This window comes from Lathyrus oleraceus, chromosome 3 (genome assembly GCF_024323335.1).
Source record: "Lathyrus oleraceus cultivar Zhongwan6 chromosome 3, CAAS_Psat_ZW6_1.0, whole genome shotgun sequence".
In the NCBI taxonomy this organism is placed as follows: Eukaryota; Viridiplantae; Streptophyta; class Magnoliopsida; order Fabales; family Fabaceae; genus Lathyrus; species Lathyrus oleraceus.
In genome coordinates, this window is record NC_066581.1 from 167,120,447 (window position 1) to 167,264,625 (window position 144,179).

Sequence of the window (144,179 nt, forward strand, 5' to 3'; positions counted from 1 at the left end):
AAAGCTCATGCTCGTGGTTCTGATGTTAATCTTAACCAGTGCGTCCAATCATAAACAACAGTATCTACAGTCAGGGGACTGAAAGAGAGGACGCCCAAGTATTTGGTGTAAGTGATCAAGATAACCAATAGCCAGACATAATCACATATCTAACGAAATAAACAGGAAACTAGAGGTAAACAAAATCAAATTCATTAGATTAAGCCAACCCATAATAGGTGATTACATCCAAGCAAAAGAAAATAAAAACTGAATAAACCAAAAAGAAAAATACACAAAGAAATTTCAAACCTCCCTTGGGTTGCCTCCCAAGCAGCGCTTCGTTTAACGTCGCATGGCTCGACGGGACACCTCATACTCAGATGAGTTTAACAGTTTCAATTGGTCCCCCTTCACCGGGATCATATGGTTTCAACCTCTGACCATTAACCTTGAAGGTGTCGCCATTCTTCTCATTTAAAACACCAATACCACTTTTATGTTTCTTCAGTACCTTTTCATCTTCTAATTCTGGTGAAGCCCTCAGATCCTCCCACCTGCGTGGGTTGTATTTCCTCCAAGGGGTTTGTGTATCCAGCATAGCAAGCACTTCTTTTTCTTTTCCTCATCCTTCTCCTCCATCTCTCTGACCGACAGACTAAGAACTCTTTCTAACGGTAATTCAGGAAACTTTCTTTGAATTGTGCTAGTTACAATTTGATCAATCACTTCCACAGAGTGGTTTGTACACATATTCTCTTTATGTTTCATAGTATCTCGGACATCAATTCTGAGCTCTTCATCATACACCTTTAGGGTCATGGTACCTTCCTCCATATCTATATTGCATCTCCCTGTTTCTAAGAAAGGTCTGCCCAGAATCAGAGGTATCTCTTCATCTTCTGGCATTTCCAAAATTACAAAATCAACAGGAAAAACAAATTTATCAACTTTGACCAGAACATCCTCAACTACCCCAAAAGGTCTCTTCACTGAGTGGTCAGCAAATTGAAGTGTCATTCTGGTATCTTGAACATTTCCAATTCCTAGCTTCCTGTAAATAGACAAAGGCATAAGGCTAACACTAGCCCCCAAATCAATCAGCGCCCTTTTAAAAGACCTATCTCCAATGGTACACGGGATGGTCACAAAACCTCTATCTGGCTTCTTTACTGGAATCTTCATACCCTGCAAAATAGCACTACAAGTTTCAGTTAATATAACAGGGTCAGTGTCAGTGGTGCGCTTCTTGGAGATGATGTCTTTCATGAACTTCGCATAGATAGGCATCTGCTCGAGTGCCTCAGAGAATGGAATATTGATTTCTAATTTCCTGAACAACTCCATGAATTTCTGAAATTTTTTCTCATCTTGCTTCTTCTTTTTGTTTCTTTGTGGGAAAGGAAGCTTAATGATGGGTTTTGGTTCAGGGAGCTTTTCTTGTACCACCGGCGGTATTAAAACTTCTTCCTCAGGTGGTGTCTTGTTTTCTAAGATTTCCAGGTCCACTTCAAGCAACTGATCTTCTTCTTCATCCTTCTTCTTACGATCTTCAACATATCTTCCGCTTCTTGTTGTTACCGCACTCACATTATGGTGCTCCCTCGGATTTGTCACTGTTGCACTAGGTAATGCGCCAGGTGTTTGAAAATTTGTTATCTGTTGTGCTATCTGACCCAATTGAATCTCCAGATTTTTAATGGATGCATTGGTGCTCTTCTGATTATTCCTGGTCTCCTCCTGAAATTGCATATTCTGAGTTTCCATCTTCTCTATAGCAATCTCCCAATCCGCTTTCTTCGGTATTTGTTGCTGATAAGGTTGCTGTTGCGATTGATATTGTGGTTGGTAAGGTGGTTGTTGTTGTGGAGGTCCTTGGTTCTGAATATTACCTTGCTGATCTTTCCAAGAGAAATTAGGATGATTTTTCCACCCCGGATTATATGTATTTGAGTAGGGATTATTTTGCCTCAGGTAATTTATAGCTTGCACTTGTTCTGCGGTTGCAACACAATGCATGGTAAAGTGTGGTCCACTACAAATCTCACAAATCATGGTCGGAACCGGTTGAACTTGAGCAACAATCTGGGTACCTAAATTCATTGCTTTCAATCTTCTTTCAACCTCAGCAGCAATCTGGTCTTCCATTTTCACTACCTGATTTGCTAATTTCAAGTCAATTTTTCCCTCCGGCTGATTCACAGTACGGTCATATAATTCCAAATGCTCATTCGCTGCAATAGCTTCGATGATCTTTTTGATACCGGTTGCTGTTGAAAAATTAGATGAGCCACCAGCAGCTGTATCAATGAGTTGCTTAGTTCTCATCTTCAGCCCGTTTACAAAATTCTGCATTTGTTCAGTTTCATCCAGATTATGTGTAGGACATGCAACTAGACATCTCTTGAATCTTTTGTATGCATCTCCAAGTGTCTCTCCGTCTTTCTGTTTAAAATTCACAATGTCATACCTCTTACGGATATACACAGAAGCAGGAAAATACTCGTTCAAGAATGCTGTTTCCATTTGTTTCCAGGTAGTAATGCTTCCTGCGGGTAGGGAATAGAACCATTCCTCAGCGTCCTCAGATAACGTGAATGGGAACATGACCAATCTCTTTGCCTCTTCAGAATGCCCATCAATTTTTAATGATGTAGTCATAGTTAGAAACCTCTGTAGATGCTTGTTTGCATCCTCATTAATCTTTCCTGCAAAAGGTTTGCTTTCTAACTGGCGGATAGTTGAGGGGTGTAACTGGAAGTGAGCAACATTAACAGGTTGGTTAACAATGGTCAACCGCACTGCTGGGTTATTCTGTCTGCCATAGTCACCTAAAAGTCTTTCCGCTGGGGGTGGGTCTGCAGCCATGTTTACAGTGTCTGGATATGAATCTGTGTCTGACTCAGATTTTTCGGAGTGAACAGAGACTGGTGTGCCAGGTGTGACCGGTTCTTCGGTGTCAGAGTTTGCCAGTTTCTTTCTTCTAGCTTCTCTGAGCTTTGTGCGCAATATTCTCTCTGGTTCTGCGTCAAAATGAAAATTAGCTGAGGCCTTACCTCGCATACACAGATTAGACAGAAATTAGTTATAATAACAATAAAAATTAAAATTAAACTGTAAATAAAATTTTGGATGCAGAGCAACAAAATTCTAATTGAAAATAAATTAATAAACTCTATTATCTTTGGCAGTCCCCGGCAACGGCGCCAAAAACTTGATGGGAAAATAGCAAGTGTACTATTTTTCTCACTGTAGTAATAAAAGGGAAATTCTCCGTTTGTCGATCTCAAGGACTGCTTGACGATACAGAGTTTATAGATTGTTTCAATTAGACAAAAGCCTTTGGTTTTTCTGTTGTGAGTAATTATACTACCAATTGCAAATAAATAAAACAAGTAAAAGGTTGAACAAGAGACAAATGAGAGAAGATTGCTAGGGTTCGGTGAATGAAACTTCCTGTAACAGATATAATTTATGAAAGTTTAGACAATATTCCTGTCCAATTAATTCCGGTCCTCAAGGGTATCTATTCCTAATTCCTTAGTGAAAAGACCTTTGATTATGTAACCTAATTACTAAGTCCATAAATAATTAAGTTCATACTCAAGCATTCAAATATCAAGAATTACCGGTCAGATAGAAAATCCCTAGTCCTAGGTTATTTTTACTATCCAAAGTTCCTATCCATATCAATGAATAATCGCTGTCCAGCTTAAACTATTCATATTAATCATCATTCATTGGTCTGACGAATAAAGCATAAAGAACGGTAATAAGAACAAATCAATGGAAAAGAAGAAATAGCCAATGCACTCATAAACATAAAATCTGTCACATTCAGAATCAGGGTCACCCCCTAGCAATGGGGGGTTTAGCTACTCATAATCGAAAAAAAAACAAAGATTAACATTGTTGTCATTACAGAATTTCGTGAGGAATCAATCTTCAATCGTCGGAAAACTCTTGAACATATGAATCCTCTGATAATCGTAGAGTCTCCAGCTCTCAAAACGCGTCTTTTTTCTCTCCAAAATCATCCAACCCTTGAAAAATCGTTTTCTCCCCTCTAAATAGCTATTCAGTTGGGCTTTTCCTGATTCTGGGCTTGATACGCGTATTGCCCAGTCTCATACGCGTATTGCCCAGTCTGGTACGTGTATTGCACGTAAGACAACCTCTAATACGCGTATTGCCCAGTCTGGTACGCGTATCACCAGTTTGATACGCGTATCACCAGAAGCTTGTCTTTTTGCTTGATTTTCAACCCCTCTGTTCATTTGCGTATGCTACGCGTACTGGGAAGGTCCATACGCGTATCATGTAAGGCCATACGCGTATGGACAACAAGTTCTCCAAGAATTGATTTTTTCTTCCGTTTTCTTGCTCGGGCTCAATTTCGCATCTGACGTTTGATTCCCTGAGCTTCCAAACTAGTTTTTTTTACCTGCTAACATACCCAAAAGTGTAAAATATCCTCAAGAAATTCATAAGTAACAACACACTTCATATTATAGAATTGAGCTTATATCTAACTAAAAATGCTTCAGTTTACGCAGTTTACCTGACTTATTTACGGTTAAATAGTGAAATACCTAGCATAAATGGTGACTGATCAAGAAGCCTGAAGAACAATGGTCCAAGGAGGAGGATGATCTTGCTCTTGGAAACTCTAAAGCCTTGAATGCAATATTCAATGGGGTAGACAAGAATATTTTCAGGCTGGTTAACAACTGTGAAGTGGCCAAAGAAGCTTGGGACATTTTCAAGACCACTCATGAAGGCACCTCTAGGGTAAAGATGTCTAGACTTCAGCTGCTCACCTCCAAGTTTGAAAACTTAAGAATGAAGGAAGATGAAAATATTCATGAATTCTACATGAGTATCCTTGAAATTGCCAATGCCTCTGGAGCCTTGGGTGAGAAGATGTCAGATGAAAAGTTAGTAAGAAAAATACTCAGATCACTCCCCAAGAGATTTGCTATGAAAGTAACAGCCATAGAAGAATCTCAAGACATCTCAAATATGAGAGTTGATGAGCTAATTGGATCCCTCCAAACATTTGAGATGGGAATATGTGATGGAGCTGAAAAGAAAGCCAATAGCATAGCATTTATGTCAAACACTGAAGAGGAAGATGAGGAAGGTGGTCAAGATATTGACGAAGACCTGGAAAATGAGATAGCAATGCTGGGAAGACAGTTCAACAGACTGATAAAAAGGGTAGATGTGAGAGCAAAGGGAAATGTCAAGAACATCACATCTGACATCAGTAAATCCAACAGCTTTGGTAAGAAACCAAAGTCTGAAGAAAAGCCCAAAGAAGTTCAGTGCTATGAGTGTAATGGGTATGGTCATATTAAAACTGAATGTGGGACCTACCTCAAGAAACAAATGAGGAGTCTTATGGCCTCGTGGTCTGATGGAAGTGAAACAGAAGAAGCCACAAACCATGTGAATGCATTGACAGGAAGATGGGGGTCTGAGGAAGAGTCAATTGATGATGAAAGAACCCTTAAAGAGCTGTGCCACAGAAGGGCAGGAGTGTGCAGACAAGTTGAAAACCAGAAGAAATTGATAGCTCAGCTGGAAAATGAAAAGGAAGAGCTTGTGGAAACCATCTCAAAATTAAAGGTGGAAGCTGTATTCTTGACTTCCAAACTAGATGAGATGACTAAGTATGTAAGAATGCTTAACAATGGACCGGCCATCTTAGACAAGATTCTCCAGACTGGCCAAACAACAGGAAACAAATCTGGTATTGGATTCAAGGTTGAGTACAGTTACACTGGTTGCAAACCAAAATCTAAACCTAAGTGCAGCCATGCTAAAAGCAAACCTGAGATGTCACATCAGATGTCACAACAGCAAAAAGGGAAGCATCAAAGATGGAAATGCCAATACTGTGGAAAATTTGGCCACCTGAAGCCCTTTTGCTATAGCTATATGGCTATCCTGACCCTGTTCAGTCTCAATACCAATCAAGGTCCAAACATCACAAGACTGTCAAGCAATGGGCTCCTAAGACAAAGGTCACAAGTCTCATAGCTCACACTTCCCTCAGAGTTTCTGCCAAAGAAGATTGATATTTTGACAGTGGTTGCTCCAGACATATGACTGGGAACAAAAATCTGCTAACTGAACTTCATCCTCATGCCATGAGTTATGTTACCTTTGGTGATGGTGCAAAGGGGGAAATCAAGGGAATGGGTAGGCTGGATTGCCCTGGAGTTCCTGACCTTGATGATGTCCTACTTGTTAAGGGATTAACTGCTAATCTTATAAGCATTAGTAAACTTCACCAAAACTGAATGTCTGATTACTAACAACGAAAATAAAGTAATCATGGAGGGAGTTAGGTCCAAAGACAACTGCTACATGTGGAGCTTTCAAGAAACTGGATACTCCTCTATGTGTACCTTAGCCAAAGAAGAAGAGGTGAAGATATGGCATCAAAGATTGGGTCATCTGCACCTTAAAGGTATGAAAAGGATTATATCTGTTGAAGCTGTTAGAGGAATTCCCAACTTAAAGATTGATGAGGGAAAAATCTGTGGAGAATGTCAGATTGGAAAACAAACAAGGATGTCACACCAGAGGCTTAGACATGACACCACTACCAAAGTCCTGGAGCTACTTCATATGGACTTGATGGGACCCATGCAAGTAGAAAGCCTTGGTGGGAAGAAATATGCATATGTGGTGGTAGATGATTTCTCCAGATACATCTGGATCAATTTCATAAGAGAAAAATCTGATGTATTTGAAGTCTTTAAGGAGCTTTGTTTGAAACTTCAAAGGGAAAAAGAAAGTCCTGTTGTCAAAATTAGAAGTGATCATGGGAAGGAGTTTGAGAACAGAAAATTTGCTGAACTCTACTCTTCAGAAGGAATTCATCACGAGTTCTCATCCCCCATCACTCCCCAGCAAAATGGTGTGGTGGAAAGGAAAAATAGGACTCTTCAAGAATCAGCCAGAGCTATGATTCATGCTAAGAAATTGCCCTATCATTTTTGGGCTGAAGCCATGAACACAACCTGCTATGTTCACAACAGAGTGACATTGAAGAAAGGAACTCCCACAACCCTTTATGAAGTCTGGAAAGGAAGAAAACCCACAGTCAAATACTTCCATGTATTTGGTAGCAAATGCTATATCCTGGCTGATCGTGAGCAAAAAAGGAAGATGGATCCCAAAAGTGATGAAGGAATATTTCTGGGCTATTCAACAAACAACAGAGCCTACAGGGTCTTTAATTCCAGAACTAATGTGTTGATGGAATCCATTAATGTTGTGGTTGGTGACCAACAGACGGATGTCACAGACGATGTTGAGACATCTCTGAATGATTCTCCAGTTGATAACTCAGACAAATATAAGGAAGAAGAACCTCCTCAAGTTGAACCTGAAGATGACAAAATAAACAAGGGACCCTCTATCAGAATTCAGAAGGATCATCCCAAAGATCTTATCATAGGAGATCCAGATAAAGGAGTCACTACTAGATCAAGGGAAGTAATCTCACATGGCTGCTTTGTGTCAAAGATTGAACCCAGAAATATCAAGGAAGCCTTGACTGATGAGTTCTGGATCAATGCAATGCAAGAGGAGTTAGGCCAATTCAAGAGGAATGAAGTATGGGAATTGGTTCCTAGACCTGAAGGAGTAAATGTCATAGGAACAGAGTGGGTTTATAAGAATAAATCTGATGAACAAGGGGTTGTTACTAAAAACAAAGCTAGATTAGTAGCTCAAGGATATACTCAAGTTGAAGGAGTGGACTTTGATGAAACATTTGCTCCTGTAGCTCGCCTTGAGTCCATTAGACTATTGCTTGGAGTGGCATGCATTCTGAAATTCAAGCTGTTTCAAATGGATGTAAAAAATGCCTTCCTGAATGGCTACTTAAATGAAGAAGTATATGTTGAACAACCTAAAGGATTCACAGATCCAAATCTTCCACAACATGTGTACAGATTAAAGAAAGCCCTCTATGGGTTGAAGAAAGCTCCCAGGGCTTGGTATGACAGACTCACCGTGTTCCTCACTGACAATGGATACAAAAAGGGAGGCATTGACAAAACTCTGTTTGTGAAGAATGAAGGAGGAAAGCTCATGGTGGCACAAATATATGTAGATGACATTGTTTTTGGTGGGATGTCAGAACAGATGGTTGAACATTTTGTTAGACAAATGCAATCTGAGTTTGGGATGAGCCTTGTTGGAGAACTGACCTACTTTCTTGGGCTACAAGTCAAACAGATGGAAGACTCTATCTTTCTATCTCAAAGCAAATATGCCAAGAACATTGTGAAGAAGTTTGGAATGGAAAATGCAAGCCATAAAAGGACCCATGCTCCTACTCATGTGAAAATCTCCAAAGAAGAAAATGGTGTTAGTGTAGATCATAGTCTATACAGAAGCATGATAGGAAGTCTCCTATATCTCACAGGAAGCAGACCTTACATTGCATTTGCTTTAGGTGTTTGTGCTAGGTATCAAGCTGAACCAAAAGTCAGTCACATAAACCAAGTGAAGAGAATACTGAAATATGTCAATGACACCAATGACTATGGGATGTTGTAGACTCATGGATCTGGATCCATGTTGACTGGGTACTGTGATGCTGAATGGGCTGGAAGTGCTGATTATAGGAAAAGCACATCTGAGGGATGCTTCTTTTTGGGGAACAATCTGATTTCATGGTTTAGCAAGAAACAAAACTGTGTATCTCTATCCACTGCTGAAGCTGAATACATAGCAGCTGGGAGTAGTTGTTCTCAACTGGTCGGGATGAAGCAGATGTTGTCTGAATACAATGTCACACAAGAAGTCATGACATTATACTGTGATAACCTGAGTGCCATAAATATTTCCAAAAATCCTATTCAACATAGCAGGACAAAGCATATTGACATTCATCATCACTTCATTAGAGAACTAGTAAAAGAGAAGATCATAACTCTAGAGCATGTTACTACTGAAAAGCAATTAGCAGACATTTTCACTAAAGCTTTGGATGCCAATCAATTTGAATGTTTAAGGGGGAAGTTGGGGATCTGTGTTCATGAGAACCTATAGCAAGCAAAGGAGTGTGTGGTTATCCTAGAGGATATTTTTGCTTGGGAAAACTGTGTTGTGGCAAGGGATAGTCTGTGTGGCTGGAAGCTATTCTGATGCGGATGTCTGAAAGATTGAAGTTTTATGAGGTCACCTTTGGTCAATTTTGACTAAAAAGGGGGAGAAGTGCTTGATATGGAAAACAGAAGGTTGTCAAAGAGGATGTCTGATATGGTGCACAGGTGTTGATGTTGAAGCAGATGTCAGTATGACATTCTGGCTGGTACATGTACTAGAGATCAGTAGCTGCTATGTTTTTTGTATGCACAGATTTAGGGGGAGAAGGAGTACCCTTGTGCATTGTACATTTGTGTGTCTTATTAGTTGCATCCATAACTAGTAATTCTGTTGATTGTTGCACAGATTTAGGGGGAGGAGAAGTACCCTTGTGCATGTGTGTATTACTAGTAGCCATAGCTAGTAATTGTTTTGCTTCTGCTGCTGATTAAACTTCTGTTATGTTGTTTAACTGCTGATAGTTTACCTTGTGAACAAAAAGGACAGATATATGTTTTAGCCAAAATTTGACAAAGGGGGAGTTTGTTGATTCTAAGTGTTGGCAGCAATTTTGGTAAAACAAAGAGTGTTCACAAGATGTCATGTATGATGTCTTAACATAAGATATCCTATGTACCTGTTGGAGTTCAAGAACATGTGCATGCAGGATTGTTTCAGAATGCCACATACAATGCCATGGCTTATGATATTAGATGTACCTGCTGGAGCTTAAATGAAAGACATGTTCATGCAGGATTGTTTCAGATGACATACACAATGTCATGACATCTGATATGGCTGTACCTACTGGAAGTTACAAAAGGAATTATTGGATTATGCAGGATTTTTCCAGGATGTCAGACCCGATGTCATGACATCCTGTACACAGAACATTCAGTATGAATGTCTGGTGTTTTGTGATTGCACAATTAATGGCAATCTTTGTATGATTGAAGATATGGCTAGCTAGCGCATTCAATCATGGATTACAACCAGATTTACTTATTTTTCAAAGAGATCTAAACAACTGTTATAAAAAGATTTGATTGGAAAATAGATTTAGGGTTTTCAAGATGTCCAAGCCCAACTGGGTGCTTCTATAAAAAGGGACTTAGAAAACCTGTTTGGACACACAACCAAGACTGAGCGAAATAGAGAGAGAGAGCTAGGGTTTGTGTCTGTTTAGTCGTAAGACTTGTAGGTCATTCAAGTCATCCATTGATGATTGAATTGGACTGATTTGTGGTTGTAACTTATCACTCTAAAGATGTTAAGCAAGAGTGTGTGTCTTCTTGATCAAAGCTGTGAAGCAAGATCAATAGTGTGTCTTCTTGATTGAAACTGTGAAGTAAAATCAAGAGTGTATAATTGAAAAGTATTTTCTTTTCACAAGGGATTGTTGTTTAAAATCACTGGTGTGTGATTGTAAAGGAAGTGAGTGGGTTCTCATATCTAAGAGTGCTTAGGTAGAAATTGCACGGGTAGAGATTAGGTGATAAAGACTGTAACTTGTTGAAGTGTACGGAGAGTCTTTGAACTAATTCTATTTTAGTGAATTTCCTTCCTGGCTTGGTAGCCCCCAGACGTAGGTGAGTTGCACCGAACTGGGTTAACAATTGCTTGTGTTATTCGCTTTACCATTCTGTTTTTTTTATCCATTGTGTGTTAACAGATATTAGTGTCGTAACATTACCTTCGACATATTATATCTGATACCAGAATTTCATTGCATATAACACAAGGACAATAAAATATTGCATTGTTGTCAAGAATTTTTCTTTCCACAAATTCAAGAAATTCAAGAACTCCTTTCTCATACATTGGACTTAATCTATTACCTTTCATCCAACTATGGTCCATATTCTAAAATGTATATCAAATTCTTGTAAAATCATGCATCTTGTATTTAAACTTTGCTAAGTATAAAAACTTTACTATGTCACATTTTTTAAAGAAAATCATTGCTAACTCACAAAAATAATGCAACAACTACAACAACAACATATAATATTCTAAACACAAAAACAATCCCAATCTCACTTTAATCACAACAACATATAACATTAAAAACTTTTCTAAGTTACAACGACTAAACAACAATAACAAAAACATTAAGACTCTAGAGTATAGGGTCTCAAGACAACAACAACATTAATGTAACATGATTATTGGTGAAATATTTCATGTACTATAAATGTGGAGAAGAAGGGTTAAAGAAATGAGTTTCGTGTACCGTTCTTGTGAACTTTGTCTTTCATTTCCTTGACTCGTAATGGGTATGCTGGAGGTTATTGAAGAAATGAGTTTACTGAAGATGGGTTTTTGCTAGGGAGTTGTTCTGTTCTGAAGGATTTTCTCTAGGGCGATGTTCTGTTATGAAGAAAATAAATTATATCTTATTATGTTTTAATTTTAAAGGAACTCTTTTCACCATGGTTACTATTAACAACCGCGATGATATCTTAAAACATTTCACCATAATTACTTTTAAAAACCATGGGGAAATACTCTACAGATTTGTCTATATAAAAGCTCAACACACTCATTCACCTTTTTGTTAAGCCAAACTCACCCCGCCTCTAAACTTCACCTTCCATTATTATTTTGTTTTTGTATCATTAACCTTGAAGGTTTAGGGTTTGAAGTTGCTAAAACAATATATTAAAAAACTTAGTTGAAGATTAATTTCAAGTTTCACTTTATCAAATAAACCGTATGCTTGACCATTAACATTGATCTTCAACATCAAAATTTTAAAGATAGTAAAAATGAATAAAGATATTGCAAAGCAAAAGTGCCTTAAAAGTACATCAAAAACAAAATTGTATGCGCTGGGATTCAAAACATATCCCTGAGAGGGACATTTCCCCATGGTTGGAAAGGCTAATCGTGGTGAAATGTTATTTGATTTTAATTTAAAATAATAATAATAATAAATGAACATCCCACATTTCACCATGGTTGTTCAAACTAACTAAAGTGAAATGTTTCTTGAAATTTAAGAAAAAAAGAAAAGTGCTTTAACGAATATATTTTACCACAGTGGACACTATAGCCGAGGTGAAAGTTTGTTACAAAATCTATAGTTTGTAATAGTGACATTCACTCATGACCTTTAATGAAGATGTGAAAAACACAAGAAATAGGGGTTTAAATTGGGTTTTACAAGCAAAAGGTTTTTCCAAAATAAGAACACCACTAACAAGTTAATAAGAAAGAGATAAAAATACAAGTATTTTTATCCTGGTTCGCTTGAAATTCAAAGCTAATCCAGTCTACCCGCCAAGGTGATTTTTCCTTATACACAAGGAATTAATCCATTATAATCAACATATTACAACAAACATAAAGAATAACCTTCTTTGTCTTCTCAAGAATCCAACTATTCCCTAGTCTCCTTACGGACTCACAAAGAACAACTTTATTTGTCTTCTCAAGGATAACCTCCTTAAGGAATCAAACAAATAGTTTGAATAATATTTTTTGTGTTACAAGATGCTTCTACATAAGTAGATTTTACACAAATGAATAACAAACACTTAAAAAAATTGTGTTCAAAAGAATGATAGCTTTTCACAAAGAAATAGGCTTGTCAAAATATTGTGTCACCGACGTTTTTCTTCAAGTATCCAATTCTTGCTTATATAGCATAAACATAATATCGTTGGAAGGAAAAATGGGGAAATCTCATTTGAGCGACTGTCCATTGTTAGATGGGAAAGGAATGATACAATGTATTGTCCTTCGCCCACAAAATTAGTGACATGTGTGATGTATAGTAATGTCCTTGCCCACGAAATTAGGTAGTGGAAAGGATGTTCGATTTGTACTATGTACTCTTTGATCACGTTCCCATTTTGATCTTATCTTAAAGTTCATGGATTCTTATGAAAGTTGATGAAGCATGAAATGAAGAAACATAATGCTGGATTTAGAAACTTCAGAATCTTTGGTCAGAACCCTGACAACGTCAATAGTCTGGCTTGAGATCTTCAGAATCTTCAGTCAGAACCTTGATAACTTCAATCGTCTGGCTTAAGATCTTCAGAATCTTCAGATACATAACACAACTTCAAAAGCTTGTCATTCTTCAGAAGTTTGGTGATCAGAGTCACGTCTAGAAGCATGAATTGAGAGAACATTGCAGCAACAACATAATGCCTCCTCAGAAGCTTCTCATGAGTGAATCAACTCATAAGCAGAAAGATCATTGCAATAACAATATTGAACATATTTTAGAACTTCTAATAGCTGGCGCAGAACCGCATTCGGAATACATAGTTTATAAACTGATGACGTTGCACATCATATATTCAGAATCAGAACTGGTTACTAAAGTTACACAATAACAAACCATTAGGATACCAAAATTGTTCTCACACAAATACAATATTGTTATCACAAAACTCAAGGTATAGATGTAGAACCAAATCTTGTTCTAATAATCTCCCCCTTTTTGATGATGACAAAACTTGTATTTTGATGAAGAGTTTTGTACAGGGTAATCACAGAAGAATACATCTACAGAAGCACAAAGCTCCCCTTGAGATGTATAATTCTATAAAGATAAAATTATAATGAAAGAACACTTTCCTGATTAACCTTTTTGAAATACCAGAGTGAATATTGTGTCAGAATCTTGTTTATCTTCAGAAGCTGATTGATGTTGTCCAAAGCACTGGTTTGATAACATCATCATTCTGATAGGCTTCACTTTAGAAGCTTTGTTGAGTTCTTTTGGACAAACTTTAGATATGTTTACCTTCTTAAAAGAGCTGGTTTTCTTATCGGAACCTTGACTTTTCAAGTCTGATTACTATAGACGAAAGTCTCCCTTATAGCTAGATTCCAAATCCATGATTTTCATAAAGAAATTTTCATAAACACTTAGAAATTACTCAACATTCTAGGTCCTGAACATGAATATTAGTTAATTGAATCCGATTTTCAATTGTCATCATGAAGGTGTTCAGACTCAGATAGAAGACCATTTCATCAGAAATTGGTAAGTTATATTCTGATATTTGATACTTCATGACATCTTCAAATGTTTGATTTAACCAGTCTGACTCTTGAGAAGTAACCTTGCAAAACACTTAACGAACTCTTTTTTGAAGTAGTTGTTAGCAAAAAACATTAATCAATGTTTGGGTTTTTAATTAAGGAATTTAGATATCAAAATAAACACTAATTCTTCCTCTTAGACACGTTATGTTTTCTTCCTCTTTGTCATCAATCAAAAAGACATAAGACAAAAATAATAAAGTAAATGAAGAGAAACAAATATATTTCATTGAAAATTCCAAAAGACAGTGAAATATACAACTGATAAAACAAAAAAATTTAAGAAACTAAAAAGGCTAGGGGTTCTGAGGAGGAGGAAGAGGAGGAGGCGGAGGATGTCTTGAGAGAATCAACTGAAACATGAGATCCTATTTATCCAGACGCTCATTGACCCTTGCATTGCCAGCCTTGATTTCCTCAATAGTCTTCAAAAGTGCAACAAGAATAGGTTGAGATGCAGAAGCTTCAGAAATGACAACCTAATTAGCAGCTTCTTCCATAACACAATCTTGAGGTGCAGAAACAACATTAACTTCTGAAGCAGTCGCATCATGCTGAAAAACTTCAGTTTTTGGAGCAACTTCCTCTTCAACAACATCAGGAGTAGCTTCCTTGACCTCTGGAGCAGGAAGGAAAAGTTGGTAGTTTTTTAAATTCCAGAGTTCCATTAAGGGAATGAACCCATAGCAGAATTTCTTTCAGCAAGTGTATACCCAAAATCCTTCAGCTTAGAGATATTGGAATTAACCCAGGTTCTGTAAGCTTCCCATGCCGAATCACTCGCATCTGGATTTGCTAAAGAATGATTGATAGTCATTGCTTAATGCAAGCGACTTTTAGATTCTGACTCAAATTTCCTCAGAATCTTACCAATGTTAGGAGAGGATTTTGGTGGTTTGGGGTAGTTTACAATGAGGTTGGTTCTAGACTCATCAAAGTCAGGACCATAGACTAAAGTAAATGATGTTAAAATGATAGGAGGTGATTCATTATTAGGTGAAATTGGTTCTGGTTCAAAGTTGAACATACCATCAGGAGTTCCATCAGAAACATGTCCATCATAAACTCTTGAAGGAGGTGTTCTGGGGGTTGTGATATTTGGATTTGTTGGTTGGGAAGCATAAAGACATGGTGGTGAGATGTGTGATTTTTGTAACTGTGAAGGAGATGGTGGTAATGGTAGTTGTTGTTGTTCTGACAAAGGTTCAGAAACTAAAGGAGTTTCTATGATAGGATTTATAGTGGTTGATTGAGGTGGCGAAAGTGAGATAGGTTCAGAAATAATGGGTTGAGATGAAGGAGGAGGTTGGATTGGTAAGATCCTTTTAGAAATAATGGAGTCAGAAGTAAATTGAGTGCTATCAGTAGGGAGCTTACCAGATGCGATATTAGAAGCTCTTAAAGATGATTGGACAACTCTAGAAGTATCCTTCAAAATCATTACTTTCTGACGCTCACTGAGAGGCACCTCGTCTTCATCCAGAAAGATAGCAATATTCTTTTTCTTCTGAGGCCTAGACGATCCTTATCCTTTGGATTCTTTCTTCCTCTTTCCATAAATATCAGGATAAGTCTCAGGTAGGTTGAAGGGATCCACCATTGGGTCAACTCCATCCCTCAGACAACTTTCCAGATATGTCATAAGAACCTCTAGAGGGTCAATCTTAGTGAAGATTGGGTAGTTGTCAATTGGATTCCTTGTTCCATAGATATCATCCTTAGAAAGAATGAAATCTGGCCTTTGAATTCTGGAAATGAGACCCATACTCTTCAGATTTTCCCCCAAAATACCTTTCCAGCATCCTTCACAAATTCTACCATTAATCCACTCACTATAAGGTCATCTACTAAACCATTTTCAATGAGAATTTCAGAAATTAGTCTACCGTTGGGAATGAACTTGCTCTTAGTCTTCTTAGAAGATTCACCAGTTCTGTATTCTCGGATAGAATCCCTCATGAACTTGAACATAATGGAAGGAAGTCCTAGCTTGACACCCTTCTCCAGACATAAAAGCATGAACTTCTGACGAGTGCTGATGTAGTCAGAACTGTTGGTGCTAGGTTTGTGGTGAATGGAACCCAAGATAATTTTGAAGCAAGCTCTTAGGTGCATAGTCAAGTTCTTAGCACTGGGACCTTTGTCATCCTCAAAATTTGTTTCCTCTTTGAAGATAACTGGAGCGATAATAACTTCTCTCCTAGCATTAATTTTTTCTCTGTGGATCCTTTTCCCTTTACCATTGTGAGAGATTAAATCAACGATGGATTTTTCAGTTATAACTATTTTCCTGTTCATGACGTAGGAGGTAATAGTTTCTTTTTTAGCAGTGGCATGCACCTAGAACTGCTTCACCAACACTGGATACACTGAGCCTGTAAGTCTCTCGAAGAAGGTTTTCCAACCTTGAAGATTTACTGTTTTAGAGAAATCAAAACCATTTTCCTTCAAATTCTTGAAATCAACAATGGTTTCGCATAACACCATTAACTCGTTGACAATAGTGTGAAAATTTAATTTTGGTATCCCTTCCAGGATGGGGTTACTTTCATTTGCCTTTGATGAACTTGGAGATTGTTGTTGTTGTTCAACCATTGAAGATGATGAAGATGAAGAATAGTTACAGAGAGAGAGGGTTGTTTTAGGATTGAAAACTGAAAGTGTGGGAGTAATGTGCGCGTAGTGTGAAAATGCGAGTGAAATGGGTTTATATAGAAAAAAATTGCGATGATGACAAAAAGGAACTATGAAGTTATAGAGGGAAATGTAAGAGTTTAAACCAAATTTCAAGAATTTCTAAACCCAATGTGTCACGCTTTTATCACGCATGCTCAGAAAGTGGGATAACTGTCGCCACTAAGAACCACATGAAATCAAACGACAAAACACCCATTTAATGCGACAACTGTTCAGAATTAGGAAGACAAATCGATAAGATTGCTTCTGATCAGAACCTTTCTGATTAAAGAAAACTTCCTTACTTCAGAAAGCTCATGTTTTAGAGTCAAACAGAAAAACATTCTCAGAATCTAATATAGAGTTCTAAAGACTTAAACATTCTGAAATACATCTTTTCGTTATGGACATAACTTCATAAGTAAGTTTTTTAGAATGAACACAAATCTATCTTCAACAGGTTTTTTTAAAGATATCATCCCTTTGATGGTTTGTATCAACACATTTTAAATGAAAAATACCCTTCTGAACATAGCCACGTAAAAAGTGATGTTTTATTTCAATATGCTTAGTCCTAGAATGCAAGATATGATTCTTATATAAAAAAATAGAAGAAGTATTATCACAGATAATAGGAATGTTACTCTCAGATATCTGATAATCTTCCAGATGACTCTTTGTAGCACCTCAAATTTGCACCTCCCATTTGTATATACATTTCATTTTTAGGTCATTAGCATTGCATTCACATTGCATAGTCCATTACATCTCATCAGTCAAGACTGGTCAGGAGATTCAATTGTGCAAGAGAGCAAGAGCATTTTCCATGAGATGAAAGCCCTATGGTGGTTCCAATGAGCTTATGTAACACCCTTCTAAATACCCCAAATTATTTAATTAAAATAATAACATGTTAATCAGAGTAATTATGCCCCGAAGGGTGTCACACAATCATTTCACAAACATTTATCAAAACATCCTGTCATGCTCATTGATTTATCAAATAAAACAGTTGCATAATACGCAGCGGATACAAAACATCAACATTCAAAGCATGTACTACATTACATGTAAAGTTGATCAACAACTAAATTAAAACATAGTCAAACATCCCCTCCCGATGTTACATCTACCAGAGCATGACCCACTAAGGACGACACTAGACTCCATAGCACTAGCTTCTACTCAACTCACTGCTCGTTACCTGAAAAATAGTTGTAAGGGTGAGTTCTTCAATCAATATAATAAGCATTATAGAACAACATGTAATGCTAAGTAAATAACACATTAATTCACCCTAATCAAACTACGCACTCAGCAACGGCAATATCCATCCAACCATCATATTCAACAGTAAAAATCTCAATCATATTCAACATTAACAACACAACACACAACACACATATGATACTGGAATGCATCCATTCATATCATATGCCATACATTCATTGTGCAATGAGACTCTTATGCATGCGGTACCGACTATGTTGTGAACATATAGTTCAACCTCACCGTCCAAATCCAGGCACGGCTACCAAGCTCACTAGTCCCACTCATTTGAGACATAGTGACTCACTCACTAATTCCTCACCATGGGAATCAGCTACCACCCCAAATGGGCCATGATATGCACGCTAATCACCTAGCATGCAAACAACAACAACAACAATCAACATGATTTACTCACTAATTCCTCACCATGGGAATTAGCTACCACCCGAAGGCCACAATACGCATGCTAATCACCTAGCAATGCACCGTCAACGATAATCAAGAATAGACACATGCTCACACTCTAATCCATAGAATAGTCTATTCACAAATGCATACATTCACAACATCATGTATACCATTCCACATTATCAACACAATTTATCACAAAAGAATATTATATCATGCCAAACAACAACCACAATCTTAGCACACTCCACTAATATCTATACTGCTCAAAACAGCGGAAATTAATCTCTATTACATCATAGGCCAACATAGGCCAACCCTCAAATAGGCACACAACATTAAAATTAACATTTTTCCACTCTGCAACAGCGTTAACCGGTTAACGCCCTGGGTTAACCGGTTAACGCAGCACAACACGCCTTCTGTCTCAAAATTTAACAGTGTTAACCGGTTAACGCCCTGGGTTAACCGGTTAACGCAGCACAAACAGCCAAATATCAGAAATTACAACAGTGTTAACCGGTTAACACCCTGGGTTAACCGGTTAACGCAGACAAAACAGCACATATTCATAATCCAACACAGTGTTAACCGGTTAACACCCTGGGTTAACCGGTTAACGCAAGACAGAAGCTGTTCCTGCGCTAACTCAAGGCAGAATGCAGAATTCTCCGCATTTTCCGCCATTGGAGGACTTCCGGACCTCCGAATCCGATTCCGTAAAAAGCCATACGATCGGGAAATTACAACAGACTCAATTACCGACTAAATTTCAACTTCTAACACGGTTCATCCAACAAAATTTCAGCATTCACGATTCCCAATTAGGGTCAATCAACAGCTTATCACTACCCATGACATATTATCCCATAATACCCGTTAATTGACGATAAACCCCCCTTACCTGAGTTAATCCGGCGAATCTTTGAGCTTCAAGCCTTTCCGTTCTTCAACCTTTGTTCTTCAGCTCCTTTCTCCTCTTCTCTGCCCTTTTCCTTTTTCACGATTTCTCTGTTTCACGTAAAACCTTTTCTTACCAAATGGGATATTTCCTTAAGTCCAACTTATATATTTTCCAAAATAATAATCCAATAATAATAATAATAAAATTTCCAATTATTTAATTAAATTAATAAATAAATTATTAACTCAATTCAAATAATTATTTTATTATTATCGGGGTGTTACAACTCTCCCCCACTAAAAGAGTTTTCGTCCTCGAAAACATACCTCAAGCGAATAACTCCGGATAAGACTCTTTCATCTGACTCTCAAGTTCCCAAGTCACATTGCCACCTGCTGGTCCTCCCCAAGCTACCTTCACCAAGGCAATCTCTTTACCCCGCAACTGCTTCAACTCTCGATCCTCAATCCTCATAGGTGATGTTTCAACAGTCAGGTTATCTCTCACCTGTACATCATCTACTTGGACTACATGCGACGGATCATGAATGTACCTCCTCAACTGAGACACATGAAAAACGTCATGCAAGTTCGCAAGCGACGGCGGTAAAGCGATACGATAGGCTACTTCCCCTATCCTCTCCAAAATCTGATAAGGACCAATAAATCGAGGTGTCAACTTCTTCGACTTCAAGGCTCGACCAACACCAGTTATCGGAGTAACACGAAGAAACACATGATCTCCCTCTTGGAACTCAAGTGATTTCCTCCTCTTATCATGATAACTCTTCTGACGACTCTGAGCAATTCTCATCTTATCCTGAATCATCTTAATCTTTTCCGTAGTTTGTTGAACAATCTCCGGTCCAACCACCGCACTCTCACCGGACTCATACCAACATAGAGGTGTCCGACATCTCCTACCATACAAAGCTTCAAACGGTGCCATACCAATACTCGAATGAAAACTATTGTTGTAGGTAAACTCAATCAAAGGCAAATAACAATCCCAAGCACCTCTTTTTTCCAAAACACAAGCTCTCAAAAGATCCTCTAATGACTGAATCGTCCTCTCAGTCTGACCATCAGTCTGCGGATGATATGCAGAACTCAATCTCAGCTTAGTTCCCAAAGCCTTCTGCAAACCTTCCCAGAACTTCGATGTAAATCTAGGATCTCTGTCCGAAACAATACTCGACGGAATACCATGCAAACTTACAATCTTCTCAATATACAACTCGGCTAATCTCTCTAACGGATAATCCATTCTGATCGGAATGAAATGAGCCGATTTTGTCAATCTGTCAACAATCACCCAAATAGCTTCAAAATTCTTACTTGTCCTCGGTAAACCCGAAACAAAATCCATACTGATACTATCCCACTTCCACTCTGGAATAGCCAACGGTTGCATTAGTCCAGACGGCTTCTGATGCTCAATCTTTGACTTCTGACAAGTCAAACAAGAATAAACAAAACTCGCAATTTCTCTTTTCATTCCCGGCCACCAAAATAACTTCTTCAAATCATGATACATCTTCGTAGCTCCAGGATGAATACTTAAGCCACTACGATGTCCCTCCTCAAGAATACTCTTCTTAAGCTCAATAACATTCGGAATACACACCCGACTACCAAATTTCAAAACACCATTCTCATCAACTCTGAATTCACCACCTTGACCTTGATTCACTAAAGTCAACTTATCAACCAAAAGCACATCGGATTTCTGACCCTCTCTGATCTCATCCAGAATACTACTTGTTAACTTCAACATTCCCAATTTAACACTGTTGTGAGTACTCTCACACACCAAACTCAAGTCTCTAAACTGCTCAATTAAATCCAATTCCTTAACCATTAACATAGACATATGCAATGATTTCCGACTCAATGCGTCAGCCACAACGTTTGCTTTACCCGGATGGTAATTCAAACCAAAATCATAATCCTTCAGAAATTCTAACCATCTCCTCTGTCTCATATTCAACTCTTTCTGATCAAACAAATACTTTAAACTCTTATGGTCACTGAAAACCTCAAATCTTGATCCATACAAGTAATGTCTCCATAACTTCAGAACAAATACCACAGCTGCCAACTCTAAATCGTGCGTCGGATAGTTCCTCTCATGAACCCTCAGCTGTCTCGAAGCATAAGCTATAACCTGCTTATTCTGCATCAACACACCACCTAAACCCAACAATGAAGCATCACAGTAAACCTCAAATGGTTCCGACGAACTCGGTAATATCAGAATAGGAGCAGTAGTCAACCTTCTCTTTAACTCTTGGAAACCTTCTTCACATTTTGAGTTCCAAACAAACGCTTGCCCCTTTCTGGTCAACATTGTCAACGGTAACGCCAACTTAGAGAATCCCTCAATAAACTTCCTATAGTAACCTGCAAGTCCAAGAAAACTTCTTATCTCAGAAACTGACTTCGGAGCTTCCCACTTAGATACCGCTTCTATCTTAGAAGGATCAACAGCAACACCACCTCTTGAAATCACATGACCAAGAAAACTAACCTCTCCTAACCAAAATTCACACTTGGATAGTTTAGCGAATAACTTCTTTTCTCGTAGAACTCCCAAAACCACTCTCAAATGCTCAGCATGCTCTTCTTCAGATTTCGAATACACCAAAATATCATCAATAAACACCACAACAAATTGATCTAGGTACGGATGGAAAATCCTATTCATATACTCCATAAACACTCCAGGCGCATTAGTCACACCAAAAGGCATTACAGAATACTCATAATGTCCATATCTTGTTCTGAAAGCAGTCTTCTGAATATCCTCATTTTTCACACGTATCTGATGATACCCAGATCTCAAATCTATCTTGCTGAACACACTTGCACCAACCAACTGATCCATCAAATCATCAATTCTCGGCAAAGGATACCGATTCTTGATCGTCACTTTATTCAGTTGCCTGTAGTCCACACACAACCTCATAGTACCTTCTTTCTTCTTAACCAATAAAACTGGTGCACCCCACGGTGACACACTCGGACGAATAAATTTCTTATCCAACAAATCTTCCAACTGACTCTTCAATTCAGCTAACTCAACAGCAGACATACGATACGGAGCCATCGATATCGGTCTAGTACCAGGTACCAAATCAATCGAGAACTCAACTTCACGCTCTGGCGGTAATTCATTCACTTCTTCCGGAAACACATCAGGAAAATCACACACCACAGCTAGATTGCCAATCACCAGTTTATCTTTAGCCTCCAAAGTTGCTAACAGCATAAACAACTCTGCCCCATCTGCCACTTCCTCATTCACCTGCCTTGCAGATAGAAACAAACTCTTTCCTTCCTCAATCTCAGGAAATATCACAGTCTTATCAAAACAGTTGATACAAACTCGGTTAAACACCAACCAGTTCATACCCAAGATAACGTCAATCTGCACTAATGGAAGACACACAAGGTCTATCCCAAAGTTCCTACCAAAAATACTCAAAGGGCAACTTAAACAAATTGAAGTAGTAGTCACTGAACCCTTCGCAGGAGTGTCAATCACCATACTACCAAACATCTCAGATATTTCTAACTTAAGTTTCACAGCACAATCCAAAGATATAAAGGAATGAGTAGCACCGGTGTCAATAATAGCTACAAGAGGAAAGCCATTAATATAACACGTACCTCGGATCAAACGCTCATCTGCAAAAGTCTCAGAACCTGATAAAGCAAAAACCTTGCCTCCCGACTGATTCTCTTTCTTTGGCTTAGGACACTGTGGACTGATATGACCCACCTCTCCACAGTTGAAGCAAGTCACAGTCTTCAACCGGCAATCTGCAGCCAAATGACCACCTTTTCCACATTTGAAACACTTCTTCTCATTACTGGTACACTCATGGATACGATGTCCAGCCTGACCACATCTGTAACACTTAGCAGGAGCACTAGAATCTCCTCCACTAGGCCTCCTCATTCCACTCGGCCTCTGAAAACCTTTGCCAGCTGCATACGGTTTCCCACGATCAACCTGATTCTTACCCTTCCTATCAACCCTCTGCTGATAGCTCTCTGCTCTGGCTTTGGAATCCTGTTCAAAAATCCTGCAACAGTCAACCAAATCAGAAAACACCCTGATTCGCTGATATCCAATTGCCTGCTTGATCTCGGGACGCAACCCGTTCTCAAACTTCACACACTTCGAAAATTCTCCAGCAGCCTCACTATAAGGAGTATAGTACTTTGACAGCTCTGTGAACTTCGCAGCATACTCAGTAACAGACCTGTTACCCTGCTTCAATTCCAAGAATTCTATCTCTTTCTTCCCTCTGACATCCTCTGGAAAGTACTTCCTCAGGAATCTTTCCCTGAACACAGCCCAAGTAATCTCAGCATTTCCAGCAGTTTCCAACTCAGTGCGGGTAGCAACCCACCAATCATCAGCTTCTTCTGACAGCATATGTGTACCGAACCTGACCTTCTGGTTATCAGCACACTCAGTTACTCTGAAGATCCTCTCTATCTCTTTCAACCACTTCTGAGCACCATCTGGATCGTATGCTCCTTTGAACATCGGAGGATTGTTCTTCTGGAACTCACTCAACTGACGAGCAGCTCCCATCCCCACAACATTCGGATTTCCTCCAAGTACTCCAGCTAGCATACCCAGAGCCTCAGCAATCGCAGCATCATCTCTACCTCTTCCAGCCATCTCTATTCTGAAAACCCAACAACTAAAACAAATAAGTACTGATAGGGTTACACAACACCTATCCCGTACAGGGGAACAGAATAACTACGACTCAACACGACCGACTATGCTCTGATACCACTAATGTAACACCCTTCTAAATACCCCAAATTATTTAATTAAAATAATAACATGTTAATCAGAGTAATTATGCCCCGAAGGGTGTCACACAATCATTTCACAAACATTTATCAAAACATCCTGTCATGCTCATTGATTTATCAAATAAAACAGTTGCATAATACGCAGCGGATACAAAACATCAACATTCAAAGCATGTACTACATTACATGTAAAGTTGATCAACAACTAAATTAAAACATAGTCAAACATCCCCTCCCGATGTTACATCTACCAGAGCATGACCCACTAAGGACGACACTAGACTCCATAGCACTAGCTTCTACTCAACTCACTGCTCGTTACCTGAAAAATAGTTGTAAGGGTGAGTTCTTCAATCAATATAATAAGCATTATAGAACAACATGTAATGCTAAGTAAATAACACATTAATTCACCCTAATCAAACTACGCACTCAGCAACGGCAATATCCATCCAACCATCATATTCAACAGTAAAAATCTCAATCATATTCAACATTAACAACACAACACACAACACACATATGATACTGGAATGCATCCATTCATATCATATGCCATACATTCATTGTGCAATGAGACTCTTATGCATGCGGTACCGACTATGTTGTGAACATATAGTTCAACCTCACCGTCCAAATCCAGGCACGGCTACCAAGCTCACTAGTCCCACTCATTTGAGACATAGTGACTCACTCACTAATTCCTCACCATGGGAATCAGCTACCACCCCAAATGGGCCATGATATGCACGCTAATCACCTAGCATGCAAACAACAACAACAACAATCAACATGATTTACTCACTAATTCCTCACCATGGGAATTAGCTACCACCCGAAGGCCACAATACGCATGCTAATCACCTAGCAATGCACCGTCAACGATAATCAAGAATAGACACATGCTCACACTCTAATCCATAGAATAGTCTATTCACAAATGCATACATTCACAACATCATGTATACCATTCCACATTATCAACACAATTTATCACAAAAGAATATTATATCATGCCAAACAACAACCACAATCTTAGCACACTCCACTAATATCTATACTGCTCAAAACAGCGGAAATTAATCTCTATTACATCATAGGCCAACATAGGCCAACCCTCAAATAGGCACACAACATTAAAATTAACATTTTTCCACTCTGCAACAGCGTTAACCGGTTAACGCCCTGGGTTAACCGGTTAACGCAGCACAACACGCCTTCTGTCTCAAAATTTAACAGTGTTAACCGGTTAACGCCCTGGGTTAACCGGTTAACGCAGCACAAACAGCCAAATATCAGAAATTACAACAGTGTTAACCGGTTAACACCCTGGGTTAACCGGTTAACGCAGACAAAACAGCACATATTCATAATCCAACACAGTGTTAACCGGTTAACACCCTGGGTTAACCGGTTAACGCAAGACAGAAGCTGTTCCTGCGCTAACTCAAGGCAGAATGCAGAATTCTCCGCATTTTCCGCCATTGGAGGACTTCCGGACCTCCGAATCCGATTCCGTAAAAAGCCATACGATCGGGAAATTACAACAGACTCAATTACCGACTAAATTTCAACTTCTAACACGGTTCATCCAACAAAATTTCAGCATTCACGATTCCCAATTAGGGTCAATCAACAGCTTATCACTACCCATGACATATTATCCCATAATACCCGTTAATTGACGATAAACCCCCTTACCTGAGTTAATCCGGCGAATCTTTGAGCTTCAAGCCTTTCCGTTCTTCAACCTTTGTTCTTCAGCTCCTTTCTCCTCTTCTCTGCCCTTTTCCTTTTTCACGATTTCTCTGTTTCACGTAAAACCTTTTCTTACCAAATGGGATATTTCCTTAAGTCCAACTTATATATTTTCCAAAATAATAATCCAATAATAATAATAATAAAATTTCCAATTATTTAATTAAATTAATAAATAAATTATTAACTCAATTCAAATAATTATTTTATTATTATCGGGGTGTTACAGCTTACATGACCCAAGGATCATTTTGAAGCAGCTTGGCCAAGTGTTGAAGGCTTAGATTCATCAGAGCATGCCCAAGTTATCTGAGGCCCATAAAAGTCAACTGCAAAGTCAACTGTGGATTTGGAGGTGGGAAGTGATTAGAGATACTTCATTCATGTTCAAACAAGTCTCATTTGACATTTCAAACACTCACATTGAAGAATTTGAAGTCAAGTCAAATATTTCCCAAAATAGAAAGTGACCCATAATTTGAAATTTCCAAAAATGGAAAGGTTTTAGACCAACTTCAACTCAATTTTACATCATCAAGAAAGCTTCAAATTAAATTTTGTTGAACATGAAAGTTGAATATATTTCTCTCCCATTTCCAAAAAGTCCAAGATCATAGATTTATGATGTGTGGTTGAGGAGATATGATCCAATCATGGCAAAGTGTGCTTAAAAATTCAAATGACCATAACTTTTGAACCAAGACTCCAAATTTGGTGGTTCTTTTTGCATTTTGTTCCTCATAACATGTAGTTTCCAAAGCATCCATTACATGGCATGAATTTCACTTGCATGATCATATGCTCATTCATGAAGTTTTTTGAAGGAAAATTTCTAAAATCAATTTGGTTGATCATATGCATGAAATACCAATTCTAAAGTGTGCATGGGCCTTGTTTAAGTGGATTTGGGTCAGCATAATGTACTGTTCACGCATGCACCTCATGCATGAGGTGAAAACACCAATTTGTGCACACACCTTGCAACTTGCTAATCTCACTTAGCTTTGGCTTAAACATGTTTTCAGAATGATTAGCAAGGCATATATAATGATAATCACAACTGCATTTGGCATTAACAACACTTTCAGATCTAGATTTTGAAAATTGATCAAAAATTTCTCTCAACAAGAACTTCCAATTTCTCCACACAAAGACCATTTCTCTTGTTGGAATCATGATCATGAAGTATTTCTGAGGAAGATTGGACGTGGATCTGGAGGAATTCGTGCCATACTTGACCATAGATGAAGCTTGAAGCATTAATGGAGATTTCAAATTCTACTGGATTCGTGCTTGTTTGAGCTTCAATCTCTCCATCAATCACCTCAACAATCATTGTAGAAGAGTTTTGGACCATTGCTGAGCCTTGTAGCACGAGTTTCCACTTGCTGTTCTTCAAGAGGTACCTAAGTTGCTCTAAGTTCCTTTGAACTTTGCTTTGCTAGCTTGTGGTTTGCATACCACTGAGGTATAATTCCTTGATCTTCATGTAGTCTGGAAGACCTACTGTTATTGGTAGGCACCTGTCTGAAGCCCTCCTTAAGAGGCAATGCTTGTGGATGTTTAATTTTGTGCCAAGCAGGTTAAGTCCTCTTAAGAGGCAATTGGCAGATAAAAGGGATGTGTAATCCATCCCCTGCTATTCAGTTGTGTCATTCACTTTGCTCACACACCATGTGTCGATGCATTGTGAATAAGAACCCAAGATCTTGTTGTGTCAGTCATCTATGGAGAAGAGTTCCTACATTCTGAACTCCGACGCTTTTTATTTTGAGTCAAGCTCTCCCAGGCCAGGGATAAGAGTTGTGAGGTCTTACCCTCACTTCCCATTTCATTTGCTTCACCCTAACTCTCAATGTTAGGGTTAAGAGCTAAAAACACCCCATTCCAGTTGGCTTGTTTCTACAGCCTAGCCTTGTGTGAGCCAATTGTTTGCATATAGTGTGTGTGCTTGCTTTATTGTGCTTGTACTTGTTTTATTGTGCTGTTTAGGCTAGCTTGCCTCCTGTGCAAGTTAGGATAGAGACCTCAACATAGGGATCGTATGCATGACAACTTCTAGGCTCGAGTCGTAGTCTCCCTAGTAGATTGTTATCTCCCTTGTCTCTGGTTAGGTTAGAAGTTCTTTCCCTGTTAAGGGGAACTACGTCACCCTGATCCTCATACCAGATGAGGTACGTAGGCAGGAGATTGAGCTGATCTCTCTGGGCACTTTCTTTTCCTTTTGTGTGTGTTTGTTATCCCTTTCTGGTTGGAGTCTGATGTAAGTCCAGCGATTGGCATTCGGTTTCCTGTTTCTTTGTTTGGAGTCTGACATAAGTCCAGCGATTGGCAGTTGGTTTCCTGTGTGGTTTGTTGGTTTGGAGTCTGACATAAGTCCAGCGATTGGCAGTTGGTTTCCTGTGTGTGTTTGTTGGTTCGGAGTCTGATGTAAGTCCAGCGATTGGCATTCGGTTTCCATGTTTGCCTGTTTGTGTGGAGTTTGATGTAAGTCCAGCAATTGGCAGACGGTTTCCTGTGTGGTTTTGTTTGGCGTGTGTTAGCCGAGCTACGAGTGCTCTGATTCTTCTCTGGTTAAAGAAGATATGTATGCATAGGATGCGACATCCTAGCGAGCATGTTTCCCCTGTCCCTGAACTACGTCGACTCTGATGTCTGTGCCTGACAGACTACGTAGGCCCAGGATGCGATATCCTGCCGAGTCCTCGTCTTCTGTCCTTCCTGTGTTTCCTTCCAGTGTGTGTGTGCAGTTTGTGAGCAGTTTCTAGCAACCTTTCTTCTACTCTTTCTGAGCGTGGATCCCGTCGAGTACGACGGATGCGTAGGGGTGCTAATACCTTCCCTTCGCATAACCGACTCCCGATCCCATCAATCTCTGGTCGCGAGACCATTCCTTTCCAGGTTTACTTCGAGCGTTTCCTTTCCTTCTTTGGGATAAATAATGCACGGTGGCGGCTCTGTTGTTTCGTTTTTCCCGCCGGTTTTTCGCGTAATGCGACAGCTGGCGACTCTGCTGGGGAAGAATGGAGAAGTTGACATCTTGCTGGTCCATCTTCCCTAAGCGAGTCACTCCTATCGCACTTTAGAATAGGGTTTGGTTGCTTTTGCTGTTTCATTTATTGCATTTATGATTATGATGTGATTGTTTATGTTTACATTTATGTTTGCATTTATGTTTGCATGCATCATATTTTCATCTGTGCTGGCTGTGTGTTTGTCTCTCTGTGGGGTGGGAGTTACAAGAGGTAAAAGGCTCAATACCCAGGCTATGAGTGAACTTTAGGACACCTAGGAATAAAGTGATTCATGGGAAGCGGGTGGTATTGCGCCACTTAGCGGAACATGGTATCACGAGCAGTTCAGATCCTGATGGGGTATTATCGGTGCATACATCGGGTGTGTACATGATGATATTCTATGAAAGGATTGTTTATCCTGCGTTTCTCTTGACCTTACCCTGGCCTAGATGACATCCGTGAGTGGGGAGGGAATGATCATTACAGGTACCGTTGGTGACTTGTTTGGTGACTTGTTGGTGACTTGTTGGTGACTTGTTGGTGACTCTTGGCTCCTGTTGGTGACTTGGTTCAGAGATATATGGGTTCCAGATGACTTTGGGTCTCAGATGACTTTGTGGTTCCGAATTCAAGCCGAAGCTTTGAACCTGTGCTCCGTAACACATAGCCAACCAGTTGTGTTTGCATCATTTGCATCATAGCATATTTATTTTCAAAAAAAATAATGCAATGAAAAAAGAAAATAGAAAAGAAAAAAGCTAATCTCCTCATGCATATCATTTCTCAGGTTCATTCAGGAGTCTGTTCACTGGGAGAGATGGCAGCCATTCCAGAGTTGAAGAGGAAGACTTGCACCTACAGTTTTCACCGTGAGCCATTGACATCTTTGATAGAGCGGAGCAATCTTGTGACCGGCAGTAATCAAAAGGTGTTTGTTGATCAGTATGGAGATTTGTTGACACTGTTGAAGATGGTGGTAGATCCAGTACCGTTGCAGACTCTCCTACAGTTTTATGACCCGGAGCTCCGTTGTTTCACCTTCCAGGATTATCAGTTAGCGCCCACTCTTGAAGAGTATTCCATTCTGATGAATGTCCCTATCAAGTACCAGGTGCCTTTCTTGGATGTGCCAAAGGAGGTCGATTTCAGAGTCATTGCCAGAGCTCTTTATTTGAGTATCAAGGAAGTGAGTGACAATTGGAAGTCAAGTGGTGATGTTGTGGGTTTGCCTTTGAAGTACCTGGTGAGGATGGCTAAGGAGGAAGCAAAGAAAGGAAATTGGGAAGCTTTCAATGCTCAGTTGGCTATCATGATTTATGGAGTGGTGCTATTTCCGAGTATGCCTAATTTTGTGGATCTTGCTGCTATCACTGTTTTCATTGAAGGAAACCCAGTTCCTACCTTGTTAGCTGACACCTATTATGCTATACACAGCAGGCATGGTAAGGGTGGAGCTATCAAATGCTGTCTCCCTTTATTGCTCAGATGGTTCTTGTCTTTGTTGCCAACCAGTGGACCTTTTATGGATACTCAGAGCACTCGTAAGTGGACTCAGAGGATTATGTCTCTTACCTCCTATGATATCAGGTGGCAATCTTACCGGATGGATGTGCGTAATGTCATCATGAGTTGTGGAGAATTTCGTAATGTGCCACTTGTAGGGACTAAGGGTTGCATCAATTACAATCCGGTTATTTCTCTTCTGTAGTTGGGGTTTGTTATGAATGGAAGACCACTAGATGCTGAGATAGCTGAGAGTGTGCATTTTGAGAAGCGGAGTGACCCTGCTAGATTGGAGCCAGTAGGAAGAGCTTGGAAGAACATTGGTGTCAAGGATGGAGCTGTGCTAGGGAAGAAGTTTGCCATTGCTATGCCTGATTACATTGATTGGGTCAAGAAGAGAGTTGAGATTTTGTTGTTGCCCTATGATAAGATGGAGCCATTGCAAGAACAACCACCTCTGATCCTTGCTGAGAGTGTGCCTGCTGAGCACTACATGCAAGCCTTGATGGAGAATCGTCGGTTGAAAGAGAAGGAACAGGATACCCAGATGGAGCTTTACAAAGGCAAAGCTAATAAGTTGAACTTGGCTCATCAACTCAAAGGCATGCAAGGTGAGGATGCTAGTAGATTGAAGAGCAAGAAGAGGTCTTATGAGGAGTTAGAGACATTGTTGAATGAAGAACACCGTGAGTACTTGAGGTTGCAGAAAGCTGAAGCTAATTACCAGAAGAAGATATGAGACTTGGAAAAGCAGCTGAGGGACAAAGATGTTCAGTTGAAGAAGGAGGTAGACCTAAGACGTGCATCAGAGAGCCAGCTTGGAGGAGAAGTTGTGGAGCTCAGAAGACAATTGAAGGAGAAGCTCACTCCCCTGCCTGAGTGTTCAGAATGTGACCTGTTGATAGACCAGTGCCAGTACCTGAAGACTCTCATTCCGGGAGGGCACTCTTCTTAGCTTGTATCTGTTGTTTATGTTGAGAATCACACCTCCAGGCTTGTTGGATGGGATTCATTGTTGTACTCTGATCATGTGGATCTTTGTCTGATTTGTTGTATTGACTCTTGTTGCTCATGTCTATAGAGGAGATTGTTGATGTTTTACCTTGTGCTCATTATCCTGTGTAGGTTGCTTCTTTGTTGTTTGTTGCAGGTTGCCATTTCTTGAAAGATGAATTAGGCTCTTGAATGCCTGAGAAATGAACATATCATGTGCATCATACGCATCATAAACATCATACACATATCATTTTGCATTACAGGTGTTCTTGAACGAGACTTCTCACTCTGGTTCCTATTTTAGGCAGGATTGCAAATCAACGTCCGCACCGCTACGCAACCAGGCTGAATCAACAGAGGAATATGGACCAAGTGCAAGCTGAGTTAGCAGAGATGAGGGCTAACATGGCCCAGTTCATGACCATGATGCAAGGGGTCGTTCAAGGGCAAGAGGAGTTGCGTGCCTTATCCCAGAGACAGGAAGCTGTGATCCCGCCTGCCAGTCGTGCTTCACCAGTGGGTGATGAATTGAGGGGTATTCGGATCAATGGACAACCTCTTGCTGCAGAGACTGTTAATGCCAGAGTGACTCGTGCTCCCGTGCGCCATCCTGCTCCGCTGGTTGACAGGCAAGAAGATATGTTCACCCTGCTCAGTGATGAAGACGAGGTTGGAAGAGTTGAAGAGAGGGACAGAAAAGTTGATGCCCTTGCTGAGAAAATCAGAGCCATGGAGTGTCAGAACTCTCTGGGGTTTGATGTGACGAATATGGGTTTGGTTGAAGGGTTGAGAATTCCTTACAAGTTCAAAGCGCCTTCCTTTGACAAATATAATGGCACTTCTTGTCCTCGCACTCATGCGCAGGCCTATTACAGAAAAATCTCCGCCTACACAGACGATGAGAAAATGTGGATGTACTTTTTCCAGGATAGCTTGTTTGGAGCTTCCTTGGACTGGTACATGGAGTTGAAAAGAGAATCCATCAGAAGTTGGAGGGATCTGGGTGAAGCCTTTTTGAGGCAATACAAGCACAATATGGACATGGCTCCGAGCCGAACTCAGTTACAGAGCCTATGTCAGAAATCAGGAGAAAGTTTCAAAGAGTACGCCCAGAGATGGCGGGAATTAGTTGCACGGGTGCAACCTCCTATGCTGGAAAGGGAGTTGACCGATATGTTTATTGGAACTTTGCAAGGGGTATTTATGGACCGGATGGGAAGTTGCCCGTTTGGTAGCTTTTCTGATGTTGTGATCTGTGGAGAGAGGACCGAGAGTCTCATTAAAGCTGGAAAGATTCAGGACGCTGGTTCTTCATCTTCGAAGAAGCCATTTGCTGGGGCACCCAGAAGAAGAGAGGGTGAAACTAATGTCGTGCACAGTAGGAGAAATATGAACAGAGGACAGTATCGCCAGATTGCTGCAGTAACTATCCCAGCACCTCAACCACGACAACAGCAACAACAAAGAGGACCACCACCACAACAACAACAACAACGTCCGTTTCAGCCGAGACAGAGAATGTCGGATCGTCGTTTCGACCCGTTACCTATGACATACGCTGAGTTGCTGCCCGAATTGCTCAGATTGGGGTTTGTTGAATTGCGTACGATGGCTCCGTTGACGAAGATACCTACTGGGTATGATGCCAACGTTCGTTGTGACTTCCATTCCGGTGCACCATATTGAAAACTGCTGGGCTTTCCATCATAAAGTCCAGGACTTGATTGACGCCAAAACAATCAATTTTGCTCCTGTGCCTAATATTGTGAACAACCCTATGCCTCAGCATGGTGCACATAGGGTGAGCAATGTGGAAAATGAAGAAGTTGTGGACTTGGTGGTTGAGGTTGATGAGATTCAGACACCATTGCTGGTTGTGAAAGAGCGTCTGCTGAATGGAGGAATATTCTCGGGCTGTGATGAGGATTGCTCAGGCTGTGCAGAATCAGAGAATGGTTGTATGCAGTTGAAGACTGGTATCCAGGGTTTGATTGATGAGGGCTGTTTGCAATTTGCTAGGGAGTGGTGTCAACTGTCACCATTTATTTCAAACCGTCAGAGGGACGTGGCCAGAGAACTGTTAGTGCACCAGTGACCGTTGGTACTCCTGTTACCATATCTGCTCCAGTAATTGTCAGTGCTCCCACTACTATTGTTGCTTCGGATAGAAGGACTGTTGAGAACAGTAGGGCCGTGCCGTGGAAGTATGATAATGCCTACCGCAACAACAGAAGGGCAGAGAGTCAGATCAGGCCAGTGAATCAGTCTCCAGTGACTATTGGTTGGCCGAGTAGAGCTCCTGTGACTGTTGGTCCAGCTGTGGACAATGTAGGGGGACCAGGAGGTTTTACAAGGAGTGGTCGTCTGTTCGCACCGCCGCCTTTGAGAGACAACAGTGCTGAGGCTCTCGCCAAAGCAAAGGGTAAACGAGCTGTGGTTGAAGAGGAACCTGTACAGAAGGAGTCGCTTGAGGGATCATTTGAGAAAGATGTGGAGGAGTTTATGAAGATTATTAAGAAGAGTGACTACAAAATTGTAGATCAACTGAATCAAACTCCGTCCAAGATTTCTATACTCTCTTTGCTATTATGCTCTGAGGCACACCGTAATGCCTTGCTGAAAATGTTGAATTTGGCTTACGTGCCTCAGGAAATCTCTGTCAACCAGTTGGAGGGTGTGATTGCCAATGTCAGTACAAGGCACGGTTTGGGGTTCACAGACTTGGATCTGACGCCTGAAGGTCGTAACCATAACAAAGCCCTGCATATCACCATGGAGTGCAAAGGCGCAATGTTGTCACATGTGCTGGTGGATACGGGATCTTCGTTGAATGTGCTGCCCAAGAAGATTCTGAGTAAGATAGATGTTGAAGGGGTTGTCCTTGAAGGTGAGAAAAACAAGAAAGGGGGGGTTTGAATTGTTTGAAAAATAAGCGCTTTTGCAAAAAAAGAAATCACACAATGATTTTATACTGGTTCACTTATAACACAAAGCTACTCCAGTCCACCCGGCCAAGGTGATTTCGCCTTCAACAAGGACTTAATCCACTAATCTTGAAAGATTACAAACAACCCCTAAGAGAGAAGAAAATCTCTTAGTCCTCTCAAGTCTACAGACTACAAAGAGTCACTTGAGGAAATCAAACAAATAAAAGATACAAGATATGTAATCTAGAGTGCTTCTAGTTAAGCAAGTATTACAAACTTAAGAACAAATTTTTCACTTGATAAGCAAAAGCTTAGTGAAAATCTTTGAAGAACAAAGATGTTTTTCTTGAGCGTGATATAATTTCAGTATAGTTTTGGCTAGTGATTTCTTGCTTCTGAAAGTTGATTTCTTCTCTATTTATATAGGAGTTGAAGTAGTGTTGAAATAGAGTTGAAGTAGAGTTAAATCTGCTGGATAATGAGATGTAATTACGCCATTCCATAAATAGCTTCTGCAGGAGACTTTTTCTTTTAGAAGTGACTACTTACCACAAGTAGTATCTTCTCTCTTGGAAGTGGAGATTAACGTCTCTTTCTAATTGAGGAAATCCATTTGCAGAACTTTAACTTGGCTTAAACGTTACTTCATCATGATTAACAATTCTGATTAGAGTCTTCGTGTATCTGGGAATCTGGCTTCTGATGTTATCTCTTGAAAGTTCAGATGGCGCTGATAACTTCAGAGTTTACAGAAGGCATTTGTTCAGAATCAGAGCTTCTAGACTTTACTTCATGTTCAGATGCTCCTGATACTTTGCAGTTTTGTCCAGAGTCAGAGCTTCTTGAAACGAGATTCCACTTTAGATGCTTCTGATACTTGATAATTTGTATCTGATCTTGTTGTGCATCTGATGACATCATCAGATTTATTTCTTCTTTCTTTAGAACCCTGCACACTTAGAAACTTTTCGTTAGGGTGCCATTTTTGGTTTCATCCTTTGTTATCATCAAAATCAAGGAATCTGTTGTAGAACAATTTTGTTCTTACAATCTCCCCCTTTTTGATGATGACAAAACAACTTAAAATAGCAGATGAAACATGAATAAAATATTAGATCAGATAGACAAAAGCTCCCCCTGAGTTAGCGCTAGGGAGTTCAGAAGTTCTTACCAGAGCTTTCCAAGTAATTAGGTTTCTGAAAACTTTCTGTAAATGCTTAAATTTTATGTTAGAGTTATTTAATCAGAGCTATTTTTATCAGAGCTATTTCTTTTATCAGAGCTATTTCTACAAATGTTGCAGAGTGCTTAAGGTTTTAGACAGATTTTCATCAGAGCTATTTAATGATTTCTCCCCCTTTTTGTCAAAATCAAAAAGGTAGATAAAAAAAATAACAAGACAATAAAGAGAAAAACAACACTTCATTAATAGAAAAGCACAGAGGCAAACAGCAGTCAAAACATCAGACTCAAAAAAAGAGTATCAGAGCTAAAAAGAAGACAGAAGCAAAAACATTAGGCAATCAAATAAAATAAATCCTAAGTGCCTAAGGGTTTGGAGGTTGAGGAAGTCTCTGAAGCAACATGGCAAACATGTTCTGGATGTTTTCATTCAAAGCATCTTGCTTGTCCATCCTGGCCCGGAGCTCATTCTGATCTTTCTTGATCTCTTGCTGATCTTGCTTTATCTCTTTCAGAGTGTTAAGAATCAGAGGGATCGCAGAGGAAGACTCCCCCTGAGTCAGAGCCTGCTGAGCTTCAGCTTCAGCAGCAGCTTGAGCTTCTGCATCCGCCTGAGCCTTGGCTTCAGCTTCCTGAATCCTTAGAAGTTCTGCTTCCTTTGCCAGTCGTTCTTCTTCTAACCTCTTAGCTTCTTCTTCAGCTTCTTTAGCCAATCTTTCCTCCTCTAATCTTCTGGCCTCAGCTTCTCTAGCCAGTCTCTCTTGGAGTCTTTCCTCAGAGTCTCTGATGTAGCCATTTCTGACTTGTTCAGAGATACTCTTCAGCCTATAAGACTCAGAGGTCATCCAACTAATGACTCTGTTCCAGTGTGTCCTAACAGATTTAGGATCATCACTAACTTCAGAGTTTTTAGCCAGAGACTTGATCTTCTGGACTGAAGCTTCTGCAACCTGTATAATGGCCTCCTCAAGGGTAGGTATGGTAAGTTCAGGTTCATGTTCAGGTTCAATTGAAGGTGAGTGAGGTGGAGAGTTTTGAGGGCTGAGATTTAGAGGTTGAGGTTCAGTTTGTTGAGGTTCAGATTCTGCTTGAAGTTCAGAATCTGCGTCTGGTTGAAGACTAGGGGATGAAGCATATAGAGGATTTAGGTCTAATGGGTCAGAGTCTGGTCCAGGTACAGCGGGAATAAATGGTGGAGTGATATTAGAGGTGAAGGGATCAGATGGTTGAGTTTCAGAGGGTAAGGTTGTTGTTTGTTGTGGTGGAAGTGAAGTTTGGAGGGGTGAAGTTACTTCAGATTGTCTTATGGGTTGTGGAGCGAAATTTTTAGCATAAATTTCAGCTATTGTTGGGGAGTTAGGGTCAGAGTGTTCTGTGGATGATGATGAAGAAACACTAAAGTATGGGGGTGTTTCTGGTTCAGAGGATGAGGAAGAGCTGTGGTGATATAGTTGATTAGGGTCAGAGGTTGTTGTGAAATTACGAGCAATTTTTAGAACAGGTGGAGGTTGAGAGGTTCTGATGGTTGAAGGAGGGATTTCAGAGGTTGTAAATAATGGAGGTGTTGGGAGAGGAATAGAAGAGGCCATCATAGGTATTACAGAAGTAACAGGAGGAATAGACTTACCAGAAGAAGAGATTTTCAGAGGAGCTTTGGTTCCAGAAGATTCTCCAAGTCTGGGTTTCTTTGCCTTCCTTGCTTCCTCAGCTATCTTCTTCTCAGAAAGACCTCTTTTGTATCTGACCAAATCTTCTTCTGAATCCAAAAGGTCCTCAATTCTGAAATCAGAAATATCAATACCTTCATCCAGCAGACGCTGAAGGTAGATAGCAATGGCATCTCTAGGTTCATTCTTGAAGAACCTTTCAAGGCCATGAGGCATCTTCCTCTGATCTTTCAGAGCTTCCCAGGACACATCCATAGTGGGCTTGACTCTGATCTCCTTGATGATTCCCATGCTTTTCAGGTTTTTGGCATTCAGAGGCCTTCCAGTTTCTATAGCCAGATCATCCATTAGCTTGGCCTTTTCCAGCTGGTCAACCAATCCATGCTCAATGAAGACATCAGAAAGCAGTCTTCCCAGAGGGATGTAAGATCTTGGCTTCAAGCTGTTTCTGGAGTCTTTGACAGAATCCCTTAGATATTTGAAAAGAAGAACAGGGAGATTGATCTTGATACCTTTCTGAATGCAATATAAGATGAGTTTCTGATCAGCATTAATATAATCAGAGGAGTTGGAGGCTGGACGATGATGAATGGTTCCCAGAATTATTTTCAGCCAAACTCGGAGGTTCTGATGAAGCTCCTTGTTCTTAGAGGGATTTCCCTCAGCGTTTGCTTTGAAGATAGTTGGGTTGATAACCTCAGTGATGCGCTTAGACCTTGGAGGAATGTTGTAAATCCTTTTACCTCCAGTAGTCTCCATGTTCAGCAAGGAAGCAATTGATGCTTCAGTGATGACAATCTTCACTCCCAGAACAAAGGAAACGATGAACTGGTCATCTGCATCAGCATGTCTCCAAAATTCTTTGACCAGAAGAGGGTAGATTGGACCATAGAGCCTGTCGAAGTAGTTTTCCCAACCTTGCTTGTAAAGATCTTCAGTAAGATCAACACCGTTTCTTCTTAAATTCTCAAAATCAACCAGCGATTCACACAGTACATCCAAATTTTCAAAGGAGGTTGCAAGATGAATGTGGCGTTCACGTTCCAAAATGTGAGGTTCTTGATAAACAGGGGTTGTGGTAACGCCTGTAACAGTGGGTGTTTGAGTGTTTGTGGTTTGGGGATTAGAAGCGGATTCCATTTGTTGGGAGAAGTTAAAAACTTCTTGCTCTTGAGCATTCATGAAGAAGGTTGAAGAAGAGGATGAAGAACTGAAGAAGTTGCAGAGAAAACTTCGAGAGAGGGTTTAGGGTTTAAGAGTGAGTGAGAGTGATAAGTGTGTGAAATGTGAGAAAAGTGTTTATATACCTAAGTAAAAACGCATGCAAAACGACACACATACCAGCGTTAGACACAAAACTCAAAATGGCACGCTTGGGGGGAAAAATGATTACAGCTCATAAATGAATGTCTAATCCCACAGTTTGCACACTGCTCGAGGAAAACTCAAACGTCTGCCTTTTGAATTTCTTGACAGCTGTCTAGAAGTTCTAAGGTTTGACGCTTCAGAGTTCCACGTGTTGATGTATCTGATCTTCAGGAATTCCAAGAGATTGGTTTCTGAAGATTTCTGATTCAGATATCTTCTAAACTTGTAGAAGTATCAGAGTCAGAGGCAGAAGTGTATTTGTTTTTATCAGAGTCTCATTTTACATGTTCAGAGCCAAATTTTACTCAGGACAATTTTTAATGTTCAGATTTTCTAAGATGAAAAGAAATCTATCTTCAGCTAGAGGCTTAGTAAAGATATCTGCCCATTGATGTTCTGTATCAATGAACTTCAGCGTTACTATTCCTTTCTGAACATAGTCTCTAATAAAATGATGTTTAATTTCTATGTGTTTGGCTCTGGAATGTAAAATAGGATTCTTACTCAAACAAATAGCAGCAGTATTATCACAAAAGATAGGAATGTTACTCTCAAAGATTTGTAGATCTTCTAGCTGATGTTTCATCCAGAGCATCTGAGTTGTGCACAGTGATGCTGAGATGTATTCTGCTTCTGCAGTTGATAGAGCAATAGTTGACTGTCTTTTGCTAGCCCAGGAGATTAGATTGTTTCCCAGAAGCTGGCAATTTCCAGATGTGCTTTTTCGTTCTATTCTATCTCCTGCATAATCTGCATCACAATAACCAGAAAGCCTATACTCTGATGTTTTCTCATACATCAGACCCAGGTTAGGAGTTCCTTTCAGATACTTAAGAATTCTCTTAACAGCTGTTAAATGAGATTCTCTAGGATCTGATTGGAATCTGGCACAAAGACAGACGCTAAAGAGAATATCAGGACGAGTAGCAGTCAGATAGAGAAGAGAGCCTATCATACCTCGATAGAGCTTCTGACAAACCTTGTTGCTTACCTCTTCCTTTTCCAGAATGCAAGTTGGGTGCATAGGAGTCTTTGCAGAGTTGCATTCAGTCATGTCAAACTTCTTCAGAACATCTTTAATGTACTTGCTTTGATGAATGTACGTGACTTCTGGAGTTTGATTGATTTGAATTCCCAGAAAGAACTTTAGTTCTTGCATAAGACTCATTTCAAATTCTGCCTGCATTAACTTCGAAAATTCTTGGCAAACAGAGATATTAGCAGAACCAAAAATAATATCATCAACATAAATTTGGCATATCATGAGATCATTATTAAGGTTTTTACAGAAGAGTGTAGAATCAACTTTCCCTCTGATAAAATTTTGTTCCAGAAGAAAATTACTTAAGCGTTCATACCAAGCTCTGGGAGCTTGCTTAAGTCCATATAAGGATTTCTTAAGTTTAAAAACATGTTCTGGAAAGTTTGAATTTTCAAAACCTGGAGGTTGATTGACATACACTTCTTCTGAAATATAACCATTTAGAAATGCACTCTTGACATCCATTTGGTATAATTTGATAGAGTGATTAATAGCAAAAGATACAAGAAGACGAATAGATTCTAACCTTGCGACTGGAGCAAAGGTTTCATTATAATCAATACCTTCTTTTTGACTATAACCTTGAGCTACCAGTCGTGCTTTGTTTCTGACAACTTCTCCTTTCTCGTTCAGTTTGTTTCTGAAAACCCATCTGGTTCCAATGACATGAGTGCTTCTGGGTTTAGGAACGAGATCCCAGACATCATTCTTGGAGAATTGATCTAACTCTTCTTGCATAGCTGCCACCCAATCGTTATCTTGAAGAGCTTCATCACAGGACGTAGGCTCAATCAGAGACACTAGTCCCAGAGGAATATCTTCAGAAGTTCTGAAGGTAGATCTGGTTCTAACAGGTTCATCTTTGTTTCCCAAAATCAAATCTTCAGATACGTTAATACGACTTTTAACTTTCCTTGGAATTTCTGGAGATTTAATTTCTTCAGAGTCTGGAGTGACAGTTGCTTCTGGAGTTTTCTCAGATTCTACCAGAGTGATCTCTAAATCTGCAAACTTTTCAACTAGCTTTGACTTTTCAGGGTCAAGCTTATCATCAAATCTAACATGAATTGATTCCTCCACAATTTTGGTTTCTGTGTTGTATACTCTGTAGCCTTTAGAGCGTTCTGAGTATCCTAACATAATACCTTTCTGTGCTTTGGAATCAAACTTGTTCAGATGTTCTTTAGTATTTAATATAAAACAAATGCATCCAAAAGGATGAAAATATGAAATGTTGGGTTTTCTTCCCTTACACAGTTCATAGGGAGTCTTTTCCAGAATAGGTCTAATAGAGATTCTATTCTGAATATAACACGCTGTATTTACAGCTTCTGCCCAAAAGTGCTTTGCTACATTTGTTTCATTGATCATGGTTCTGGCCATCTCCTGGAGTGTCCTATTCTTCCTCTCTACAACTCCATTTTGTTGTGGAGTTCTAGGGCAGGAGAAATCATGGGATATTCCATTAGAATCAAATAGTTCTTCAAAATCTTTATTTTCAAATTCTCCACCATGATCACTTCTGACTCTAACAATTTTAGAGTCAAATTCTTTTTGCACTTTAGAACAGAAACTGGTGAATACAGAGTGAGACTCACTCTTGTGCTTTAGGAATTTTACCCATGTCCAGCGGCTGTAATCATCAACGATTACTAGTCCATACTTCTTTCCATTGACTGATGCTGTTTTCACAGGACCAAATAAGTCAATGTGAAGAAGCTCCAGAGGCTTAGAGGTAGAAACAACATTTTTCTTTTTTAAAAGATGTTTTTGAAAACTTTCCTTTCTGACAAGCTTCACACAGAGCATCTGAAGAAAACTTCAGTTTAGGCAGGCCTCTGACTAACTCAAGTTTAGTTAGCTGAGAAAGTTTTCTCATGCTAATGTGGCCTAAGCGTCTATGCCATACCCATTGCTCTTTGTGAACTGACATTAAACATTTAACATTTTGATCTTTTAAATCAGAAAGATTTATTTTATAAATGTTGTTTTTCCTCTTGCCTGTGAAAAGGACAGAGCCATCGTTCTGACTAATGGCTTTACACGTTTTTTGATTAAAGATTACATCATAACCGTTATCACTTAATTGACTTATGGATAACAAGTTATGCATTAATCCTTCTACATAAAGAACATCAGATATAGAGGGAAGAGTACCATTACCAATAGTTCCGGAGCCTCTGATCCTTCCTTTCTGATCTCCTCCGAAGCCTACAAATCCAGCGTCTTTAAGTTCCAGGCTTTGGAACATAGACTTTCTTCCCGTCATATGTCGCGAGCATCCAGAGTCCAGGTACCATGACTGGTGTCTGAACTTTGCTGCATAGGATATCTGCAACATAGATAATCTTATCTTTCGGTACCCAGAATCTCTTGGGTCCTTTTAGATTAGTCTTCCCAGAGTTTGTTATAACTTTGGGTCTTCTATCATTCTTAAATTTTGTTCTTGTGTGTGTGTGTAATGATATGAAAACGGAGATTTAAGCTGGTTACTAGTAGAGGTTTATTTTCCTCAGAATCATACCCAATTCCCCTTTTATTATTCTGACCTACTCCATAAATCATGGATGCCATAATACTCCTATCTATCCCATTCTTCAGAAATTGTTGAAAGGCTTCTTCATATTTGTAAATAATTTCATTTGAAGTTTGTGGTGCTTGAGACAACGTTTCTTCTAATTCTAAGCTTTTTGTTTTGGCTCCATCTCTTTCTATCGTTAGAGATCTGATAGTATCATCTCGTGCTAGAATTGTTGTCTCAAGTCTACTACATACTTCAGATTTTGCTTTAAGAAGGCCTTTAATGTCTTTAACTTTTTGTTTTAATTTCTGAAGAGAGGTAAGAGTTTCTGATAAACATGATTCTAAGTCAGATCTAGAAAGTTCAGAAAATACCTCTTCAGATTCTTCATCTGAGCTGCTGGATGTGGTAGCCATAAGAGCTACGTTGGCCTGTTCATCAGAGTCAGATTCTGATGATTCGGATTCACTGTCGTCCCAGGTGGCCATTAATCCCTTCTTTGTTCTGAAGGTATTTTTCTTGAAGCTTTCTTTCTTAGAGTTATCTTTCTTCAGCTTGGGGCATTCATTTCTGTAATGACCTGTTTCTTTACATTCAAAGCAGGTAATATCTTTGTTAGGTTTACCTTTTGAAGTTGACTCTGATCGATCCCCTCTGGGTCTTGATCTTCTGAAGTTGTTGTTGTTCCTCCTTTTCCAGAGTTGCTTAACTCTTCTGGTTAGTAGGGACAGTTCTTCTTCATCATCAGAGTCTTCAGATTCAGAGTCATCAGTGTCTGCAGTTTCTGCTTGAAGGGCTTTGGTTCTGTCTGACTTCCGTCTTTCAGGTCTGGACTTCAGCGCCACTGACTTGTTCCTTTTCTGAGGCTCATCCTCCTCTAGTTCTATCTCATGGCTTCTGAGAGAACTAACAAGTTCTTCAAGGCTGATATTGTTCAGATCCTTTGATAACTTCAGAGCAGTAACCATTGGTCTCCATTTCTTTGGCAGACTTCTGACTATCTTCTTAACATGATCTGCAGTCGTGTATCCTTTGTCTAGCACTTTAAGACCTGCAATAAGAGTTTGGAATCTGGAAAACATAGCTTATATAGCTTCGTCATCTTCCATCTTGAAGGCTTCATATTTCTGGATCAGCGCCAGAGCCTTCGTCTCCTTGACTTGGGAGTTTCCTTCATGGGTCATCTTCAGAGAGTCAAGTATATCTTTAGCCGTCTCTCTGTTGGTGATCTTTTCATATTCGTTGTATGATATAGCATTTAGAAGTATTGTTCTGGCCTTGTGATGATTTTTGAACTCACGTTTCTGATCTTCTGACATTTTGCTTCTGGGAACTTCAGCTCCATTTGAGACTGGAGGTTTGTATCCATCTGTGACAATGTCCCAGAGGTCAGCATCATAACCCAGAAAGAAACTTTCGATTCTATCTTTCCAGTAATCAAATTTTTCTCCATCAAAAACAGGAGGCTTGGCATTGTAAGAATCTTTCTCATTTGAGTGGGCCATTTGTTTTTCTCGCACTGGATCTCTCTACACGGTTAAGTGTTTGATTTGAAAATCAATAGCAGAGCCGGAGCTCTGATACCAATTGAAGGTGAGAAAAACAAGAAAGGGGGGGTTTGAATTGTTTGAAAAATAAGCGCTTTTGCAAAAAAGAAATCACACAATGATTTTATACTGGTTCGCTTATAACACAAAGCTACTCCAGTCCACCCGGCCAAGGTGATTTCGCCTTCAACAAGGACTTAATCCACTAATCTTGAAAGATTACAAACAACCCCTAAGAGAGAAGAAAATCTCTTAGTCCTCTCAAGTCTACAGACTACAAAGAGTCACTTGAGGAAATCAAACAAATAAAAGATACAAGATATGTAATCTAGAGTGCTTCTAGTTAAGCAAGTATTACAAACTTAAGAACAAATTTTTCACTTGATAAGCAAAAGCTTAGTGAAAATCTTTGAAGAACAAAGATGTTTTTCTTGAGCGTGATATAATTTCAGTATAGTTTTGGCTAGTGATTTCTTGCTTCTGAAAGTTGATTTCTTCTCTATTTATATAGGAGTTGAAGTAGTGTTGAAATAGAGTTGAAGTAGAGTTAAATCTGCTGGATAATGAGATGTAATTACGCCATTCCATAAATAGCTTCTGCAGGAGACTTTTCTTTTAGAAGTGACTACTTACCACAAGTAGTATCTTCTCTCTTGGAAGTGGAGATTAACGTCTCTTTCTAATTGAGGAAATCCATTTGCAGAACTTTAACTTGGCTTAAACGTTACTTCATCATGATTAACAATTCTGATTAGAGTCTTCGTGTATCTGGGAATCTGGCTTCTGATGTTATCTCTTGAAAGTTCAGATGGCGCTGATAACTTCAGAGTTTACAGAAGGCATTTGTTCAGAATCAGAGCTTCTAGACTTTACTTCATGTTCAGATGCTCCTGATACTTTGCAGTTTTGTCCAGAGTCAGAGCTTCTTGAAACGAGATTCCACTTTAGATGCTTCTGATACTTGATAATTTGTATCTGATCTTGTTGTGCATCTGATGACATCATCAGATTTATTTCTTCTTTCTTTAGAACCCTGCACACTTAGAAACTTTTCGTTAGGGTGCCATTTTTGGTTTCATCCTTTGTTATCATCAAAATCAAGGAATCTGTTGTAGAACAATTTTGTTCTTACAGTCCTCACTCCCAATGATCTCATTGTTCGCGCATTCGATGGATCCAAACGGTTTGTTTTTGGAGAAGTCACTTTGCCAGTGAAGATTGGCCCGGAGGTTTTTGATATTATCTTCTATGTGATGGATATCCAGCCAGCATATAGTTGCTTATTGGGGCGTCCCTGGATACATGGGGCTGGGGCAGTTTCGTCAACTCTCCATCAAAAGCTGAAGTATGTTTGGAACGGTCAGATTGTCACTGTGTGCGGCGAGGAGGACATTCTGGTGAGTCATTTATCCTCTTTCAAGTATGTGGAGGTGGATGGCAAGATCCATGAAACTCTGTGTCAAGCATTTGAGACCGTTGCTATTGAAAGAGTGGCTTTTACTGAGCAGAAGAAGCCAGGTGCCTCAATTGCATCCTACAAGCAGGCTGTGGAGGTTGTCAACTCGGGCAATGCAGAAGGCTGGGGCAAGATGGTGGACTTGCCCGTTAAAGAAGACAAGTTCGGTATTGGTTATCAACCTCTGCAGGAGGAGCAGGGTGGGCAGAAAGGGCCGAGTACCTTCACCAGCGCTGGGCTGATGAATCATGGTGACGTCTTTGCGACCAGTAGTGAAGACTGTGACAGTGATTATGATATGGACAACTGGGTGCGTCCGTGTGCTCCCGGGGAGTCAATCAACAATTGGACAGCTGAGGAAGTGGTCCAAGTTACTCTTCAAACAGAGTAATTTTATTTTGTTTTTCATTTTGCACAAAACCCTACGTTCTGCCCAAGGCGTAGTGGTTCATTGTAGGGCCTCATCATGTTTTTCAATGATATCATTAATAAAGGACGTTTTGCAAACAATTTTGTGATCCCTGTCTTTCTGTTTTATTTTTTCCACTTTCAAAACAATAAAATGGCAATGTTTTTTGTTTTTGTGACTTTCTTGAAATCTTTTTTCTAAAATAAAGCATTAAACATGCAGAATCGATCTTACGGACTCCACTATAAACAGTTCTGTTATGGCTTAGTATGATTTCAATAATCCCATCTACCAAGCTGAAGAGGAGAGTGAGGAAGATTGTGAACTCCCCAAAGAACTGGTCAGATTATTGAAGCAAGAGGAAAGGGTCATCCAACCTCATCAGGAGGAGTTGGAGATTATTAATCTTGGTACTGAGGACGCCAGAAGAGAGATCAAGATCGGGGCTGCTTTGAAGGAAGACGCCAAGAGAAGGTTGATTGAGATGCTGAGAGAATATGTGGAGATATTCGCCTGGTCGTATCAAGATATGCCTGGGTTGGATACAGATATTGTAGTACATAGACTACCTCTCAGAGAAGATTGTCCTTCAGTCAAGCAGAAGCTTCGGAGAATTAGTCTCGATATGGCTGTCAAGATCAAGGAAGAGGTTCAGAAGTAGTTGGATGCGGGTTTTCTGTCAGTTACTACTTATCCCCCGTGGGTGGCCAACATCGTTCCCGTGCCGAAGAAGGATGGCAAAGTCAAGATGTGTGTCGATTACCAGGATTTAAACAGAGCGAGTTCGAAAGATGACTTCCCATTACCTCACATTGATGTATTGGTTGATAGTACTGCTCAATCCTCAGTTTTCTCTTTCATGGACGGTTTCTCTGGTTATAATCAGATCAAGATGGCGCCAGAGGACATGGAAAAGACGACATTCATTACACCTTGGGGCACGTTCTGCTATAAGGTGATGCCATTTGGGCTGAAGAATGCCGGTGCTACCTATCAGAAGGCTATGACGACTCTCTTTCATGACATGATGCCTAAAGAAATTGAAGTGTACGTGGATGATATGATTGCGAAGTCGCAGACAGAAGAGGAGCACCTGGTAAATCTGCAGAAGTTGTTTGACAGGCTGAGAAAGTTCAAACTGAGGCTGAATCCAAACAAGTGTACGTTTGGGGTTAGATCCGGTAAGCTGTTGGGTTTCATTGTCAGTGATAAAGGGATTGAGGTTGATCCAGCGAAAGTCAAAGCTATTCAAGAGATGCCTGAACCGAAAACTGAAAAGCAGGTTCGTGGGTTTTTAGGGAGATTGAACTACATTGCACGGTTTGTATCTCACCTAACTGCCACGTGTGAACCGACATTCAAATTGCTAAGAAAGAATCAAGCAATCAGGTGGAATGATGACTGTCAGAGAGCTTTTGATAAGATAAAAGAGTATTTACAAAAACCTCCAATCCTTATACCTCCAGTTCCTGGGAGACCTCTGATAATATACCTGTCAGTGACTGAGAACTCGATGGGGTGTGTATTGGGACAGCATGACGAGTCTGGTCGAAAAGAGCATGCCATATACTACCTTAGCAAAAAGTTTACCGCCTGTGAAATCAAATATTCACAGCTTGAGAAAACTTGCTGTGCTTTGGCCTGGGCTGCTCGCCGACTGAGACAGTATATGTTGAACCATACCACTTTGTTGATTTCTAAGATGGATCCAGTAAAGTACATCTTTGAGAAGCCGACTCTCACCGGACGTGTTGCCCGTTGGCAGATGATTTTAACAGAATATGATATCCAGTACACGTCGCAGAAGACCATCAAAGGTAGTATTCTGTCAGACTACCTTGCCGAGCAACCAATCGATGATTATCAGCCGATGATGTTTGAATTCCCTGATGAAGACATCATGTATCTGAAGATGAAAGATTGTGAAGAGCCTCTTGTCGAGGAAGGACCGGATCCTGATGACAAGTGGACATTGATGTTTGATGGGGCTGTGAATGTGAATGGCAACGGTGTTGGGGCAGTACTGATCAATCCTAAAGGTGCTCATATACCTTTTTCTGCTAGACTGACTTTTGACGTGACCAACAACGAGGCTGAGTATGAAGCTTGTATCATGGGGATAGAAGAAGCCGTCGATTTAAGGATCAAAACACTGGACATCTATGGAGATTCCGCTCTAGTGATTAACCAGGTCAATGGAGATTAGAACACTCATCAGCCGCATTTGATTCCTTATCGAGATTACACCAGAAGGATCCTGACTTTCTTCAAAAAGGTGAAGTTGTATCATGTCCCCCGAGATGAGAATCAGATGGCTGATGCCTTGGCTACTTTATCTTCTATGATCAAAGTCCATTGGTGGAATCATGTGCCACATGTTGCAGTGAATCGACTCGAGAGGCCTGCGTATGTGTTTGCAGCCGAGTCTGTTGTTGATGAAAAGCCGTGGTACTATGATATCAAGAATTTCCTCAAGAGTCAGGAGTATCCTGAAGGAGCGTCGAAGAATGACAAGAAAACCCTGAGAAGGCTAGCTGGAAGCTTTTATTTGAATCAGGATGATGTGTTGTACAAGAGGAACTTTGACATGGTTCTGCTCAGATGCGTGGATAGACACGAAGCAGACATGTTGATGCAAGAAGTGCACGAAGGATCTTTTGGTACCCATGCTGGTGGTCATGCAATGTCCAAGAAATTGTTGAGAGCCGATTATTACTGGATGACTATGGAATCCGATTGTTTCAAATACGCTCGGAAGTGCCATAAATGTCAGATCTATGCTGATAAGGTGCATGTACCACCAAGCCCTCTGAATGTCATGAACTCGCCTTGGCCATTCGCGATGTGGGGCATTGATATGATTGGGAAGATTGAGCCTACTGCTTCTAATGGACATCGCTTCATCCTGGTTGCAATTGATTACTTCACCAAGTGGGTGGAAGCGGCTTCCTATGCTAATGTTACCAAGCAAGTGGTTGCCCGATTCATCAAGAAGGAAATCATCTGTCGTTATGGGGTTCCTGAGAGAATCATCACTGATAATGGTTCGAATCTCAATAACAAGATGATGAAAGAGCTTTGTAAAGATTTCAAGATTGAACATCACAATTCTTCTCCTTACAGACCAAAGATGAACGGTGTTGTAGAGGCGGCAAACAAGAATATTAAGAAGATTGTGCAGAAGATGGTCGTGACGTACAAGGATTGGCATGAAATGCTGCCTTTCGCTTTGCATGGGTATCATACCTCAGTACGTACGTCGACCGGAGCAAACCCTTACTCCCTAGTATATGGTATGGAGGCAGTCCTACCTATTGAAGTGGAGATTCCTTCTCTGAGAGTCCTGTTGGATGTCAAGCTTGACGAAGCTGAGTGGATTCAAACAAGGTTTAATGAGTTGAGCCTTATCGAAGAGAGGCGGTTAGCAGTTGTGTGCCATGGGCAGTTGTATCAGAGAAGGATGAAGAAAGCCTTTGATCAGAAAGTGCGTCCTCGAAGCTATCAGCCAGGTGATTTAGTTTTGAAGAAGATCCTTCCTCCTGGTACAGATAACAGGGGCAAATGGACTCCTAATTACGAAGGTCCATATGTTGTTAAAAAGGTTTTCTCTGGTGGAGCCTTGATGCTTACAACTATGGATGGTGAAGATTTTCCGTCCCCTGTGAACTCAGATGTAGTCAAAAAATACTTTGCGTAAATTGACCCGCTGGACAGAAAGAATAAAAGAGTCCAGGAAAAAAAGGGCATCCCGGCGAACCAAAAAAAAAAAAAAAAAAAGAAAGGTTCGGGCAAAAGTTAGGGATAAAAAATGAAAAGATCGTACACCCGGTAAGTCGAAAACCCGCAAGGGCGGCTTAGGCAAAAAGGGGTATCCCGGTGGATTGAAAACCCGAAAGGGCGATCCAGACAAAAGAGGGATTAAAGCGAAGATTACAGTCTAAGTTATCTGTACTTTATCGCGCTTCATCGTCTACCATCTCGAAGGATATGATCGGTCCACTCATTCTTCTCAGAAAGCAAGGAATTTGGGGAGAAATTGATGATCTGGGAGTCATAACAGAATTGGGAAATAGTGGATGCCGTATTCACATTGCCATTAGGATAGTTTATTTTCCTTTTGTGCGCAATTACCTCTTTCTAGGAATTGCTTCCTGATGTATTTGCCGTTTCAGGCCCATTTTCAATCAATAAAAGTCGTTATTCAGATAAATTGCTCTCTTGTTTTTATTTTTACTGTTTTGTTTGCAAAAACGTCCGAATTTTTGATAAACATTGCATATAAAAACATGAAGGCTAGACAATAACGTGCAGAAAGATAAAACATTTGAAAATCATTTTGAATGTTGAGTACACTTGAGTGTATCTTGTCCATGCAATCCCCTGGGGCATGTATGTCTTGTTGGTTGCAGGTTATCACCTTTGGTCCCTGGCTGAAGCAGATAAGCCACGGCTTGTTCAGAGATGTTGTCAGCATTGTCCAGTAGTGTGAGAGGATGGGGATCTTCCCCAGTAGATGAAGCAAGATCAGGACTTGTCTACCCAACATAGTCAAGATCAGGGATTCCTCAGCAGGATTGAGGATGTTTCCTCAGCAGGCTTGGAAGTGGCTGTTTCCCCAAGCTAGTCTGAAAGCTATTATAACTGTTCTTCCCCGTTAGAAGCGTTTGTGGGTAGTGTGTCCCTCAGCAGCAAGTTCGAAGGCTATTCTATCTCCAGCTAGTCTGAAGGCTGTTAGTCCCCACTGGGTCTGAAGGATGTTGTATCCCTATCGGAGGTATCAGTGAGTAGTTTGTTCCTCAGCAGTCGGGTATGAAGCACTGTAATCCTCAGCAGGGTTGTGAATGCCTTTCCCCATCAGGGTTGTGAATGTTTTCCCCTAGCAGATCTCCCCAGCAGAGGTTTGTGTTGATGGTTTTCCCCAGCGAGTTCCCCAAGTGGATCAGGGTCGGTGAAAATTATCCTCAGTAGAGTTTATCCTACCTGTGGATTGGCCGCTATCCTCAGCAGAGGTGAGCATTGGTTGTTTCCCCTAGCGGAGTCCCTCAGTGATTGGATTCAGCAAAGTTGTCCGGTGGGATTTACTCTTTCTTCAGCAGCAATGCTAGTCCCCAGCCCGTTTGAGAAGTGGGTGTATTCCCCAGCCAGAGTATCCCCAGTTGAGTCAGTTTCTCTGCCATCCCCAGAGTATCAGATCAGCAAAGCACCCCCAGCAGTGCATCTCCCCATCGAGTTGGAGAATCTATTCAGAGTTGTGCGCTCAGCAGAGCGATCCGTTTGCTCTTTAGCAGGAGTTTTCATCATTTTGCATTTTGCATGTAGTAATCATTGCATCCTCAAATCGCGTAGCATTTCCATTCAATATGGAGCATTACGCCATAGAAAAATTCAAACATATGCATTCATGTGTTAAACCTAGTCAGACCATATCCCCGGCAGTGGCGGATCATTGTTCAACATCGGTGCGGCACATTTGCTACAGTTGCTCTTGACAGACAGCATTCAAGGTTGATTCTCCCCAATGAGATCCCCAGCAAGTGTTTAAATGGCCTTGACATATGTAGATGTCATCCCTGTGATACCGGTAAGTGTCATGTCAGCACCCCTGTCGTTTTTTCTTTGGTGTCGGTAAACACCATTGTGTCGGTGTCGGTAAACATCGAATCTCACTCCAGTCATCGGTAAATGTCCGGTCGTTCTTTCTTTGGTGTCGGTAAACACCATTGTGTCGGTGTCGGTAAACATCGAGTCTCACTCCAGTCATCGGTAAATGTCTGGTCGTCCTTTGTTTTGATGTCGGTAAACATCATCTTTCGGTGTCGGTAAACATCGAGTCTCACTCCAGTCATCGGTAAATGTCTGGTCGTCCTTTGTTTTGATGTCGGTAAACATCATCTTTCGGTGTCGGTAAACATCGAATCTCACTCCAGTCATCGGTAAAAGTCTGGTCGTTCTCTCTTTGGTGTCGGTAAACACCATTGTGTCGGTGTCAGTAAACATCGAGTCTCACTCCGGTCATCGGTAAATGTCTGGTCGTCCTTTGTTTTGATGTCGGTAAACATCATCTTTCGGTGTCGGTAAACATCGAGTCTCACTCCAGTCATCGGTAAATGTCTGGTCGTCCTTTATTTTGATGTCAGTAAACATCATCTTTCGGTGTCGGTAAACATCGAATCTCACTCCAGTCATCGGTAAATGTCTGGTCGTCCTTTGTTTTGATGTCAATAAACATCATCTTTCGGTGTCGGTAAACATCGAATCTCACTCCAGTCATCGGTAAATGTCTGGTCGTCCTTTGTGTTGATGTCGGTAAACACCATTGTGTCGATGTCGGTAAACATCGAGTTTCACTCCAGTCATCGGTAAATGTCTGGTCGTCCTTTGTTTTGATGTCGGTAAACATCATCTTTCGATGTCGGTAAACATCGAGTCTTTCTCCCATTCATCCGTTGATGTCGGGTCACCTCTCCAGTTGGCTTGTTTCTACAGCCTAACCTTGTGTGAGCCAATTGTTTGCATATAGTGTGTGTGCTTGCTTTATTGTGCTTGTACTTGTTTTATTGTGCTGTTTAGGCTAGCTTGCTTCCTGTGCAAGTTAGGATAGAGACCTCAACATAGGGATCGTATGCATGACAACTTCTAGGCTCGAGTCGTAGTCTCCCTAATAGATTGTTATCTCCCTTGTCTCTGGTTAGGTTAGAAGTTCTTTCCCTGTTAAGGGGAACTACGTCGCCCTAATCCTCATACCAGATGAGGTACGTAGGCAGGAGATTGAGCTGATCTCTCCGGGTACATTCTTTTCCTTTTGTGTGTGTTTGTTATCCCTTTCTGGTTGGAGTCTGATGTAAGTCCAGCGATTGGCACTCGGTTTCCAGTTTCTTTGTTTGGAGTCTGACATAAGTCCAGCGATTGGCAGTTGGTTTCCAGTGTGTGTTTGTTGGTTTGGAGTCTGGCATAAGTCCAACGATTGGCAGTTGGTTTCCTGTGTGTGTTTGTTGGTTCGAAGTCTGATGTAAGTCCAGCGATTGGCATTTGGTTTCCATGTTTGCCTGTTTGTGTGGAGTCTGACGTAAGTCCAGCGATTGGCAGTCAGTTTCCTGTGTGGTTTTGTTTGGCGTGTGTTAGCCGAGCTACGAGTGCTCTGATTCTTCTCTGGTTAAAGAAGATACGTATGCATAGGATGCGACATCCTAGCGAGCACGTTTCCCCTGTCCCCGAACTACGTCGACTTTGATGTCTGTGCCTGACAGACTACGTAGGCCCAGGATGCGATATCCTGCCGAGTCCTCGTCTTCTGTCCTTCCTGTGTTTCCTTCCAGTGTGTGTGTGCAGTTTGTGAGCAGTTTCTAGCAACCTTTCTTCTATTCTTTCTGAGTGTAGATCCCGTCGAGTACGACGGATGCGTAGGGGTGCTAATACCTTCCCTTCGCATAACCGACTCCCGATCCCATCAATCTCTGGTCGCGAGACCATTCCTTTCCAGGTTTACTTCGAGCGTTTCCTTTCCTCTTTGGGATAAATAACGCACGGTGGCGGCTCTGTTGTTTCGTTTTTCCCGCCGGTTTTACGCGTAATGCGACACTCTTTATCCAGAGTATCTGAGTGTTGTACCAAAAGCTGCAATATATTCAGCTTTGGTTGTTGAAAGCGTGATTGTTGACTGTGTCTTACTGGACCATGAGATGAAGTTATCTCCTAGAATTTGGAAACTTATAGAAGTACTTTTTCTTTCTATTCTGTCTCCAACATAGTCAACGTCATAATAGCCTTCTAATTTATACTCACTTGATTTTCTATAAAACAAACCAAGTTTAGTAGTACCTTTCAGATACCTAAAGATTCTCTTAACAATAGTTAAGTGAGTTTCCCTAGGATCTGATTGGAAGCGAGCACATATGTAGACACTGAATAGGATATCAGGTCTAGAAGCAGTTAGATATAAAATAGAGTCTATCATACCTCTGAATAGCTTATGATTTACCTTACTTCTTGCCTCTTCTTTCTCTAGAATACATGTAAGATGCATTGGAGTCTTAGCTTTCTTACATTCTTATAAGCTAAACATCTTCAGAAGTTCCTTTGTATATTTTCTCTGATGAATATATGTTTCTTCTGATAGTTTATCAATCTGGATTCTCAAAAAGAACTTAAGTTCTCCCATCAGACTCATTTCAAATTCTGTCTGCATCGACTTAGCAAAATCCTTGCATGACGATACATTAGCAGAACCAAAAATAATATCATCAACATAAATTTGCAAAACTAGAATATCGTTCTTGAAGGTTTTGCAAAAGAGAGTTGTGTCCATTTTCCCTATGGTAAAATCATTTTCCAAAAGAAAGTTGCTTAGTCTATCATACCAAGCTCTGGGAGCTTGCTTCAAACCATCTAACGATTTTTTCAGTTTGAAAACAAAATCTGGATTTTGAGAAATTTCAAAACCAAGAGGTTGATGCACATATACTTCTTCATAAATATATTCATTCAAGAATGCACTCTTAACATCCATCGGATAAAGGATGATATCATGATTGAATGCAAAAGAAATAAAAAGACGAATAGACTCTAACCTGGAAACTGGAGAAAAGGTTTCTATATAGTCTATACCTTCTTGCTGACTATAAACTTGTGCTACCAGTCGAGCCTTGTTTCTGACAACCTCACCTTTCTCATTCAGTCTATTTCTGAAGACCCATTTGTTTCCAATGACATGGAAACTCTTTGGGTTCTGAACAAGATCCCAAACATCATTTCTGGTAAATTGATTCGGTTCTTCTTGCATAACCAGAATCCATTCATTATTTAGAAGATCTTCAATAATATATGTGGGTTCTATCAGAGATACCAAACCTAGAAGAGTCTCTTCAGAAGGTTTGAATGAAGATCTTGTTCTGACTGAAGCATTATTATCTCCCAGAATCAGTTCTTCAGAATGAGAAGTTCTTGATATACTCTTCTTCTGATGAGTTGGATCAACGATTGCTTCTAGTTGAGTTATTTATTTAGATTCTTTGGCTTTGCCTTCTAAGTCTTTTTCTCCAGAAACAGTATCCTTGGATTCTGAAAGATTAATCTTCAAATCTGCAAATTACTCAACTAGCTTTGACTTTTCAGGGTCAAGCTTATCATTGAATCTAACATGAATTGATTCCTCAAAAATTCGTGTTTATGTGTTAAAGATTCTATAGCCTTTAGAGCATTCATAATATCCTAACAGTAAACACTTATGTGCTTTAGAATCAAACTTGACAAGATTCTCTTTAGTGTTCAACATAAAACATTCACATCCAAAATGGTGAAAATAAGAAATGTTGGGCTTTCTGTTCTTCCACAATTCATAAGGAGTGTTACCCATAATAAGTCATATACAAATCATGTTTTGAATATAACAAGCTGTGTTAACTACTTCTGCCCAGAAATGCTTAGCCATATCAGTTTCTTGGATCATGGTGCGAGCCGTTTCTTGCAAAGTCCTATTCTTCCTTTCTATAACTCCATTTTGCTGTGGAGTTCTAAGACAGGAGAAATAATGGGAAATACCATTTGAATCAAAGAGATTTTCAAAATGTTTATTTTCAAATTCGTCACCATGATCACTTTTGACTTTGACTATTTTGCAATTCATTTCTATTTGCACTAGTAGGCAGAAGGTAGAAAACACAAAATGCGGCTCATCCTTGTGTTTCAAGAACTTTACCCATGTCCAATGACCGTAGTCATCAACTATGACCAATCCATACTTATTTCTATTGATAGAAGCAGTTTTCACTGGTCCAAACAAATCAATATGCAGAAGTTATAACAATCTAGAGGTAGAAACAACAATTTTTGCTTTGAAAGATGTTTTAGAAAACTTGCCTTTCTGACATGCTTCACAAAGAGCATCTAAAGCGAACTTCAGGTTGGGTAGACCTCTGACTAATCCAAGCTTATATAGCTGATAAATCCTTCTCATGCTAACATGGCCCAAACGTCTGTGCCATACCCGTTGCTCCTCATTAACAGACATTAGACATTTTAAATTTTTATCTTAAAGATCAGAAAGTCTAATTTTATAAATTTTGTTCTTTCTCTTCCCGTTAAAAAGGATTGTACCATCTTTCTGACTTACAACCTTACATGACTTTTGATTAAAGATGATATCATAACCATTGTTACTAAGGTGACTAATAAACAATAGGTTATGCATCAGACCATTAACTAAAAGAACATTAGTAATAGAAGGAAGTTTACTGTTACCAATGGTTCCAGAGCCAATGACCTTTCCTTTCTAGTTTCCTCCGAAACCAACGAAGCCTTCAGGCTTAAGTTCCAAATCTTGGAACATAGACCTTCTTCCCGTCATGTGTCGCGAGCATCCATTGTCCATGTACCATGACTGGTGTTTCAGCTGAGCTGTTAAGGATGTCTGCAACATAAATTATTTTATCCTTAGGTACCCATTTTACGGGTCCTCTCTTGTTAGTTTTCCCAGAGTTTCTTACAACTTTAGGTCTTTTATATGAAGTATAATCATGAGAGATTTGTGCATGATACTTAGGTTTCATAACAGAGTTCTTATCCTTAGTATGCTTCTGTGTCTATGCAGGAGTATCAAGCTCAGTGCCACCAGACACGAAATGCACATAGAGAAGTTTTGGTTTAACCTTCTGACTTTCGTCAGGTTTTATAGATTTTGTACAACCTAAACCTTTCTTGCCATTTCTGCTAACTCAATAGATCAAGGAAGCCATTTTGATTTTATCTATGCTTTTAGCCAGAAAGTACTCAAATGCTCTGTCATATATAATGACGTAATCGGTACCAGAAGCTTCTGAGATTTTTTCCTCCTCTAGTTGTGAAATTTTGCTTTTCAAATCAGAGTTGTTACTTTCTAAAGAAAATACTTTTTCATTTAGAGAGGTAATATCTTTCTCAAGCTATCTATGAGTTTCAGAAGCAATTACTTGGACTTGTTTAAGTTCCTTGTATTTACTCCGGAGACTCTAGTACTTTTCCAGAATTTCAGAGAGACATGATTCAATATCAGAACGATATAGGTTTGAAAATACCTCTTCAGAATCGGAGTCAGATTCTGATAATACCTTGTCTTCTGGTTCTTCAGAACTTATGGGATCCTCTCTAGTTGCCATCAATGCAACATTAACTTTTTCTTCATAAGAATCTTCTTCTTCAGATTCTAAGTCATCCAAGTAGCCATCAGCCCCTTCATGACTTTAGAGAAATTCTTCTTGGGCTTTTTGTCCTTCTTCAGCTTAGGACAATCATTTTTGTAGTGGCCTGGTGATCGGTAAAATAGCAAGTGTACTATTTTGCCAATATAGTAATAATAGGGTAATGTCCCAAATATCGATCTCGAGGATTGCACAGTGATATTAGATTAAATCGTGATTCAATTAAACAAAAACATAAGTGTTTAAGGTTTGGAATAAATTCGCACTATAATTGAATTAGACAGAATGCAAAATAAAGCTTTTACCCAAATATGACAATTATGCCAAGGTAGGGCGTGTGATTATTTCCTGCAGTGACCTTGAATGTATATCTCCTCGACCAGTTCAATTATTCAAATACCAGATCTTAAAATTGTTTCCTCCTAAAACCATAGAGGGGAACCTTTGGTCATTCATTCGAATACCTAAGTCCTTAGGAAATTATGAATAAACCATGCTTTTTGAAATAACAAGATATAACCAGTAACCATAGGGTATCCCTAGTCCTAGGTGATATCTACTACAATTTACTTGTGCCAAAACCTTAACAATTGCAATCCTGCAAATTGTTAACCATATAACAATCCTTATTTTTCTGATAACGAAAGCATTAAAAACATTGCACAGTTAAATTAAATAACAAACATAACATTGAAGGAATTACGAATTCAAAGTCATTACACGATCAAATCAGGGACACCCCCTAGAATTGGGGGGTTTAACCGCTCATATTATTCAAAGAAAATACAACATTTAAATTAGACATTATAAGAAAATGGGGATTCCCTTGATATTCAATCGCATTCGCTCTTGAAGGACCTTCGTTCTCCGAAACTCTTGATCGTCCCAATCTCAATCGTACCAATCTTTCTCGTGCAAAAAGGTCATGTTATCTCTCTAAAAAAGTACCCTAAATAGTCACTGATTAATTAATCGATGTAAAAAATACCCAAAATGCCCTCCGGGATCAGCAATTCCAAAAATCCAGTAAAATTAAAAGATGAGGTGTCTAAGCCAACACTGGCCGTGTCAAGCAACACGACCAGCCGTGTTGGCTTACTGCTTATAATTTTCAAAATTCTCTTTTCCAGGCTTGTTGACACGGGCACCCATGTCAGCTCATTGTTTTCCTCTTATCATCCTCTTTCTCCTTCCCCTGACACGGGCCGTGTCAGGCAACATAGGTGGACGTGTCAGGGCCACTGTAACTTCAAAACTTCTTCCCCGTGAGCCTGGAACGCCTGACTCCCTTGGCTAGTCTTTGGGCATTCTTGCTTGCACCTGAAAACCAACAGAACTACCAAAAGAAAGCAATAAAATGTAGTATACTAATGAAAATCAAAGATAATAACCAAACGAGAATGGAAATGCGACATCTAATTTACTTGACAAAATAATAAAAAAAGGTAAAACAAAGTGTTACCGATTACGTGAATTAATGCCGAAGGAGCATAAAAAACTAATAGAATTGGTGACCGATCCCAATCCCAAACTTATCTCATTGCTTGTGCTCAAGTGATGCTCGGGACTAGGGGTGTTCGCGGTGCGGTTTGGGCGGTTTTTCCGATAAAAATCACCCGAACCGCAAGAGAAATAAGCATGCGGTTCGGTTTGGTTCGGTTGGCTTTTAGAAATAAAACCAAACCAAACCAAACCAAATCAATGCGGTTTGGGTTGGTTCGGTTGGTTCGGTTTTTTAGAATATTTTTATTGAGCCATATATACTCCTATAAATAATGACATAACTTTGTGTTTAGTCATTCATACATTACTAAATAACATCAAAATTCATCATATTTAGACAAAAACGTTTCATTCAATATACAAAAAATCAGATTAGACAAAAGTGGAATAAAAGACATATATAAATAGTAGCATAAAATAATATCAAAGACATTATAATAAAACATAAAAAAACATATGAGATCAGAGATTAGAGAAGATGAAAAAAAGAACATAAGAGATGCGAGTTTGAGAAGAAAAGTGCAATAAAAACGTAATTGGAAAAGAAAATAGTAACATAAAAGATAAAAAAGAAAGAACATAATAGAGGACTTATTAGAGTAGAATATGTGAGACCTACATGGAAAAGAAGATGAGAAGAATGTGTGATACTATTATGAGAGATTTAAGAAGGTTGAAATTGAAACCCTAAGTGTGATTAAGAGAAAATCGTTTGTAATTGTAAGGTTAAGGCATACTAGGTTTGAGGTTTGGGTTGGATGTGGGATAAGTGAAGTTTGGGTTGTAACATAATGCAGTTTGGTTTGGTTTAGTTCGGTTTGCAAAATAAAAACCGCAAACCAAACCAAACCATGCGGTTTTATTAAAAAATGACCCAAACGAATCTGAACCAAATGCGGTTTTTTGCGGTTTCGGTTTGGTTTGGTTTGGTTTGCGGTTTTCTATTGGGTTGGTTTGGTTTTGAACACCCCTACCCGGGACAACAGGACGGTCACCCCCAAATTCTTCCAATTCACTTGCCGCAATACTGCCGTGATCTTTCGCCACTCCATTTTCACTGTTTGTTCACTATTTTATTCTTCCCGGACTTTCAAAGTTTTGCCACACTTTCACATCAAAACACCTCTTCACCTGTAGCTTTTCACACTCTCACCAAATCTCTCCAGGTTAAAGTGTTTACACTAAAAAATCAGAGCATGCAGAGTCAACTCATAAGTTTGAATAACATCTATCTTCATTTCAAATACACACCACACACACTATTTGAGATCTCTTAAGGTTGTAACTCGGCTTAGGCACAAGGTGGGAAAAACAAACAAAAAAAGGGGGTAACTAGTGGTTTAGGCTTAGAGTCCGTGTTGTCATCTTCATCACTGTATTCGATCGTTCACCTTAGAGATTTTTGGACACCGTTCTTGTTAGGCTTCATTAGGTTTTTACTCACGTGTTTCTTTGAGCATGCCTTTTTACCAAACTAAATCTCCTCTGGATAAGTGCTTTATTCTACTTCTCATTTTTTCTTACTTTCTCCTTTTCTTGAAGTTTCACAATAATATTTTTTTTCTTTTCTTTTCTTTTCATCTCATCTGCACTTATCTAGTTCTTACCGGTGTCCCAACCCTAAACTTAGGATTTTTCACAGATCAACAATCTACAACACTTATCTGAGGAAGGTAAGGGAGTGTTTGGGCTTACGGTTATTTACAGTGGTTCATAACAAACAAAAGGGGAATATGGATCGAATTGGGTAAACGAAGGGTAATATTGAACAGTTTCCTGGAAACACTCGGGGTTAAAACAAAGACGTGCCTTAGTGTGTATATGTGTGTCTTGAAATTCCAATATCTACTTACGCAAACTCAGAGTAACAGAGACATACCTGAAAAGCTCTCATGATGATAAGTGTTTGACTTTTTATGATCCTCACCATGTTTGGTATAGCTTACATGTTTCAAGATACCTCTCTTGTGATGTAGCTTCGTCTTCTTTTCAGGTACAAAGTATTCATGTGTCAGTCCAGTGACGGAAAGTCGCGTCTGATTATTCACTTCAGTAGTACCAACTTTTGGGGGTTTCCTGGAGAGCAAATATGAGGTGTGTCTTTCATCCACTAGCTACAAGCCTCATCATTCATCCGACATGAATACCCTCGATTTGTAACACACGAAATACCATACACACTAATTAAATAGACAATAAACAATCAGAAAAATGACATAAAAATAATGTTGAAAGTAATAAAGTAATAACCCCCCCCCCCCCCCCCCCCCCCCACACACACACACACTTGAACCAAACATTGACCGCAATGTTTAATCCATGATAGAGGGGGAACTCACCAATCCTCACTACGGAGGAGGAAATTGCAACATTAACTGTTGCATCAGCGCATGTATCTCATCCATTACTGTTCCTTAATGAGCTTGCTATACTCCTTGGCGTGCCTGCTCTGCTCAGAGATCACCGATCTCAATCTGTATCCACGACCATTGGTCCAGTGTCATAGATGATGACCCAACACCTGTATATGTGGTGTCCTCTTGTGGAGGAACAAAATGCTCTTGCTCCTACGCATCTTCCCCGTGCTGGTCACCTGCAACAATATTGTCAGCATTGTGCTCGTCCATATCATCGTGGACGACACTCTCATATAACCAATTAGCAGTGTCAGAAATTCTTATCCTCGCAGGGTCAGGAAGTGCCATGATAAACTGGTTAGAACTCATCAAAGCATAATAATCTGAGATTTGAGAGATCATACCTTTCTGAACTAGAGCGTTCATGTCCAACTTATTCTTACCTGACACTAGTGTCTCATTCAGGGCAGCAGGGTCTTATCCAAAATGGTGGAATATCTGTGTGATTATACCCCCAATTGCGATTCCGCCCTGAGCAGCTCTGCCCACTCTACCGATGTAGTCAGCTGCAAAAGCTGCAACACTCACAGCCACCTTGTTTACCATGGAAAACAGAAAGAACAATTCCATCTGAGTAGCCACCCCTGTACTATTTCCCCTACCAAAGAGTGTGAAAGCTAGTACCTTCTTAGCATAGTGGAAACAAGGGTTCTGAATCCTAGATGCCTTAGCACCCTTTGCCACATAATCGGTCCGACCAGTAATGGCTAACTATAAAGTTTTAGCATCAAAACTATCCCGAACAACGCTGGGACCATACAGGGGTAAGTGGAGGATATCACCAAGCTGCTCAACCGTCAACTCATGGTCAATGTTATATAACCTGAAATGTATAGTACCACCATAGTACATCGTTGTACCTGTCCACTCCTTCTTCAACTTGAACTCAATAGTACTAAAAAATTCCAAAGCTATGCACTCAAAAGTAGGCGCCTCACAGTGCATAAATTCTAACATGCCTAGCACATGAAACATTCTATCCAATTCTTCAGACATACCCAATTGAGCTAGATTGCCAGAGCATAAATACCTCGTTGGAATGATCTTACGCTTGACATGAGATGCATAACACCTCTCATGCTCTGGGTTGTCGAAGATGATGCCGTGAGAATTTAGATGGCGAATGACCCTCTTCCGAGGCCTTGAGGACTCAACCTCTGTTGGGTTTCCCTTAGCAATTCGTCTAGGCGCCATATTTGGTCCCTGCAAAAATTTTGAGCAAAAATAAAGTATGGAGTTAGGAGAAAAGATTATCGTGTACTTGTAGAGGATGGAAAATGGAGCAGCTTTTCTGAAGTGAGTCGGCGATTTGGAAGGTTTATGGTGATGAAGGAATGCGCTTTAATGGTGGAGGCTATGGAGTTAAGTGAGAGCTAAAGAAGGAAGAAGGATGCTTAAGTGAGAAAAGTGGAGAAAATCTGATTAATAAGAGCAATGATGAGTTAATATGGTGGTTATTGGTGAAAAATTGATCGGGTGGGGACCACAGAAAGGGAATTTGAAAAACCCAAAAATCTGACCACGCACTGCCTGACACGGGCCGTGTCCCATGACAGGGGCGGCTGTGTCAGGGTTTTATTTTCCATACATTACTTCAGTAAGGCTGACACGGGCGACCATGTCATCCTACTGGAAACTTCATTCCTTCTTTTTGGCATGCCCTAATATGAGTCGTGTAAGCTGACACGGGAACCCGTGTCATGACCCTGTTTTTTTTTGCAAAAAACTTCATTTTTCGACCTGTCTCTCCTTGCTCTTCTAGCATACTGTATTCTCTTAGTTGAGTTCAAACCTCTCCTTCCGTCCTATGCGATAATTGCGTGAACCTACAAAAAAAGAAACACACTAAAACAACGGAAATCATTAGAATTAAATAGCGTGGGTTGCCTCCTACGAAGCGCTTCGTTTAACGTCGCATGGCTCGAAGACCGTCCATCTTATCCTCTGAGACGAACATTGTCTATCAACCAATTCTCCTTCCCTTTGTAATAAGGTTTCAATCTTTGTCCGTTCACTTTAAATGTGTCCCCGTTGCTTTGACTTTTAAGTTCTATTGCTCCATGGAGAAACACTCTGTGAACCAAAAACGGACCGGACCATCTGGATTTCAACTTTCTCAGAAGAAGTTTTAATTTGGAATTAAGCAAGTGTACTATTTTTCCAAAGTAGTAATAATAGGGAAGTGTCCCAAATATCGATCTCGAGGACTGCATAGTGATAATTCTTTAAATCATGATTCAATTAAACAAAAACAAGAGTGTTTAATGTTTGGAATAAATCCGCACTCTAATTGAATTAGACAGAATGCAAAATAAAGATTTTACACAAATATGACAATTATGCCATGGTACGGTGTGTGATTATTTCCTGCAATGACCTTGAATGTGTATCTCCTCGACCAGTTCGATTATTCAATTACTAGATCTTAAAATTGTTTCCTCCTAAAACCTTAGAGGGAAACCTTTGGTCATTCATTCGAATACCTAAGTCCTTAGGAAATTATTAATAAACCAAGCTTTTTAAAATAATAAGATATAATCAGTAACCGTAGGGTATCCCTAGTCCTAAATGATATCTACTACAGTTTAATTGTGCAAAAACCTTAATAATTGCAATCCAACAAATTGTTAACCATATAACGATCCCTATTTTTCTGATAACGATAGCATTAAAATCATTGCACAGTTAAATTGAATAACAAACATAACATTAAAGGAATTACGAATTCAAAGTCATTACACGATCAAATCAGGGACACCCCCTGGCATTGGGGGGTTTATTCGCTCATATTATTCACAGAAAATACAACATTTCAATTATACATTACAAGAAAATGGGGATTTCGTTGATCTTCAATCACGTTTTCTCTTGAAGGACCTCCGTTCTCCGAAACTCTTGATTGTCCCAATCTCAATCATACCAATCTTTGTCGTGCAAAAAGGACTTGTTCTCTCTCTCTCTCTCTCTCTCTCTCTCTCTCTCTCTCAAAAAGTACCCTAAATAGTCACTGGTCATTTAATCGGTATAGCAAATACCTAAAATTCCCTTCGGGATCAGCAAATCCAAAAATCCAGTAAAATTAGAAGATGAGGCGTCCAAGCCAACACTCGCCGTGTCAGGCAACACGACCAACCGTGTTGGCTTACTGCTTATGGTTTTCAAAACGCCCTTTGCTAGACTTGCTGACACAAGAACCCATGCCAGCTCACTGTTTTTCCTCTTATCATCCTCTTTTCTCCTTCCCCTAACACGATCCGTGTCAGGCAACACGGGTGGCCGTGTCAGAGTTACTGTAACTTCAAAACTTCTTCCCGTGAGCCCGGAACGCCCGATTCCCTTGGCGAGTCTTTGGGCATTCTTGCTTGCACCTGAAAACCAACAGAACTACCAAAAGAAAGCATAAAATGTAGTATATTAATGAAAACTAAAGATAATAACCAAACGAGAATGGAAAAGCGAACATCTAATTTAGTTGATAAAATAATACAAAAAGGTAAAACAAAGTGTTACCGGCTTCGTTTATTAATGTCGAATGAGTGTCAAAAAACTAGTAGAATTTGTGACCGATCACCTGGCTCCTTGCACTCGAAGCAGATAACTTCTTTTCCAGAACCTTGATTATTTTGTCCAGACGAAGAATCAAAGTGACCAACAGTCATTCTGACTCCCCTGTACGTCCCTTGACTATTTTGCATGTGTTTCCAGAGTCTGTTGACTCTCTTTGAGATTAAAGACAACCCATTATCATCTTATGAGTCTTCATCAGGTCCTTCTGATTTTTCCTCAACTTGATAGGATCTTATCTTCTCATGCTTAGATTTTAGAGCAACAGATTTACCTCACTTCTGAGGTTCATCTTCTTCTAGCTCAATCTTATGGCTTCTTAAAGAACTAACAAGTCCTTCAAGACTGATGATGTTGAGATCCTTTTCCAGCTTCAAGGAAGTTACCATAAGTCTCCATTTTTTGGGAAGACTTCTGATAATTTTCTTGACATAGTAGCAAAATATCCTTTGTCCAGAACTTTAAGTCATGCAACAAGCATTTGAAACCTTGAGAGCATAGATTCAACTGTTTCATCATCTTCCATTTTGAATGCCTCATATTTCTTGATTAAGGCCAAGACATTTGTCTCCTTTACTTGAGCATTTCGCTCATGATTTATGCTCAAAGAGTCAAAAATGGATTTGGAATAATCTCTGTTTGTTATCTTCTCATACTCCGTATAAGAGATACCATTAAGCCATATGGTTCTGGCCTTATGATGATTTTTGAAGTCTTTCTTCTGTTTATTAGACATACACTTCTAGCTATAGTATTTCCTTCAACATTTACTGGGTGAATGTAGCCATCGACTACAAGATCCTAGAGATCAACATCATAACCAAGAAACAAACTTCTATTCTATCTTTCCAAAGTCAAATTTCTCACCATCAAAGATACATGGTTTTGTACTATAATGATCTCTTTCATTATTGTTATAAACGTTAGCAACAACCATTGTTTCTCACACAAATTGGATCAATACTGAACACTGTGAGGTGTTGATAAATCTTTTATCACAATCAGAAACAGGAGCTCTGATGCCGATTGAAGGTGTGAAAAGAAACAAGAAAATGGGGTTTGAATTGAGTTTTACAAGCAAAAGTTTTTTCCAAAACAAGAACACCACTAACAAGTTAATAACAAAGAGATAAAAACACAAGTATTTTTATCCTGGTTTGCTTGAAACTCAAAGTTAATCTAGTCCACCCGCCAAGGTGATTTTTCCTTATACACAAGGACTTAATCCACTATAATCAACAGATTACAAAAAACGCAAAGAATAACCTTCTTCGTCTTCTCAAGGATCTAGCTATACCCTAGTCTCCTTAAGGACTCACAAAGAAAAACTTTCTTTGTCTTCTCAAGGATAACCTTCTTAAGGAATCAAACAAATAGTTTGAATAATATTTTTTGTATTACAAGATGCTTATACACAAGCATATTTTACACAAATAAATTACAAACACTTAAAGAAAAATAGTGTCAAAAAAAGGAATTGGATCCTCTCCTGCTTTATATATTCTGCCATCTCTCTTGTTCCAAATCTAATGGCTGAAAAATTATAAGGAATAATTTATTAAAAAAAATACATTTATTAGAAATCCCAAAAGTGATAGTATAATTGATATTCTCTCTCTTCATAAATGTATTTTTTTAATAAATTATTCTTTATAATTTTTCAGCCATTAGATTAGGAACAAGAGAGATGGCATAATATATAAAACAGGAGAGGATCCAATTCCACAAAAGAATGATAGCTTTTCACAAAGAAATAAACTTGTCAAAATATTGTGTCACCGACGTTTTTCTTCAAGTCTCCAAGTCTTACTTATATAGCATAAGCATAAGACCGTTGGATGGAAAAATGGGGAAAGTTCATTTGAGTGGTTGTCCATTGTTTGATGAGAAATGAATGATACTGCATATCATCCTTCACCCACAAAATCAGTGACAAGTGTGATGTATAGTGTAATACCTCAAAATTTACCCCCTCATTCATGCATTCATTTTTAGGTCATTTAACATTTCATATTGCATTTCATCATGTCAATCGGAATTAGATCCAAGAAGCTTGAATATCATCCAAGACATTTTGTGGGTCCTATCTGGGTGATCAGTCAACACAAGGGAATGACTTGAGATACTTCCAACATGTTCAAATGGGGTCTATTCATCAGTCAAAACGTTAATCTTGAAGGAGCAAAAGTTTGTTCATGAGCTGTCATGCTCGCTAGGCGAGCAGAATGGGTCGCCTAGCGAGTCCCAAGAAAAGCCACCAGAATCACCTACGCTCAGAGGAATTTCTTGAACTGTCATGCTCGCTAGGCGAAGCCCACGCATTTTGAAAGAAAAAAAAAAAGAAACGAAAAAAAAGAAAAAAAAAAAGAAAAAAAAAAAAAAAAAAATAATAATAATAAAATATAACAGAAAAATCTTGGACTTGGACCTCTCTCTTTTGAGCCCACAAAGTCACAAAAATCAGGTTATAAATTCCAGACTTCCATCTCCCAAAAAAACCCTGGGAAAAAGATAGTGAGAGAAGAGCTAACAGAGTTCAGAGAAACCTCTAGAGACTGAAAGGAACTCATCTGCAAAGAGCCAATTCCATCTCATATAAACCCTCAAATTGCTTTGCAAACCCAACCGGGCAATTCAATTTCATTCGATCTCTCCAATCAGGTTTGCCCTATTTCCACTACTTTATACTTTCAACCTGAAATTTTTGATACCCTTTTGATGCATGTGTTTGACAAGAGGTTTAGACCTCCTACACTTGGTTGCTTTTTGTGAGCTTTTTTGTGAATTTTAATGGCAAGATTCATGTGGTTACATTTTGATTTGGGGCAACTCTTGATTGCACCCCATATTGTTTCTCTAACCTGTTTGTTGAGTTTTTGTGAGGGCTCACATGACTCCTGAAAGGATAGCTTGCTTGGCATTCCACTTTATTTGTGGGATACCATTTGGAGGTTTATTCCGATTACCTGTATTGACTTGCTTTCTTTGATGGTGCCAGCTTGAGAGATCTCTGGGTTTCTTATTACTTTAGTTGCTGTTACTCCAGATCTTTATCTGTTTGATAGATTTCTTGATCCTTTATCTTTCCCACATGTTACCGCTTTCTTAGCTGGAAGACCTCAATAGGAGGCAATGTTTTCTTTTGTTTGTTTACTTTTGTGCCCAAAGACCTCCCTGAAGAGGCAATGGACGGATAAAAGGGATTAGTAATCAATCCTCCGTTATTCAGTGTGTCGCTCTTTAAGCTCGCACTATGTGTCGATGCTTCAGAACAAAAGCCCAAGATCTTTTGTCCGGTCAGTCAGTGGAGAGGGTTCCACCTTTCAGAATCCCCACTCTTTGTCATGAGCTCACCCTGGCCAGGGTTAAGAGCTATGAGGTCTTATCCTTATTACCCTTTTGATCTGCTCACCCTGACGTTCAATGTCAGTGGTTAAGAGCCCCTTTGATTACCTTTCCATGGCTTGTTTGTCGAGGTTGATATGACCCCTCTTGACTAAAGTCCTACCCACGTATGTTTGAGCCCCCTTGTTGGTGTGTTTATTTTATGCATGTTTGTTTTGTATGGTGTGATCGTCTCCCCATAGGATTGCTAGGCTTCCTATAGTCTCTCGTTTGCATGTCAATTAAGGTAGCATTGTTCCTTCGTCTAGGACTTCCTTTTTTGCATGAGCATTCCTAAAACACAAACAAACTCATTGATTTTTATTCTCCTAAGAACACGTTAACTCCTTCTACTACATGCGAGTAAGTCTCCAAAGGTCGAGCATCCGGTAGATTGCGTAGTAATGCCGTTCACCTAAAAAACACAACCTTTAACCCGTAGTTAGCCGAACTACGGCTTGCTCTGATTCTCATTCCAGATGAGATACATAGGCATAAGACGCGATGTCTTAGCGAGCACACTCCTCTTTAACCCCATAGGTAGCCAAGCTATGAAGACTCTGATTCTCATATTCAGATGAGATACGTATGCAGTGGATGCGACATCCGTGCGAGTCATTTTCTTTTGACCCCTCTTTTAGTTAATAGTACATTAGATAAACCCGCACCCTTTAGACAAGAACAACAAGAGTGGATCCCGTAGAGTACTACGGATGCGTAGGGGTGCTAATACCTTCCCTTCGCTTAATCGGCTCCCGAACCCGAGATTTGGTTGTGAGACCTTGTCTTTTCCTTTCCTTTTTCCAGGTTTACTTCGAGCGTTTGCTTTCCCTCCTTTGGGATAAATAACGCGCGGTGGTGACTCTTCTGTCATTTCTTTCTCCCCGGTTGTTTTTTCGCATCTCCTTTTTCAGGTTGCGACATATAGTACTGTCCTTGCCCAGGAAATCAGGTAGTGGAAAGGATGTTCAATATGTACTATGTGTTATTTGATCACATTCGCATTTTGATCTTATCTTTAAGTTCATTGACTTCTGATGAAAGTTGATGAAGCATGAAATGAAGAAACATAAATTTGGATTCAGAAAGTTCAGAATCTTTGGTCAGAACCTTGACAACGTCAGTAGTTTGACTTTAGATCTTAAGAATCTTCAGAGTCTTCAGAATCTTCAGTCAGAACCTTGATAACTTCAATCGTCTGATTTGAGATCTTCAGAATCTTCAGCTATATAACACAAGTTCAAAAGTTTGTCATTCTTCAGAAATTTGGTGATCAAAGTCACGTTCATAAGCATGAACTGAGAGAACATTGCAGCAACAACATAGTGTCTCCTCAGAAGCTTCTCTTGAGTGAATCAACACAGAAGCAAAAATATTATTGCAACAACAATATTGAACATCTTTCAGAACTTCTAATAGATGGCGCATAAGTGGATTCGGAACATATAGTTTGAAAACTGATGACGTTGCACATCATATATTTAGAATCAGAGCTGGTTGTTAAAGCTACACAATAACAAATCATTAAACTACCAAAATTGTTCTCACACAAATACAATATTGTTATCATCAAAACTTAAGGTATAAATGCATAACCAAATTTTGTTCTAACATTTAATGATTATGGTCTTTATGGTGGTCGCATCTCCATGTCATCATTATCACTTTTTTTCTTAGTCTAGGATTTGAGCGCATAATATTTGATAAGGTGTTACTTGACTCATGGTTGAGTTAGCTCGGTATCCCTATAATTGATTCATTTTCATTGTCTATTGTCTTTTCCCTCTCATCATATCATGACAAACTAGTCGATGCAACTCTAAGTGGGATTAACTCCACCTAGGTTGGCATGAGCACTCTTTGAGGGTTCAACGTGTTTAGAGCGGACATGTTGGGTCTATTATCTCAAAGTATGCTTTAAGAAATATTTTAAAGTTCACAAATATTGGTTTAAGTACTCTCTATCGATCTAGAGTGCTCAGAGATAATGTGTTGGGTCCTTTTGAGGCTAAGAGAGCTCGAGTAACTTTGAATTTGTCAGTACACACTCTCTCAAGGATAAGATATGTATGTACGAAGTGATTTAAGAATTATTTCATAGCTCACAATCCCTTAAGTACTAGGCCTCTAGGGGTGGAGTGATTTAAGACTAACAGTTCACAGTCCTTCAAGAAGAAGGCATGTAGGGGTGAAGTATTTTAGAAAAACGAATTATCAAGATTGCTAGTGTCATGTTAATAAGGATATTATGGAAAAACAATTCGATTTAAATGATATTGTTCAATTATTTTTAAATGAAAAGATTTAGAAAATCCTTTAAACTTCACTTTTAAGATTGTGATTATTAAGTTTTCTTTGGGATTGAGCGTTTAATCTAATCCACTCTTTAATTTCCATGTCTGCAGGTAGAACCGTTGATATTCTGAAATGCTAATGATGACTATTAGGATAGAGAAACATGTTCATTAAAGTATAAATACCATAACACTTGCAAGGCCATGATGAATATTATGGATCTCTAGAAATTATGTCACCTACAAGAATATTATTTTCTTTCTATGGGACCCAAGGTGTCGATAATGGAAGTTGGATTTTAGTAACTGTCCTTGCTAATAGGGGCTTCTTACTCCTTACAACTCCTATTGCAAAAACTTTTCAAATTTGTTTGAGTTTGAGGTGAAATCAAGTATAATAAGGTCATTTTTAATGAGGACGAGAATCATCGATTTCCATTCTATTGGACACATGAGTTTGTGTGAATCATAGATTACGATTTTCGTAAGTTTAATGAGGCATACCAAGATGGTGTCGAGTTTCTAGATCAATTCAAAGTTAATTATGAGTGTTAAGATCGATGAATATTAACTAAAAATTTAACTACAAAATAGACATCAAAATAGTTGATTTTAATAGTGTTGAATAGTTTTAGGAGATAATAGTTTTGATATTTTTGAGTGTTTTGGAAAGATTTTTAGAAAAGAAATGAATTTGAGTGTAGTTGAAGAAAAGTTTTTGTGAGTTTTTGGAAGATAAGATTTGACGTTGAATTAGGGTTTTGGGAGCTTTTTTAAGTATTTTGAATACACACAAATATTTGCAACCTGGAAAGGGATTTCAAATTTATATAATTATTATTATTTTAGGGTAACTCCTTACAATATTTGTCCAAACAGACAAATGTGTAGGGCTAACAAACTTTAATTGGCTTTGTCAACGAACATTCAACAACTTTAAGCCTTGTGATAGGTAATCCCCGGCGTATTCGATGACGGTCAAAATGATCCACCAAGTAACATTTTTGTATGCCCTAACATTTAATGTTCATGGAGCTTCCCAATGAAATGGACACATTTATTATTTGCGCTTAAATGATCTGAGGGTAACAGATCATAAAATCAAAACTGCAAATTTTAAATTGGACTTGTCTGAGGGGTTACCCCTTACAAGTTTCAATTTATTTCTATAAATTTCATGCATTAGAGTATATAAGGTGTAACCTCTAGCGGTATTGTGTTTAGTTTTATATTGCAATGAATTTTACCTCTGGAAATGTTACTTTTTGTAACAGGGTTTTTTCTCAAACAAGGAAGGTGTTTTGGGGCCTCACTAAGAAGATGCAAAATTCCAAAGACAATGTTAAATGTTCAAAACAATAGAAAGAGACTATAGACTCAAAAAAACCTAGCAAATCGTTTAGAACAAAACATTGAAAGGAGTTCCTTATAGCAGTTGGTTCGATAATCATGTGTTACTATAATAAAGAGTAAGATGTTATTTTTATTTATCCATAACTTGGGTATAAAGGAGATGACACTTTGTTATTGCATAATTTTCATGAGCATTTACTTAATCGCGTTGTTTTCGAGTTAATATGAGTTAGTTTGAAGAAGAATTATGGAAAAAATAGAAGAAAAAGAAAAAAGAGAATTGTGGACTTAGAGAAAAAAAAACAAGAAAAACAAGCAATTCCTCCCTGGAGTAATTGTGGCAGCATCATGGCCACTATGTGAGCTCATTGTGGCGCGATGTGAAGCATCATGGCCATGATTGTACTTTTTCCAGTGGATCATGGGCACAGTGGATCATGGGCACATTGATGATGATAGTGGCCACGATGAGAAGCTCCTTTGACACGTTTTGAAGAGTTTAAAAGGTAGAAAGTGGTATTTTCAAGGGTTACTGAAATTCTAGTTATCAGACTTTAGATGTCACACGGGTTGTTATGACATACAATTCTGCACAGACAAGAATTATGCAGAACTTAAAAGTAAGTGCAGTAAATAACACAAGTAATTGTTTACCCAGTTCAGTCCAACATGACCTACATCTGGGGGCTACCAAGCCAGGGAGGAAATCCACTATCAGTAGTATTAATTCAAAGCTAAACTCACCCGTTTACAACTCTTCACTTAATCCCTACCCAATGCAATTTCAATCTTACTCTAAGATCAGAGTTCCTACTCACTCCCCCTCAATCACCTCAGTGATTACTACCTTTAATCAATATTAAAGACAATTTTGAAGTCACACTTCAAACAACTCTTGATTGTGCTTAACAGCTTTAATCAAGATACACAGCACTCACGCTTAAAAGCTTTGAGCGACACAACACTTACAACTCAATGAACACCCTATGCCAAAGCAATCATCTACGTGATAATGGCTTGACTTACAAGATATGTCTAATACAAGACTCACTAAAATACAGCAGTGAAGTATGATGGACACACTAAATCTTCACGCCTCAAAATCCCCAGTTCTGAATGAAGGAACGACTTCCTTTTATATTGCAGTACTTGGGCCTTTGCACTTGTATTCTCCTGAATTTAAGGTCACGCGAGTTCCCCTAAGTTCCACATCTATGTTACTAACAAATAGGCTATTTGTTAGGTTCATTAAATGTAGCTTGGTTGTTGATTTCCTGGATTTTCTCTCAGCTTTTGAATCCCTGAAGAATAGCCTGAGAAAAAGCTGAAACAGAAAACTGAACAACCTACAATATAGCATATGCTGTCAGGAATGAATGTCACGACATTCAGCTTGACATCAAGGATCATATGCTAAGTCTGTTTTTCCAGAAAACAGACTGTACAATTTTGCTGACCTGTATATGACCAAAATGACCATACTACAGTAACAGCTTACATTAATAAATGTCAAAGTATCCAATTTGACATTTACACATTTGGCCTTAAGTCAGTTCTGTTATCCTCTTGAAGAACAGACTAAGAAACATGCTGAAGTATAGCAGAACACCACTCTGTCTATTGTTCAGTATATGCTGTCAATGATGAATGTCATAACATCCAGTTTGACATTCAGTCAGTAGGCCTTATGCCAGGTCTGGTATTTCCTTGATAACCAAAAGTGGAAATAAATACTAAGTTCTAACAGAACACCAACTGTTCTATTCCTTAGTATCTGCTGACAGGGATGAATGTCACAATATCCAGTTTGACATTCAATAAATCCTGTATTAGCTAATCCTGCAGTAACTACTCAAGTGTGTCATGACATCAGTCAAGACATCAGAGTACAGTTAGATATTCTAACCTACAATGCAGTCACACATACACACCATGTCATGACATCAGTCAAGACATTAGAGTCCAGCTAGTGTTTTACCATATAATGCAGCCAATTAAACACCTACAAACTCCCCCTTTGGCAAATTTTTGGCTAAAACACTTTGATCCCCATAACAGAGTTCATAGCAGCGGAATCACACATCTAGCAGGAAATAGACCTAGCTAATACACTCAGAGTGGCAGCACACTCACACACATGGAAGTTAAATAAAACATCACATAACAGCACACATACAGAAGTTAAATAAAAACTTCTAATTGCAGCACACATCCATAACACACATACAGAGGTACAGAAGTTAAATAAAAACTTCAACACACATCAGCTGCAGGGGAGGGAATCTTCGAATCTGTCATGAAAGTCTGTTTTAACAGACCAATCTGTTGTCTGGGGTATCACCTGTTACTCCCCCTTTTTGTCAAAAATGTTGCCAAAGCCAACAACATAAACATAAAAAATGACAGAATTACAGACTTGGTTTTACTTCATAGTTTCAACCAAGTTAGCACCCACTTGATCTTGCTTCACAGCTTTGATAAAGTAATCACCCACTTTTGCTTTACTGTAGGTACAACCATATCAGATGCCATGACTTTGTTTCTGACATCCAGAACCACTCCTGCATGAACAGCATCCTTGAATTCCTGCAGGTGCATAGGCCTTCTCACGTTAGGTTGTCTCCTTACCCTCTTGTTGCCACACTTGTTGCAAGTGGCATAGCTATGATCTGTTGACCAATCAGAGCATAGTTCCAATTGTTTAATAGGCAGAGATATTAAACAATACATCCCAAACATCAGTGGTTGCTATAAGTTCTCAGAGAGACATATTCCCAGTTTGCCCCTTAAGTTTTCAAACTGAGTAGCATCCAGAGCCTTTGTAAATATGTCAGCCAGTTGAAGTTCAGTGGCTACATGTTTCAAGGTGATCACCTTGTCTTCCACCAGATCTCTGATGAAGTGATGTCTAATGTCAATATGCTTGGTCCTGCTGTGTTGGATGGGATTCTTGGAAATATTGATGGCACTGAGATTATCACAGAAGAATGTGATGACATTTTGAGTGACATTATACTCAGTGAGCATCTGTTTCATCCAAACCAGTTGGGAACAACTGCTTCCAGCAGCTATGTATTCAGCCTCTGCAGTGGACAGAGATACACAATTCTGCTTCTTGCTGAACTAAGATATGAGATTGTCTCCCAAGAAGAAACATCCTCCTGATGTGCTTTTTCTGTCATCAGCACTCCCAGCCCAGTCAACATCACAGTACCCAGATAGGACAGGCTCAGAACCATGTGAGTACAGCATCCCATAGTCACAAGTCCCATTGATGTACTTGAGAATCCTTTTGACTTGATTCAAGTGGCTCACTTTAGGCTCTGCTTGGTATCTAGTGTAAGACCCCAATTTTGTCCCTAAGATCCCTCATGGCATCATATCATATCATATCATTGCCTCAAGGATCATTGTGCACCTTGCCTCCTTCCTTGTGGATGGGTTATCTTTTGAGAGTGGTTCTTGATCACCAAGCATGTTTTGCATTTGTATATCATTGCTTTTCATTTGTTTACTAACCAAAAGTACAAAAATATGTCATCTAACCTTGTTACTTGCAGATGAAGCAATTACAGGTCAAGGCAGCCATTAAGCAGTAGATGGTGGCCATTCTGAAGAATTTGGGCACCATAATCATTCATAAGAGTTCATATGAGCTATGACATCATTTTGAATCAAAATCCCAAGTGGTAGAGGCTTGAATCTCATCAAGGCATTCTTCAGTCAACTGAAACCCTAGCCAGTCAACTGCTCAGTCAACTGTGGATTTTGGAAGGGGGAAAAGCCTAGAAATACTTCATTCATGTTCAAACAAGTCTCATTTGACATTTCAAACATCAACATTGAAGAAAATAAAGTCAGGTCAAAACTTTCCAAAAATAGAAAGTGACCTATAATTTGGAATTACCAAAAATGGAAACGTTTTCTCCTCAAGATCACATGACCAAAAATGCTTCAAATGAAATTTTGTTGAATATGAAAGTTTTAGATCTTTCTCTCCCATTTCCAAAAAGTCCAAGATCATCCATTTCTCATGTGTGGTTAAGGAATAATGATCAAATCATGGCCAAGTGAATTTGAACTTCAAACATGCATAACTTTTGAACTAAACGGCCAAATGAAGTGGTTCTTTTTGCAACATTTCTCTCTTGATATGCACTATCCAAAACATGTATCATAAGCCATGCATTCTCATCACAAAAATATTTGGTTTTCCATTTGAATTTTGGAGGGAAAGTGGTAATTTGAAATTGGCTCATTGTTTTCACTTCCCACCATTTGCCTTGGCTCTAAAACAGAATTTGAAATGATGCCAAGCCAAAATCGTGCACTGTTACATTGCCTTTCCATGCATTAGAGGTGAATTTGCAAATTGGTCAAAACACCTTGTTCTCACTAATTACAATTGCATATGGCTAAGCATGATTAAGGATTGGATTAAGAGGGAGTATATAACCATAAACATAACAGAATTCTTCAACAACACTTCATAATTTCCAGATCTGAAAAATCTCTTCCGATTTTCTCTCTCACTTTTCATCAATTTTCTTCAAAAGCATTGCCTGGTTCTTGATTGATTCATCATCCACAAGCATTGGAGAGGTAGATTGAAGCAAGATCCATCAAGAATCGTGCAGATTTGAAGACTGTTGAAGTTTACATCCATCAATGGCAGTTGGATTTTTTGGCTAGATCGTGCAAGATTGAGCTATCATTCTTCATCCATTCCATCATATAAGAGCTTAGGAAGATCTGTTTGAGCTTCTCCAGGCCTGAATCACTCTGTTCCACTTCTGCATCTTCAACAAGGTCAGATTTCGAATGCTTTAATTCTTGAAATGTTTATGTGCTTATTGTAGATCGTGCAACACTGAGTACATTGAGCTTTAGATTCATGAATTTCGTGCAGTATTGTGATAGTTATGGTGATTTGAAGTTTGGCATGTGGAACTTATTGTGTTCGATTTGCTTGATACATGTAGAATTAGGTTAAATTAAGCATTGATCTATGATGTATGATGGAAGATGAGTCCAATGATATGTGTATTTTGAATTTCTGTAGATGTTTGTTCTTGAGGATGATGAACACGATGAAGGCGTATGAATGTGTTAGGGTTTTATTCCTAGAATCGCGTTTGATCCGTGCCTGGCGTGTTTTGCATGCGTTTAAGTGTTTATCTCCATGTATTGGACCACGTGTTGCTGGCTTGGCATATTGATTGGCTGGGAATGCTTTGCAGCGCCACATAAGCTTTAGTGAAACGGTGCGTTTCACTAGGAAACGCGCCTATTTTAAATTTGTGCCCAGTTCGTTCCCTGGCTCAGGACTTTTCCAATTGCCTTGCTGCATTATTTCACCTTTTCCTCATATATTCATGTATATGCTTCATTCATGTTTTTTTATTTTTTCATTCACTTTAAAAAATTATAACTCAATAAATAATCATCCAAATGACATGAGATTTTTTGCATCTTGTTCCTCATTGTGTCTACTATTTTTTGACTATTTTTCCAGAAATTGTGCTTGGATGGAATTTAATTTGGCCTAGGGTTTGTGTATGCATGTCCAATTTGTACCTTGCTTGCCATATGCTTTGTGAAATGATGAGTTTTAATCCAATGCCTATGAAATTTGGTGTGCTTAAACTAGACACCTTGCTGGACATTTCGGTGTTGAGTTTGCATTTTTAGCATTTATGGTTGTTGAGATATAATCTGGTTAATGTAGGTGTGATAATGTGTGTCACACCTTTGCTTGCTCAACTTGTGAATTTTCTTTTACATGCCAAGTGAACTCCAAATGATCTGATTTTTTGTGTGATACTTCTTATGCATGTTGTGGATGATCATGATTTTTTGTGGAAGTTTTGGATCCATTTCTGATTTGTTTGAGATTTTTATTTCTGGATTATCATGTTTGAACTTTTGAATAGTCATGAACTTCAATGATCTGTGAAATGCTTATGCTTTACCATATGAACTTGAAATTTTGCACATTGTTTCTAGATAGTTTGAATTTTATTGTGGCTTTGGTTTGAGGTCTTTATCATGTTCCAATTCTGTTTTAGGCTTGTGCTAAGTTGATGTACCAAATTGTGTCCTATTTGAGCTTGTTTGTGCTTGCCTTGCCTTAAGGAATTTCTTTGCCATGCTTAAACTTATCCAAATGCCTTGATTTTTGGTGTGATGATCATGTGATGTGTTCTGTTTAGCCATGATTTTTCTTGAGATTAATTGAATCATTTTTGAATTAATATGCATTTGTTCATTCTGTTGCTTCAATGTGCTTTCAACTTGCATGCCTTGCCATGATTGGTTGGTGAAATGAACTTGGTTGATGATATTGACATGAGACCTTTTGGATTAGTTTCTTATTTGATTGAAGTTGATTCATGTTAATTTTTAGCTTCTGTTTTAAATTTTTTCTCCATCTTTGACCCTAGGCTTTGCCCTAGTGGTTTGCCTCTCATGTTTGAAGCTTTGTTTCAGGTTACACATTCAAGTTACACAATTGATGATGCCTCATCTTGAGAGCATTTGTTATTTGCTTTTGATTACTAATGTTTGTTTTGTAGGATGATGTTGACTCTCTTGAGTTTGACTTGTGGATTATGCCTTTGCCTATATGGGTTGTCTGTTGCATTAATTGTTGGTTGTTTGTCTGTATAGCATGCTGATTTGTTTGATGTTTCCACAGGTACATTAGTTGCTTAAGTTCATTTTGAACTTGCTTTTGCGTGGTTGCTTAACCACTTAGGTATAATTTCTCTTCTTCATGTAGTCTGGAAGACCTGACCTGTTATGTGGCCAGGCACCTGTCTGAAGTCCTCCTTAAGAGGCAATGCTTGTGATTGTTTACTCTTTGTGCCAAGCAGGAAAAGTCCTCATATGAGGCAATTGGTAGATAAAAGAGATGTGTAGTCCATCCCCTACTATTCAGTGTGTCATCCCTTTGCTCACATTACATGTTGATGCATTATGGATATTAACCCAAGATCTATAGAGTCATTACTTGTGGAGAAGAGTTCCAACTTTCTGAACTCCCACACCTTCTATCATTCAAAGCTCTCCCTGACCAGGGATAAGAGCTATGAGGCACACCCCTCATCTCCATTTCATCTGCTTCACCTTAACTCTCAATGTTAAGGTTAAGAGCACCACTTACCCCATTCCAGTTGACTGTAAAGTCTAACCTTGCTTGAGCCTGATTGCTTGTATATAGTGTGTGCTAACTGAATTGATTGTTCTGCTTACTTGATTCATCTGTGCATATTTGCTTGAGTGTGCCTCAGTGCATTTATCATCATCATTTGTATATCATTTCATAAACTTTGCTTTATAGCATTTTTTGCTTTGTCCATGGAGGAGACAAGCATAAGTCCATTACTTGGCAGTTGTTCCAATGATATGGTGTGAGACTAGTGTAAGTCCATTGATTGGCATCTGGTATCATTGTTTCGTTTTAGGAGATTGGTGTAAGTCCATTGATTGGCATCCGGTGTCATTGTTTTGTTTTAGGAGATTGGTGTAAATCCATTGATTGGTATCCGGTATCCACTGTTGTTTGTGAGATTGGTGTAAGTCCATTGATTGGCATCCGGTATCACCTTGCTTTGTTCATTTGTTATTTGCATTGTTGCCTCATTCCAAAGGAATCACTTGAATCATCTACATATGATTTCAAGAGGTGAACATCTAAGAAGTTTTACTTCCTCACCCTTCCATTTTGTGTGTGTGTGTTTTCAAAAACTCCCTTTTCACATTGTTAATTCAAAAACTTTGACATCTATTGTGCAAACATTCTCATCTCTTTTCAAATTAGAAACCTAGGCTTTAGGCCTTTGATTTTTCAAACTCCATTTTATAACACTTCTTTGAATTGAATTCTAATCATACTTTGACTATCTTTTTGTGAATAAATCCTAATTGGTTAATCCAACTCATTCAATTGTTTTGTGGCTTTGTCCATTCTTGATAAGTTTTCATACATTAGTCATAGGTTTGATTTATCCTAGTTGGTTGATATTAATCTCACCTTCTTGTCCTTAGTGATTGAATTGTAAGACTTCCTTGCTTATTATAGGGTTAACCCCTCACTAGCAAGTTGAAGCTGTTCTCACATGGTGGACTTGTTGTTTGTATAAGGTTGAGTTTTCTCCCGTGGATAACGAAAGACCTTAGGGCTTTTGTTTAAAATGAACCCACTTATATTTTGGAAATCTTTTAGCCGAACTACGGCGTTTTGATCCTTACCTTCCATGGAAAGCTACGTAGGCAACGGGTTCATCCGTTCAAACACAGAAAATAATAACTTGTATATTCTTTTCTCATCTTCCCAATCATGTTTGCACAATATGTCATAAACAAATAAACTTTTTTATACAACAAGTGTGAAAAGGGCTCCCTAGGAGTACCTAGGACGTTTTGGGTGCCTAATACCTTCCCATTGCGTAATTAACCCCTTACCCAGATTCTCTGATCTTTTCATTAGTTTTCTATGTGTAAAACTTCTTAGGCTTTTGTTCGCTTTTTAGCCAATCCTTTGGATAAATAAAAGTGCGGTGGCGACTCGATTTCTTTGTATGCTTTGCTTTTGGTTTAATCAATAAATCATAAAGTGACGAATACACCGCTACATCTAGCACACACTCCAACTGCATAAGAAATGTCAGGTCTACTTGCAGTTAGGTATAGTAGACTGCCTATCATGCTTCTATACAAGCATTGATCAACACTAGGCCCTCCATCATCTTTGGTTAACTTCAGATGAGTAGGAGCAGGAGTCCTCTTGTGCCTAGCATTATCCATACCAAACTTCTCAACTATGTTTTTGGCATACTTGCTTTGGGAGAGAAACATAGAGTCCTCCATTTGGTTGACTTGCATTCCAAGAAAGTAGGTTAGTTCCCCAACCAGACTCATTTTAAACTCAGATTGGATTTGTTGAACAAAATGTGTTACCATTTGTTCTGACATACCACCAAAGACTATATCATCCACATAGATTTGAGCAATCATGATTTTGCCGTCTTCATCCTTCACAAACAAGGTTTTATCTATTCCACCTTTTCTGTATCCATTTGAGGTCAGAAATTCGGTCAACCTTTCATACCATGCTCTAGGTGCTTGCTTCAACCCATACAAGGCTTTCCTCAACTTGTATACATGCTTAGGTTGGTTAGGATCACAGAACCCTTAAGGTTGTTCCACATAGACTTCTTCATTCAAGTGGCCATTCAAGAATGCACTCTTCACATCCATTTGGAACAGTTTAAACTTCAGAATGCATGCTATACCTAACAGCAATCTGATGGACTCAAGCCTAGCCACAGGAGCAAACGTCTCATCAAAATCAACCCCTTCAACCTGAGTGTATCCTTGAGCTACTAGTCTTGCTTTATTCCTAGTAATTACTCCTTTCTCATCAGACTTGTTTTTGTAGATCCACTTGGTACCAATGATGTTGGTCCCTTCAGGTCTTGGAACTAGCTCCCATACTTCATTCCTTTTGAACTGCTCAAGTTCCTCTTGCATGGCATTGATCCAGTATTCGTCAGTCAGGGCTTCTTTCACATTCTTGGGTTCAACCTTGGAAACAAAACAGGAATTTGAGCTTATTCCCCTTAACCTGGTAGTCACACCACTATTGGGATCCCCTATGATAAGATCCTTAGGGTGGTCTTTCTGAATTCTGATAGATGGCATTTTGGTGGTTGCATCTACTTCACATTCAGGAGGAGGTTCCTGTACTTCTTCAGACTTGACTGGAATGTCTATTGAACTGTCAGGGAATGTTGCAACATCCTCTATGACATTGATTCCTTCCTCTTTATCATCCACAATGACATTTATGGATTCCATCAGGACATTGGTCCTGTAGTTGAACACTCTGTACGCCCTGCTGTTAGTGGAATATCCTAGAAATATACCTTCATCACTTTTGGGATCCAGTTTCCTTCTCTGTTCACGATCTGTGAGAATGTAGCATTTACTTCCAAAGATATGAAAGTACTTCATAGTGGGTTTTCTTCCTTTCCATTTTTCATACAGAGTGGAGGAGGTTCCTTTTCTCAAGGTGACTCTGTTGTGAACATAGCACGCGATATTCATAGCTTCACCCCAAAAGTGCATAGGGAGCTTCTTTGCATGAATCATAGCTCTGGCAGATTCTTGGATAGTTCTATTTTTCCTTTCAACTATCCCATTCTACTGGGGATTTATAGGGGAAGAGAATTCATGACTTATTCCTTCAGACGAGCAAAACTCATCAAACTTGGAATTCTTGAATTCCGTACCATGATCACTCATAATTCGGACAACACAGCTGTCCTTTTCCCTTTGGAGTCTGATGCACAGGTCTTTGAAGACATCAAATGTATCTGACTTCTCTCTGATGAAACTTATCCACGTGTATCTGAAATGGTCATCAACCACCACGTATGCATATCTCTTTCCCCCTAGACTTTCAACCTGCATAGGTCCCATTAAGTCCATGTGCAGCAGTTCCAGAACTCTGGAAGTAGTAGGATGTCCCAGCTTCGGATGTGACATCTTGGTTTGCTTGCCCACCTGGCATTCTCCACAGACTCATCCTTCATCAATACATAGCTTTGGAATTCCTCTGACTGCTTCCTTGGATATGATCTTCTTCATTCCCCGTAAGTGGAGATGTCCAAGGCGTCTATGCCACAACTTCACCTACTGTTCTTCCTTGACTGAAGAGCATATTATGGAGAAGTTTGAGACTTTAGGTTCCCACAGATAGCAGTTATCTTTGGACCTAGATCCTCACATAACTTCCTGATTGTCACCATTCATCACAATACATAGCTCCTTAGTAAACTGAACATAGAACCCTTGACCACACAGCTGGCTTATGCTGATGAGGTTTGCAGTTAGTCCTCTTACTAACAACACATTATTCAGTTTTGGAACTCCAGAGCAGTCCAGCTTACCCACACCTTTTATTTTTCCTTTAGCACCATCACCAAAGGTCACATAACTGGTAGTGTGAGGTTGGATATCTGCCAATATATTTTCCATACCAGTCATATGTCTTGAGCATCCACTGTCAAAGTACCAGTCTTCTTTGGTAGAAGCTCTTAGAGCTGTGTGGGCTAACCTAGCATACCATTGTCGCTTCTTGTTGGAGACATGGTGCCTAAATGTCTTATGCTTAGGTCTGACATGAGGGACTTGGTTCGGGTAACCATGAAGCCTGTAGCAGAAGGCTTTTATATGCCCAAGCCTACCACAGTGGTGACATTTCCATTTCTGGAATTTCCTCTTCTGATGATTAGTCATACTGGTTCCCCGATGTTGAGACATTGGATGTGACTTCCCCTTGGATTTCTGAACTTTAGCCTTTGGGCGTTTGCGTTCAGCTGAGGATCTTTTCCCAAAGCCTAAACCAGATGTGGTTCCAGACTTCTGTCCTACCTTTAGGATCTCTTCCAAGGTGTCAGTTCCTTTATTCATCATTCTGATGGATTTAGTCATCTGATTCAGCTTGGAGGTCAGCAGGGTTATCTCACCATTTAGATCCTCTATGGCCGTCAGATGCTTCAGTCTCTCATCTTCCAGCTCCTTGATGAGTTTCTTCTGCTTTTCTCCTTGTACACGTACTTCTGCACTGGTGACACACAGCTTCTTATAAGCTGCAGCAAGTTCATCAAAGGTCAGTTCATCTGCACTTGAGTCATCATCAGTGGCACAAACACTGGTTAGTGCAGTGACGTGTTTAGCAGATTCTCCTTCAGATTCACTTTCAGAATCTCCTTCAGACCATGTGATAGCTAGCCCCTTATTTTGCATTTTGAGGTAAGTAGGGCATTCAGCTCTGACGTGTCCATACCCTTCACAACCATGACACTGGATTACCTTGCCGTGGTTGAACTTCTCTTCAGAAGTTGATCTTTTCTTAATGTCATACGGGATGTTCTTGACATTAGGTCTACCTCTTTGATCAATCTTCACGAACTTGTTGAACTGTCTCCCAAGCATGGCTAAGGCTTCTGATATGCTTTCATCACCTCCAGTGTATCCTGCTTTTGACTCCTCTTCAGCATTAGATACAAAAGCTACACTTTAGTTCTTCTTTTCAGCATTCTCACACAAGCCCATTTCAAAGGTTTGGAGAGAACCAATTAGCTCATCCACCTTCATATTGCAGATGTCCTGCGCCTCCTCTATGGCTGTGACCTTCATAGCAAATCTCTTAGGCAAGGACCTGAGAATCTTTCTTACAAGTTTCTCTTCAGCCATTTTCTCACCTAGTCCACCAGAGGTGTTTGCAATTTCAAGAATATTCATGTGAAAGTCATGAATAGTCTCATCCTCTTTCATCCTCAGATTTTCAAACTTGGTGGTCAGCATCTGAAGTTTGGACATCTTCACCTTGGAAGTACCTTCATGAGTTACCTTGAGGGTATCCCAAACTTCCTTAGCTAGTTCACAGTGGTGCACCAGCCTGAAGATGTTCTTACTGATTCCATTGAACAATGCATTCAAGGCCTTGGAATTTCCAAGAGCTAATGCCTCTTTCTCCTTGTCCCACTCTTCTTCAGAAATCTGCACACTGACTCCATCTTCACCTGTCTTTGTTGGATGTTCCCATCCTTTGTTGACAGCTCTCCAGACTTTGCTATCTAGATACCTTAAGAAGGCTATCATACGAGGCTTCCAGTCATCATAGTTAGAGCCATCCAACATGGGTGGTCTATTTGAGTGTCCTATATCCTTGTCCATGGTACTAGAAAGTAACTTCCCTAGATCTCACCCAGAAATTAACAGGCAGGGTGCCTGCTCTGATGCCAATTGAAATTCTAGTTATCAGACTTTAGATGTCACACGGGTTGTTATGACATCCAATTCTGCACAGACAAGAATTATGCAGAACTTAAAAGTAAGTGCAGTAAATAACACAAGTAATTGTTTACCCAGTTCAGTCCAACATGACCTATATCTAGGGGCTACCAAGCCAGGGAGGACATCCACTATCAGTAGTATTAATTCAAAGCTAAACTCACCCGTTTACAACTCTTCACTTAATCCCTACCCAATGCAATTTCAATTTTACTCTAAGATCAGAGTTCCTACTCACTCCCCCTCAATCACCTCAGTGATTACTACCTTTAATCAATATTAAAGACAATTTTGAAGTCACATTTCAAACAACTCTTGATTGTGCTTAACAGCTTTAATCAAGATACACAACACTCACGCTTAAAAGCTTTGAGCGACACAACACTTAAAACTCAATGAACACCCTATGCCAAAGCAATCATCTACGTGATAATGGCTTGGCTTACAAGATATGTCTAATACAAGACTCACTAAAATACAGCAGTGAAGTATGATGGACACACTAAATCTTCACGCCTCAAAATCCCCAGTTCTGAATGAAGGAACGACTTCCTTTTATATTGCAGTACTTGGGCCTTTGCAGTTGTATTCTCCTGAATTTAAGGTCATGCGAGTTCCCCTAAATTCCACATCTAGGTTACTAACAAATAGGCTATTTGTTAGGTTCATTAAATGTAGCTTGGTTGTTGATTTCCTGGATTTTCTCTCAGCTGTTGAATCCCTGAAGAATAGCCTGAGAAAAAGTTGAAACAAAAAACTGAACAACCTACAATATAGCATATGCTGTCAGGAACGAATGTCACGACATTCAGCTTGACATCAAGGATCATATGCTAAGTCTGTTTTTCTAGAAAACAGACTGTACAATTTTGCTGACCTGTATATGACCAAAATGACCATACTACAGTAACAGCTTACATTAATAAATGTCAAAGTATACAATTTGACATTTACACATTTGGCCTTAAGTCAGTTCTGTTATCCTCTTGAAGAACAGACTAAGAAACATGCTGAAGTATAGCAGAACACCACTCTGTCTATCGTTCAGTATATGCTATCAATGATGAATGTCATAACATCCAGTTTGACATTCAGTCAGTAGGCCTTATGCCAGGTCTGGTATTTCCTTGATAACCAGACTGGAAATAAATACTAAGTTCTAACAGAACACCAGCTGTTCTATTCCTTAGTATCTGCTGACAGGGATGAATGTCACAATATCCAGTTTGACATTCAATAAATCCTGTATTAGCTAATCCTGCAGTAACTACTCAAGTGAGTCATGACATCAGTCAAGACATCAGAGTACAATTAGATATTATAACCTACAATGCAGTCACACATACACACCATGTCATGACATCAGTCAAGACATTAGAGTCCAGCTAGTGTTTTACCATATAATGCAGCCAATTAAACACCTACAAACTCCCCCTTTGGCAAATTTTTGGCTAAAACACTTTGATCCCCATAACAGAGTTCATAGCAGCGGAATCACACATCTAGCAGGAAATAGACCTAGCTAATACACTCAGAGTGGCAGCACACTCACACACATGGAAGTTAAATAAAACATCACATAACAGCACACATACAGAAGTTAAATAAAAACTTCTAATTGCAGTACACATCCACAACACACATACAGAGGTACAGAAGTTAAATAAAAACTTCAACACACATCAGCTGCAGGGGAGGGAATCTTCGAATCTGTCATGAAAGTCTATTTTAACAGACCAATCTGTTGTCTGGGGTATCACCTGTTACTCCCCCTTTTTGTCAAAAATGTTGCCAAAGGCAACAACATAAACAGAAAAAATGACAGAATTACATACTTGGTTTTACTTCACAGTTTCAACCAAGTTAGCACCCACTTGATCTTGCTTCACAACTTTGATCAAGTAATCACCAACTTTTGCTTTACTGTAGGTACAACCATATCAGATGCCATGACTTTGTTTCTGACATCCAGAACCACTCCTGCATGAACAGCATCCTTGAATTCCTGCAGGTGCATAGGCCTTCTAACGTTAGGGTGTCTCCTTACCCTCTTGTTGCCACACTTGTTGCAAGTGGCATAGCTATGATCTGTTGACCAATCAGAGCATAGTTCCAATTGTTTAATAAGCAGAGATATTAAGCAATACATCCCAAACATCAATGGTTGCTATAAGTTCTCAGAGAGACATATTCCCAGTTTGCCCCTTAAGTTTTCAAACTGAGTAGCATCCAGAGCCTTTGTAAATATGTCAGCCAGTTGAAGTTCAGTGGCTACATGTTTCAAGGTGATCACCTTGTCTTCCACCAGATCTCTGATGAAGTGATGTCTAATGTCAATATGCTTGGTCCTGCTGTGTTGGATGGGATTCTTGGAAATATTGATGGCACTGAGATTATCACAGAACAATTTCATGACATTTTGAGTGACATTATACTCAGTGAGCATCTGTTTCATCCAAACCAGTTGGGAACAACTGCTTCCAGCAGCTATGTATTCAGCCTCTGCAGTGGACAGAGATACACAATTCTGCTTCTTGCTGAACCAAGATATGAGATTGTCTCCCAAGAAGAAACATCCTCCTGATGTGCTTTTTCTGTCATCAGCACTCCCAGCCCAGTCAGCATCACAGTACCCAGATAGGACAGGCTCAGACCCATGTGAGTACAGCATCCCATAGTCACAAGTCCCATTGATGTACTTGAGAATCCTTTTGACTTGATTCAAGTGGCTCACTTTAGGCTCTGCTTGGTATCTAGCACACACTCCAACTGCATAAGAAATGTCAGGTCTACTTGCAGTTAGGTATAGTAGACTGCCTATCATGCTTCTATACAAGCATTGATCAACACTAGGCCCTCCATCATCTTTGGTTAACTTCAGATGAGTAGGAGCAGGAGTCCTCTTCTGCCTAGCATTATCCATACCAAACTTCTTAACTATGTTTTTGGCATACTTGCTTTGGGAGAGAAACATAGAGTCCTCCATTTGGTTGACTTGCATTCCAAGAAAGTAGGTTAGTTCCCCAACCAGACTCATTTCAAACTCAGATTGCATTTGTTGAACAAAATGTGTTACCATTTGTTCTGACATACCACCAAAGACTATATCATCCACATAGATTTGAGCAATCATGATTTTGCCGTCTTCATCCTTCACAAACAAGGTTTTATCTATTCCACCTTTTCTGTATCCATTTGAGGTCAGAAATTCGGTCAACTTTTCATACCATGATCTAGGTGCTTGCCTCAACCCATACAAGGCTTTCCTCAACTTGTATACATGCTTAGGTTGGTTAGGATCACATAACCCTTTAGGTTGTTCCACATAGACTTCTTCATTGAAGTAGCCATTCAAGAATGCACTCTTCACATCCATTTGGAACAGTTTAAACTTCAGAATGCATGCTATACCTAACAGCAATCTGATGGACTCAAGCCTAGCCACAAGAACAAACGTCTCATCAAAATCAACCCCTTCAACCTGAGTGTATCCTTGAGCTACTAGTCTTGCTTTATTCATAGTAATTACTCCTTTCTCATCAGACTTGTTTTCGTAGATCCACTTGGTACCAATGATGTTGGTCCCTTCAGGTCTTGGAACTAGCTCCCATACTTTATTCCTTTTGAACTGCTCAAGTTCCTCTTGCATGGCATTGATCCAGTATTCGTCAGTCAGGGCTTCTTTCACATTCTTGGGTTCAACCTTGGAAACAAAACAGGAATTTGAGCTTATTCCCCTTGACCTGGTAGTCACACCACTATTGGGATCCCCTATGATAAGATCCTTAGGGTGGTCTTTCTGAATTCTGATAGATGGCATTTTGGTGGTTGCATCTACTTCACATTCAGGAGGAGGTTCCTGTACTTCTTCAGACTTGACTGGAATGTCTGTTGAACTGTCAGGGAATGTTGCAACATCCTCTATGACATCGATTCCTTCCTCTTTATCATCCACAATGACATTTATGGATTCCATCAGGACATTGGTCCTGTAGTTGAACACTCTGTACGCCCTGCTGTTAGTGGAATATCCTAGAAATATACCTTCATTACTTTTGGGATCCAGTTTCCTTCTCTGTTCACGATCTGTGAGAATGTAGCATTTACTTCCAAAGATATGAAAGTACTTCACAGTGGGTTTTCTGCCTTTCCATATTTCATACAGAGTGGAGGAGGTTCCTTTTCTCAAGGTGACTCTGTTGTGAACATAGCACGCGGTATTCATAGCCTCAGCCTAAAAGTGCATAGGGAGCTTCTTTGCATGAATCATAGCTCTGGAAGATTCTTGGATAGTTCTATTTTTCCTTTCAACTATCCCATTCTGCTGGGGAGTTATAGGGGAAGTGAATTCATGACTTATTCCTTCAGACAAGCAAAACTCATCAAACTTGGAATTCTTGAATTCCGTACCATGATCACTCCTAATTCGGACAACACAGCTGTCCTTTTCCCTTTGGAGTCTGATGCACAGGTGTTTGAAGACATCAAATGTATCTGAATTCTCTCTGATGAAACTTATCCACGTGTATCTGGAATGGTCATCAACCACCACGTATGCATATCTCTTTCCCCCCAGACTTTCAACCTGCATAGGTCCCATTAAGTCCATGTGCAGCAGTTCCAGAACTCTGGAAGTAGTAGGATGTCCCAGCTTCGGATGTGACATCTTGGTTTGCTTTCCCACCTGGCATTCTCCACAGACTCTTCCTTCATCAATACGCAGCTTTGGAATTCCTCTGACTGCTTCCTTGGATATGATCTTCTTCATTCCCCGTAAGTGGAGATGTCCAAGGCGTCTATGCCACAGCTTCACCTCCTGTTCTTCCTTGACTGAAGAGCATATTGTGGAGAAGTTTGAGACTTTAGGTTCCCACAGATAGCAGTTATCTTTGGACCTAGATCCTCTCATAACTTCCTGATTGTCACCATTCGTCACAATACATAGCTCCTTAGTAAACTGAACATAGAACCCTTGATCACACAGCCGGCTTATGCTGATGAGGTTTGTAGTTAGTCCTCTTACTAACAACATATTATTCAGTTTTGGAACTCCAGAGCAGTCCAGCTTACCCACACCTTTTATTTTTCCTTTAGCACCATCACCAAAGGTCACATAACTGGTAGTGTGAGGTTGGATATCTGCCAATAGATTTTCCATACCAGTCATATGTCTTGAGCATCCACTGTCAAAGTACCAGTCTTCTTTGGTAGAAGCTCTTAGAGCTGTGTGGGCTAACCTAGCATACCATTGTCGCTTCTTGTTGGAGACATGGTGCCTAAATGTCTTATGCTTAGGTCTGACATGAGGGACTTGGTTCGGGTAACCATGAAGCCTGTAGCAGAAGGCTTTTATATGCCCAAGCCTACCACAGTGGTGACATTTCCATTTCTGGAATTTCCTCTTCTGATGATTAGTCATACTGGTCCCCGATGTTGAGACATTGGATGTGACTTCCCTTGGATTTCTGAACTTTAGCCTTTGGGCGTTTGCGTTCAGCTGAGGATCTTTTCCCAAAGCCTAAACCAGATGTGGTTCCAGACTTCTGTCCTATCTTTAGGATCTCTTCCAAGGTGTCAGTTCCTTTATTCATCATTCTGATGGATTTAGTCATCTGATTCAGCTTGGAGGTCAGCAGGGTTATCTCACCATTTAGATCCTCTATGGCCGTCAGATGCTTCAGTCTCTCATCTTCCAGCTCCTTGATGAGTTTCTTCTGCTTTTCTCCTTGTACACGTACTTCTGCACTGGTGACACACATCTTCTTATAAGCTGCAGCAAGTTCATCAAAGGTCAGTTCATCTGCACTTGAGTCATCATCAGTGGCACAAACACTGGTTAGTGCAGTGACGTGTTTAGCAGATTCTCCTTCAGATTCACTTTCAGAATCTCCTTCAGACCATGTGATAGCTAGCCCCTTATTTTGCATTTTGAGGTAAGTAGGGCATTCAGCTCTGACGTGTCCATACCCTTCACAACCATGACACTGGATTCCCTTGCCGTGGTTGAACTTCTCTTCAGAAGTTGATCTTTTCTTAATGTCATACGGGATGTTCTTGACATTAGGTCTACCTCTTTGATCAATCTTCTTCACGAACTTGTTGAACTGTCTCCCAAGCATGGCTAAGGCTTCTGATATGCTTTCATCACCTCCAGTGTATCCTGCTTCTGACTCCTTTTCAGCATTAGATACAAAAGCTACACTTTTGTTCTTCTTTTCAGCATTCTCACACAAGCCTATTTCAAAGGTTTGGAGAGAACCAATTAGCTCATCCACCTTCATATTGCAGATGTCCTGCGCCTCCTCTATGGCTGTGACCTTCATAGAAAATCTCTTAGGCAAGGACCTGAGAATCTTTCTTACAAGTTTCTCTTCAGCCATTTTCTCACCTAGTCCACCAGAGGTGTTTGCAATTTCAAGAATATTCATGTGAAAGTCATGAATAGTCTCATCCTCTTTCATCCTCAGATTTTCAAACTTGGTGGTCAGCATCTGAAGTTTGGACATCTTCACCTTGGAAGTACCTTCATGAGTTACCTTGAGGGTATCCCAAACTTCCTTAGCTAGTTCACAGTGGTGCACCAGCCTGAAGATGTTCTTACTGATTCCATTGAATAATGCATTCAAGGCCTTGGAATTTCCAAGAGCTAATGCCTCTTGCTCCTTGTCCCACTCTTCTTCAGGAATCTGCACACTGACTCCATCTTCACCTGTCTTTGTTGGATGTTCCCATCCTTTGTTGACAGCTCTCCAGACTTTGCTATCTAGAGATCTTAAGAAGGCTATCATACGAGGCTTCCAGTCATCATAGTTAGAGCCATCCAACATGGGTGGTCTATTTGAGTGTCCTATATCCTTGTCCATGGTACTAGAAAGTAACTTCCCTAGATCTCACCCATAAATTAACAGGCAGGGTGCCTGCTCTGATGCCAATTGAAATTCTAGTTATCAGACTTTAGATGTCACACGGGTTGTTATGACATCCAATTCTGCACAGACAAGAATTATGCAGAACTTAAAAGTAAGTGCAGTAAATAACACAAGTAATTGTTTACCCAGTTCAGTCCAACATGACCTACATCTGGGGGCTACCAAGCCAGGGAGGAAATCCACTATCAGTAGTATTAATTCAAAGCTAAACTCACCCGTTTACAACTCTTCACTTAATCCCTACCCAATGCAATTTCAATCTTACTCTAAGATCAGAGTTCCTACTCACTCCCCCTCAATCACCTCAGTGATTACTACCTTTAATCAATATTAAAGACAATTTTGAAGTCACACTTCAAACAACTCTTGATTGTGCTTAACAGCTTTAATCAAGATACACAGCACTCACGCTTAAAAGCTTTGAGCGACACAACACTTACAACTCAATGAACACCCTATGCCAAAGCAATCATCTACGTGATAATGGCTTGGCTTACAAGATATGTCTAATACAAGACTCACTAAAATACAGCAGTGAAGTATGATGGACACACTAAATCTTCACGCCTCAAAATCCCCAGTTCTGAATGAAGGAACGACTTCCTTTTATATTGCAGTACTTGGGCCTTTGCAGTTGTATTCTCCTGAATTTAAGGTCACGCGAGTTCCCCTAAATTCCACATTTAGGTTACTAACAAATAGGCTATTTGTTAGGTTCATTAAATGTAGCTTGGTTGTTGATTTCCTGGATTTTCTCTCAGCTGTTGAATCCCTGAAGAATAGCCTGAGAAAAAGCTGAAACAGAAAACTGAATAACCTACAATATAGCATATGCTGTCAGGAATGAATGTCACAACATTCAGCTTGACATCAAGGATCATATGCTAAGTCTGTTTTTCCAGAAAATAGACTGTACAATTTTGCTGACCTGTATATGACCAAAATGACCATACTACAGTAACAACTTACATTAATAAATGTCAAAGTATCCAATTTGACATTTACACATTTGGCCTTAATTCAGCTCTGTTATCCTCTTGAAGAACAGACTAAGAAACATGCTGAAGTATAGCAGAACACCACTCTGTCTATTGTTCAGTATATGCTGTCAATGATGAATGTCATAACATCCAGTTTGACATTCAGTCAGTAGGCCTTATGCCAGGTCTGGTATTTCCTTGATAACCAAACTGGAAATAAATACTAAGTTCTAACAGAACACCAGCTGCTCTATTCCTTAGTATCTGCTGACAGGGATGAATGTCACTATATCCAGTTTGACATTCAATAAATCCTGTATTAGCTAATCCTGCAGTAGCTACTCAAGTGTGTCATGACATCAGTCAAGACATCAGAGTACAGTTAGATATTCTAACCTACAATGCAGTCACACATACACACCATGTCATGACATCAGTCAAGACATTAGAGTCCAGCTAGTGTTTTACCATATAATGCAGCCAATTAAACACCTACAGTTACAACTTTGGGAGATAGAAAGTGAAGATAATGCAATATTCAATCTTAGAAAGTGGAACTTTCAACCATTATATACCTTATTTTCATTGATTTTCATGTACTCTTCTTATAAACTCATGGTATTACTTGCATTACTATGAGTATCTAATTTACTCTTGATTAGGTTTTGTTAGATGAAGCTGATTGAATTTACTGAACTATGTGACTGGTTTTGTATTATTTTTCTTGATTGATAGTCTAGTTATTATTAAACTATTCGTGATCTTAATGGTTTTTGTATGTTGATAAGCATATGAATTGAACTTAGGTTTGCAGCGATTACTAACCGTAACATTGTGAATCTGACATAAGATGGTTGTTCAAACTTAGTAATTGATTTAGAAATAAATAATTATAAATTTATGATTAAGAAATTAACGAGTGAGTTATACACCAAGGAATTGGGTATAATTGTTGTGTTAACCAATTATAATTCTAGAAAATCCCTTTGAGAAAATAGACGCAGATACCAACATTAATAATTAGTGGACTCAAAACAAAACCTGATCGCTTTCTCAATATCATAGTTTTCTATAACTTTTATATTTTTGCAAATCAAATTTGGAACAACCCCCATATTTACACTTAAAGCACACTAATCACCTTGTTAAATTGGCGCAATCTTTGTCTAGACGATCTTATATTTTTATTTGTTCGACACAATTAGCACATTTGCAAATTTGGTCTTCAAGTTTTTGACGCCATTGTTGGGGATTGCTGAATAATTTTAACAAGAAAATTTGTGTGCTATGTTTTTAAATTTTGTTGAAATTTTAATTTTCTTATCTTTAGTTAATTACATGGGCAACCTATCATAGACCCTTGGGATCATCCCGATAGATTTTATGAGACTTGTTCGATGTACAAACTGAATGATGTGACTAAAGGTCATGTAAAATTATGGTTATTTGATTTCTCCCCGATAGGCCTCGCAAAATATCGGTTGCAATGTTTACCAAACAGAACCATTCAGACTTGCAAGGAGTTGGAAGACAAGTTTCTAGAGTGATTTTTTACGAACGCCCAGTTTATGGAGAGAAGAGCTTAAATTTTATTTTTTGACCAAGGTCATTCTTAGTCATTGTTTGATGTATGGGAGAGACTCAAGATTTTACTTCAAAGATGTCTGAATCCCAATATGAGTATGTGGTACCTCGAAAAATGAGAACATGACGCCCGTGAAGCATAATCTCACGCTCGCGGGGATGGACTTAACACTGTAACACCCCGATTTAATTTCCGTATTTATTTATTAGGTTTTTATTTTAATTAATCATTATTTTGTGTGATAATTAGTTAAATATGTGTTCTGGTGATTATCTGAATATATGTGTGATTTGAATAGTTGAATTTTATGAGTAGAAATAACAATTGCCTAGTAACGAGCCTAATTAATTAGAATGGGTGGATAAGTGGGTTAAGCCCATTATGAGTTAAAAAGATAGTAAGGGTTTTAGAGATTAGAGTTAGTTTTGTAAAACAAGAGAAGAAGAGAGAATAAAAGAGAAGAGAAGAGAAAGAGGAGAAGAGGAAACTAGAAGAAAAAGGTCCTATAGATTTCATCTATACTAAGGTATGGGTGGGATTTCAAGTGGTTATGAGTAAACATAATGTATGTAATGTATGTGGGTTAGATATCATGAACTTAGGATTTGATGATTTTGATTTTTGAGAAACCCTAACATGTGTTTATATTTTAATCCATGAAATTGATGTTTATGTTATGCTATGATGTTTCTATATTGAATTCCATGAATGTGTATGTGTATAAAACATGATTTGGTGTATAATTGCATGTTTGAGTTTCACTTGAAAATGGTTGATTTGAGATTTTGGTGAAAATTAGTGGAGCTTAGAATCTTGTTTCTATGATCCTAATAGTTGTTATATGATATATATAGGTTGTATAACTATTTATTTCATGAAAAATGATGGATTAATGTGGTTTTATGATGAAATATCGTGTTGGACAGTAGCATTTTTGCAACAACAGTTTTCTGGTTTTTGACAGCATTTTCGCAACAGCAAATTTTTTGGTTTTCACATCATTTTGAAAAACTTGTAAATTCAATAACTTTTGAACCGTAACTCCGTTTGAGGTGCCGTTTGGACTGTTAAGAAGGTAAGAATATTATCTATAATATGATATTCATTTTGATAACAGTAGATTAATATTTTATCAAAATAATCCTAATGTAGATGCATGTGGTATGTGTGGTGAATGTGAATGACATATTTTCTATTGTTTGACATGTATTGGATGGTTTTAGATGGATTTTGTGAAGAAACATAATACTTGAAATTATGTATGTGATGATGTGAATTGGTGAATTTGATGAATAACATGAATTGACTTGTTTGCTTTATGTTAATATGTTGTGATGAGATGATGAATGCTATTTGATGTATTGTTTGGGATTGAAGTCATGTTAGGTGTATGTTGTGCAAATGTTGGATGTGGTATACTTATGTAGGATTAAGGGGTTGTGATTATCTTAATTGAATGAGTCTTGTTGTTGTTGCACACTTACACTAGCATGAGTATATGAAAGAGGCAATGTTAGGTAATCTCACGTAGATTATTTGTTTGTCCCAAACCTAACGCCGAATGGGGTTTGAAAGCTTAAGGCCGAATCGAGCTTTAGAGGTGGTTATCTAGTCTATTTGAGAGACTCTCGACAAGTCGGAAATGATAACAAATGGGATCCACAAGCATATCGCATTGAGTCACACATTGAGTCGCACGTGTCAGTGTGAATTATTGTTTGTGTGATTATGTGATATGATTGTGTGGATATGATTTTGGTACATATGCATATACGTGGATTTTAGGTGATCCATTTGATATGAATTGTTGATGTCTTGTTGATGTGATATGTGTGTGTAGCGGGGTATTCGTTACCTTTAGATTTATTGACTAAATCAAAAGTAAATCATACAATTCGAGTCGCCACTGCACTTCTATTTATCCAAAGGAAAGGTTAGAAAGCGAACAAAAACCGAGAAGTTTTATCGAATCAAAAACTAATAAAAATGTCAGAGATCTGGGTAAGGGGGTTGGTTATGCAATGGGAAGGTTTTAAGCACCCAAAACATCCTTAGTACTCTAAGGGAGCCCTTTTCATAATTGTTGTAAGGTAGGTTGGTATTTGTGAAAAATATTTGTGCAAACATAATTGGGGAGATGAGAGAAGAATGTACAAATTATTTACAAATTTGTGTTTGAATGGATAAACCCATTGCCTACGTACCATGTTAAAAATGATTAGGATCAAAACCTCGTAGTTCGGGGTAAAAATTTCAAAAGAAGTTGGTGAATTGATTGTTCAAAAGCCTTAAGGTCTTTTGTTATCCAAGGGAGAAAACTCAACCTAAAACCACAAATCCACCATGTGAGGAGAGCTTCAACATGCTAGTGAGAGGTTAACCCTATAATAAGCATGGAAGACTTATTGTCCATCACTAAGGATATAGGTGAGTATTATATCAACCTCTAGGATAACTCAAACCTAATAGCTAATGTTTGTGAAAAGCTTTGGCAAAAAAATGGCCATTGAAACCACAAAAACAATTGAGTGAGTTGTATTTACCAATGAACACTATTTACAAAGTAAGGTCAAAGTTGACTTAGAATTCAATTCAAAATAAGTGTTATGAAAAGAAGTTTAGAAAATCAAAAGCATAAGGCTTAGGTTTCTAATTTGAAAACAAATGTTAATGTTTGCACAAAAATTTGGCTTGGGTTAGAGTGGAGGGAAGAAGAAGAATGGCTAAGGTCCTAAACATACAAAGATGAAGGAGGAGAAATAAAACCACAATGGAGTTCCCTTATTGAGATCATAGTGATGATCTAAGTTGTTCCCTTTCCTTTGGAATAACAAGCAATAACCAAATAACTCAAGAAATCAAGCACACAATCAAACAAGCTCCTAGGAATCTTCCAATGGCTTTTGTATCTCTCACTTTAGATGATCACGACAATGGTTCTTCTACTTGGCAAGTTTGGGATCCCTAGCACAAGAACACACACATCAAAAAGTTATAAAATACAAGCAAAGAATGGACAAGAGTGAGTTTAGAAATTAGGATCCTTTCAAGTTCATCTTCAAGATTAAGCTTTCTAAAGGCATGGGGCCTAGTTGCTCTTTGACATTATTTCTTCTTTTATAGCATTCTAAAGGTACGAGGCCTAGTTGCTATTTCACTCCATTTAGCATAGGGAATGTCCTAAAATCTAAGTCCTTTTGTCCATTTGCATTTGGTTCACACAATCAAAACAAAACAAGCACAATAGTATATACACAATTATGTGCTCAAGTGAGCAAAAGGCAAATTGCATTAACATAAACATGAGCTCAAGTGAGCAAAGGGAAAAGGCAAATGAATTAATGAACAAGATATTAAATTGCATAAAAGTAAATTGCAAGAATTAAATGACTTGAATTAAAATTTAATGGTCAATAGTTAGTGTTAGTGTGCCATAAGGCAATTTAGCGCTATGTTAAGCAATCGTAAGTGGACTAATGTAGTAGTCACACCTATCTGAGGCTGGTCAATAAAGCTATAGGCAACAAACACAAGTTAGAGACCTTGACTAGTAAGCCAAGCTCCTATAACTTGCCATGCCAAAAGAAAAGAAGAATGATCTTGTATTAATTTAGGTCTTTTGCTTGACCAAGAAGCAACCTGTCCTTAATGCAAAGTCATTCACTTGATCTTTGATCAAGATGAATTAGATTTGAATCAAGGAAGGTTAAGCCTCCCATATGTCAAGGCTAACCACCAATCTTCAACTCATTGATCCAAAGAAAAAAGATGAAGAAGAAGATGAATAAGAATGTACATAAATTGAACTTCAAATGAAATAAGCAAAGTACATTGACCAAAGATGAATTGAATCAAGGTCAAACAATAGTAAACAGAAGCAAGATGAAGTTTAGAATTCAAGAAACTGTAAGACCCCAATTTTGTCCCTAAGATCCCTCATGGTATCATAACATTGCACTTACATTGCCTCAAGGATCATTAGCATCTTGGTTCCCTTTGCCTTTGGGTGGGACCTCCTTGTGAGTGGTTTGAGATCACCAAGCATGATTGAGTTGTATATCATTGCTTTTCTTATTTTATTTACTAACCAAAAGCACAAAAATATGTCACTAACATCTTGTGTTTGTAGCTTGAGCAATCACAAGGTCAAAAGCTTCAAGGAGATCATTGGTACAAAGACATGGTCAAGAGGAGATGAAAGAAAGCATGGTAATGGTTCCCAAAGCTCTCATCCATCAAATATGCCTCCCTAGTACCTCAATTCATCATTTTGATCAAAGCAAGTCAAAGAGCTTGAGGCCTTGTTCTTCAAGAAAACTCTAATTCATCTATGCACCACAATGCCTTGCTCCTGAAGCAACCTCAGCCCATGATCAAATAAAATCAAGGGAAGTTCTTTAATTCATCATTTCATGCATAGTTGAACTTATTTGAGTGTCCTTAATCATCAATTCATCAAGATATGGGTTGTGGACTTGAGAAGTTGATCAGTCAATTCATCTGACTATTTTGAAATGCACTGAGGCCTAACTTTTGATGTGTTGGTCAAATGGAGATGATTTCAAAATAAAAAATGTTTTTAGGTACAATATGAACAACTTTCATGTTCATCAAAAATTGATTTGAAGCATGGAAGGCCATCTTCTATTCCAATACATTATAGGTCATTTTGACTGAAACCCTAATTTTGGGTCAACTTCCCAAGGACATAACTCATTCATTTTTTATGATTTTGAGGTGGGATTAAATGAATTGGAAATATTAAGATGTCTACTTCAAATGTTATGTTGAACAAAATTTCAAAATATCAAAAGAAATACATGTGATAATGCAAGACATTATAGGTCCTTTTTGACCAAAGGCATTGAAAGTCAAAAAAGTCCAACTTCAAGTGCCCATAACTCTTTCATCAAAAATCCAAATTATGCAAAATTTAAGTCCATTTTGATTGTCTTGAAAAGATCTACAACTTTGGTGTTGGAGATGTTTTCATTTGAGGCTTTCATCATTAAAATAGAAGGGCTTGAAAGTTGGCCAAATTTGGAAACCTTGCATTGCCATGTTTTGCACCTTGCACTTTAAACTCAAATTTCATAAATTTCCACACTTCAAATGGATTTTTGCCCAACATAACAATTGTTTCTTACACCAATACCTTTCCAACCATTACTCACATGATCATGTTTGGATTTTTTAATTGGGACTTTCGAAGAGATGAATGTTTAGGTACAAATGAGGAATTCACTTGAAATCTTGGTACATGAGCAGTTGCCTTGCAAGTCACACGTCCATTTTCATTTGGATGAAGCTCAGAATTCATTTGGCATTGTTTTTGGGCCTTGTGCATGATCATGCAAGCCCATGCAATGAAGCTCCACATGCCATGCACACGGATTGATCACATTCTCCTTGCCACTTCCTCTATAAATAGAGACCTCATTCCATTCATTTCACACACCTGATTCAACCTGAAATGCTGCAGAATTCTCTCCATAGCCATCACTAAAGAAGCAATCTCATTTTTCTCAAATTTTTCAGATCTAAAATTCAACTTCATCTGGTTGAATTCTTAAATCTAATGCTTCTAAACCTTCATCATTCATCTCATTGAACTTCTGTTTTGGTAAAGCAAGCAAAGAATCCAGTCCAATTCTCCAAAATTCAAGCTTACACTTCAACTGGTATTTTCTTCGAATCTCTTCATCCATGGATCTATTTGCTTGGCCAAAACGTTTTCTGAAGTTCTCACTTGAGAGGCACGCTAGTGGTAGCTTCAATTTTACTTTTCGTTGATCTGTATTTTGCATACCTGAATCTTCCACCTCAGATTTCTCCATTTATAGGAGTCTTGAGTGTGATTCAAGGTTACAGGGGTGATGTACATCACCCCAGCTTCATATTGGTATAAGGATCGTGCATTTTTATTAAGGTTTGAAAACCTGCAAAACTGACCGGAATCTGGAGGCTCACCAGAGAAGAAGGTGGCTCCGGTGGCCGCCTGTTGCCAGTTTGAATTCTGGCCGTTGGATGTGTTTCCCAGATCGAATCCTGACCATTGCTTGTTATGACTTTTTATTCTTTTCCATGTGATTGCATTGATCGTGGATCACCGTGAGCGCGCGCCCCTGGATCCTTGGATCTGCCAGCTCAATTAATGAGCTTAGATCCAAGGGCTCTCGTTTTTTGCATTTTCTATTTTCTGGTTTTAATTTCTTTAATTCCAATTATTTTCAAAAATTAACATCTCTTTCATTTTTAATCCAAAAATTATGGGACCAATTGCATTAGTCTCCAAATAATTTCTAGTTTCTATTTCTGATTTTTTATTTTGTCATTTGATATTTTTTGTGAATTTTCTCTTTTCTGGTTATTTTTAATTCATTTTAAATAGTTTTTGATATTCAAAAAATACAAAAATATTTTCCTAACCTATTTCAATGATGATGGATCTATGAAAAATATTCTCATCAATTTTTGAATTGATTTGAGATTTATTTGAGATTTTAGTTCAATTAGGTTATTTTTATTCATTTTTAATTGATTAAAAATAGTTTCTGACTTTTAAAAATGCTGAAATTTTTTGTCAAACTTTGTTTGACCTTGTTGAACTTAGGATAAATTACTTGGACCTTTAAAGGTTGATTTGAAGTGATTTTTAAGTTTGACTTTTCCTTTATTTTTAATTCAAGTTTAATTTTAAATATTAAAAAATGCCAAAAATAGTTTATTCATTTCTTGACTCCCAATCTTCATCTCACTTCTGTTTTTAATTGTTTGACCTTGACTTTCAATGTTATTTGTCAACATATGAGGATTGGTACATTGTATTTCATTTAATGCACTTTAATTTTGCCATTTCCATTTCTCTTATCCATCTTCTTCTTCTTCTTCTTCTACTTCTTTTTCTTCTTGATCAATGAGTTGAAGGTTGATAAGTTAGCATTGGTTAGGGAGATTTAATCTTCCTCGATTCAAATCTAATTCATCTTGATCAATTGATCAAGTGAATGGCTTTGCATTAAGGATATGTTGTCTTATAAATCATGCAAAAGGCTTAAACCAATACAAGATCAATTCTCATTTTCTTTTTGGCATGGCAAGTTGTCGGGACTTGGTTCTCTAATCAAGACTTCTAACTTGTGTTGTTGCCTACATTATTATTGACCGGCCTCAGATAGTTGTGACTTCTACATAAGTCCAATTACGATTGCTTAACATAGTGCTAAATTTGCCTTATGGCACACTAACTACTAACACTAACTATTGACAATTAAAATTTATTTTGTGCAATTTACTTTTATGCAATTTACTATTCTTGCACATATTATCCATTTGCTTTTCTCTTTGCTCACTTGAGCACATGTTTATGTTAATGCCATTTGCCTTTTGCTCACTTGAGCACATAATTGTGTATATATTATTGTGCTTGTGTTTTTGTTTTGATTGTTGTGGACCAAATGCAAAGAAATGGACTTAGTTTCTAGGACTTTCCCTATGCAATGAAATGGAGAATTGGACTTAGATTCTAGGACTTTCCTTATGCAAAATTGGAGTAAAAGGATCTTAATGATGAAGATGGATTGGAAGGACCAAATCTCTAAACTCACTCTTGTCCATTCTTGTTTTACTTCATGGAACTTTTAATGTGTGTGCTTTTATGCTTGGAGTTTCCATTTGAGCTTAATTGGAGGACCATTGCCATGTTCATCCAAGTGGAAGATACAAGACACATTGAGGATCTTTTAAGAGACTTGTTTGATTGCTTATGCTTTGTGGTTGCTTATTCCAAAGGATGGGAGCTACTTGGATCATCAATATGATCTCAAGAGAGGGATTCCATTGTGGTTTTGATTCTTCATCCCTTCTCTTTTTATTTTACTTAGGACTTAGCCCTTCTTCTTCTTCTCCCACTCTAACCCAAGCCAAAACTTTTTTTGCAAACATTTAACCATTATTTTCAAACATCAGAAACCTAAGCCTTATGCTTTTGATTTTCAAACTTTCTTTTAATAACACTTATTTTGAATTGAACCTTTAAGTCAACTTTGACCATTTTTGTATATACTCCTAATTGGTAAATATAACCCATTCAAATGCCTTTTGTGGTTCCAATGACCACTTTCTTAATCAAAAATCTTTCATAACCTTTAGCTATTAGGTTTGAGTTATCCTTGTGGTAGATGTAATACTCACCTATATCCTTAGTGATGGACAATGAGTCTTCCGTGCTTATTATAGGGTTAACCCCTCACTAGCATGTTGAAGCTATCCTCACATGGTGGATTTGTGGTTTGGTTGAGTTTTCTCCCTTTGATAACAAAAGACCTTAAGACTTTTGGACCAATCAATTCACCGACTTGTTTTAAGATTTTTACCCCGAACTACGAGGTTTTGATCCTAATCTTTTATAAGATGGTACGTAGGCAATGGGTTCATCCATCCAAACATAAAATGTAAATAAACTTGTATATTCTCCTCTCATCTCTTCAGTCATGTTTGCACAAACAATTTTTCACAAAACAACAACCTTTGCAACAAGTATGAAAAGGGCTCCCTAGGAGTACCTAGGATGTTTTGGGTGCCTAACACCTTCCCATTGCATAACCAACCCCCTTACCCAGATCTTTGTTCTCTTTTACTAGTTTTTGTTAAAACTTTTAGGTTTTTGTTCGCTTTCTAACCATTCCTTTGGATAAATAGAAGTGCGGTGGCGACTCGACTTGTATGATTTACCTTGGATTTAGTCAATATCTCTAATGGTAACGAATACCCCGCTACAGAAAAGTGGCGACTCTGCTGGGGACCATTAGCCTAGTGGGTCTTGCCAACTTTTCATGCTTGTTGTATTGTATTTGTTTTGTGACATATTTTAGTGCAATTTGGGATTACTGTATTGTATGTAATGATTGATTTGCTTGATATTAATTCCTTGTATGCTTGGTGATCTTTGTGAGATGAGTTTTATACCCGGACTCGAGTGCACTTAGGATAGGAGAATGGCGTAGTCTTGTCAACTTGTGTGAAGTTATTCCTTAGCAAGTTGACTTGCAAGTCCATTCACTTGGTGGAGGTCATGTTGGGATCAATAATGTCACTCAAGTAAGTTGTGGTTAGACATTACTCTTTCCAATATAGACCTTAGAAGCCAAGGTACTTAGTTTACCAAGCCCATCTTGGCCTATTCTTAGGACATAGTGCGAAGGTCGTTCAAGTGTAAGATTTGATACGATTGTTACACGATACTACACTCATAAGAGTCTCTCTTGAGAATATTTTTGGAATACGAGTAGTCATTTCTCCGATAATATCCAAAAGATGGGATGATGACTATGGGAACCTCTTGTAGAACATGTTTGGCAGGTTTAAACCCTAGTGCATTCCCTTTGGGGTGGCTTTTAACCTAAACTCCATGCTCGTGACTTACAACAAACCCTTGATTCATGGTTGATCCGTTCATGTATCCTTAATATCAATGGAACTTAGGTGTCGATAAGGTGTAAACCATGATCCACCAAAATGGATGATTGATATTAAGGATAATATGATCCATCCCATGACCTTTGTTTGGTGTGCTTTGCTTGATCCTTGAGTGTGATTGTTGCATTCATGCATCCATGCACTCATTTGCATCCATATCATCAATAATGAAGAAAATTTTCAAGGAACTTAAGGGGTTTATTTGCAAAATTTTCAGACATGGAAAGACAAAGAAGGAATACAAAAAAGTACAGCTTCAGACAACCAGATTTGAAAGAGTTAAGGAATATGACATCCTATGTATTAGATCCTTTGGGTTTCTGACGCTCCCCGGATTTCCCGAATCCGAGTACAAACGCGAAAAAGAGTGGCGAGGAAAAAAGAGTAGAGTCGCCAGCTATGTACTTTTATCCCAAGAGGAGAGAAAGGTAGTACTACGTAACCAAGAGGGAACGGATAAAACAAAGTCTCGAACCAAAGAAAATTGAGTAAGGGGGCCGGTTACGTGAAGGGAAGGTTATCGCACCCCTTCACGTCTGTGGTACTCCACATGATCCACGATTGCTATTTATGTCTAAAGTGTGTGTATAAAAAGTCCTATATGCGATGCGAAAGAGAGAAAATCAAAGTAGGGAAAAGAAAGAGTTATTGCTCGCACAAGCCCCTGCCCTGCTGCATACGTATCTCAAGAAGGATTGAGAATCAGAGCACCATAGCTCGACTAACCTACGTGTTTGTTTTTTGTGATGAATGACGTTACTACACAATCTACCGGATGCTCGACCTTTGGAGACTTACTCACCTGTAGTAGAAGGAGTTAACGTGTTTTAGGAGAAGAAAAATTAATGAGTTTGTTTGTTTTGGGAATGCTCATGCAAAAAGGAAGTCCTAGACGAAGGAACCGTGCTACCTTAATTGACATGCAAACGAGAGACTATACGAAGCCTAGAAATCCTATGGGGAGACGATCACACCATACAAAACAAACATGCATAAAATAAACACGCCAACAAGGGGGCTCAAACATACATGGGTAGGGTTTTAGTCAAGAGGGGTCATATCAACTTCGACAAACAAGCCATGGAAAGGTAATCAAAGGGGCTCTTAACCACTGACATTGAACGTCAGGGTGAGCAGATCAAGCGGGTAATGAGGATAAGACCTCATAGCTCTTAACCCTGGACAGGGTGAGCTCACGACAAAATGTGGGGATTCAGATTGGTGGAACCCTCTCCACTGACTGACCAGACAAAAGATCTTGGGCTTTTGTTCTGAAGCATCGACACGTAGTGCGAGCATAAAGAACGACACACTAAATAACGGGGGATTGACTACTAATCCCTTTTATCCGTCAATTGCCTCTTCATGGAGGTCTTTAGCATTGATGCCTCTTCTTGGAGGTCTTTGGGCACAAAATTAAACACACAAAATCATTGCCTCCTATCGAGGTCTTACAGCTAAGAAAGCGGTAAAATACGGGAAAGATGTAAAAGGGATCAAGAGATCTACCACACGGATAAAGATCCGAAGTAACGGCAACTAAAGAAATAAGAAACCCAGAGATCTCTCAGGCTAGCACCATCAAAGAAAACAAGTCAGCAAAGCAATCAGAATAAATCTCCAAATGGTATCCCATAAATAAAGGGGAATACCAAGCAAGCTATCTCTACAAGGTTCAGGTGAGTCCTCACAAAAAAACTCAACAAACAGGTTAGAGAAACAAGATGGAGTGCAATTAAGAGTTGCACCAAACAGAGAATCACATGAATCATGCCATTAAAGTTCACAAAAAGCTCACAAAAGCAACCAAGGGTAGGAGGCCTAAACCTCTTGTCAAACAAATGCATTAAAAGGGTATCAGAACCCAAAGTCAGGGGGCAAGAATCCATACATCAAGACATGACATACATACTAAAACATGTGCCCACATGCAAAACCTAACGATACTCACTCTTCCAAATTCACCCATAATACCTCATACATTCAGAAATTTCAGGTTGAAAGTATAAAGTAGTGGAAATAGGGCATACCTGATTGGGGAGGATCGATTGAAATTAAATTGCACTGTTGGCTTTGCAGAATAATCTTAGGGTTTATATGAGAGGAAATTGGTTCTTTGCAGATGAGTTCCCTTCAGTCTCTGGAGGTTGCTCTGAATTAGTTAGAATCTCTCTAGGGTTTTTCCACTGAATTTTTTTAGAATTTATAACCTGATTTTCGTGGCTTTGTGGGCTCAAATGAGAGAGGTCCAAGTCCAAGATTTTTCTGTTATATATATATATATATATATATATATATATATATATATATATATATATATATATATATATATATATATATATATATATATATATATATATTTTCAAAACGCGTGGGCTTCGCCTAGCGAGCATGACAGTTCAGGAAATTCCTCTAAGCTCAGGTGATTCTGGTGGCTTTTCTTGGGACTCGCTAGGTGACCCAATCTGCTCGCCTAGCGAGCATGACAGCTCATGAACAAACTCTTGCTCCTTCAAGATTAACATTTTGAAAGTAACTCAAGTCATTCCCTGGCCATTTCCTCTTCAGTTGACCAACAGTTGACTTCTGGCTTCATAGTTGAATTTTGAATCGTACTGAGCCCATTAAGCTTGTTCCTTTAAAGAAAACCTCTAGTTGATGCGCAATCTCCCTTGTGTTGACTGATCCTTCAGATAGAACCCACAAAGTGACTTGGATGATATCCAAGCTGCTTGGACGACAAACTCTTAGAGCTAATTCTGATTGACATGATAAAATGCAATATGAAATGTTAAATGACCTAAAAAATGAATGCATGAATGAGGAGGGCAAATTTAAGGTGCTACAGCTGCCCCTATTCAATCAACTGTGAACCTGAACGGATGAAGGCAGCGGCTATCAGACTTTCAAGGTAAATAGGGATTGAATACCAAAAGAGCCGGAGAATTTGCACTTTGTAGGTGACGAAGCGAGGAAAGCGAGGCCATTTACCGATGGCGTCTTCAAAATAGATTTGATATTTACCGATATCAAGGAAAGCGAGGCCATTTACCGATGGCGGCTTCAAAATAAAATTTGATATTTACCGATATCAAGGAAAACGAGGCGATTTACCGATGGCGGCTTCAAAATAAATTTGATATTTACCGATATCAAGGAAAGCGAGGCCATTTACCGATGGCGGCTTCAGTGGGGAGGAGCAAGTGAAATAAGACAAGACATTTACCGATGACTGGGATGGAACTCGATGTTTACCGACATCGAACAAGGATGTTTATAAGTGAAACAAGAGCAGACATTTACCGATGACTGGGAAGGAACTCGATGTTTACCGACATCGAACAAGGATGTTTATAAGTGAAACAAGACCAAACATTTACCGATGACTGGGAAGGAACTCGATGTTTACCGACATCGAACAAGGATGTTTATAAGTGAAACAAGACCAAACATTTACCGATGTCAAAGAAAGAATACACTTATGAAACGAAACCATTTACCGATGGCGAAAATGAAACACTCGATATTTACGGATAGAGAATCTGCTGAGGAATCTTAAACGACCAAACCATTTACCGATGGTTAACAAGCGGTTGATGTTTACTGACATCGAATCAATGATGTTTACCGACACCAAAAAGGGAAAGGACACACACGGGTGTTGACAGAACGATTTTTTGTAGACACCGTGAGAGACATGCCATTTACTGATGGCCAACGATTGGAATTCGACGTTTACCGACATCGAAAGATGATGTTTACCGACATCAAAGAGAAGCACAGACATTTACGGGGATCAACACGACACTTACCGGTATCGCAAGGATGATATTTACATATGTCAAAGTAAGGCAGACACTTACTGGTGACTAGATCGGAAGAGAATCAAACTTTCCTTTCACGGACTGGTGAGAAGATAAATCTCAGTGGGATCATCGATTCTGAATGTTGCCAAGAGCAACTGCTGCAAATGTGCTACACTGATGTTGAAAAATGATCCGTCTATTCCGGAGATATGATCCAATCTGGTTTAATACATGTATGCATATGTTTGAGTTTTCTATGGCGTAATGCTCCACACTGGATGGAAATGCTACGCGATTTGAGAATGCGAATGCAAATGATGATTACTACATGCAAGATGCAAAGGGAGGAAAACTCCTGCTGGGAAAGCAAATGATCACTTTACAGAGCATACAATTTCTGATTCGATCTTCTAACTCTGTGGGGATATACGACAATTCTGCTGAGGATACTTACTGATCTGACATTCTCGGAACGGCAGAGAAACCAACTCAACTGGGGAGTCACTTGTTGGGAAAACACCAACCTCTCGACCATGCTGGGGAAACAAATTCCGAACTCGACTTAGACGACCCAACTTCTTACACGACTGGACAGTGTTGAAACGACAGGCTCTTCCTTCGAACAAACTTTAGCTCATCTGCTTTAGCCATCAATCAAAGATAGTAACCTGCAAAACGGCAGGACATACATGCCCCAGGGGATCGTATGGACCAGATATACTCAAGTGTACTCAACATTCAAAATGATTTTCAGATGTTTTATCTTTCCGCACGTCATTGTCTAGCCTTCATGTTTTTAGATGCAATGTTTATAAAAAATTCGGACATTTTTTGCAAACAAAACAGTAAAAATAAAAAACAAGAGAGCAATTTGACTGAATAACGACTTTTATTGATTGAAAATGGCCTATAAAGGCAAATACATCAGGAAGCAATTCCTAGGAAGAGGTAATTGCGCCAAAAGAGAAAATAAACTATCCTATTGGCAATGTGAACACGGCATTCCACTATTTCCCAATTCTGTTATGACTCATAGATCTTCACTTTCCCCCAAATTCTTTGCTTTCTGAGAAGAGTGATTGGACCGATCATATCCTTCAAGATGGTAGACACTGAAACACGATGAAGTACAGATAACTCAGACTGTAGTCTTCACTTTAATCCCTCTTTTGCCTGGACCGCCTTTTCAGGTTTTCAATCCACCGGGATACCCATTTTTGCCTAAGCCGCCTTTGCAGGTTTTCGACTTACCGGGTGTACATATTATTTTTATTCTTTATCCCTAACTTTTGCCCGAACCTTTTTCTTTTCTTTTTCTCTTGGTTCGCTGGGATGCCCTTTTTTGCCTGGACTTTTTTTTTGGTCCAGCGGGTCAGTTTATGCGAAGTATTTTTTGACTACATATGAATTCACAGGTGACGGAAAATCTTCACCATCCATAATTGTAAGCATCAAAGCTCCACCAGAAAAGACCTTTTTTAACAACATATGGACCTTCATAATTCGGAGTCCACTTGCCCCTATCATCTATACCGGGAGGAAGGATCCTCTTCAAAACTAAGTCACCTATCCGATAGCTTCGAGGACGCACTTTCTGATCAAAGGCCTTCTTCATCCTTCTCTGGTATAGTTGTCCATGGCACACAACTGCTAATCGCTTTTCCTCAATTAAATTTAACTCATCAAACCTGGCTTGAACCCATTCAGCCTCGTCAAGTTTTACATCCATCATCACCCTCAAAGAAGGGATTTCAACTTCTACTGGCAAAACTGCCTCCATGCCATACACAAGTGAAAACAGAGTTGCCCCGGTTGACGTACGCACTGAGGTACGATACCCATGCAAAGCGAAAGGCAACATCTCATGCCAATCCTTGTACGTCACAACCATCTTTTGCACAATCTTCTTAATGTTCTTGTTTGCCGCCTCTACAGCACCATTCATCTTTGGTCTGTAAGGAGAAGAGTTGTGGTGTTCGATCTTAAAGTCTTTGCAAAGCTCTTTCATCATCTTGTTATTGAGATTCAAACCATTATCAGTGATGATTCTCTCAGGAACCCCATAACGACAGATAATTCCTTTCTTAATGAATCGAGCAACCACTTGTCTGGTAACATTGGCATAAGAAGCTGCTTCCACCCACTTCGTAAAGTAATCAATCGCGACTAGGATGAAGCGATGTCCATTAAAAGCAGTAGGTTCAATCTTTCCAATCATATCGATGCCCCACATCGCGAATGGCCAAGGAGAATTCATAATATTCAGAGGGTTCGGCGGTACATGCACTTTATCTGCATAGATCTGATATTTGTTGCACTTCCGAGCGTATTTGAAACAATCAGATTCCATGATTATCCCGTAATAACCGACTCTTAACAACTTCTCGTCCATTGCATGACCACCCGCATGGGTACCGAAAGATCCCTCGTGTACTTCCTGCATTAACATGTCTGCTTCGTGTCTAACCACGCATCTGAGCAGAACCATGTCAAAGTTCCTCTTGTACAACACATCATCCTTGTTCAAGTAAAAACTTCCAGCTAGCCATCTCAGTGTCTTCTTGTCATTCTTTGACGCTCCTTCAGGATACTCTTGGCTTTTGAGGAAATTCTTAATATCATAAAACCATGGCTTCTCATCAATAACAGACTCGGCTGCAAACACATACGCAGGCCTCTCGAGTCGATTAACAACAACATGTGGCACATGATTCTGCCAATGAACTTTAATCATGGAAGACAAAGTGGCTAAGGCATCAACCATTTGATTTTCGCCTCGGGGTACATGATACAACTTTACTGTCTTGAAGAAAGTCAGGATCCTTCTGGTGTAATCTCTATAAGGAATCAAATGCGACTGATGAGTATTCCAGTCTCCATTGACTTGGTTAATCACTAGAGCAGAATCTCCATAAATGTCCATAGTTTTGATCCTTAGATCGATGTCTTCCTCAATCCCCCTGATACAGGCCTCGTACTCAGCTTCGTTGTTGGTTACTTCAAATGTCAATCTGGCAGAAAAAGGTATGTATGCACCTTTAGGATTAATGAGTACTGCCCCAACACCATTTCCATTCACATTTACCGCCCCATCAAACATCCGTGTCCACTTGTCATCGGGATCCGGTCCTTCCTCGACAAGAGGCTCTTCACAATCTTTCATCTTTAAGTACATGATATCTTCATCGGGGAATTCAAACATCATCGGCCGATAGTCATCAATTGGTTGCTCGGCAAGGTAATCAGACAGAATACTACCCTTGATGGCCTTTTGCGACGTGTACTGGATATCATTCTCTGACAAAATCATCTGCCAACGAGCCACTCGTCCGGTAAGAGCCGGCTTTTCAAAGATATACTTTACTGGGTCCATCTTAGAAATCAACAAGGTAGTAAGGTTTGTCGCACCCCAAAATTTGACTTTGGCTTTGTTGACCACATCTTGATTAATCTCGTTGTCTCGTATTCATCTCAATTTCTTAAACTTCGCGTGACAACTGGTTTGATTAGGTTTGTGGTGTTTTCGTTGCTTACCGTGTTGTATTTCGTTGTTTTAGCAAAACCTGGCCGATATCGTTGCCTCGTATTTATCTCGCTTATCTCTATTGTGCGTGGCATCGCTTCGATTAGGTTTTGTGCATTTTTATCTATTTATTGTTGTTTGTTGTTATTTTGACTGTATTTCGAATATATTAGAGTTTTCGTATTGTCCGATTATTTGTGATTGTGTTTGTCAGCGTTTTCGTGATGTCGTGTTGATTTTATTATTGCCTAGGGTTGTTTATTTAATTACGTGTTGTGCCGTGTGATTTAATCGAGTCTGTTTGAGTCGTGTTGTTGATTTTACTGGTTTACCGGTTACTGGTTTATTGGTTTTATCAATTTGTCTGTTTTGCTGTGCAAATTGTCATCGTTTTTATCGCGTTCGTGTCGCTCGATTTATCGTATTTTAATCGTGTGCCGTTTAATATTATTTGTGCTTAATATTAATTGTGTTTAGTTGTTAATTAGTTTATTTAATTAGGATTAATATTATATTAGTTTATTATTATTATTATTATATATATATAAATTATATTATTAATTTATGTTAGATATTTTTTAGGTTTCTTATTGTTTAAGTAATCTAAATATATATTATTAATTTATGTTAGATATTTTTAGGTTTCTTATTGTTTAAGTAATCTAAATATATATTATTAATTTATGTTAGATATCTTTTAGGTTTCTTATTGTTTAAGTAATCTAAATATATATTATTAATTTATGTTAGATATTTTTTAGGTTTCTTATTGTTTAAGTAATCTAAATATATTATTAATTTATGTTAGATTTTTTAGGTTTCTTATTGTTTAAGTAATCTAAATATATATTATTAATTTATGTTAGACATTTTTTAGGTTTCTTATTGTTTAAGTAATCTAAAATATTATATATATATATATATATTATATATATATATATATAGATGTGGTTAGTAAGAAAGAGGGGAGGAAAAGAAAGAGGTGGATCAGTAAGGAAAAAACGTGTGGTGAGAGAAACAGAGAATTGAAAAGAAATATTTTTCCAAAAGCATTACCGTATTTCACTTGTTCTTCATTTTCGGTAATCCAAAATCGTCCCGATTATTCACCGAAACACAAAACCGATTTCATATCTTTGAAGTTCGTTGAGTCCAGGTCACAAATATCCAAGGTTCATTTCATTCCGGCGTCGTTTCACCGATCAAAAGCGACGTTGAAGTCAGGTACTCACGAAGGCAGCCAGCACTGCGTCGGTGACGGTTTCCAGCTTTCGGTCGATCATTTGGACGATCAGAAGTTCATCCTCTTCACACAAGGTAATATTCTTCACTTATCTCTGAAATCGGCAAAGTTCCGGCTTGCCGACATGTATTTTAATATATTATTTATCTAAATATATATATATATTATATAATAATTTTTGTCTATTATATATCTAAATAAATAATATATATATATATATATATATATATATATTATATATATATATATATATATTATCTTTGTCTATTATATTATTTGTCTAAATGTACATATATATTATTTTTGTCTACTATATATTTATTGTCTAAAAATAAATATATATATATAGAATATATATATATATATAAATATATATATATATATATATATATATATATATATATATATCTATATATATATATATATATATATATATTATATAATATATATATATATATATATATATATATATATTACTTTTGTTTACTAAATATTGTTCATTTTTTATTTTTTTGCATATATGTTTTATTTAAATGTTAGTTAAATTAATTATTTGTTTAAATGTTTATTTATATCAAATGTTTATTTTGTCTAAAGTAAATGTTTATATTGTTTCTTATATTTGTTTATGTTGTTACTAACCGTTTCGTTTCAGTTTCAGCTCGATTAACTCCACTAACTATTCGTAATACTAACTATTCATAGCTAACTGTGTTGTAATAATTTACTTTCTCGCATTTTTTTATTTTCTGTATTGTGTGTTTAATCGTATTGTTCACGTTTTATGTTAAAAAATCGAAAAATCCAAAAAAGAGAAACCCGATGCGATTCCAACGGTCGCCGTTTAAGAAACCCTTTTCACACACTCACAAGCTTACTCTTGGGCTTCCTTATAATGAGCCCATTTATTTATTGTTTCAGGGTTTAGGCTCATTCAAATCTTTTGCCAGCTTTGGCTTTTCAGTTTAAACACATTTTCAAAAGGACGTGTCAGTCTCGAAGCCTCCCGCCTAGGTCGAGCAAGAGATGGCAAGACACGCCAATCTAAAATCAACAAAACAGACTTTCCCCTTTTCTTTTGGGAGAACTACGGGGATTCTGATTTCTCCATTGCGCCTTGGAGATACGTAGGCATGAAGTCTACGACTTTATCGAGTCCAAAAACAAAAATCAAGTTCTTTTCTCATCTCCCCAATCAAACGATCAAAGCGAAAAAAGCAAAGCATTCACATAAACATAAGCAAAAAGGTTCCTGTGGAGTACCACAGATGTAGAGGGTGCTGATACCTTCCCTTTGCGTAACCAACCCCCGAACCCGTAACTCTAAAGGGATTTATCGTTATTTTTCCCTTCCTCTTTTTGGATAAAATAAAAGACGGTGGCGACTCTTGCATTTAAAATATTTTTCAAACGGGTTAAGTTCAATCAATACTTAATCTCGTGAAAAATCCCGCCGCGACAGAATGGCGACTCTGCTGGGGACACAATGATTAAACTTATTTGAGGGTTTAGCCTATCTTTGCTTGTTTATATGTTTGCTTTGTGAATATTTGCTAAGTTGTATTGTTTGTAATGTTTGTTATTTTGGGTTTTGGGGGATACTTGTGATAAATCCTATACCCGGATTTGGGGCACATTTGAGATAGGATGGATGATAATTCAGGTTGACTTGATAGGAGACAATCCTTACCGAGTTGACTTGAGCCTTTGTCCGCTTGGTGGAGGCCTCTTTGAGGGTGATAGTGCTAAACAAGTCATTTGTGAGGCATTGTTGCTTTCGACGGGCCCGTGAAGCCAAGGACTTTAGTTTACCTTTACCCCATCTTGGCCTTACTTAGGATGTGATGCGGTGACCACTTCGGACCAAAAGTCTGGTTTGGTTGATACGCGATATCACACTCAAGCGAGATTCTTTTGAGAATAATATTGGAAAGCGAGCAGTTGTTTAACCCGGTATTATCCGAAGAAGGATCCATAACCTTGGGAACTTTTAGAACCCGTTTGGCAGGTGAACCTTAGAACTTATCTTGGGGCTTTGTCCTAAACTCCATGCTGGTGATGAACTTTCAGCCTTGTATTGTTTGACCATGTTTGTGTTTGTTGCATTCATGCATGACATGCATTCATTCCGATCATTTCAACCTTTTTCCAAGGAACTTAAAGTGAGGATTGCAAATATTGCAGGAAACATGGATTTTGGACGGAGAAGTGTGAAAAAGTACAATCTCATCAATCCAAAGATAGATGAACTAAAGAAACTGGTTTCTTCGATCGCAGATCCTATTGGTTTCAGAGACAGAAATGGGGCACTTATATCTTTATTGACACTTAGGATGGAAGAAGGGTTATTGCAGACATTAGTACAGTTCTATGATCCAGTCTATCACTGTTTCACATTCCCAGACTATCAACTCATGCCTACATTGGAAGAGTATGCCCAGTTGCTTCACATCCCAGTTGCTGATACAGTACCTTTCTCTGGTTCAGAAAAGTTACCCGAGAACAGTTCTCTTGCAAAAGTGTTGTACATGAAGAAGTCAGAATTCAAGAATAACTTCACCACCAAAGGAGGACTTCCAGGTTTCACTGCCAAGTTCTTAATGGGGAGGTTTCTTATTTTGCCAATCAAGGTTGTGATATTATTGTGGAGCATCTGTTCGCCTTGTTGATCTACGGTTTGTTACTATTTCCTAATATTGAAGGTTTTGTGGATTCATATGCTATACGCATCTTCCTAAGTGGTAATCCTGTTCCAACTTTGCTCGGAGACACCTATCATTCCATCCATTACCGTACTTTGAAAGGAGGAGGAACCATAGTCTGCTGTATACCGTTACTCTACAAATGGTTTGTCTCTCATCTTCCTAAGTCAGCTACTTTTTGGGATCGCAAGTCAGGACTTCAGTGGTCACAGAGGATTATGTCTCTTACCCAGTCAGATATTGCATGGTATAGTAGATTTTTAGACGATGTGAAGATCATTGATAGTTGCGGGGAGTTCCCCAATGTGCCCCTCATGGGCACAAAGGGAATCATTTCTTATAATCCAGTACTTGCTAGGAGACAACTCGGTTACCCTATGAAGGACAAGCCTCCTAACATTCTTTTAGAAGGTATTTTCTTGAGGGATAACGAGGAGGACCCTACCATGAAAGAGAGAGTAGTAAGAGCTTGGCATCGTGTTTGTCGCAAAGGGAGACTTGAACTGGGTAAGAAAGATTGTACCTCCTATGAGCCGTACCTCCAGTGGATCAGAGCCAGAGCTATACAGTTGAAAATGCCATACCCACATCATGATCCTATCAAACCCGCTCCGTTGAAGACCCCCTACCTTCCGCTAGATGACAAAGAAGAACTCCAAGCCACCTTGGAGAGGGTCGAGAAAGAGAGAGACGCTTGGAAGGATAAGGCCCAGGTGCTCGAAATGGAAAATGAAGAACTTCAGAGACAGTTAAAGGAGCAGAGTGGAGAAGATCGTGCAGGTAAACGTCTAAGGGTGCAAGAGGATTTATTTTCCTCAGGCACAACAGATTACTCCCAGATTCCATAGTCCTCAGGTGCATGGAAAGGTCTTGTAGACAGTTTGGTGAAGGAGAAAGCTTTTATGCAGAAGGCCTATGAAGAAAGAATTGAGAGACTTGAAGGACAACTCCTACTTGTTTATGCTCGTCCTGATGACACATGTCCTTAAATGGTTTTTCTGGTTGTATTTTGGGTTGATAACTTTGTATATTTTGATAAAAATGCTTAAAATGAAAATTTTGTTTTGTTATCAAAATGTTTGCAATTCTATCTTTTCCTTCACTTAGAGTTCCTTGGAAAATCATTCATTTTGCATATCCATGCATCACGTGCATACAGGTTGTCTGTCTTGGTCCAGTCTTCTAACAGTTGCTTCCCGCCAGCAGATCCATTTCAAGCTGACGCATAATTACAACACAAGAGCCAACTACAAAAGAAGGCCCCAGATTTGTGACACCAGGAGTAGTTATGAAGAACTGGACCGCAATTGACATCCCACATTGTGTCCACATATCAAAGTAATTAAGCTTTTCAGTTTTCAAAAATCTTCCGCTTTAGCCCAAAGCGCGAAGCATTAATTTTGTAAAATGGGCACTTTTGTCAAAAACGTACTATCCATGAAAAAGATCTTTTGTGTTCCTATACACTTGTGTCCTTTTATCTTTTCAGCTTTTTCGGAAAATGGTAACATAAAAAAAAAAAAACCTTAAAAAAAAAACACATTTTTGCATGTCATGGTCACTCCTCTAAAAACAATTGTTTGTACAGGTTACTTAAACCCGTTGAACACAATGACATCATGCCCTCTCCCAACTTTGAACATTCTGTATTCGAAGCTGAAGAGGAAGAGTGGGATGAGATTCCAGAAGAGGTCGCCCGCCAGCTTGAAAATGAAGAAGACACTATTCAGCCATACAAGGAGCCTTTGGAAACAATCAACTTGGGTTCGGAAGAAAATGTGAAAGAACTCAAAATTGGAGCATTGTTATCCCCACAGGTCAAGGAGCAATTGATCAGCCTGTTGAAAGAGTATGTAGATGTGTTTGCTTGGTCTTATCAAGATATGTCTGGTCTCGACACTGACATCGTAGAGCACAAGCTACCTTTGAAGCCAGAATGTCCACCGGTCAAACAGAAATTAAGAAGAACACATCCAGATATGGCCGTCAAAATTAAGGAAGAAGTTCTGAAGCAAATAGATGCTGGTTTTCTTGCCACTTCAGTGTATCCAGAGTGGATAGCAAATATTGTGCCAGTTCCTAAGAAGGACGGGAAGGTACGAATGTGTGTCGACTATCGTGACTTAAATAGAGCAAGCCCAAAGGATGATTTCCCCCTGCCTCACATTGACATGTTGGTAGACAATACAGCAAAGTTTGACATATTCTCCTTCATGGACGGATTCTCCGGGTATAACCAGATCAAAATGGCTCCCGAAGACATGGAAAAAACTACATTCATAACACCATGGGGAACATTCTGTTATCAAGTGATGCCGTTTGGGTTGAAGAACGCAGGTGCTACTTACCAGCGAGCCATGACAACGCTCTTTCATGACATGATGCACAAAGAGATTGAGGTTTATGTGGATGACATGATCGCGAAGTCTCGTTCAGAAGAAGGTCACTTAGTAGATCTATTGAAGCTGTTACAATGATTGAGGAAGTTCCGTCTTCGCCTCAATCCGAACAAATGCACATTTGGCGTCAGGTCAGGTAAACTCTTGGGCTTCATTGTCAGCCAAAAAGGCATTGAAGTTGATCTAGATAAAGTAAAAGCTATCCAAGAGATGCCCGCACCAAAAACAGAAAGGCAAGTGAGAGGTTTTCTAGGACGATTGAATTACATATCCCGGTTTATTTCTCACATGACTGCCACTTGTGAACCTATCTTCAAATTGCTGAGAAAGAGTCAGAATTGTGTTTGGACAGAGGATTGTCAGAAAGCATTTGACAGTATCAAAGAGTACCTCATGGAGCCTCCTATCTTGTTACCACCTGTTGCTGGAAGACCGTTGTTTATGTATTTGACAGTGCTTGAGAATTCTATGGGCTGTATTCTGGGTCAACAAGACGAAACTGGAAAGAAAGAGCATGCCATTTACTACTTAAGCAAGAAATTTACTGACTGTGAATCACGATACTCCTTACTCGAGAAGACATGTTGTGCATTGGCTTGGGCTGCTAAGAGATTGAGGCAGTATATGTTAAGTCACACCACTTGGTTGATATCCAAAATGGATCCAATCAAGTACATTTTTGAGAAGCCTGCACTCACTGGTAAGATTGCCAGATGGCAGATGCTGTTATCAGAATACGACATTGAGTATCATACCCAGAAAGCTATCAAGAGCAGTGTGTTGGCTGAGTACCTTGCTCACCAACCCGTTGAAGATCACGATGATAATGAGGATGAGTTTCCTGATGAAGATGTCATGTTCCTAAAATCCAGAGATTGTAAAGAGCCACTTCCTGAAGAAGGACCTGAACCAGATTCTCAATGGGGTTTAGTATTTGATGGAGCTTCCAACGTTTATGGACATGGAGTAGGTGCAGTCATTATCACTCCAGAAGGTTCTCATATTCCTTTCACGGCAAGAATTTGCTTTGAATGTACAAAAAACACATTGCTGAATATGAAGCCTGTATCATGGGTCTTGAAGAAGCCATTGACCTCGGCATCAAAATCTTACTGTTTATGGTGACTCAGCGTTAGTTATCAATCAGATCAAAGGAGAATGGGAAACACGCCACCCTGGCTTGATCCCATACAAAGACTATGCAAGAAGATTGTTGACTTTCTTCACCAAGGTTGAATTGCATCACATTCCTAGGGATGAGAATCATATGGCGGATGCTCTAGCTACGTTGTCTTCAATGTATCAAGTGGGTTTTCCAAACAGAAGTACCCAGAATTGTGATCAAGCGACTTGATAGACCAGCACATGTGTTTACAGCTGAGGCCAGTTTTGATGATAAACCATGGTACCACGATATCAAGCATTTCCTTCAGACTCAGGAGTATCCTCTTGGAGCAACAGAAAAAGATAAAAAGACTTTGAGAAGATTGTCAGGCAGTTTCTTCCTTAATCAGAATGTGCTCTATAAGAGGAATTATGACATGGTCTTACTCAGATGTGTTGACAAAAAGGAAGCAGAAATGTTGATGAAAGAAGTTCACGAAGGGTCCTTTGGTACTCATGCAAATGGCCACTCTATGTCAAGAAAGATGTTGAGAGCTGGTTACTACTGGTTGACCATGGAATCAGATTGCTACAAATTTGTAAAGAAGTGTCACAAATGTCAGATCTACGCTGATAAGGTTCATGTACCACCACCTTTTTGAATGTGATTTCTGCTCCTTGGCCATTCTCAATGTGGGGCATTGACATGATCGGTATGATTGAACCCAAAGCTTCCAACGGACACCGTTTCATTCTCGTGGCAATTGATTACTTCACCAAATTGGTGGAAGCTGCTTCGTATGCAAAGGTGACAAAGCAAGTGGTGGTCAGATTCATCAAAAATAATCTCATTTGCCGATATGGCATTCCAAACAAGATCATCACTAACAATGGCTCCAATTTGAACAACAAAATGATGGATGAATTATGTGAATGTTTCAAGATCGAGCATCACAACTCTTCTCCTTACCGTCCCAAGATGAATGGGGCAGTTGAAGCTGCAAATAAGAATATCAAGAAGATCATTCAAAAGATGGTTGTTACCTACAAAGATTGGCATGAAATGCTGACTTTTGCACTACACGGATATAGAACATCAGTCCGTACTTCAACTGGGGCAACCCCATTTTCACTTGTATACGGTATGGAAGTTGTGTTACCGATAGAGGTTGAAATTCCATCAATGAGGATACTAATGGAAACTCAGTTGTCAGAGGCTGAATGGTGTCAAAGCAGATACGATCAGTTGAATTTGATTGAAGAAAAAAGAATGTCTGCCTTGTGCCATGGACAGTTATATCAAAAGAGAATGAAGCAGGCATTTGATAGGAAGGTTAAGCCGAGAGAATTCAAAGAGGGTGACCTTGTGCTCAAGAAGATGATACTATTTCACAATGATTCTAGGGGCAAGTGGACTCCTAACTATGAAGGACCCTATGTTGTCAAGAAAGCCTTCTCAGGCGGTGCTTTAATTCTTACAAACATGGATGGTGAAGAGCTTCCACGTCCCGTGAATACAGATGCAGTCAAGAAATACTTCGCCTAAAAAATGAAAAGAACAGCTCGCTAAGTTGAAAACCCGAAAGGGCGGCTTAGGCAAAAATGAGCGTCTCGGTGGACTGAAAACCTGAAAAGGCGGTCCAAGCAGAAATTAGAGACATAAAAAAACAAAGAGAATATTATCCCGGTAGATTGAAAACCCGAAAGGGCAATCTAGGCAAAAGTTAGGGATTTCAGGCAAGTAACTGCATAACAGAGATAAGATCATTGAAGTATCAGAATATTTTCAACAGTTCTCCAACTTTCTCAAGGCTGCAATACAGGTCAAAAGTGGAAGAGAGAATGATGTCATTGTAGTTCAACGTACCCTTTTTCCATGAAATTACCATTTTCCAATTTGTAAAGATCTATGGAATCACGCTGTTGGCTGATTACCATCCTATCAAATCAGTTTGAGCCTTTCTATATTTCTTGGCACTCTTAATTTTCATTTCAATTTACGAAAGTTCTTTTACTTTGACAGATATGTTTTGAAACAAAAGTTTTGAATTAAAAACAGTTGTGGAAAAATATAAAGATTATTTATTTTGATTTGTGGACATCAATAAAAGGATTGAGACATGTGGTCCCAGTAATTCTGAAATCATGTGATTCCAACTAGACATGTTCATATTACTATCCTTATATGTATATGATGAAAAAATCTCCACAGGTGTCTTGGCAGTAATATTTCTCCAGCAGAGGTTGTGATTCTGGATATCCCCAGCTATGCTTCCTAGTTTTCCTCAAGAGATCATGCAAGAAATATTTCAAGAAGTTTATTCCCTTCACTTGGGGCATGAAGACTCCCCAGTTAATTGATCATGAAGACTCCCCAGTTTAATTGATCATGAAGACTCCCCGGTTAATTGATCATGAAGACTTTGATCCAGGTTTTAAGTTACAGATTTGGCCTATGGGATTACTACAGGTATTTCCCCAGTAATTTATTAAGGCGGGATCAGCAATGTCCCCAGCAGAGGATGAGAAGGAAGATTTGATTTCCCTGAGCAGGAGTAATACAGAGGTCTCCATCCCTCAGCGAGTGAAGAAAGTTGATATTCAGAAACTACAGGGAATCTCTTGTTGTTCTCTGTCCATTCAATAGAAGGATATGTCTCCTCCTCAGTAATGTTTTGTAGTAAAAGAAGAGTGGGTTATGCATTTTAAGCAAATTCAAGAATTGCAGGATTTCTCCTGAATTCTCATTTATATTCAAAGGTCAGACATCACTGTTCCCCGGCAGAGTCTCCTAGAGGAAAGATCTCGTAACCAGATATCAGACACCATAATCCCCTGCAGAGTCTTCAGATACAGAAAGTCTCCATGATAATTAAAGCAAAAAAATCAAGGATAGATTTCCCCTATATTCTTATTCCCTGGAAAGATACCACTTATCCCTAGCGGACTTTATCCCCAGCGGAGTCTTCCAGAAGAATAATCCCTTCTGCATTATCAGCAAATTCAAGAATTGCAGGACTTCTCTTACAATATCATCTTATTTCCAGAGGATAACACCTTGTATCCCCAGTGGAGTCCTCAGAAAGGTCCAATCCTCATATACCTCACAAATTCAAGAACCACAGGGAATCTCCTGCATTTTTGAAGTAGAAGGCATCTCCATTCTTCTACGGAATCCTCAGCAGAGACAGACTTTTAAAGAAACCTGGATATGGTGCTCTTGTACCAATTCCCCAACAAGTCTTTGTACTACTCCCTAGCGAGTCTCAGTGCAAATCTCCAGCAAGTCCTTATGCAGCTGTTAACATTTTTAGTTATTCCTAGTTTTGTCTGTCCATCATACATTCATTACTAAATATTCATGCATATCTATGACATATCATGCTTGCATTCATATGCACCTTGTTTCCTTGTTTATATTGTGGGTTGAGTCAATCTCTCCATATAGAGTATCCTCATAAGCAGCAAAATACCTTTTATTGGTCATGTTCCCCACAGAGATCTATGCCTCGTGGAAGATGGTTGTTTCAGTTGTAAATCCTGATGAGTTCATTCCTCTTCAGTTGAAGTCTTGTTTGACCGTTTCATTCTAGTTCTATCCTAGTTTGAACCTCGTGTCTCCAGATAAAGCTCAGAAATTGCCAGTAAAAGAAGGCAACAATATAGTCTTTGTGACTCTCATTCACTAAAACAGACATGACAGATATTGTGTCCAAGTCCTTTATACCTTCATCTTTGAGTTGGTACCCGTTACAAACTTGAGTTACCTACATCCATGAGTGGTAACCTTTGTTATCCCTTAGATAAATTAATTACTATCTCCATCTATGAGTTGATAACATCCTCACAGAAAGTTCCATGGTTCTACCTGCAACTTTGAGTTGGTAGCATGCTTTCATCTTTGAGTTAGCAAGATTTCTTTTGATTCCACCTTCGTCTTTGAGTTGGTGAAGTACCGTCATCTATGAGCTGGTAGTGTGCATTCATCTTTGAGCTTGCACAGGTTTCTTTTGATTCCATCTTCGTCTTTGAGTTGATGGAATGCCTTCATCTATGAGTTAGGTACACTTTATCTTGTTACCTTCATCTTTGAGCTGGTAACGTGCTTTCGTCTTTGAGTCAGCACAATTTTCTTATGTTTCCATCTCCGTCTTTGAGTTGATGGAGTACCTTCATCTATGATTTAGGTACATAGTGAGCCCTCATCTATGAGCTGGTAGTATGCATTCATCTTTGAGTTCGCACATTTTCCTGTGATTCCATCTTCGTCTTTGAGTTAATGGAGTACCTTCATCTATGAGTAGGGTATGTTTGATCCTTGTTGAACTGATAGTGTGCTTTCATCTTTGAGTCTGCACAGATAACTTCTGATTCCATCTTCGTCTTTGAGTCGATGGAGTACCTTCATCTATGAGTTAGGTACATTTTGTCCTTCCACCGTCATCTTTGAGTCGGTAATGATAAACATCTCCAGGAAAATATGTTCTAAATTCTTTTAAACACCTTTGTCAATGAATCGGTGGTTGCCTTCAACTTTGAATCGGCATTTCTCTGTCTACCACATCAATGAGTTGGTAGTGTGCATTCAACTGTAAGTCTGCACAATGATCCTTAGATCCGATTCTTCATCTACACCATCATCAATGAGTTGGAATTTGATTTCCCTAGCAGTGTTATTATCAATCTTTTGAAGCTTGCCTTCAACTTTGAGTTGGCATGTCCTGTTTACCTCATCAATGAGTGGGTAGTGAGCTGTCAACCATGAGTTAACGCAGTTCGATTCTTATTATGCCCTTGTTATACCTTCATCCTTGAGTTGGTATTCATCTTTTCTGTTACCTCCATCTTTGAGTTGGTAATGTACTGTCACATCAGTACTCTTGTTATATTGATCTTTTCCCACTTTCATCTATGAGATAGTGATGTATCGTCAACATTGAGTCGATATCTCTTTTCCTCCTATTTTCCATCTATGAATAGGTAGTGAATCTTCCCCAGCTGAGTGTTCTCAGTGTTTACCTTCATGCATTGAGTCGGTGTATGTCCTTCCCCAGTAGAGTTTGCACTCCTGTGTCTCTGTGTTTGTCTGTCTTTTGCATCATGCATACATGCATTTGCGGTCAAATTTTGTGGCGTTTGTCATATTTAATTACCTTATGTAACACCCCGATAAAAATAAGATAATTATTTAATTTAAGTTAATATTATATTTATTAATTTAATTAAATAATTGGAATTTTTGGATTATTATTATTATTATTATTGGAATAATAATTATTGGAAAATATATATAAGTTGGAAATAAGAAAAAGAGTCCCATTTGGTAAAGAAAGGGTTTCACGTGAAAAACAGAGAAGCGGCTGAAAAGAGGAAAGGGCAAAGAGACAGAGCAAGAGGAAGAAGGTTGGAGAAGAGAAAAGCTTGAAGCTTAAAGATTCGCCGGATTAACTCAGGTAAGGGGGGTTTATCGTCGTTTAATGGGTATTATGGGTTAACATGTAATGGGTAGTGATGAACCGTTGATTTGACCCTAATTGGGATGTTGAATGCTGAAAAATTGTGTTGGATAAGTTGTGTTAAAACTGAAATTGAATGTGTAATTGGGTGGGTAGTGATTTTCCGAAAACGTAGCTTCTTACGGAATTGGAATCGGAGGTCCGGAAGTCCTCCAACGGCGGAAAATGCGGAGAATTCTGCATTCTGCTTCGTGTTAGCGCAGGAACAGCTTTCTGTCTTGCGTTAACCGGTTAACCCAGGGTGTTAACCGGTTAACACTGTTATGAATTGTGAAAAATTGCTGTTTTGTCTACGTTAACCGGTTAACCCAGGGTGTTAACCGGTTAACACTGTTGTGATTTCTGAGAAATTTCTGTTCTGTCTGCGTTAACCGGTTAACCCAGGGCGTTAACCGGTTAACACTGTTAAAATTGGCCAGGAAGCGTGTTCTGTCCTGCGTTAACCGGTTAACCTAGGGCGTTAACCGGTTAACACTGTTGGAAATTGGAAAAATTGATATTTTAATGTTGTGAACATAATTGGTGATTGGCCTATATCGGTGTGTGATATAGTAGGGATTATTTCCCGTTGTTTTGAGTAGGATAGGTATTAGTAGAGTGTGCTAATACTGTGATTGAATTATTTGGCATGACATGATATGATTATGTGATAAATATGCTGATGATGTGTGAAAATATGCATAATGTTGTGAATGTATATATTATGTATGTAATTGTGGATGGACTGTTTTATGGCTTAGAGTGTGAGCATATGTCCATTGTGGATTGTTGTTGATGTTGCATGCTAGGTGATTTGGCATAGCATAATATGGCCTTTATGGTGGTAGCTAATTCCCATGGTGAGGAATTAGTGATGTTAGTCATTTTGGACTGTTGTTGATGTTTGCATGCTAGGTGATTAGCGTGCATAGCATGGCCCTTGGGGTGGTAGCTAATTCCCATGGTGAGGAATTAGTGATGTGAGTCACTAGGTCTCAAATGAGTGGGACTAGTGAGCTTGGTAGCCGTACCTGGATTTGGTCGGTGAAGTTGAACTATATGTTCACGAATAGTCGGTACCGCATGCATGGAGTCTCATTGCATAATGTATGTATGGCGTATAATATGAATGGATGTATTCCAATATTATACGTGTGTTTGGTGTTGGTGTTGAGTATGAATTGAGATTATACGTGTGCTTTATGTTGGTGTTGAGTATGATGTTTGAGTTGATGTGCCGTTACTGAATGTGTGTTATGATTAGGGTGATGAAATGTGTTAAATTACTTAACATTGCATGATATTTTATAATGCTTATTATATCGATTGAGGAACTCACCCTTACAACTATGTTTCAGGTAACGGGCAGTGATTGAGTAGGAGCTAGTGCTTGGAGTCTAGTGTAGTTCCTTAGTGGGTCATGCTCTGGTAGATGTAACATCGGGATGGGATGTTTTAAATGTTTTATTGTTGGTTGTGAACCATTTTACATGTAATGTGTTACATGTTTTGCATGATTGAATTGGTCTCTATCCGCTGCGTATTATGCAAGTGTTTACTTTGTTTTAATAAAAGAGCATGACAGTTATTATGGTGAATGGTGTGTAATGATTGTGTGACACCCTTAATTGCATATTTACTCTGATTGATATATATTGTTATTTTAATTAAATATTTGGGGTATTTTAGAAGGGTGTTACATTAGTGGTATCAGAGCATAGTCGGTCGAGTCGAGTCGTAATTATTCTGTTTCCCCTGTACGGGATAGGTGTTGTATAACCCTATCAGTACTTATTGTTTTATCTTGTTGGGTTCTCAGAATAGAGATGGCTGGAAGAAGTAGAGACGATGCTGCGATTGCTGAGGCTCTGGGTATGCTAGCTGGAGTACTTGGGGGAAATCCGAATGTTGTGGGAATGGGAGCTGCTCGTCAACTGAATGAGTTCCAGAAGAACAATCCTCCAATGTTCAAGGGAGCATACGATCCAGATGGTGCTCAGAAGTGGTTAAAGGAGATCGAGAGGATCTTCCGAGTGACTGAGTGTGCCGATAACCAGAAGGTCAGGTTCGGTACGCATATGCTGTCAGAGGAAGCAGATGATTGGTGGGTTGCTACCCGCACTGAGTTGGAAGCTGCCGGGAGTGCTGAGGTCACTTGGCCGGTGTTCAGAGAGAGATTTCTAAGGAAGTACCTTCCAGAGGATGTCAGAGGAAGGAGAGAGATAGAGTTCTTAGAATTGAAGCAAGGCAACCGGTCTGTTACTGAGTATGCTGCTAAGTTCACAGAGCTGTCGAAGTATTACACTCCCTATGATGAGGCTACTGGAGAATTTTCAAAATGCGTGAGGTTTGAGAACGGGTTACATCCCGAGATCAAGCAGGCTATTGGGTATCAGCGGATTAGAGTGTTTTCTAATTTGGTCGACTGTTGCAGAATGTTTGAACAGGATACTAAGGCCAGAGCGGAAAGCTATCAGCAGAGGGTTGATAGGAAAGGCAAGAATCAGAATGACCATGGAAAACCGTATGCAGTTGGCAAAGGTTTTCAGAGACAGAGTGGGATGAAGAGGCCTAGTGGGGGAGACTCTAGTGCCCCTGCTAAGTGTTACAGATGTGGTCAGGCTGGACATCATGTCCATGAGTGTACCAGTGCTGCGAGGAAGTGTTTCAAATGTGGAAAAGGTGGTCACTTGGATGCAGAGTGCCGGTTGAAGACTGTGACTTGTTTCAACTGTGGAGAGGTGGGTCATATCAGTCCACAGTGTCCTAAGCCGAAGAAAGAGAATCAGTCGGGAGGCAAGGTCTTTGCTTTACCGGGTTCTGAGACTTATGCAGATGATCGTTTGATCCGAGGTACGTGTTATATTAATGGCTTTCCTCTTGTAGCTATTATTGACACAGGTGCGACTCATTCCTTTATATCTTTGGATTGTGCTGTGAAACTTAAATTAGAGATATCTGAGATGCATGGGAGTATGGTGATTGATACTCCTGCGAAGGGTTCAGTTACTACTGCTTCAGTTTGTTTAAATTGTCCTTTGAGTATTTTTGGTAGAGACTTTGGGATGGACCTCGTGTGTCTTCCACTAGTGCAGATTGATGTTATCTTGGGTATGAACTGGTTGGTGTTTAACCGAGTTTCTATCAACTGTTTTGATAAGACTGTGATCTTTCCTGAGATTGAGGAAGGAAAGGATTTGTTTCTATCAGCGAGGCAGGTGAATGAGGCAGTAGCAGATGGGGCAAAGTTGTTTATGCTGTTAGCGACTTTGGAGGCTAAAGATAAACTGGTGAATTGCGATCTAGCTGAGGTGTGTGATTTTCCTGATGTGTTTCCGGAAGAAGTGAATGAATTACCGCCAGAGCATGAAGTTGAGTTCTCAATTGATTTGGTACCTGGTACTAGGCCGATATCGATGGCTCCGTACCGTATGTCTGCTGTTGAGCTAACTGAATTGAAGAGTCAGTTGGAAGATCTGTTGGATAAGAAATTTATTCGTCCGAGTGTGTCACCGTGGGGTGCACCAGTGTTATTGGTTAAGAAGAAAGAAGGTACTATGAGGTTGTGTGTGGACTACAGGCAACTGAATAAAGTGACGATCAAGAATCGGTATCCTTTGCCGAGGATTGATGATTTGATGGATCAGTTGGTTGGTGCGAGTGTGTTCAGCAAAATAGATTTGAGATCGGGTTATCATCAGATACGTGTGAAAACTGAGGATATTCAGAAGACTGCTTTCAGAACAAGGTATGGACATTATGAGTATTCTGTAATGCCTTTTGGTGTGACTAATGCACCTGGAGTATTTATGGAGTATATGAATAGGATTTTCCATCCGTACCTAGACAAGTTTGTTGTGGTGTTTATTGATGATATTTTGGTGTATTCGAAATCTGAAGAAGAGCATGCTGAGCATTTGAGGGTGGTTTTAGGAGTTCTACGAGAAAGGAAGTTATTTGCTAAACTGTCCAAGTGTGAATTTTGGTTAGAAGAGGTTAGTTTTCTTGGTCATGTGATTTCAAGAGGTGGTGTTGCTGTTGATACTTCTAAGATAGAAGCGGTATCTAAGTGGGAAGCTCCGAAGTCAGTTTCTCAGATAAGGAGTTTTCTTGGACTTGCAGGATATTATAGGAAGTTCATTGAGGGATTTTCTAAGTTGGCGTTACCGTTGCAAATGTTTATTTTGTATAAAGTAAATGTTTATATTGTTTCTTATATTTGTTTATGTTGTTACTAACCGTTTCGTTTCAGTTTCAGCTCGATTAACTCCACTAACTATTCGTAATACTAACTATTCATAGCTAACTGTGTTGTAATAATTTACTTTCTCGCATTTTTTATTTTCTGTATTGTGTGTTTAATCGTATTGTTCACGTTTTATGTTAAAAAATCGAAAAATCCAAAAAAGAGAAACCCGATGCGATTCCAACGGTCGCCGTTTAAGAAACCCTTTTCACACACTCACAAGCTTACTCTTGGGCTTCCTTATAATGAGCCCATTTATTTATTGTTTCAGGGTTTAGGCTCATTCAAATCTTTTGCCAGCTTTGGCTTTTCAGTTTAAAAACATTTTCAAAAGGACGTGTCAGTCTCGAAGCCTCCCGCCTAGGTCGAGCAAGAGATGGCAAGACACGCCAATCTAAAATCAACAAACAGACTTTCCCCTTTTCTTTTGGGAGAACTACGTGGATTCTGATTTCTCCATTGCGCCTTGGAGATACGTAGGCATGAAGTCTACGACTTTATCGAGTCCAAAAACAATAAAATCAAGTTCTTTTCTCATCTCCCCAATCAAACGATCAAAGCGAAAAAAGAAAAGCATTCACATAAACATAAGCAAAAAGGTTCCTGTGGAGTACCACAGATGTAGAGGGTGCTGATACCTTCCCTTTGCATAACCAACCCCCGAACCCGTAACTCTAAAGGGATTTATCGTTATTTTTCCCTTCCTCTTTTTGGATAAAATAAAAGACGGTGGCGACTCTTGCATTTAAAATATTTTTCAAACGGGTTAAGTTCAATCAATACTTAATCTCGTGAAAAATCCCGCTGCGATAGGGTTCAACATATACTGTCTTAGTCGGCGAGCAGCCCATGCCAAAGTGTAGCAAGTTTTCTCGAGCAGCGAATATCTTGTTTCACAGTCGGTAAACTTTTTGCTAAGGTAGTATATTGCATGCTCTTTTCGACCAGACTCGTCATGCTGTCCCAATACACACCCCATCGAATTCTCTGTTACTGAAAGGTACATTATCAGAGGCCTCCCAGGAACTGGAGGTATGAGAATTGGAGGTTTCTGCAAATATTCTTTTATCTTATCAAAAGCTCTTTGACAATCATCGTTCCACCTGATTGCTTGATCTTTTCTTAGCAATTTAAATATCGGTTCACACGTAGCTGTTAGGTGAGATATGAACCGCGCAATGTAGTTCAGCCTTCCTAAAATCCCACGAACCTGCTTTTCCGTTCTTGGTTCAGGCATTTCTTGAATAGCTTTTACTTTCGCTGGATCAACCTCAATCCCTTTCTCACTGACAATGAAACCCAACAGCTTTCCAGATCTCACTCCTAACGTACACTTGCTTGGATTCAGCCTCAGTTTGAACTTTCTCAATCTTTCGAACAACTTTTGCAAGTTTACCAAGTGCTCCTCTTCTGTCTGAGACTTCGCAATCACATCATCCACGTACACTTCAATTTCTTTATGCATCATGTCATGAAAGAGAGTCGTCATAGCTCTTTGGTAAGTAACACCAGCGTTCTTCAACCCAAATGGCATTACCTTATAACAGAACGTGCCCTAAGGTGTAATGAATGTCGTCTTTTCCATGTCTTCTAGCGCCATCTTGATCAGATTATAGCCAGAAAATCCATCCATGAAAGAGAAAACCGAGGGCTGAGCAGTGCTATCGACCAATACATCAATGTGAGGTAATGGGAAATCATCTTTCGGACTGGCTCTGTTTAAATCTCGGTAATCGACACACATCCTGACTTTACCATCCTTCTTTGGCACGGGTACGATGTTAGCCATCCAAGGGGGATAATTGGTAACTGCTAGAAAACCTGCATCCAACTGTTTCTGAACCTCCTCTTTGATCTTGACAGCCATATCAGGACTAGTTCTGCGAAGCTTCTGCTTTACCGCAGGACAATCTTCTCTGAGAGGTAGCCTATGCACCACAATATTTGTATCCAAACCAGGCATATCTTGATACGACCATGCGAATACATCCACATATTCCTGCAGCATTTCAATCAGCCCTCTCTTGACCTTTTCCTCTAAAGTAGCCCCTATCTTGATTTCTTTCTTTGCGTCCTGAGTACCAAGGTTAATGACTTCCAACTCTTCCTAATGAGGTTGAATGACCCTTTCCTCTTGTTTCAATAGTCTGGCCAATTCTTTGGGGAGTTCACAATCTTTTTCACTCTCTTCTTCGGCTTGGTAAATGGGATTATCGAAGTCATACTGAGTCATAACAGAACCGTTTTCAATGGAATCCGCAAGATCAATTCTGCACGAACGATGTTTCATGCTTTATTTTAGAAAAGAGTTCAAGGAAGTTACAGAAAACAAAAAAAACATTGCCATTTTTATTGTTTTGAAAATGAAAGTAATAAAACAGAAAGACAGTGAGCACAAATTTGATTGCAAAACGTCCTTTATTGATGATAACCATTGAAAATTCAAAACATGATGTGGCCCTACAATAAGTCATTACACCCTGGGAGGAACGTAAGACTTTCATGGAAAATGAAAAAACAAAAGAAAATTACTCTGTCTGAAGAGTAACTTGGACTATTTCTTCAGCAGTCCAGTTGTTGATCTTCTCCCCTGGAGCACACGGGCGCACCCAATTATCCATATCACAATCACTGTCACCATCTTCAATGTCTGTTGCGAAGACATCCCCGTGATTCATCAATCCAGCACTAGTGAAAGTAGACGGCCCTTTCTGATTTTGGACACCCTGCTCTGATGATTGAAAAGGCTGATAACCAACGCCAAACATGTCTTCTTTTACGGGCACATTAATCACCTTGCCCCAGCCTTCCGCGTTACCTGAATGAATGACCTCCAGAGCTTGTTTATAGGACGCAATCGAGTTATCTGGTTTCTTCTGTTCAACAAAAGCCACCTTCTCAATACCGACAATCTCAAAAGCTTGACATAGAGTTTCATGAATTTCGCCATCCATCTCCACATATTTGAAGGAGGATAAATGGCTCACAAAGATTTCCTCTTCGCCAAACACGGTCACAACTTGACCATCCCACACATATTTTAGCTTTTGGTGGAGAGTCGAAGAAACTGCTCCGGCTCCATGTATCCAGGGATGCCCCAACAGACAACTATATGCTGGTTGAATATCCATCACATAGAAGACAATATTAAACATTTCCGGGCCGATCTTCATAGGCAACGTGACTTTATCACAAACTGATCGCTTGGATCCATCAAAAGCACGGACAACAAGATCACTTGGTGTGAGAACAACCCCTTCGACATCAAGCTTACTCAGAGCCTTTTTGGGAAGCACATTCAAAGAAGAACCGGTATCAACCAAAACATGCGACAAAATCGCGCCTTTGCATTCCATCGTGATATGCAGAGCTCTATTGTGATTGCGACCCTCAGGAGTCAAGTCTAGATCCGTGAATCCCAAACCATGTCTCGTATTAACATTTGCAATAACACCTTCAAGTTGGTTAACAGAAATCTCTTGAGGCACATAAGCCATATTCAACATTTTCAACAAGGCGTTACGATGCGCCTCGGAACACATTAACAGAGAGGGAATAGAGATTTTTGACGGTGTCTGGTTCAACTGATCCACGATCTTGTAATCACTTTTCTTGATAATTCTCATAAATTCCTCCACGTCCTTCTCAAAATAACCCCCGGGTACTTCCTTTTGCACTGGTCCTTCTTCAACTACAACTTGTTTTCCTTTTGTTCTAGCAAGAGCCTCAACATTGTTATCCTTCGGAACCTGTGGTGCAAACAAACGACCATTTCTCGTAAATCCTCCGGGTCCTCCCACATTACCCACAACCGAACCAACTGATACTGGAGTATGGTTTACTGATCTTGTCTGATTCTCTGGTCTTCTATTTCTGCAAACAGCATTGTCATATTGCCACGGAATTGCTCTACTATTCTCAAAAAGTCTCCCACTAGAAGCAGCAATGGTGGTAGGAGTACTGATAGTTACTGGAGCATTAATCACGGGAACACCAACAGTTACCGGAGCAGATATGGTCACGGGCGTAGCTACGGTCACAGGAGTACGAATAGTCACGGGCGCACTAATAGTTCTTGGAGCACGTACAGGACCTTCTGACGGTGTGAAGTAAATGGTAACAGTCGATACCTCTTCACGGTCTTTAACTACTCGGTCAAACTGTAAACAACCTTCATTCATCAATTCATGGATACCTTCTTTCAACTTCACACAACCGTTTTCATGATTAACACAGTCTGAACAGTTCTGGTCACATCCCGGGAATACTCCCCTTCTAAGTAGACGTTCCTTCACCACAAACAACGAAGTCTGAACATCATTAATATTGACTACCAAGTTCAAATTTTCCCAATCTTCCACACCATTTACTCTGGGCCCTCCATGCTGAGGCATAGGATTATTCATCACATTCGGAGTAGGAGCGAAGTTAATCGTCTTGGCATCGATCAAGTCTTGAACTTTATGGTGAAAAGCCCGACAATTCTCGATGTGGTGCCCTGGCGCACCAGAATGAAAATCACAACGGACATTAGCATCATAACCAGCGGGAATCCTTGTTAATGGAGCCACAGTGCGGAGTTCAACAAACTTTAACCTGAGCAGTTCAGGGAGTAATTCAGCATAAGTCATTGGCAACGAATCAAAATGACGATCTGGCATTCTTTGTCTTGGTTGGAATTGGCGTTGTTGTTGTTGTTGTGGTTGTCCTCTTTGTTGTTGTTGAGTTGGGGTTGCTGGAATAGTCACAGCAGCAACTTGACGGTATTGTTGTCCTCTGTTTCCATTTCTCTGATCATGTATAGCATTTGTCTCACCCTCTCTCCTTCTGGGTGCCCCTAAAAATGGTTTCTTAGCACTTGAAGAACCTGAAGAACCAGGGTCTTAGATTTTTCCCGCTTTGATAAGACTTTCAGTTCTTTCTCCGTAAATCACAACATCCGAAAAACTACCAAATGGGCAACTTCCCATACGATCCATGAAAACACCTTGCAGGGTTCCAATGAACATATCAGTCAATTCTCTCTCCAACATCGGAGGTTGTACTCTTGCAGCTAGTTCACGCCACCTCTGGGAGTATTCCTTGAAACTCTCACCAGTCTTTTGAAACAAACTCTGCAATTGGGTTCTACTCGGAGCCATGTCCATGTTATGCTTGTACTGTCTCATAAAAGCTTCACCTAACTCTCTCCAGCTTCTGACAAATTCTTTTCTCAAGTCCATGTACCAATCCAAAGAGGCTCCAAACAAGCTGTCTTGGAAAAAGTACATCCACATTTTTTCATCATCAGTATAAGCGGATATCTTCTGGTAGTAAGCTTGCACATGAGTTCGGGGACAAGAAGTGCCATTGTACTTGTCGAAAGATGGCGCTTTGAACTTGTACGGGATCCTCAACCCATCAACTAAACCCATATTAGTAACATCAAAACCCAAAGAATTCTGGCACTCCATGGCGCGAATCTTTTTAGCAAGGGCGTCAACCTTTCTATTTCTCTCTTCCGCCTTTCCAAATTCATCATCATCACGGGGAATAGTGAACATATCTTCTTGCTTGTCAACCAAATGAGAAGGATGGTGAACTGGAGCACGTGTCGCTCGAACATTAGCAGCCTCTGTAATGATGAGTTGTCCATCGATTCCAATACCACGCAACTCATCACCATTAGCATAGTTGTTGACAGGGTTGGTAACAGCAGCGTCATCGACAGGGGTCCCTTCTGGCGGATTCTGACCGACAGGGGGAATAACAGTTTCTTGTCTCTGGACCAAGGCTCGGAGTTCCTCTTGCCCTTGCACTACCCCTTGCATCATACTCATGAATTGGGCCATGTTGGTCCTCATCTCTACTAGTTCTGCTTGAACTTGATCCATGATCTTCTGTTGATTCTGCCTTGTTGCGTAACGGTGCGGACGATGCTCAGCAATCCTGCCTAAAACGGGAACCAGAATGAGAATTCCTCTTCAAGAACACCTGTAATGATGCAAGAATGATATGTGTATGATGCGTATGCCATGTTTTATCATCTCTCAGGTATTCAAGAGTCTCGTCCATCTTTTGGAAAAGGGCAACCTGCACTCGTAGGCGGAACATAAACAACAAAGAAGCAACATACACTGGACGACAAGCAAAACTGAAACATCAATAATCTCATCTATAGTCATGAGAAATAAGGTTCATACAAACATAGTTCAAGCAAAGATTCAGTTCATCAGTGTAGAACAAGGAATCCCATCCGACAATCCTGGAGGTGATTCTCAAAATAAACAACAAGACAAATTAGGGAAGTCGTCCTTCCGGAATGAGAGTCTTCAAATACTGGCACTGATCCATCAATCGGTCACACTCTGAACACTCAGGTAAAGGGGTGAGCTTCTCTTTCAGTTGCACCTTGAGTTCGACAACTTCCTCTCGGAAATGAGATGCACGGATGTCACTTCCTCTGAGCTGGCTCTCTGCTGGATGCCTCAGATCTACCTCTTTCTTCAACTGAGTATCTTTGTCCTTAAGCTGTCTTTCTAAGTCTCGTATCTTCTTTTTGTAATTGGCTTCCGCTTTTTGTAATCTCAAGCGTTCATGGTGTTCTTCATCCAACATTGTTTTTATCTCATCATAGGACCTCTTTTTGTTTCTCGATCTACTAGCACTTTCACTTTGCACTCCTTTGAGTTTTGTGAGCCAAACTCCGCCTATCAGTTTTTGCTTTGTAAAGCTCCATTTGGATCTCTTGTTCATTTTCTTTCAACTGGAGATTCTCCATTAAGGCTTGTTTGTAATACTCAGCAGGCACACTCTCAGAAAAGATCAAAGGCGGTTGCTCCTGTAATGGTTCCATCCGGTCATATGGTAGCAACAAAGTTCCAACTCTTTCCTTGACCCACTCAGTGTAAGAAGGCATAGCAATTACAAATTTCCTCCCTAAAACAGATCCATCTTTTATACCAATATTCTCCCAAGCTTTTCCCACTTTCTCCAATCTTGCTGGATCGCTCCGTTTCTCAAAGTACACACTTTCAGCTATCTCGACATCTTGCGGCCTTTCATTCATGACAAAACCCAACTGACGGAGAGAAAGAACCGGGTTGTAGTTGATGCAACCCCTAGTTCCTATGAGTGGAACATTGCAAAACTCTCCATAACTCATAATGACGTTGCGCACATTAATCCTATAAGCTTTCCACTTGATATCATAAGATGTAAGCGACATGATCCTCTGAGTCCATTTGTGAGTATTCTGAGTATCCACAAACGGTCCATTGGTTGGTAGAAAAGACAAGAACCACTTGAGTAGCAACGGGAGACAACACCTAATAACTCAACACTTACCATGCCTACTGTGTATCGCATAATAGGTGTCATCTAACAAGGTAGGCACCGGGTTTCCTCCAATGAAAATAGTGATTGCTGCCAAGTCCGCGAAACTAGGCATATTAGGGAACAAAATAACTCCACAAATCATGACAGCCAACTGAGTGTTGAAAGCTACCCAATTTCCTTTCTTTGCTTCTTCCTTAGCCACCCTTACCAAGAACTTCAAGGACAAACCCACAACATCACCGCTTGGTTTCCAATTATCGCTCACTTCCTTGATGCTCAAGTAAAGAGCCTTAGCGACAACTTTGAAATCCACCTCCTTTGGCACATCCAGGAAAGGTACTCGGTTTTTGATTCAGACATTCATAAGGATGGAATACTCTTCAAGAGTGGGTGCTAAGTGGTAGTCCTGAAAAGTAAAGCAATGAAGCTCCGAATCATAGAACTGTAAGAGAGTCTACAAAGGTACCGGATCAACCACCATCTTCAATAATGCCAAGATATCCCCATACTGATCATCAAAAACCTTCTGATTATGGTCGGTCACGAGATTACCCAATTCTTCCAAAGATGTCAACGGCTCACGGTAGAAGCTGTAGGTGCAAGTCTTCCTCTTCAACTCTGGAATGGCAGCCATCTCTCGGTGTGAACAGACTCCTGAATAAACCTAAAAAATGATATGCATATGCGGGTTAACTTTTTTTCTTTTTTATGCATTATTTTTTTGAAAGTAAACATGCTATGATGCAAAATGATGAAACAATGGTTGGTTGGTGTAGCGGTGTATTCGTTACCATTGGAGATATTGACTAAATCCAAGGTAAATCATACAAAGTCGAGTCGCCACCGCACTTCTATTTATCCAAAGGAATGGTTAGAAAGCGAACAAAAACCTAAAAGTTTTACAAACAAAACTAGTAAAAGAAACAGAGATCTGGGTAAGGGGGTTGGTTATGCAATGGGAAGGTGTTAGGCACCCAAAACATCCTAGGTACTCCTAGGGAGCCCTTTTCACACTTGTTGCAAAGGTTATTGTTTTGTGAAAATTTTATTTGTGCAAACATGATTGAAGAGATGAGAAGAGAATGTACAAGTTATTTACATTTTGTGTTTGGATGGATAAACCCATTGCCTACGTACCCTCTTATGAAAAGATTAGGATCAAAACCTCGTAGTTCGGGTAAAAAATTTCAAAACAAATGAGTGGATTGATTGGTCCAGAAGCCTTGAGGTCTTTTGTTATCAAAGGGAGAAAACTCAATCTGAAAAAACCACAAGTCCACCACGTGAGGATAGCTTCAACATGCTAGTGAGGGGTTAACCCTATAATAAGCATGGAAGGCTCATTGTCCATCACTAAGGACATAAGTGAGTATTATATCTACCACAAAGATAACTCAAACCTAATAGCTAAAGGTTATGAAAAATTTGATTCAGAAGTGGACATTGGAACCACAAAAGAACACATTTGAATGGGTTATATTTACCAATTAGAAGTATGTACCAAAGATGGTCAAAGTTGACTTAAAGATTCAATTCAAGATAAGTATTATGAAAAGAACGTTTGAAAATCAAAAGCCTAAGGCTTAGGTTTCTAATGTTGAAAACAATAGTCAAATGTTTGCACAAAAGGTTTTGGTTTGGGTTAAAGATGAAGAAGGAGGGTTATGTCAAAAAGGAAACAAAAAGGTGAGGGTTAAGGAATGAAACCACACTAGGAGTTCCTCTCTTGAGATCATATAGATGATCCAAGTGAATCCCATCCTTTGGAATAAGCAAGCACAAGGCAAAAGCAATCACACAAGTCTTATAAGAGATCCTCAAATAAAAGGAAATAGATTGCCAATATATGGACTTACATCCGACTCCCAACCACAAAAAGGAAACAGAATGCCAATATATGGACTTACACCCGACTCCTAACAACAAAAAAGGAAACAGAATGCCAATACATAGACTTATATCCGACTCCCAACCATAACAAACAAACATCAAAAGCAAACACATCAAAAGCAAATAAGCAACAAAGCATCACACACTATATACATACAAGAGGCTCAATCAAAGGGTGGCTTTAGTCAAGAGGGGTCATATCAACCTCGACAAATAAGCCAAACTGTACAAGGATAATTTGTAGCTCTTAACCACTAACATTGAGAGTTAGCGTGAAGCTGATCAAAAATGGAAATGAGGATGAGACCTCATAGCTCTTAACCCTGGCCTGGGTGAGCTCATGATAAAGAAAGCGTGGGGATCCAGAAAGTGGGATCCTATTCCACTTGACAGACACTGGACAAAGATCTTGGGTACATGTTCAGAAGCATCAGCACGTAGTGCGAGCATAAAGAACGACTCACTGAATAATGGGGGATTGGCTACTAATCCCTTTTATCCGTTAATTGCCTCAACTTTTAGAGGACTTATCAAGTAGCACATGCCTCATCTTGGAGGTCTTTGGCACAATTGTAAACAAACACAAATAGAGCCTCTGAAGGAGGACTTGCCAGCAAAATGCCTGCCAAAAAGGTGACAGGACTTCCAGACTACATGAAGTAAGGAGATAACTACCTAAGTGGTGTATCAACCATAATCCAAAGCTTAAACAAAAGCAAAAGCAAGCAAGCAACTAAGGTACCTGTGCAAAAACTAAACAATTAATATTTCAGTTATAAAACCAACAGACAAACAGTGGAACTTTCCAACAATTACACAATCCAATGAACAATGCTCAAGCACTCAAATGAACTCATGAGCTCAAGCACATCAATTAAAATCCTACAAAACAAACACAAGTTAGCACTCAAATCATTTGCATCTCACAAAGTGAGAACAACTCAACCATCAATGCTAAGTGTCCAAACCTGAAACACAAAACCAAGTTAGTTCATGTACAAAACACTAGTACAAAGACTAAGTTCAAAACCAAATCAAATGACCAAAACAGAACTCAATCTTTTACACATTGCACATTCAAACATGTCACAAAATGTCCTCAAAAGGACAAACATCAATTCAATAAGCAAATATCTCAAATGGCTCATGCTATGCAATGACAAAAAAAAAGCACAAAATGGACTTCCAACTTAGAAAATCCAAATCAAAACAGAAATGCATGCAAAGGCTTTGAAATTGTTTATGCAAGCTCCTCATGTTATGAACAATCATCCTGCAAAAGATCAAATCCAGAAGAGGTCAAATGATATGTGAACAAAAATGCACAAATTGAATGTCAAAAATGTGACACAAATTGTCACACTACATCTTCATGTGTCCAAAACAATGATAGTATATGAGAAAAATTCCAAACCAGTGATCAAAAATTCACATCATGTATGATCATTAAGCATGCAAAAAATCAAATCAATTGGCTCAAAGATGAAGATTTCACAAAGCATTGAACACAACATATCAATTTAACACAATGTCCAATCAAAAATATCCACATAAAAATCCAAAAATCAACAAATCATGAAATTAATACCATAAAAAACTAGACATCAAAGCAAAACTATGAAAAAAAAATGGAGTCAACTTGGATCATTTTTCTATTTTTTCTGAATTTTCTAAGATGAATAAAATAATTGAATAACCAAAGGAAAATGGAGGGAAAACAAATATTTAAATTAAAATAAGAAATATTCATGACCACACGATCTCAGCGCGCGCCAAGATCCAAAGCTCCATATTTAAAAAGCAAAACGCACCGTTTCACTTAAACACGTGGCATGCACAATCATATTCAACGCACACACATGGCAAGTCAAACATTCCATGGCCAATGGTTCTCACACGCAAGCAACACATCATCAGATGACAAGGCAAAACCCTAAAATGAACCAGACGTCGGAGCTAAGCTCCGGTCGTCTTCCCCGACCAACCCCGCCGTGCAAAAATGCAGAATTCAACAAATCATATACCAATCGAATCATCTTCCAACGAGGATCTCAAATATCATATCCATTTCATCTAAATCATCATGTATTTTCCAGATCGAACGAAAACATTATTGATATCAAAACTTATATTCAACCATACATGCTCAATTCTAAGCCAAATCTAAATCTAAACACATCTACAAGCTCCACGAAGCAAGATCTATACATCTATGTACATAAAACAGCAAAAAGAGAGATCGAATTTCAACTCACTTGGAAATGGAAGTTTCTGTTCACGCGTCCTCAAGCACTCATCCACTCCAGATCTACTCCTTTGCACCTCCTATGAAGCTTTAAGAAAGAAGAATCAGTTGAAACCACCTAGATCTACTTCAATTTCAAACTTCCATTGCCATGAGAGTGTTCTTGAACTGCACGATTTCTGGCTCAATTGCAACAAACAGATGGTGAATCTTACTCAGTGAAGCAACAGGACCAACAATCTGCAAGAATCTTGAAGAATTATGTGAAGAAAAATGCAAATCAAAGAGAGAGAAAAAATGGAGGGAACTTGGAAATTCAGATCGGAAATGGTGCCTTCTTTCAATTATGGTTAGGGTTTGGTATTTATATGGCATGCTAATCACACTGAAATCCAAATTAGGCCTTGGCTAAACATGATTAGAGAGATGTGGATCAATTTGCAAAAATGCAAAAGTGAGCTCATGTGCATGCTACATGTGATAAGCTCAATGTTAAGCTTCAAATTTACTCAAAATCAACCAATAATCATGATGGAATTGGTATTTTTCTTGTATCATAAGCCAAATTTGAATTATGGAAATTCCCTCCAAAATGAACACGTGAGAAATGATGAGCATACATACTTTTCCCATGCATGGCAAAGGCTATTTTGAGATGTCTTGGTCAAGATAAACATTTTGCAAAAAGAATGGACCAAATTCGAGCTTTGTACCAAAAGTTAGGCCATTTTGAATTTCCATGTATACTTTGTGATCAAATGACCATAACTTCTCAACCATTCATCATATGGACATGAATTAGGACTTTTTGAAAAGAGGAGACAAAGATCTTTAACTTTCCTGTTCACCAAAAATCCATTTGAAACTTCTTTGATGTTGAAACGTCAAGTTGAATTTGGACCAAAAACTTGCCAAATTTGGAAACTTTAAATTACAGGTCACTTTCCATTTTTAGTAACTTTTGCCATGACTTTTGAATCGTCAAGATGGATGTTTAAAATGATGAATAGGCCTTATTTGAACATGATTGAGGTGTCTCAACTCATTTCCCCAACTCAAAGCCCTCAGTTGACTGCACAATTGACTTTTTTTGGTCCTCACATGACCTTGAAATGCTTTGATTAGCTTGAGCCTTTACCACTTGGGGATATTGCTTCAAAATGCAACCCTGGCTCATGTAAGCTCCATATAATAATCATGTGGTCCTCATACCAAGCAAATACCTCTTCTCTTACACAAAGGACCTTCTTGAAGCTCTTGACCTGGTGATTGCTTAAGCTACAAAACAAAATGTTAATGACATATTTTGTGCTTTTGGTTAGTGAATAAAACGAGAAAAGCAATGATATACAATTCAAGCATGCCTGGTGATCTCAAACCACTCTCAAGAGATCCCTACCCAAAGGGAAAGGAAGCCAAGATGCTCAAAGATCCTTGAGGCTATGCAATGCAATGATATGATGCCATGAGGGATCTTAGAGACAAAATTGGGGTCTTACAGATGCCCCTATTTAAGGCCATTCTAGCCGGAGAAGTGAAGGTTAAAATCTTCGTCTCGACGAGGTAGAATGGGCTTAAATAATAACAAAGAGACAAATTTTGGTCCCTAAGAGACCTCATGATGCAAATGTATGTATGCGAAACAAACAAAACTCTATGGGGAATGTGTCCACAAAGAAAGAAAATACATCCGGAGAATTTGAAAATCCATTGGAGTAATTCACTCACTAGGGGACAGAGACTCTAACGGGGACTTTCATGGGGATAGAAAAGAAATGCATGAGCAGGTCACGACTTGAAACTGGGGAGTAAAAGGTTGAAACCGCGTGAGCAGGTCAGGACTCAAAACTGGGGAAAAGAGTCTCCAAAGGGAATAAATCCAATGGAAAGACATCGAGTTGACTCAAAGATGCATGTGTTGGGTAAAATGCCAACACAGCAAAACTATCCGCAATGGATACTTCGGATAAAAATCCGGACTCAGACTGGGAAAAGATCTGAACAAAACATCCCTGCCGGGGAAAATGCATGTATTGGGGAATATGCCAATACAGCAAAACTATCCGCAATGGATACTTCGGATAAAAATCCGGACAAAACAATCCACTAAGGGACTTCGCTGGGGATGTCTTAAAAAAGACTCTTCTGGAGAAACAACGGGATGAGGTGTTACCGGCACTGGGTAACAAGCTCAAAGAGACATGTGATCTGATCACCGGTATAAGGATGAGAGAACAACAAGCTCGGGAAGAATGAATATCTAAGACCGGTATAAGGGTGAGAGTGATCAATCAACCAAATCATCTGAGGAAGACCTAAAAAGGTATATTTCAACTCAGGAAAATCTGACTCCACAGGGGACCAAAGTCATAATAGGGAGCAGAAGGAAGGAACACCAGGGATACCGGTTACTAGGCATATAATAGGTGACCAACCAAGGCGTGAATCGGGGAATATTCCCAAAACACTCATCATCCGAAAGGAGGGCTGAAAAAAGCAAACTCGACTTACAAGATGGATATTCGATTCCAAAACAGGAATACGAATCTTACTCGAATGGGGAAGAACAAAAGACTTCAACCAAAGAGTGCATGAGATATATTATCTATTACCGTCAGAACGTAGATAATATACTCGCATGGAAGATTATCCACAACCGGTTACTGGGTTAATAAAGGATAAATCGACCGAAAAGAAAGGACATCGGGATACCGGTTACTGGGTATATAATGATGCCCAATCAAAGGGAGAAACAATCATTATCAACAAAGGATAAATGAAAGATGACTCACTAGGGATAAATTGCGTAAGGCAAAGCAACTATCCAGGAGACATATCACCGGTTACTGGGAGATATGCTAAAAAAAAGGGGAATGATGGATATTCGATTCCGGAAAGGAACATGAATCTTACTCAACTGGGGAAACACAAAAGGCTTCGACCGAAGAGTGCATGAGATATATTATCTATTACCATCAGAACATAGATAATATACTCGCATGGAAGATTATCCACAACCGGTTACTGGGTTAATAAAGGATAAATTGACCGAAAAGAAAGGCATCGGGATACCAAAACTAGGTATATAATGATGACCAATCAAAGGGAGCAACAAACATTACCGGCAACGGTAATTGAAAGAAGACCCGCTGAGGATAAAATTGCTTACTCAGAGCAATTATCCACAAGAAAGAGGGAATATCAAAACCGAATATTGGATAATGATAACCATCAAATAGGGGATTACATTTATCGGATACTGGGTAGAAAACCACGGAAGAGTAACCGTCATCAACCAGGATGAACAACAAGGTTAACTCTGCAAAGGGGAAAAACTAGGGTTTACAACTACCGGTTACTGGGTAGATAACCACAGACTCCGCCGGGGATAAGATGAATGATTGCCGATTACTGAGCAATTATTCATTTATACCACGGGGAAGCACAGACTCCGTTGGGGAGGGAAAATAGGATTTATAACTACCGGTATAAGGGTAGAAAACCACAAAAATAGGACTTACAACTACCGGTTACTGGGTAGAAGCCACGAAAATCCGCCATCAACCAGGATGAACCACAATGCTCAACTCTGCTAGGGGATGAAATTAGGATTTACAACTACCGGATACTGGGTAGAAAACCACAAAAATAGGACTTACAACTACCGGTTATTGGGTAGAAAGCCACAAACTCCGCTGAGGATAAGGTGAATAATTACTGATTACTGAGCAAATATTCATCTACCACAGGGAAGCACTAGAGACAGTCACAAAAAGGCCAATTTAGGATCAAACCAAAAAGGCAAATTGAATCAAGACTCATCCTAATGAGGATATAACTCAATAGGGGAACCCATCCCAATATATGTGTTGGGAGGAAACAGAAACAACCGTCGTCCACGAGGATATAATTCAGTAGGGAATACAGAAGGAAAGATAAACACTTTCTGCTTAAGGGGCTGACTCTATATGGAGAGATCAGACACCGACATCTGCTTGGGGAGATATATATCACCAGATAGCAGGAGATAACAAACAATAGATATATGGCAAAGAATGAAACATGAATATCTGAATGTTATGAAGGATATATGCACATATGCGTGATTTATGTATGATGAATGCTGACAAACAAACATATCTAACACAAACAGGTCTAGGAATAGGCACACAGCCGTCCGGTACTACATCTCAAGGGAGAAAGCCAGGATTCCAATAGAGAGTATCCAATCTGCTGGAGATCAGAGATGCTAGGAAGCAAAGACCTTACCGGGGAATCAGAGATACCAGGGAATCACAAAATCTCTGAGGGATGAATCATCAATCAATCCGGCTAGGGAAAATAGGGTTTACACAGGCAGAAACTGCCACAAAAGCAACTCTACTGGAGAATCCAACTGAGGGATATAAGAGGAAATCTGGTGATCAACCACCAAGTACCAAACTCACCAAGGAGATCACACCTGCTGAGGAGAAAAGATCGCTCTTCCGCTGAAGGGGAGAGTGGTGAACATCTTAACAAGAATACCACTCAGGGATGAACCATAAGTCTCAGCTAGGGAGAAGAGCTTAACACACAAGTAGAACCTGCGACAAAAGCAACTCTGGTTGGGGAAATTGTCAATCACAAATAAGATCCACCACACCAACAACTTTACTAAGGATCAGAGATACCAAGAAACAAAAATATCTCTGCAGGGGATAACATCATCATAGATAAGATCCAACACACCAACAACTCCGCTAGGGATCTATCTTAGGAAATGAAGGAATACTGAGGATCAACCACCAAATACCAAACCTTCCAAAGAGTACACATCTGCTGAGGAGGGAAAACTACTGCTCTGCTGAAGTGAAAAGGGGAGGTGAATAACCTTACCAAACACTCTGCTCGGGAGAAAAACCACAAAAGGCTCCGGAGGAAGAGGATACAAACATGCCAGGGATATGAACAAATGTCTTACCCTGTTGGAAATCATACCACCCTTGGGAGAGCACTGAGGATCTCCTAAGTATCTTTTTATCATTGTGAATGTTC